General features: G+C 37.4%; 2 long non-coding RNA genes across 2 annotated transcripts; both read right to left on the bottom strand.

Annotated features, from left to right (window-relative positions):
* Positions 1–3,906: 3,906 nt before the first annotated feature.
* Positions 3,907–83,926, bottom strand: LOC125689531 (uncharacterized). The gene is made up of 3 exons (XR_007375323.1): positions 83,861–83,926; positions 83,400–83,447; positions 3,907–4,696 (listed from the first exon to the last, which is right to left on the bottom strand). It is a non-coding gene; the product is annotated as an uncharacterized LOC125689531 (long non-coding RNA).
* A 3,359-nt stretch (positions 83,927–87,285) lies between these two features.
* LOC125689528 (uncharacterized) lies at positions 87,286–99,821 on the bottom strand. The gene is made up of 3 exons (XR_007375320.1): positions 99,737–99,821; positions 89,886–90,091; positions 87,286–88,413 (listed from the first exon to the last, which is right to left on the bottom strand). It is a non-coding gene; the product is annotated as an uncharacterized LOC125689528 (long non-coding RNA).
* Between the last annotated feature and the right edge of the window lie 24,836 nt (positions 99,822–124,657).

The raw sequence follows: 124,657 nt of genomic DNA, 5'->3' as shown, positions 1-124,657 counted from the left end.
AATATTCATGTAGGAGAATGATGAGCATTTTCATTACATGCAGAATCCATAGAAGATCAGGTTTTCATGCACTTTCTTTCCTGAGCAAAGAGTCTTTGAGAAATACTCCTTCAACGGTATGTATGTTGCTAAACCACTATATGATGTATTGGCCACCTGAATATAACATTGTTGATGGTTGTCAAATGTGCAGTGCTTCGGTGAAGTCAAGATAATCTCAAACACTGCAATCCTTACTTAAATGGAGATGTAGCACTTTAAAAAAAAATGTGTAGCACAGGAAACTAGATTTTTTATTTTAAAAAGTTTTACTTTAAATCTACTTTCTTAACATTCTGACTAGCTGCCATCTTCTTGGATTTCCTGCATTAAATTACTTCCAACTGTTGTGCACTAGGCACACTTCAGAAAAAGAACAAGGTAAGGAAAATGCACATTCTATCTCTGGTCAAATGAAGAATAGCTACATCAGAAATATGACTACAAAGACCACAGATACAAATTGAATCTGTACTCATATTTCAAAAACATATTAATTTTTCCTCATTAAAACTGAAGCAAATTTAGTGCACTTTAATTCCATTTGAAATTGAAACGCCTGTGAAAACTTTTATAACACCATTTAATGGACCATGTATCCTGCATTTTCTTTACCCTTCTGTATATTCTCCATTCTTATTCTTAGTAACTAGCATTCGGTAGTCTAAATTTATATTTTTCTAATTTTGATATGCATATTATTTCCTTTTTTATTTTCTTTAAAAAGTCCTCTTTCATTTCTCTCGCACATTTACCTTTCTAACTTTGTTCTTTGTTAATTGCTAGCACATACACATCACTTACTGAGGCACTGAAATCTGGTGCCTATTCAGAGAGGAATAGAGGTCCTATATGCTGGCAAGACCTGCCTCAGAGGAAAGTCTGCCTCCCTGGGTTAAAGATGTTACTAGAAAACAATTGGTTAAATGATCAGGAGCATGGATAGTGTTCTCCTTTACTACTCTAGTAGCAGCGAACGACACTGGAAGAAAAAAGTACACCCAGATGATCAGCACATGAATCCAAGTCTGGTGTCACTTATAAAATTTATTTTTTATTTTTTTGAAACCAGAATATGGTCTACCTGACACAAGGCCTTCTGGCACCTGACAGGATGCACCCCTTTTCAGAGGGGAAAATGAGATTTTGGTAACGATTCAGAAGGGCTGAGAGAACTTCAAACCAGAGAGAAAGGGATAAGATTAGGCTCACAGCTGATGAGCGTACCAGGGTTTGAGGAAATATGTGCTAATAAAGTTTGCTACATGAAATTCTATATTAATGCATTCAACATGAGAAATAATAAAGGGGATGTCAGTGATGGAGCAAGAACCTTCTTCACCAGGGAGTGATAGGTGTGGAATGGGCTCCCCAAGGCAGTGGTCATGGCACTAGGCTGCCAGAATTCAAGGACCGTTTGGACAACACTCTCAGAAATTGGGTTTGACTTTTAAGTAGTGCTGCGTGGAATCACAAGTTAATCTTTATGATTCTTTTGAGTTCTTTGCAACAGGATTCAAGATATTCTATGATTCTATGTTTGTATGCACATCCTTGTATGCCTACTTACACACATACGCACATGGAGAAAGAGCCATCAGATCCTTGTTTCCTGGACTTTCACTCACTTCCTCTATGGTTCATTTTCTCACTATTTTTTGCTATTTTTTATCCTTTCACCATTAATTGCGACCTGATTTCTCTCTCTTTTTTCTTTTTTCTTTTTCTTTTTTTTCTTTTTAATTTCCTCTCATTAATTTTCATCATTGGTCAACTGCTCTACCAACCATCATCAGTCCAAATAGACAAGAGGCTTCTGAAAGAGATGGTTTTTAGAAATGCTTTAGTCTGCACAACTGTTAGGTGCTTGGCATTGGGTTTAAAGGGTATAAGACCATCTGCCTCTACACACAGCATTAGCACAAGGGCTACGAGGGACAGCTGTTGCATCATGCAAGAAATTGCTATTGTATAAGACACTGGAATATTAATGAAGGTCCAAGCAATCTTCTAAAATCTGGATGAACTTAGTTCAACTCCCCTGCTCCTCCATCTCAAATAACTGATGTGACTTGAAAGAATAAGCTAAGCACACTCTTAGCTTTGTATTTCTAAAATACATTGAGTCAAGGATACAAGACGAGACTGAAGACTGGTCTGGTCTCTTACAGTCTCCTGTGAAGTAAACAATATTGTCATCATATCTCTGGACCACAAGACTTGTCAGTTTCTACAGAGACTCCTGTGCAAGGCATATCCAACAGCTATTTCCTTCATGTTCTCTTCCAGCCTCCTAGGCACGGTATCAACAAAAGTCAAATGGTACATTGGAAGCAGCAAAGAAAAACAATATTTTTTTTATTTTAAACAAATCATTTGAGTATCTAAATGACAGGCACTACAAACATGGTGAGAAGAAGAAATAGCAAGACTAATGCACTTAGGCTTCTTACTCCAAATTAACAGTCTTTCTTGCTTCATCTCTTCAAAATTAAAATGACTTTCCAGTTCAGATGCCAACAACTTTATGGTTCTAAAAAACAACAACAAAAAGTGAACAAAGCACCATTAATCTCATTATTTCCCATTTTATACTAACATAATGCTGAAGTGCCTGAAAATGCCATATTATGTCATAGGGTTGACTAGACAGTTTGACTATAAAAGTCCTGAGAATCTCAACAATGCTGCTTCTGCACAGTTTGTTTATTTGTCAACATCACTCACACTGAAGTTTGTGAATATTTTTCTGAGCCACAAGTCTGTGAAATGCTTAGGAAGAGGAACAAGTATTTTCCTAAGATTCACAAATCTTCTACTGTCTGTCAAAAATGTACTGGTCTTCTTTACAGTAAGGAAAAATGTTCTGTGTGTCTAAAATTACAGTTATCAGATTTGTATCTGAAGAGTCTTATAGAAAGACGACTATTTTCCACACAGTTTGTGCTATCAGACTGTATTAACATGGATTACATTTTTCCCTATGTATAAGTTAGCCAAGGGTGCTGTGTTTTCTTCCATTTGATCTAACTCTGTGTGCGCGTGTGTGTTTTCCTTAAATGGCTTTCCTGCTTTGTTTAAAAGTGAAGGAAAAAACGTCAAAATGAGCAGCAGGCTTGAAATCCAGATGTCCGGAGGACAACTTCAGTAGACCATGAATAGACAATGCAATAAACAGATACATACATTCAATCTCAGTCCAATGGACAAGAAACCAGAGAGTCTGAAGAGAAAAAAGAATAAATGAGCATCTAAAATTCCTCAGTGGTAAGGACTAATCTCAGCTATTCAACCATTCTCAAGAGTACCAAAGGCTGCACCAAAGCACACACAGTTGGTCATTACTGTGGGGTGAATGCAAACTTCTACTGACAGGCTACAAGTACCTTCTATAGATGGACAACAAGTTAGTCTGTGACTGAGGAGCAATGAAATGTTCCTTTACCAAATTAATTTCTTACATGTCCTTTAACTGTGCACATGCACACATCAAACAAGTTACTTCAAAGCTACTCTGTATCATGAATGTATACAAGAAGACAGAATGCTAGTGATCGTTGACAATAAAGATTCAAACCCGAGCTCTATTGAAGCTCTTTTATGCTACTGGAGTATTTTATCTGTTTCAGGAAATCTTTTCAGCCATCCTTCAACACAATCTTTTCAGTGTCACCAGGGCTAATCCGGGAACCTACCTTTAAACTGTCTGTAACAGTCCCTTTTTATCACATTATTATTTAACAGTTCATTGTTCCAAAAGTTTGCAGGTAATTGGCTTGTTACATTAGCAATTACTTTCTTGGGTATAACTGGGTATCCCTTCCTAAGTAATTAAAATTGCTGGACTAAGGAAATGAATCTAAGCCATTATAAAATAATGTAAGATCAGAACCTCTTTAACTTTCATTTAACCTAGTTCCGTAGACTCCAAGATTTCCAATCAGATCTTAATTTCTGACTCTGTTTGGACTTTATCCTTAATCTGAAGTGTCAGTAGTTAACTCTATTTCACTTGAAAAAGATGTATGAACAAAGCCTCTTTCATTGCTTGGGTACTTCATTAAAAATACAAGAGAAAATTTCCCTGAAATGCAACTGTGGGGAGAAGCAAGGAGGTTTTATAAGACAGTAGGTTGAACTTGAGGCAGAAAAGTGTATGGACAAGCATGCATGGAAACAGTTCCTTTGCTGAGTTTCTACTGAGTCTTTTATAAAAACAAGTTCTTGATTATAAATCACTACCTGTGCAAGAAATAATCAGGAGACTGAATAGTATTTTTCTTTACATTTGTATTTTGAAATCCTGACTTGCTTGTTGCCATAAGAAAAAAAATCTGTGATCCCTGTCTTCATTTATCTCACAAATCACAAGCAGCATATAAAATTTGTGGCAATTAGGTAACTATGCACGAGGTAGGCACAGGATCTGCCTAATGAGCCACTTACTGCATTTTCTGTAAGCCAGACCGGTGACCCCAGCACAAAGATGCTCTGTGCTGTTCAAAGTTGACACATAAGAGGGAAGCAGAAGTACAATTTGTAAGTTCATTATGAAAGTTCTTCTGCAGGCTTTCAGTCTGTATGAGCAGATCTAGCTCTTCTGTCTTTTCTCAAGCTCCCTTCTCCATTTCCCAGGATGTTCAAATCATTCAAACACCTGTACAGAGCAGACGAATCTTTTGACTTTCCCTAGAAAAGCCCATGTGTCGGAATTCTTTTAGACTCCTCAATGGGATCAATACAAGATCAATACATACTGCAACAATCTAAAATTCATAACTAATTATTAATTAGTTAGAAAGACTCCCCAATTCAGGTTAATTCCATTAAATAATCACACAGGGAAACAAGGCCAAGAAAAGGTGTTTTCTAAGTTGATATTTAAAAGCAGATTTTTAATTTTTAAAAACAGCAGCAACTCAATTGCCCTATTTTTAAAGCCAAATTCACATGCTCCTGTAAGACAAGAAAAATCCACATAGAAAAATCCCAACCTTCCTTATGAAGACTTGGATGTGACCCCGTATTTATAGAACTGATACAAGCTGTCAGCTCCACTGGTGTCAGTGGATCTCTGCCAGTTGACGTCAGCAAGGATTCACTCCACTATCATTCTTCTTGCTATAACCTTGTTTTTTGGTTTTGTTTGGTTTGTTTAGTTTTTGGTTTGCTTTTTTTTTTTTTCTCCATTTACCTACACAGTGGCCAGACAGAAGTTGTCATTGAACAAATTTCTTTCAAACCAAATCCTTTCCACAGCCTTTAAGTTGTACATCTACCTCACTTAATATTCCCTATGTTGGTTACCCCCAGCCTCAATGTTACAAATGCAGTTGCAAATTCATCTTCCACTACCTCATAAATCAGATCATTCTAGTTACTATGAGTACAAAACTCATATTTGTTGATAGTTCTTGTAACCAGGAATTTTAATAGAGCCAAGTGTCCCCAGTGATTCAGATCACCCTGCATAAAACAACTCTTGGCAAAAAAATAACAGTTCTGGTTTATTTATCGTGTTCGTATACTGAGATTCAGAATACAATGTGATTTATTACATAGAGTAACAATGCTACATATATTGTAGAAATTCTTAAGTACTTTTTGAACAAAAAGATTTGAATCCACATATAATTTTTTTTCTCCACATCTGATGAAAATTTGCCAAGACATCTTTTTCAAACATCTTAGAAGTAGACCTCAACTGAATAAAGCATTTCAATAATTCCTGGAGCTGTTCAAGGCCAGGTTGGATGGGGCTTTCAGCAACCTGCTCTAGAGGGAGGTGTCCCCCCACCCACAGCAGGGGAGCTGGAATAATATAACCTTTAAATTATCTTCCAATTCAAAATATTCTATATGTCTGTGAATTTTCTTTATCCCTAAGAGAACTTTTCAAACACAAAGGCATTGTAAAGAGAGATTTTCTCTTTACAAGACAAACTACCTGCTCCCCAAATCCACCATGGAAATGTAGAAGACAGTAAAACATTTGCTGGGATAGGCCGATTAGTTTCCAAGTGAAATCATTACTTTCTTCTCCTGAAATATAACAGCTCCTTTGATTTATTAGACCACAGGAGAAAAACAAAAAACAGACAAATCATTCACCTCTTTCTGATGAAGATGATCATTTTCATGTTTCAGAAACTTTATTAAATCTTTAACTTTCAGAAGTTTAAAGATGTAGTCATGATTTTTCATATTTAAAGAGTATAACCTCAAAATTAGTCCACTATGGAAGCAGTATTTTCTGGAGAGGAGCCTTGAATGTAGCAGTGACACATCAGCATCTCTGTGGCTGTGATTCCTCAGCTCCAGTACAAGTTACATGAAAAAGAATCCTCTCTTGCTTCGAATACATGATCTTTTAATACCCTCTAACACTGGAAGATGAATAAGCAACCACAACTCATCTTCTCCCTGGTAACTCATTTTTGTAAGCTGCTGTGATTTCTGCCTCAATTCTCTCCTGTTTAAGCAACAGCTGTAGCTTGGTTAATTATTCTTCGTTCAGAAACTGTTTTGTCTTTTATCATCCTTGTTACCCTTCCCAAATCTCTTTAAAAAATATATATTGGTGAAATGATAAGTGGAACTGCCCTTAAATATCACCTATCAGCTGATCCCTCCTTCCCTTCCCTGGCTATATTTCTCCAGTGCTCAAAACAAGCCAATAGAGGACAAATCTGTTGCTGAGTATTCTGCAACAATTTGACAGGGCAATTTTCAGTTTTCCATAGCTCCTAGATAATGCTACACACTATCAGCTCTCTGAAAACCCAATCTATTTTCAAGTATAATTACAAAAAAAAAAAAAAAAAAAAAAAAAAAATAAAAAGGAGGGGGAGCAATTAAGGTCAAAGCCAATCAGAATAAATTGCTCAATCTCTTGAGTTCTTAGGAAAGAAAAAGTGGACTTGTGCACATTTTGACAATCCAGATCTCTGATTCAGTATATAAGCATTCTTGGAATCAGCCAATCCAAGACATCTTAAGATAAGTTTAGACTGGATATCAGGAAGAATTTCTTCACAGAGAGGGTGGGTAAAGCACCGGAATGGACTTGCCCAGGGCATTATTGGAGTCCCCACCATTGGAGGTATTTAAGAGATATGTGAAAACGGCACTAAGTGATGTGGCTTAGTGATAAGACTCAGTAGAGGTCAGGTTGATGGCTGGACTTTGGACTTTTCCAACAGTAGGGATTTCATCACTACTCTTTTTTTTTTTTTTTTTTTTTTTCTTTTTTCTTTTTTTCTTTTTAAACAGAAAATAAAAATCCACGTTTTCTGGACTTGGAAAGCTGATTCGTGACAAGCAGCCTTCACATAACCATCTTCTTTTCTCTTTGGCTATCCAAAACAGATTTGGAGTACTTCAGGCTTAGAGTGTAATTCAAACACAGGCATTTTCATTTATCTTTGCATTGCCTACTATTTATACAATGCTTTCCTTATAAGAATGATCATTCTTTATCTGTTTTTTGAACACAAAATCCTCAAACCTTCAAATTTTTATCTATGTACACTGACTACTCTATTTCAAATTCTGGCAAATTAGATATTGCTGTTTTTTCTCTATTGAAATAAAATTATATTAACATCCTTTCAAACTTACCCATTGCTCTAATTTTAGAACTAGCACTATTTCTGTATTTACTTCCAACAGATAACTGAATTCCAATGAGAAATCCTTAGGGTATTTCACATTTACTCAAAGTCAACTGTCCTGAAGGCACAATTCACTCTTGTGCTGTTCCTCAAAAATGCACTTGCATGACACTGCGGAATATAATGATATCTGAAGCTGAAAACTCCAGACAGCCACAGCTCTGGCACTGTCTGTCATAGTAGGCTCATTTTAAAAGGTTAGGGCCAAAACAGATTCTGTCACACTCTAGCATATTGCATTAAAACATATCTCTGCATTAAAAAAAAATATCCCTTCCGAAGTTATGTACCACCCTCTTAGTCAACAGTTGTGAAGATGAAATCTCCAAACAGTTCACAGTCTTTTTTGAGATCCTTATCCATAAACCAAATTTCTGATCTATCTTCTGTACCACTCCTACGACATCACAAAAAGCACTGCCAAGTACCCCTGGTTTGGTATGGGTTTGTATCTGTGTGTGTGTGTGCTTGTTTTGTTTTTTTAAGATTCTGCAAAATACATTCATATCCTGTTTTATGAAATGATCTTAAATATTTTTCACAGAATTAATTTTTCACAGATAATTAATGACAAGAAGCATGTTTATCTTAACTGGGGGGAAAAAAATTGGATACCAAATATATGGCCCTATATTTTCAGTAATTGCAGCAGTTATTTTTATATGAAGAAAGTGTTTGATTAATTTAGCCTCTGCCTAGGGTACCCACAGCTAGACAATCCAAACGTCCTCAGCCTCTCCACACAGGACATGCTTTCCAGCAGTTACTGGCTTCCTGTTCCACCTCTGGGTGCATTCAAGGACCTTAACATTCTTGTTGTATTCTGGAGACCGTAACTGCCCAAAGTATTCAAAGGGAGGCCACAGCAACACTACGGTGGAAGATTTTCCATTTCTGACTTGCTGTGCTTAATGCACTCCAAAGGCAAAGCCCTTTGAGGAAACTTATCAGCTAGAGACTTTGAAACATATTCCCAGTGAGCACTTAAGCTGGTGGAGAATAGCTGACAAAAAACAAACATGAAACAGAAGCATATTTCTCATTCTTGAAAAACTGCAGTCATACTCATATATAACATAATCATAATGAACTAGGAGTATTGGCAGTTCCTTATTTTTAAGATACAGTGGTTAGATAAAAAAAGCTCCATGTGCTTTTTGTTATTTAAAACACTTTCAAAATAGATTAAAAAAAAAAATCATAAAAAATTATGTCATGAAATCAATCATACAATACATTTTTTCTTTTCACTTTTCCCCAGAGATATACAAGCAGTAAATCCACTTGTTCTGATTTCTCTCAGATAAAGAAAATTCATTTTAGAAAGAATAGTGAGATCATCCACAGCACGGCTGTGGAGCTTTTCCATTATATAAACACTGAACCTTTCCTGCTCATAGAAATGTATCTGTGAACTGGATGGTAGTTTGAAAGCAAGAGAGATCATGTTTGATACAGGGAAAAAAAAATCCATTATTTTTTCTTTGAACCAAGTCTATAGAAAGTGTCAGTACAGTTCAAACTGAAGTCCATAGAGGTATGCAGACGTTCACCAGCTGAGCCTCCAGTTTGTAAACTGCTAAAGACACATTTGAAATAAGATTGATAATGGGATACTAATACCTGTAGCTTCTATGTTCTTTCATGTTTATTCTAAAAAAATAGCTTTCAATTCAAGGACTTGTACTGAAGGATTTAAAAGGCCAATGCTATTATAAACCTTTCCAGTTTTTCCTCCAACAGTACAGCCTTTTCACATGAAAACATATCTCTGGCTTTAAAGCACAACTCCTTCATAGGCATTTTGAGTATGCTAACTTCCTATGCACCCTGTAGAGAGATTAGACAGCACTTATATGAATATGCAAAACTTAAATTCTGATTTCTCATTTATCTGGAGCTGCCAGCACAACTGCAAACAGTAAGCGAACTGTATCCAAACAAACAACGTATCCCAGTACTGGGAAATCTAAATGGCATAGTTTGCTACTGTATCATTCCAAGCTGCGCAAAAGGCTGTTCAGTGGCCACTGTTAGAGCTGGCAAACTACAAGGAAGAGCCACAAGAAGTTTTCAGAGATTTTAGCCTCTTTCACTATTTGTGAATAACCCATTAACTTCATTACTTTTATTATTGTTATTATTTACTTCTTCAAAAAGCTTTGGAGATGTTTCTCATAATAAAAAGTCATCACCTAATGCTTGTTATATGACTAAGCACTGTCTATCTCCTGTGCATGGTTAAGCTAAGGATATCTGCAGTGGAAATGCTTCTTAACTCAGTGCTTCCCATCAGTCCTGGTTTTAGGATTCATTGCTTCACAATGCATGGCAAAGGAGTGGCACAAACCATTTCCTCCCTGATTCACTCACTTCCAGTGCCAACATTGAATCATATTTGCACTGATCAAAGCAGCAGGATGCATAAAAAGTAGGACAGTCAATCCCCAGAGAGGGGAGATAGTCCAAAAGAAGGAATGGTCCAGACTGGGCACTGTGTGCTCCTGCTGTGCTTGTGTTTGAGTACCCACAATTATTTTTCTTCATCTTGCAGGTTTTGTTCTCTACGGAAATGCCTACCTATTAGACAAATAACTTATGCAATGCACTCCAATCATACAAGTGCTATTTTATCCTTGAAGACTTTTATTTCAGCAAATATAGCAATTTTAGCAGGGAAATATATGCAGCCTGATTGACCCCTCTAAGTGGAAGCTGATGCTCACAGTCCCATGCAAAGCTGAGGATCACTTAACAGCATCACTCTTTTGAACCTCCTTAACCATAAGATGAACTAAGATAGTTATGCTAAGCAGTACTGCTGAAAAGGGCATTATGCTATGTGAGGAGACACAATAGAGAAAATAAATAATGCTGCAGAGCCACTACCTCTTCTATGTCTCAGATTTTGTGATCTGAATTAAGAAGATTAAAATAAGCTTTGCCTGATAATTTGTACTGAGCAGTTTCCTCTAAAAGCCAGACTGGAAATACCAAGTATTTTAGGTAAGTGTCGAGCCATTAGACCAAGGACATTAGGAGTGATTGCTATAAAGTGCATTGCTAGCCCAGATTTCATCTCAAGATGAATAAAAGCCCTTTCTTCTGCAGGTTTGTACCTTCAGAACACTTTCTGGCATCACTTTTAAGTGACAGAATTTGCCACAATAAAAACTCTCTGTGTGAGATATTATATGTTCAGGAAGAGGCCCAGGCCAGCAAAGTCATAGCTCCCTTTCACACAGTCAAACTATGTTCAGATATTTGGAGCCACCGCTGCTACAGATGGAGAAGTTATTCCATAGTGATCCCGCCTTCGCAACAGCAGAAAATTAAGAAACTGTTCATTGCTAAAAATACTTCACTGACCTAACTGTAGCAGATTGCCTCCCCCCTACTTATTAACAATGGCCCTCACACAAGCTTAAATTCAGACAGAGATAAAAAGGTAACCCCTGTGGTAGCTGAAACACTACTGAAATAAAACCACCTCCAAAACGAAGCTTAGAACTTTCCCTCTTAACAACACAGAGATGGTCTCTGATTCACTGTCTATTACAGTGGGGCTAATTAAAAAAATAATAATACATGTTTGATTTCAAGTTCAAAGTCCTTCCTGAGCCTTTTAAAAAGCATTTCAGAGCAGCCTGCAAGGAGAGGGGAAAAAAAGAAACGAGGGGTGAGCAGGGAGAAAAACCAACCCTTTTTAAAGCAAGTGTCACTCAGAGTCTGCACTAACTGCCCCAAAAGAACAAAATTACCTCAGTAATAATAATAAAAAGAAAAAGATTGAAGAGCAAAGATATATTCTGGGTAGCACAGAATTAATTTGTGTTTTATGTTGTAGAACATAAAGAAGCAGTTGTTAAAATGAAAATAAGCCAGGACTTCTCAGGGAGGAATCTTCCAGATGATATAAAGTAAAATGCACAGTGTGTTTTCATTTAATATCTATTCTGTTATCTTACCAAAAGGAAGGGACTAGCTTAACAATTGTTGCACAATATTAAATGCAAAAGCAAAGTACATGATATATGTTCTGTAAAGTCAGTAACACATCTGATGCCTGTTATTCATTGGCTTATTACATGCACGCTTTGCTTTCTAACAACAAGTCTGATTTCACATTCAGTCTTAGAAGGACATCCGGAAAATGGAGCACATTTTCTGCTGCTCAGAGCAGTCTCTCAGGGAGCCTTAATGGCAGTGTCTGTGTAGTCTCTGGCACACACTGCATCTGGGAGACTGTAATGGCAGAATCACTGTTTTGCTTGCTGCTGGTGCTGCAGCAAATGAGGAAAAGAAATTTAATAGGATTAAATTACATATATTAGGACACAAAATTTGGTGATTTATTAGCTGCAAACTATGTTTCCTGACAGAATTATTTTTCAAAATGCCCTAGTTATTAAAGCCCACAGTCTAGAGCCGCCACACAATTACAGCTAAGTCTACAGGATGCTTTCTGGCATACTCCTACAAAATATTTCTGCTTCCTTTATCAACACTTTCTTTCAGATCTTTCTGATTGCTCTCACTAGAAGCATCTGTGTTTTGAAACTCTGACTGGTCCACAGCAAAGCCTATGTGAGCAGCCTGAACTGCCAGGTCTTAAACAAAATAGACCTTCAGATACTTAAGCCACAGAAAAGGCTATTCAAAAGCCCTTAGAGATTAGAAGCATGAATTAGCATTGAAGTGAATCCTAACAGGACCTCAATCTGCCTCTCACACATTCTTCAGCATTTCCATACTGGAAGTCACAGTCTGATTTAGTGTTACAAACTTGCTCTCATAAAATTTTGGACCCATTTAGATATCAGTCCAGAAAATCTTGTATCTTGGAGAAGCTTTGAACAAGCCCTAGAGACGCTCAACTTGAAAATCCTTTATCAGTCACAAGGACTTAGATTTTACCTTCCAGTGTGCTTCAGACCCAGTTCAGACAAATTGGATGACAACACAGCTGATAACCTCCATTACTGATGTAGTAACAGACATACATTTTTGTTCTTAGGAGCCCATCTCTGTAATAGATGGTGCTTTCTGCATCTTGCTCTGTGTTCGTTCCACAGCGCATAAATACCAAGAGGCAGAAGTAATTGCTACCATTTGGTCACTAGTCAACAACTGCAGTGAGATCAGCTTGAAGCCTTCACATCTTACTACACTGAATTCTACCCACCCAGTTGTTGCCTTCTTCCAAGATAGTTTTTTTTTGTTTGCTTGTTTGTTTTTTTTGTACAGAAAACTACTTACTCTGAAGAAAAATCGAGGGGAAAAAAGGTTTGGAATTTATGAATCAATACCTACTGTCTCCCAGGGAAACTCATATCATGATAAAATACAGCAAAAATGAGAGAAAAACAGACATTATTCTCCACAATATAAGTAAATGTACATTTTCCAGACTGTTGCCTGAATAAATTTTTGAACAACCTCTAAATCAATCTTAAACATTGGCACATCCTGTCCTGCCACTGGAAATGGCAATTAGGAGCTTATCACATGAGGAAGTATCCCACTCTTCATTTACTATGTGATTTAAAATATTACAGCTAAGATCATTGTTATCTAATTCTTAAACAAGAAGACTCGCTCAAGCTGACTGATTATGTTTAGAAAATTAGCCTGAGGTTTATTTTTGTCACCACAGCCCTCACAAGATAGCTACAGTGGTTATCGCCTGCCAACTAACTAAGAGGATACGGGACAACAATTCTGCAAGTTGACATTTGCGCTATTACCACTGCAGGAAGGACCCTCATCAGAACAGCTGTCCCGGAGATGAAATTAAGTGGGAGAGAAGTGGTTCAGTTTAGGATGAACAGATATTATGTTCTAAATGTAGAGATTTCACCAAATTGAGAGCCATGATACTGCAAGGAACATAGAAACTCCATAGTCTTACATTCGTTGTTTAAAAACCAGCAGCACAAGATGCACATAGAAAAGATGTGTAATTTATAAAAACAGTTGTTTCTGTACTTAAAAACATATCATGAAAATAGGAAGAGGAGGTCTGAAGTTTGAAATTTTAGTAACTATAAAGCACAACGTGACTAATCTGCTCAAGCTTTCCACATAAGGATGACATGGTATTCCCCAGTTCCATCTTTATCTACATGCAGAAGGAACCTCAGAAGGAAGATCCAGTCAGAAAAGTCCTATTAGTTTTGCTTTGAGGAAAAGGGCTAGTGTGAGAAAACTATAATGTAAGTTTAATATATAAACTTATATAAATATATAAATATATTATAAATATATAAACTTATATATTTTATAATATATAAAACTATAAGTTGTTTTCATCTCTAGGTCAATTAGAAATGCTTTAAAGGCTGCAGTCCTAATTCTATGTATGTTTCAAAAGCCTTTGCATCCCTTCTCTACAATAAAGCTGGAATACACATAGCAATCTGCTTCAAACTTTGCTTTGGTCCCCAACAAAACTCACTTCCTAAGATATGTAGTCTTTCCTTATCTGTTCCTCCAGTCTCCCCCCCTTGAGCTGGAGCCCTATGCTACATGATGCTGTCAATAAGTGCAGCAAGATCAGTGCCTCGCCTCCCAGCAGACCCATTGCTCTGATCTGCCAGGTGAGAACAGTAGAGAGTAGACTCTGCTTAACACTGACATTTAGACTAACAGTATCTTGATATTAAATGCTGCTACATAAGTGTTCCCCCTCTATATCCATTTTTGTCTTTAGTAAATAAATGATCATTATGATTTACAGCCTTTCAAGTCCTATATTGCCTAAATTTTAATATTTGAAAGTCACTGACATTTTATCAAAGGGTCTTCCAGTCTGCCCACAGGGCCCAAAATTGCTGCAGGAAGTCTGACATATTTGAAACTATCTCAATAAAACACTTTCCTCAATAATCTAACAACAATCCTAAATGTTCACCTCACAAACTCATAAATTACTGTCACTGTTATTTCATGAACTGAAGAAGTGAACAGATCCACAGCTGAAGTGTAATCCCTCCAGATCAAATTCTTCCCCGTATATTAAGGTGGAAAAGAGCAGAAGAGAGAACAATTCCAGCTATTGCTGTCATATTCAATAGGAGATATTCATCTTTTCCAGTATATATTAAGAAATGCTGCACTGCTGTATTATCATAGGAAACGAAATATATCACCTTTCCACGCAGGCTGCCTTCTACCCTAAGGATTTGCTCTTCTGCTTTATTAAAGCTGATACATCTTTACATGGTAGTAGGACTTGAAAAGCTGTACTGCAACAAAAATATCATTGACAAATTGAAGCTTGTATAGAAGAAGGTTAACTTGTTCAATAAAAATGACTTTGTTTTTAGTTTAGAACAAGTGTCTACACTTCATTCAGGCAGACATCTTTCATTTTGGAAGTTCCTCCTATGACCTGCTGTGTCTTCTACAACATTCAATACTGATGATATCTTGTTAGGTGCCCTGGTGTACACCTAATGAAACTCTTTGGTAGGGGTACTTAAAATCATAAAATATCCTGAGCTGGAAGGGACTCATAAGTCCAACCCTGAGCTCCACACAGCATCACCCAAAATGCAAGCCCTATGTCTGAGAGCACTGTACAAAGTTCCTTGAACTCCGGCACTGGGGCTGTGCCCACTGCAGCATGTTCCACACCTACCACCCTCTGGTGCAGAACCTTTCCTGTGTTAGGTGAGTGTTCTCACCTGACGGCCTTCTGACACGGCTCCACGCCATTCCCTCTGGCCTTGTCACTGACACCAGAAAGCCACCATGACCTCAGTCTCATCTCCTCTAGGCTGAAGAAACAGCATTGATTATACCTACGCTTTTCTTAAATAACATTTGTCATGAACCAAACATGAATTTTTATTTTAAAATAGCTCTATCTTTACAAGTGAAGTTTTGTTAGCTTGGGCCCTAAAGCTGCCTAAGTTGATTTGACTAGATGTTCCTAGATACACCATCAGAGGGGCAGAGGAAAATAAAATATTGGCTCGGATCTCACTTATACAAGGGTAAGACAACTGGGTATCAGCACTTCATTTAAAATCCTCACTAACTAGTCTAGATGCCATTTGACAGCACATGGAAGGTCACCACAAGAATCCAACATCTGCCTCCACAACATGTCCTCAGATTAGTGTTCCTAACAAAGCATGATTGATGCATTTTGAGCCCAAGTCAAGATTAGTTACATCAGCACACACTGAAGGAACATACCTCACTTTGCTCAGCCAATATTCATCAGTAAGTTCAGTATAGTTGGCTTTCGGGTTGTCTTATATTTCACATCACAAATACCACGCTGTGCTCCATAAACAATCACACTGCTCACACAGATGGAACTTTCATGTCTGCAACGTCCTGTTAATAATTCTCAAACTCCATTTTTGCATTTGATAGGCTACATTAAAGTGAAGCAAAACTAAACTCTTGAAATAAATTCTAGTTGAAGTCAGCTTTCTTATCTAGCTGCCACTTCAAAAATAAATTAGTCCCTGCAGGGATTACCACCAGCACAAGCACCAGGCATCTGCCCACACAGAACATTGAGCTGTTAGACTTTTAATTCATTAGCCTCTTTAGCTAGGTTAGAGGTTATTACAACCTCTCCGGGAAAAATAAGAAAGCTTAGATGACCTCCTAACCTATTTTAAAATCTGTAATAAGGTTTTTAAAAATACAACAGCTTAACAATGGGGATTAGAGATGACTCTTATACTAGAATAATATTCAAACCAGACCTGACAAGATCTTTGAAAAGCTCTTCAAAATAGCAGTAACGTATGCCAAACCTCAAATCTGCACACCATTTTCATCATTAGATTCTTCAAAATTACCCTCAAAAATTAGTCACAATGATGCTTATATAAAATAGCCAGTAAATTAATTTACAATTTCAGAAATTATTATTGCTTCAATTTGATGTTCCAAATGACATGATAGTAATTACTACAGCAAAATCTTTCAGTCCTTACCTAGTCTCTCAGTAAAAGAACGTTCCTTAATAAATGCTAAGTTTTCTGTATGTGTTACTTGCAATTTAAGACAGTAAATCAGCTTTTTATGCATTATCTTATTTCCACTGAGGAAGAATATACCAGAGATTATAAATATCACATTTTAGTGAAGATGAGACAACACAAAATTTCAGATGTTGCAAATAGATCTAATTGAGGTCTGTTAGACCTCAAATCCATTCAGTCAGTGCAGTATTTAACCTTAGCCTTTGCAAATGGAAGATTCACTGCAGAAAAGCAAAAAAATCAGAAGCTGTACAGAGCCATCCTTCCTTCCCAACAAGTTATTAATCCATGAGAATGCTTTCCACATGACAGTTCAATTTTTTAAATAATTTCCAGTGTATTTTTTAATCTAGCTCATCACCTGATTAATAGGCTTTTTTCCTTTTTTCTTTTTTTTCCTTATAGAGAAATCTAAGCCATTTGTGAAGTATTCTTTTCCTTGGAAAAGTCTCAATGGTATTTCCCAATACACCCCCTTCACTCATTATGTTTAGTGTCACATCTCTCTCTTCTTGGCCTTGCAACAAAGTAGAAAAGCAGTGGGTCAGCTAAACCTCAACTCTGCTCACAGCCGCTCAGTGCAGCAGTCAGGGCCATTGAGGAACAGTAGGTTCCAGGGGGCCTGGGAGAGAGGGTAGGTGAGTTGATGAAGGAGGAAGAGGAGGATTGCAATAAAAGTGCTGAGGGTCTGATTCAGCAGCCAGTCATTAAGATTTTCTGCACCCTGCCTTTCAGACAAAGCTCGTTTTAGCCACAGCCTCTGAATGCAGATCCAGGATTTCAGATATTTTGCCTCTAAAGCACACTGACATCATACCAAGACAATAAAAGTGTTTAGTGCTGCAAGACATACAGAGAGTGGAGCTGCATGAAATCAGGTCACTCAATCTCACCCCTTTCAATCCCAATACTAAGACGTATGGAAAATGGAGCATTTTTTTCCAGTCTCTGTTTTCTACCATTGGAACATGCAGCTTCACTTAAAACCTTCTCCTCGTTGAATAAAAATCAGCTGCAGAAAAAATAAATAAGATAAATCTGACAGCAGTTGTCTGATCCTCACAAAGGAATTTGTCTGTGAGAAGGAAAGCTGGACAGAGAAATCAAATGCTACAACAACACAAAAAAGGAAAGAGAAATAAATAGGGACTCCATGCAGTAAATTCAGAAAATGGGATCTTTCCAAAGCATAAACTATCCAATTGCTTTTAGCTTTTGGCAGTGTGCTGGCATTAATGCCTTTCCTGCTCAGGTTTGAGACCTAAGCAATCCTTTTTCTCTGCAGGACCTGTCCCATATGGTAGAACCAAACAATGTACTGAAAGCTTATTGCTCTCACTGTAAACAAAGCTTCAGTGGAGGTCAATAGAAATCTCAACGGGAAACAAATGTTCTGATGATGAGACAGTTGCTGCTGGGTCATATCTTGCTGCCAGTGACAAAGAGAAGGTAAATGCAGGAAAAAAGTGAAATGAGGTGGAATGTGCATCTTATCTTCAGCTGCAGGGGAGGCTATGAAAAATATATTTTGAAACATGTCAAAGCAGGAAAAATTCAATTTGCCACTAATAGATGAATTAGCTCTTAAAAGTAAGCTTAGCTAAGTCAAACCGCACATTAGGAAATCAATTGTTATCTGCCTTCACTTAGAACATGGCTACAGCAATACAAAAAATAATAGCTGTCTCAGTAGGGCTAAATTTGCTTTTTTCATGCATAAACAGAAAATACATACCAGCTCAGAACTATTCAATGGCTGCATGCATACACACAAAAACGTAGAACTGCTTTCTATCAAACTTACTTATATATGCCAAATTGTAACAGTTATGGATCTGCCTAGTTCTACAGTTGATGGTCTGATGGCCTGTAGTTCAACTCAGGACAAAATAATAAAACTTATATCACTTTAAATCTGAGTTCCACAATGATTTCCATAGCTCACACAGCGCTGCAAAGGCAGGGATGCCTAGGCAAAGATCATTAAATCTCTTATATTATGCATCAGCTTTGCAGTGCCGAAAAATGGATTAGTCTCAGCTGTGCTCTGCTACTGACATAGCTGAAAACATACTGTAATTAACCTTTGTTTTAGTTTTTGTTGCCTCTTTGTCACCTCCTTCATCACTCATGCATTATCAGCCAACTACATGCACAACTGAACTCTATTTGTGAATGGAATATGATTTATGATTTGGCTATCATTTGGCTTCCTTAAAAGGCAGAAGCAATTCTGCACAATGACAAATTGCAGCTCCAAAAACTTCCAGAAAGTACATTCAAAGTTACACGGCCTGAGTCTACAGCCTTTGTAGTGATTAGCACTTGACTGTGGGGTCAGCATCTGGATATAGAAATGATCAAATGAAAAGATGCCCCTTAGATTCATTAGAGCCAGTAATAACCAACAATATATGAAATTCTTTTGCCACTCTACATATTCCAAGCACGTCCTCACCTTGCATGCACTCCCTTCCACTTCGCACTCAAAATCAAAACAAATGCTCCCAACATTTGGGTGCCCCATGCAGGATGTCTTATAGAAGTCTACGTTCTTAGAATGGGCTTCCTCCTCCTCCTCCAATCCTTTGAGGATTCACAGTCCTTCATTTTTGTTAAGCGTCCAAACAAGAGGAACTTAAGACTTAACACCACATCTTATCTGGTGAATGTCATCTTCCTAGGACTGGAAACAGACGTGGAGAAATGCTTATTTCTGCCCAACAATGAAAGAAATTGCTCAGAAATATTAGCATGAACACAGACATCTAACTTTCAACTACTTAATGTAGCACAGATGATCCCAAATTTGAGTTGTGACATAGCTCACTGTATATCAAAACCCCTGTGTATGTATATAACAGCAAACATTGGTTTTTATCATTCTGATAAACTTCCTATGCAGTGGTGCTGTCAGAATACAGGATATTTTCCACAATCCTTATTCACATAATGTCTGCTGATTTATTTTCTAAGAGATTTTGAGTTCAGCTGTTCAAATATGCAAATGCATTGGTCAATGTTATTTGACCAAGAACCAGATCAGACACTCAGTATGCTAGTATATATCGCTCCATTCTTCATTCTATACATACTGATACTCTTGTTTCCAGTAGCTACATATTAATGAAATTAGAACTGAAATGTGTGATATTATACATCTGCGATTCTTTCTGTTCACACATTTTAAATAATTTGGCAAAAATTCACAATGGATAAATTATAAGGTTTAATTTGAAGTTCTAAATCTTTGTATTTTTGGATCATTTATCTTGCATTTAAAAAAAATGGAAAGCAGAAAATACATGAAAAAATAGTGGAAACCAATGGAAAGGAAAAATAAAAACAGATATAAGCAGTAATGAAAGACAAATATATGAATTCCCATAAAAAAAAAAAAAAAAAAAAAAAAAAAAAAAAAAAAAAAAAGGACTCCAATATGAATTTGAGTAGTTTGAAAAACTACTTGGGAAAAGAACACAAGTGGAATAAATAATTGTTTTTACTGATAAGGCTACTCAGCCATGGCTGATATATTCATAATTAAATTAATTATCAGCACAATACTGTTTGCAGATATCTGACATTTCAATCTAAGTGAGAAATAAAAATATGAAAGCCAGAGTCAAATGTATCATACACTCTCCCTGAAACCAGTTTTAATGACAGCCATCATTAATTATCTAAGTATCAGGCATGGAAAGCTGCAGTGCTAATTTTCTCTGAAAATTTGTGTTTTATTGTGGTAATCTGTAGACAGTTAATGAGAAAAAAAAAAAAAAAAAAGACAACTATCTACCATGTTACTAGAAGGAAGAAGACAGAGTGATGTTAACAGGTAAACATGTGGCACATTATACTTCAGAAGAAGAAAACAAAACAAAACAAAACAAAACAACAACTATTCTATACCTACAAAATTTTTCATAGGATTTAGTTTCCCAGTGAAGCCATGCCAAGGAAGTTATCCCAGAGTGGTTAGCAAAGCAGGGACAAGAAGAACAAAGCTGTTTTGCTTATAAGTTTGAAGGAAAAAAGGAAAACATAAAATGGGTAAGTTGTAGGAAAGAGGGAACAGAAGATTGGTTGTAGAAATTCAGGAGATCACTGAAACCAGTGTAAGAGAACATAAGGACATAAGTAGAAGTGCTATTTCATAGCTCAGTACAAGGGCAGAAAATGGAAAAGACAGACAAATTTTTTTTTAAGTTTTTAGAGTAATTCTTCTAATGGATTAGGTGGTCATGCATTATATTACAGCTACATCTATACAAAACTCTAGATACATAACAAACAAATGCTGTAAGCATGCTCTAAATATGAGTGGTACATGTTCACCTGCATGTACGATTTATCTGCTGGGCTTACAGCACCTGGAGCCTTGTTTGAAAGAAAAAAGTGAACAAAATAATTGCATACAAAGTAACTGTAGCTAGAGTTGTTCTGTTGAATTAAATACTCTGTCCTTCTTCTCTCATTGAAATTCTGGTGCTAAATACCTTCCTCCTCCTTGTGTTTTACAGAGCTATGATGAGAATGGCTTTTGGATTCTATCACAGCCAACATTTGGAGAAACACAGTATCTGCCACTGTTAAACTACCTGTATTCACCTTCACTTTTGTTTCATTGGACACTTTGATTTAAATTACAAAGTAGTTATATATATTACAATTACACATTGAAATACATACAATTTAATATACATATAAGTTGTTTCAGTTGCATAAAAACATGTACTTGCAAGGTCCTGGCCAAAATATTCTCAAGAAATTTAACAACTACAGCAACACCTCAAGAAACAGAAGCCACCTGAAAGAAGGGAAGCTTCCGCTTTTGTCAGTTACACAGTAACTCTACAGTGACATTCAGCCTAAAATAAATAAATAGACAGATAGATAGATAAATAAGTATAATGTTGCCATAAATAGCAACATTTTTCTATGAATTCAATGCAGTTGCACATAAATTTGATTATTTATCACGTGGTTAAACTGATTATAATTCAATGGAAAAAAACTTGTACTTCTGGAAAGGTTTAAATAGAAACAAATCTGAAAATAATTTTCTTCATTTTCTGCTTGTTACTTCTGATTAAAATATATGAAATATTGGATTTTTTTTTTAATAAAAGCAAATTCAGCAGCCTTTTCATATGTGTTTGTGCCACCAGCTACAAATCAAATTTGAGTTTCTGAACTGTGTTACATGAATAAGTATATATTAGTGAATTGAATCTGGATAAGCTTATTATATTATAGCTGTATTTGTTGGAGATTATTTACAGAGTTCTATGTTTCTCTCCAATAGCTCGCTTTGTTTTTGTTTTTCTGTTAGTGCAATTGTTCATTTCAGGATGTATCATTTAGACAGAGCTGACTTTAGTTTCTTGTAGTTTTGGTTTTTTTTTTTTTTAAATAGACATCTATTTGCAGGCTAATAAAAAAATATTTTAAATATGTATTTCAGGAACCTCACAAAATAATTTCTTTGGAAGAAAACTGAACAAAATAATAGTCACTGTTTAAAACTTGGACACTTGCTAATTTTATGCAACAGCTGAAAATTCACTTCTGCCATTAAAGAGATGGCCATGTGATCATCACACCCACTTCAGCCCCATCACTTGGGAACACAGTCCATTTGTGCTCATGGGTCCCTCCTACTAAGCAGTAAACTGCAGATGCATTCACAGACTGCCCATATTGCAGGTGAACAGCATTCTTTAGGCTTGGCAGATGTATAAAGGTATGTACTGATAACTACAACACCAACTGAAATATCACCATCTCTACTGCAGCAAATGCACCAATTTCTTGCCATTCATCTTCCCACAGCTCAGATGTGTGATGAGCAATGGCTCTAACACAAGAACTTTACAAATTTTGACTATATATGTACCTGAAAAGGCCTGAAATAAATGAAGAATCCCAAACAGTTGCAAAGCTGAAGGCAGAAATGTAGCAATTAAAGTACATGTGTTCCATAAGATCTTGAGAAGAAGAAAATAACTTAATCCACAGCATTCATAAGTGGTGTTCCAGTGCCCATCCAAAGGAATAAAACAGAGGACAGAGAAGAAATGAAACCTTTTTATCTCACACTAAAGAGCCACACATCACCTGGCAAGATGCTGGTGCACCTCTATTAGGCACATTTCACAGAGAAGCAGGAAGGATATAGCTCTAATATTTACTCAGGACGCAGCTGCCTTACACCTTATGAGGCTTCCTTACAAGGTGTAACATAAATGCTTTTTATTCTTTTATTTTCATACAACTTTAGGACAACATACACATGAATCTGGCAGTTCTGGAGAGGAAGTGCCACTCCATGAAAGAGGTCTGGAAAAAGCACAGTTCAACCATGTGCCAAAGAGCAGCCCTACTGCCAGTTTCTGAAGAACATTTCTCTAAAAGCTGTTTCTATGGCAGCTACAGCTACAACTGTCCTCATGCCTTGATCACCTGAGAAGCACAAAAAACAAATCTTTGAAATGTTTTACAGTTTCATAGCATTTCTTTAAAGCTTTCTAAAGCTATTACATCCTTTCATTAAGATGTGTTAACAGATTTTAGCAAAGTTTCTTGAATGAGACTATTTGGGGGTGAGCAGTCATTTTCACAGATTTAATACAAGATCTACACTTGCAGTATATTAACTGAGCTGAATTGCTGCTGGGAAGTTAAACATATTGCAGAAGATACTTTGTAGAGTGAAACAGCAGTAAAAAAAAAAAAAATGTTTTGTTGAGAAAATGCATTTTATTTTATAGTCAGAAGTATATTAAAGTATGTAGAACGTGTAAAGGTAAAGCACTGAGATTTCACCCAGGATAGTTTCAATTTGAGATAAATAACACAATTTCTTGAACATTGTCTCAAACTAAAGGGGAAGGTGGGGGCAAGACAGCAAAACATGTAAGAAACAAGACTGGTCTATAGCCACAATCTGACAGACCTGACAGGCACAGAGATCCTCCTAGCTAATAACCTGATCTACAGAAATACTAACAAAGTCACCATGATGTGCTCCTGAATATATGCAGGTCACTCCAAAAGTAATGCCTTCTATTTGTTCCTAGGGAAACTACAGATATAAAGAGCATAATAACACTATTTAATACAACAAATTCTCAACTAGAAAACACAATCATTCAGCTTAGTCACCACCATTAGCTGATATGCACAAATGAACTGATCAAGGCTCTCCTCACACCATGGTGTGACAGCTGTGTGTGGCCATCAGGAACACTGCTCGTCTTTCACACTGCTGTCCCCACTGCTGACATGCACCACCCACCACCGTACTGTGCTCACATCTTCTGTTTGGTCTCCAGAAACAAATAAGCATCAATGCATGTCAACGTGTGCCATTTTTTCTACATAAAGAAATTCAGTTCAACACCTTTGCTTAATAAGAACTTCCATGTCAGACTCTATTCTGTGAGACTGCCCCTCTGCTGCCATACGCTGCACAGAAACAACACATAATGGAATATTGATGGCAAGGTTCAACCTGTACTGCCATATCACCATCATCAGCCTCTGATGTCAATGGGCCACATAATAAAATAAGAGGCATTACTTTTGGAGCAGGACACGTACATAGTAGACTCTCAGCATTTATAAACTATATAAAGGAATATTAATGTGTGCGCGTGTATGTGAACATTTAAGCCAAAGAAGAATACAAATAGCATCACCTAGAAGTCTGAACTATAATTTTCTAAGGTTACTGCATCTCCAAATGGTAATGCACTAACTCACATGTTGTTAATTTTGTGACAGGTGAAGCTCTTGCCCCCTGCAAAATAAAGTGAAGGACAATACTGGGACAAGATTAGGAAGAATGTGTGATACTGTTGCTGAAGACCTCCAATAGTAGGTAAATGAAGACACTGACAGCTTTTCTTAAGAAGAATGCATTACAAATTGTAATATAAGAGGGTTTGTCACTTAGCACCACATGTGAAGTTGGTATTTAACCTTTTAAAGGGCTTATCTCCAAATTCAGTAAAATCAGACATTTGCAAAGATAAAACATATACACAAAAAAAGAACTTTGAATTAACTGCAATATTCTGTTTCTGACTGAGATAGCTACAGACCGTTCTTATCTTGTCTTCTGCCAGTCAGGAGCAATGAAGGATCCTAGTGGTTATGTGACAAATTCCCTTATCCCACAACTGCTCTGCAGTTTCAGTTCATTTGGAGAATTTTACCTCAAGGGCACTGTCTCTAAGCTCCACAGTTTAACAGTCACTACACTTTACATCCATTTCCAATAGGTATGTTCAGTGAATTTCAAAAGTGGAGTTGTCATGGAGCAGAATGCCTGCTATCTAGTCATATAAAACCCATTAACACAACTTAGACTTAAGCTGCAGAGAATATCAGCCTTCCAGAGGCAGTGATCTAATTCTGTTTTTTCTACAGTGGAAAGTGTCTGTCTCTCACAAATAGACCACAGCTGAAAGTCAGTTTGTTTCTTCACATTAGTGAAAAAGGGATGGAAAACACAGGGAGAAGGAGGGAAGCCAAGGAAATCCCTGTAGCCAAATATTACTTAATCTGTGTGTTTAGCTACTAGCTGGCAGCATAGGCACAAATCTGTATTTTTCTACAGTACACAATTTTCTGATATCTTTATTTTCCTTTGAAAAAGCTGTTGCACTAGCAGCATGTGCAATCTTGAAAGACCTCGAATTAATGCTACCAAACCATGATTTCAATAGTTTTCTTCATACTGTAGTGGCTATTCTGCGACATGACAAGAAGTCTCTTTCTCTTTGCTTCCACAGCACAGGTATTCACAAGTTTACAAGCTGTTCCAGAAGTCACTTGCAGGTCAAGAAGCTAACATCATTGGGACAGCTCAGCTATGGAGTTACAGTGAAACAGTGAGCTACACAAAAATAAAATAAATCCCATGAAAGCTACATTCAGCAGGAATGCATATCAAAAGAAACCCTACTGGAAATCTCTGAACAGTGTTATGTTATTAAGAGCTGGGTTAATGTTTTATACATGTATGATGTTATTCCGTACTGCTGGGACAAGTCTTTGTGCAGCAGAATTTCCTGTTGGAGATCTAAGGATTCTATATCTGTAATAACACAAGTACAGTTTAAGACAGGTCAGAGAGAAGCTTTACTAACTATGGTCACAGAATATAGAATAGTTCAGTTGGAAGGAACCTACAAACATTCAATTCCAGCAGTCAGGTCACAATGAGAATACATACAGAGAGCACCTTCTCCTCCTCTCCCCTGTTCTCTGCCAACCAATTGCATGGACCCAGCTTATCTGTGCTTTCAGAAAGAAAACAAACAAAACAACAACAGTGAGGAGAAAATCATCCCACTGTTCGCAAGGCCAAGCATCCATGCCTGGGAAGAAAAGTTCTGTACGTGCCTCATGAACTGCCACGCTATGAAGAGATGGCTTTTGGTGGAACCTACTGGCACTCAGAACCATCTTCACTCAGGAGCGGGGAGTTTTGAAACCATCAGATGGAAAGTTTTTAGCTGGAAGGAATACTCTTTTTGTCAAGATAAGTTTGTTAGGAAATCAAGGGAGAAAGGGAATTGTCAGCAAGTCTTCCTTATTCCAGATCAAGAGAAATTCATTGAGTAAATATGGAAGGAACAGAAAAGAGGGCTGCGTAGCTACACAGAAGAGTTGTCTTCTAAAATACAACCTCTTTTGGCTTTCTTAAATTCATTTTATGGTTACCAATAGCATCATTTCATACTGTGATATAAGAACAGTCTCCCTAAGGAGACTTTGACTGCATTTCACTAATATTGCACTACAGCTCAAAGCAAAGACTGTCAAGCGAGTGCACTGGCACCAAACATACAACATATCTCACAAAAAACCTGGAAGGACGATAAATTAGGTAACACATTCCATCTCAAATGCAGAAAGTATCAGTACAAACACTGAAGTGCCAAATTTCCAAACCTGAGACAATCTTCCTTTGTTATGCCACCAGTTCACCAAAATGTGCCTGCAGTCTATTTTCCACAGTGTTAGTCAGATGTGTATTCAGCATAGCATGCAAAATATGCCTTATACAAAGACACGCTCTTGAATCCTATATTCTAAGCATAACCTCTGCTGTTAAACCTGTGCGCCATAAACTCCCAGCTATTAGGCATAACATGATTTCAGAATGGATGCTACATAAACTGCACAATGGGCATACATAAGCCATTCAAATTATATGTCTGCTAATACACAACTTTGACTGTAAACAGGCATCCCACAAACAATCTGCAGCTTCCTGAAGGGCAAAATAGTTACATTCAGGAAGAAGAAATGGGTAGTTGGAGAAAACAGTTCCTTTCCTCAATCTCTATCCTAACCCTGGAGCCAAACCTATTTCTAATCTGTACCTCACCCCATCCCTGTAGTAGTTTACCTGTGTTTATGCAACAGGGAACACACATACTAAGACTAAACACTGTAAATAGAGAATAGAGAGATGTCTTCGTGCACTGAGATCTCTAATTCTACATCTAATCTGTACAAATAAAACTGCTGCCAATAGGCCCTTAATTAAAAACAGATACACCCTGAACATTTATTTTGATATAAATTGGCACTTATTTCATCCCACTTGCAGACATTAGAAAACAAATCAAGTGTATTTTGCAGCTTATTAACTGTACTCATAATTTAACCTACCATAACAAAATCCATAGTAATGATGCTTTGACAATATTAATTTAAAAATACTGCGATGATAATAACATTTTTTTCATTTCTTTATAGCACCAGTATTAGGAGGACATTCTTAACTCAGAGGGCAGCGAGGCCCTGGCACTGTAGCCCAGAGAAGCTGTGGTTGTCCTATCCCTGGAGATGCTCGAGGCCAGGCTGGGTAGGGACTCAGTGCTTTAGAAAGCTCCTTTCCAATCCAAATCACCCTGTAACTCTATGACTCTACTCAAGATAATAGAGAAAATCTGTAGCAAGATCTAGGGCTTTCCTGCATTTTAACTTAAAAACAAACAGAAAAACTTCAGCACAATGATTTAAACCACACTGACTTGATTCCTTAACCTCTCAGGTACTCTTTCTAGCATATGTCTTCCTTACTCTCAGACATAGGGTAACAATAGCCATATTACGGCTTTGACCTCACATTTACTTAGAAAAATATTTATGTTGCAGATTACAACAGAAATGCCATCTTGCAACTGTTGAGATAGTGTGTTAACATATTTTTTTATACCAGCCAACCATGTTGTAATCCACCCTTTTAAAGGTGATGGGCAAGTCACGATGGGACTTTCAGGGGTGCAGGACTATAAGTTACAAATGAGTGAAACACAACATACAACAGAGCAACACGCCCTGGGAGTGCTCACAGAAAACATCCTTTTAATCATCCTTAGAGAAACTGTCTTTCAACAGAACATGTTTAAAGCCATTCTTGAGAATCAGGACTCCTTCGAAGCAATCTTGAACCCTACTCATTTCATACTCCTTATCTTCTGCACTTATCAGAATATCGACAAAATCTAATGAACTGTAAAAAGTTGTGAAGTCCATAGTGTTTATCTGCTAGATAAGAAAGCAAGAATCATGGCACAGTGGGCAACAGTGTTAAAACTTTTTCATGTTCTTAATAAATGATTAAAAAGCACGCATAAAATGACACGACCACAGTAGTGCCATTTATTGCTGGGTAAGCATACACTGTACCGCAGTAAAAAGAGTGATGCCATGCAGCAAAAGTACAGGCTGCTGCAACGTACATGGCACAATGGTTCCTGCAACATGTGTCAGCTAGGAAAGAGACAGTGCCAAGCACAGAGCTTGCAGTATAAATGCAGATTTGTATGCCTTACAGAGAAGCAGGGCACGTGGTTAGAGAGGGTGTTGCCACAGGAAAGTCTAAAGGAGATGTCAATATTTTGAGGTGCTTGCTCCAGGGCACAGCATGGGGGTCTATTTCAACCCACAAAGTCACTAGAAAAAGCAGTCGTCAAAATCAGGAAAAAGGGCCAACGTTTCAAGGACTCTCTGGATGAGAAAGATTACTACTATATTAAAAATAAATAAATAAATCTGATTTAAATCTGCCTGACCCAACAGATCTGCATATTCTGTGTAAAAACACTTCTCTTGTTCTAGCTTATTAGTTTGTGTTTGTTCTAGTGAAAAGAGGATCAGAGACTGCAAGCCACTTTCAGCACTTTGGCATATTTGCTGCATTGGGAAGCTGCGGCCGTTCTGCCTCAAGGCCCTGGCTGACTCTAGGTCCCTTTTTAAACAGCCATTTTCATTTTCAACATATTAAAATTGGAGGATCTGAATCAATAGCTAGAGCTCACAATGGATGCAGAGCAGCTGTAGCTCTTAACAGGGCCTGCAGCCTCACAGGCTCCAAAACGAGCAGCTGCAGAGTGAGAAGCAGCAAGGGAGGGAAAGCACTGCCAAGGAAAACCACGAGGTCACAGACTCTCTGCAGTGAACGTGCAAGAGGAAGGTAGCATTTTAAGCAGTGCTTTGCTTTTGTTTTTTTATTTTCTTTTCTCGTGGATTCTTTTTTTTATATATATATGTAGTAGAAAGGAATCATCACATTTAATCTTGAAGTAATCCTCTTTAAGCTTAAAGCGCTTACATCTCTGCAAGCACAGTTCTGCCTGCATCGCAAAGGACAAGAGGGGAGAGAACAGCAACATGAGAAGAGCTGTTTTCAGCAGAGAACTCATCAGACAAGTATCAATGCCCACTTCCTGGCAGCTGTCCATTACAGAGCTTCTAAGCACAGTTTTGTACAACTGCAAAGAGTCAAGTTAAGTCACAACCCCATATTTACCGACACTGGCAGTAAATTGAAAAAACACTCTGAACTATTGGTTTTAGCCTTGGAGACTACAAGGTGAAGCACTGTACTTTCAGTAGCACATCCTCTGCTGAGCCCCAGAGCTTACAAGTAGGAGAGGAGGAGAAAACAAAACAGACTTTTACATTCCCTTTCATGCCAAGGAGATTACACCAAACATTAAGCAACATAGCTCTATCAGTTGTGCATCACACAACGCAGTCAAACAAGTGCAGTAACAGCACGCTCAAGCACTTTATGCTGTCCTTCTAGCTCAAGAAAGCTCATTGACCTATGACACAAACTCCAACTCTCCTTTGTAAGAACCAGAGGCAATCAGGTTATCTTAAATTAGGAATGGGGCAAATGAAAATAATTCTAGTTCAACATATATACTCTTCACAGCAGTGTATAAAGCACACATGAAATCACAAAAGAGCAGCTACCCTACATGAGAGCAGGTGAGTAAATAATCTTTTCTCTCATTGGGCTAAAAGTTGACATTACAATTCAGTCCAGTCCTCATCTTCCCCCACCAATATTTCTTAGCTCTAGATTTTTAAGCCAGTATACAATTGCTCTTCTAAATAGCATCTCTATACTCTGCCAACACACTATTGTTACTGCCAATAAACACACCAATTTAGAAAGGGGCTGATTATGTAGTTCTGTGTGGGACAATATAATAATATATCTCGACAGGAACAATCATTGTTATCTATACTTGACAAGTGCAGCATCCAAACTTGAAAATGAACCAGACTCTTACAGTATAAAGCTTTTGTCAACAAAAAAGACATGCTCTCCAGAACCTAAATCCTAGCTAGAAGGAAGGCAGAATACCTGCGTAGGCACACCAGCTGAAGAGCGTTAGTACTTGGGTCCAAGGCCTACTGAAGTCAATGGGAACTTAATTGACTTCAGTGGAGCATGCCCTTGCAAAGTACACACTAGTCAATGAACACTTCCATTTGCTTCTGAAAACTTTGTAAAGAAAATTCTAATTGAATATATATGAAACCTTTGTTTTGGTTTACAGAAACAAAAATCTAGGCCGTCATTGCAGCTGTTGGATTTAGACCGAGATTTGAACTTTTTCCCCTTATGAGGAGCCCATAAAGAAGCTCAGCCCTGTGAATACACACCTGCCATGGCAAAGTGCCACCTGGGAACGCCTAGACAACCAGAGATGCCGATCCCAGTCTGATGATGGCCACACACAGCAGTACTCTATGTGGTCCTTTTCCCAACAAGCTGTCCCCTCCCTAGTGCTGGCATCTAGAGCAAACAAGGTCAGTACACCTGTCTTAGAAGGGCAACTCTATCCCTGGCAACTGCATTTCGCACCACTGCATCATTAAAAAAGTACACAGAACATGGACAAGATCTTTTTCGGATTTTCTCTTCTAAAGTGTTTTCTCATTTTTGAAAGAGTACGTTAACTCACTTATGGCTAAACGTGACAGTTATGGATGTCTCTAACCCCTACTGGCTTCAGGAATTATGTACATCCTTAAATAGTTGTCTGTGCTTTTTAGGCTGCAGATGTGTGTATTTAACAAAGGGTACACTGAAGGGCACATCTGCTCTTCTGTCATTCTGCACTGAAGTCAACTTGTTATATCTAATCTAACATCATGTTTTCTTCCAAGCCAGGTTGGGGGGCCGGGGAGGTAGGAATACTGCTGACATGTTTGTTTATAGCTATGTTTATTGGACATATGCCCCTTAATCACACAAACCATAAACAGATGATGCATACAGTACTTCTGACAGTAACAAACATCCCTGGGCTGTTCCACATTGCCAGCAGCATCCACCACATACCAACAAAGTCTGAGCATCCCCAGAAACACCTCATGCTCCAGCTGCTCTCAGCAACACACAGTTATCCAGAAAAAATGAAACTCCCTATGAGTTGAATTCAGCTTTGTACAGCTCACCAGCTGGTTACTACTACCTCAAAGAGCATGAGCCACTCTTGTCTCCATAGTGGCCCGATCAAACATCCGCTGTTGTCTTCAATTTGTGTAATATTTAAAAGCAAAAGTGATCTATAACAACATGAGCTCTTACTAATGAATGAAGACAAATAAAAATGTATTCTTCCATCATTTTAGTTGTGATTAGTAACTAGGGAATGCTGTCAGTTCTAACCTCTTTCAATTCCCATAAAATATTAGACTCCTCTTAAAAAAATGGTTTTAGAAAATAGAAACTATAACACAAAGGCTGCTCTGTAAGTAATGCCTCCTGTTTTATTATGTCAGTCCAGGGTATCAGAGACAGATGGTGGTATGGCAGTAGAAGTTAAGCCTTCCCACCAATGTTCCATTACATTTTGTTGCTGTGCAACAGATGGCAGAAGAGAGGCAGTCAGACATTCATCAACACTTGCGGTATGCTTATGGAGATCAACCACTGGATGTGAGCATAGCAAGCCAGTGGCTAGTGTGTTTCAGCAGTAGTGATAGAGGTGAAAGACAAGACACTTTCTGGACAGCTATGAGGAGATATATATATATAATTTATTTTATATATATTTATATACAAGTGTAGTATGCAAGCTAGCATTCTTGTGAAACTAGAGCTTAATTCTCTAGTTACCAAAAAAATAAATAGGAAAATAGGAGGCATTTCTTGCAAAGCGACATACATATTTTGTGCCTAGACTTCCATTCTTTGCTCATTCATATTTGTCATCTGTTCTATTTTTAACATGATTCTTTCTACCACGCTGAAATGTAAACAACCATTTTATTTTAATCAGAAATTACATACAGTAATTCTTAACCGGTCACACAGATAAATAAGGCATTCTTACACACTTATAATAAGCCTACTTTGTTTTAAAATGCTTACAGACACAGTACTCACTTTTCTCCCTAAAGAGAACTCTGGAAAGCGTGAAGAGTTCATCTAACTTTAAAGAAAAATAGAGGAGAGGGGATGAAAAGAAAGACTCAGAAGGTTAGATTTACATTGTTGACTTATGTCTGGAAAAACAGCATAAGTCTCAGCAACCCCAGAAACAGAGCCACAGGTTTGGCCTACCACACTCATCAGCTTTAGATGCATGGAGCAATTGCTTGAAGAGCCCTGTTGACATGATTCCCACCTCTAATGTGAACAGTGTTAATTATTCAGATACAACTTTCCTTGCCAGTGGTAAAACCAAAATTCAAGGTTACAAGCCCTTTCTTGCTTCACTTCTACCCAGCAATCCAGGTTTAAGGCATGTCCCAGAACTCTGCAGTTCTTGTCAGGCTACTGCTGCTAATGGGCATCAAATTAAAAACAGTACCAATTCTTTTAGCAGTTGACTGAAAATAGTGGTTATATTGCTAAAATTATTCATTTCCAACACTGCAAAAAATAATCACGAATCCTAAACTATGCACTTATTTCAGGAGACACTGACATACTATAATCTGATCATAAACTCTGCACACAAACAACACCACTGCTCAGTGAAACATCTCAGAAGAAGCTTACCATGAAGTACCCGGCCAGTTGGCCACTCAACAATTAACAAAAAAATCACAATCAGTATGAATTCCAGTTGATTATTAGCATCGCTGATCATAGCCAATACCCTATTTTTCTTGCCATTTGGGGTGGTGATGCAGGTCTGATGATTTAAGCTCCGAAGGGAAGGGAAGAATGTTGATGATGAGAACATCTATTTGAAATAAGCTTCAAGATTACTACTTCAAGCCAGTAGTCTTTTAGACACACTCTCAAATTTCCTTATATTGTTGAGAGCAGGATCTTGCAGCCCTGAAGGTAAACAAGCAACTGCATTTTTTTCTATCAAAGTGGAAACTACTTGGAATAACACTGGAAAAAAAGGAAATCTTGCCTTAATTTGCAGGAGCTGCTTACAGCTGAAAGCAGAGCTCAGCAACTCAGTTCAAGCAAGAGGCCAAACTGGCTGGAATGGAAAGTTTAAAACTCACTTGGGGGGCCCAAAACAAATGATACTTCAGCACCAACTTCAAAATAGTAGGCTTCAAAAATTATTTAAGGGAACAGTACTCAGTCCTATCCCACAGCTCAAACGCTCTCAAAAGAAAAATATAACTTCAGCACAAAATAACATTAATACTTTACCCACACAAGGTCCTCCTATCAGGCACCATAAGCTTAAATAAACTTCAATACAATCCTCAAAAATGTTGACGGAAGAGAATTTGGAAAATGACACTTAACTATGATAATTTTATGAATCACATCTTCATGTGACGAATGTTGGATTTCCTGCCGCAAAATTCAATAACATTTCAGTGAACTCTGATGTGACCTCAGTGGTTTAAAATGTTAATAACGTCTATGCCTTAGAGATTAAATGAAAATACTAACTTTTCTGGTTTTGTTTTTTTTTTTTTGCTTTTCTGGGAGGGGGTAGGGGGTGAGCAAGGGAGAGGCAAAAAAAGCTCACGACACCCTTTCTACAAAACATGAAGCAATTAAAAGTAACCCCAACCAGGACATATCTTCTACTCTAGTTTGCTCACAGAAATTTAAAGAAATATAAAAACAAATAGTTTTCATATAGAGGTATGCACCAAGTATATTTATGCATGCCTCTAGGAAAGCAACCTTCAAATACTATCTGAATCGATTTTTGTTTTGAATTCTAGATGCATACAGATACAGGTTATATATATGTGTGTGTGTGTGTATATATATATATATATATGTACATACACAAAAAAGCATGCAGTGTATATATAATTTACACACACAAATATAAAATTCACTTGGAAAAAATAGTCTTACTCTTCACTTCCAGAAAATATTTTTCAGATAAGCTTAAAGTCTAATGCTGCACTCTAGCTGCCCTTTTTTGAGGGGCTGGAGGTAGAAGCCAGTCACTTTGTGGCAATATTCACAGATTGAGCAGGGAACATCCTTCTGGATGACTGTTCCAAGACTCTGCAACAAATGCCCAGTAGTGACCATCACAGACCTCCTCACTCATCATCCTTATGGAAAGATGCTGTCCTTAACATACTTCTGCCTGTTTAAAAGCAACACTACCCACATAAATATAATTAACTGTCTACCTTAAAGTTAAGTGAAGATGTACTGTAACAGAAAGATGGAAACCGAACAGCTGTTGCACTTGTTTTTAATTTCTCAAAGCGCTTATCTTAGTTAGTATTGTTATAAGACAAACCACACAAGAATTTTTAATGTAGTCTAGGCTAGAAAAGTACAGACAGCTAAAGAGATGTTTGCCCTTTTCTCCACCCATAAAGTTTCCACATAAAAATAATATCTCTAAACTTTCTGGCACTACTCATTCAGGAAAATATACACACAGATATACACACAGAGAGATATACACACACACACACAGATATATAGTGGCACTTTAGGCTATAGTCAAAGTGAATCACATGCATATGAATGACCACCATGTCCATCACGGGGAATCAGAAAGCCACAGATTTTTAGGTTGTTTTTCATAATCAGGAGTCATATCAAACTCAAGGTGAAATAGTCCACTGCATTTTTAGAGCAAGATGAATACGAATTTCAGCTAGTAGCCCATGAATCACATCCCTGAAGAACACTGAAAAATTCTATCCATGATTCTTCATCGAAGCTGCCAACGGTGAATTAATTCATGCAGCTGAACCTTCGTGGACTTCTGTTCATCAGTTCTTGAACAGTATCTATACTTCTTCCTATTCAACACTCTGCCCCCTAGAGTTTTAAGATGCTTTGGGAAAAAAAAATAATAAAACCAAGCCACATAAACCTTTGTTAAATACGTTTCATTTTCTATAAAGACTCTTTTCTTCCAAGCTCACTCTGAAGTGAAAATCCTCCTGTGAGCAGGTTATGGAAAGGAACAAACTCAACAAAAGCAACTGTATAAACAACATTAAAATCTTCTTGTAAGCATAGCTGGAAACAACCAACAGAAACTAACATAAATCACACCAAATAAAACAAATAGAAGTTTAGGAGGAAAAGGTGCTTAGTACTTAGTTCCATTTTATTCACCTTCATGGATTAAAAAAAAAAAAAAAAAAACTGAAGAAAATAACTGACAGGATTTTCCCTGATTTTATTTGAAGCGCTTTGCTTATTCTTATTTTTTCAGAGAGCTATAATGGGACACACATATAGAAAAAAGCTCTTAACGTGCGATCTTGCTTCTCCAATACAATTTTATTAAATTCATAGTGCGTAACTGAAAGAAGCTCATTATCAACAGCTGATTGGGTTTTAAAGCAGTGGATAATCAGTTGGGTAAATTACCATTTATTGTCTTTAGGACTTACGTACTCTGGGAACACAAGCTCACCAGTGACAGACTGGGGTATTATACTCCTGCTTAACTGCTTCAACAAAGAGACTCTCCCTGGTATTGTACAGGGCAGAGCTACGGACCTTGAAGAAAGTAAATGAGTATCGACTGGAAGTGATAGAGATGACATGTCTCGGGAGGATCCCTGATGTTAGCAGAAGAAAGAAACTGAGAAGTAATGACACCAAAAGCATGCTGCGAATAAAAAGCAGCTGCATACTGCCATGAGAGAACTGAAAATGGCGTGGAGCAGGGGGTATCTGTATACCACCTTTCATTTAAAAAAAGGTAAGAAAAGAGTTCTCTCTATAAAACCACTCCTGTTAGGCACAGCAGAAACACATCCGTACAGCATTAAAAATAAAAGCATCAAATATGACTTATACGACAAATATGATCTAGGCTTGGGACTATTCAAAAACCAGTGGCATATTTCAGAACAATAGCTGAGAAATGTCAAAATAAACCATTTTTCACACCTGCTGAGTTTCCAGAGAAGATTGTTAATTCCATTGTTAATTGAAGTGTTTTACTGTGGACTGTAAAACCTTCTAGCAAAATTTAAAAAGAAAAGAAACAACAATGTTATGTTCCTAAAAGTATTTTAACTGTTCATTGCCATTATCTTCAGACGCATTTAGATTTCTCAATCCATTTCTCACTTGCCTATGACGTTACTTGTCATTAGGTAACAACCACTTTATGGATTTGATCACTAGATTTGGTGCTAATCCTTGTTGCAAAGTGAACACGAGCCTGTTAACATCAATATCTAAAGAGCAAGGTCTTAATAATTTCGTATTTAATAGATCAAATACTTTCTCTGGATGTTACTTCAGAATCAGTAGGGGAGCTTCTTCAGAAATATATTAGTGTTGCGTAGTTGTGGAAATACAGATTAAATGAGCTTGTATGATTTTATTACCAATAATCCAATGGACAGAATTTAAAGAGGAACACAGCAGGCCTTCCTCAAGATGCTACAGTATTTAGATCTCTTTTGTTGTTCTCTTTTCTTTTAGCATACAGTATCAAAATAGAAAAATTAGAGAGGGAACAAAAATAGTAGCTAATTTACCACTCTTTCAACAAAAGAGATCAAAAAAAATCAATTGTACTTGGTTAACATCTGAATGGTGTTGGTTTCCTTTGAGCCTAGTAGTACTACACCAAGAAGTAGGTAACAAAGAATAACTTTTCATTTGAGTGATAATTATTTTCTTTGATTAATTCTTCATATTTTTAATTGAATAATGTATATGAACATAAAATAGTTCTATCTATATTTATTTGCCAATCATTTGGCATATTTTATTTATATATATATATGTTATATTATATTATTATATCATTATATAGTACATCATTATATTGTATCATATATTATATCATTATTCTTAGAAAGAACAAGCGTAACGTAATTTTTAAGAGTATCTTGGAAACTGAAGGTTAGAAAATAGAATCTACAAAGATGCAATGATTAAGGAAACAATGTGTTAAGAATCTAAAAGATCATACAATATTAGAGAAAGAGATCAATTTGTCAAGACAATTTCCATCAGTCAAGCTTTCATTCTCTGACAATGCTATAGAAAGTGGAAAAAGAAAATGGATGCATTATCTGTTAAATTTAATGTATTTTTGAGACAGTAGAAATTACTTTATATAACCAAACTAGGTAAAAGTATATATAGATCAGTTTATTTTCATAGAATCATTAGGTTCGGAAAAAAACCTGTAAGATCATCAAGACCAATCATATACCCAGCACTATAAGTCTGCTTCATTCCCAACCTTTTTTATAAGCATGGTGCAGAAAAGATATAAGCACCCCGTAAGCTTTATATGTACACTTAAGATTGCTAATTTACATTCCCTGTTGCAAACCCTGCAGAAGTAAAGGATGCCCTTCCAGCCCAGATCTATACAGACTACTGCTACAGGATGATAGAATCACTATCATCACTGCCTGTAGAATCACTGCTACAAGTCTAGGCATCAGCAATTTTTTTAGGCTTGTCTTTGTTCAGCATTTCCATTAATGACCCAGATGACAAAACAAAGAGACAATGTGCACATCACCAAGACCTCTGTAGGCACTTGGATGATAGGCTCAAAGTGATCTTGATAGCGAAACAGCCTGAATCAATAATCGATATTTTAAAATAATACACTAAATAAAAAATAAAAAAAAACATGCTAAAATAACACTAGTAGGAGCATCATATTTGTGCTCACTTCTGTTCTTTACCTTTCTTCTAGTAAGTAGCTTAAAAATCTGTCCTTTTCCATTTACTTCTTCTGACAGCTTTGACATAGCACAAAAATCACTCTTCCTACTTTTACTTGTACCAGATTTCGGGTAAAAATCAATTATTTTCCCCAGATGCTTCCAGGCTAGTTTTTGAACCAGCACTTTGCTTCTATTTCACAGTGCTTTCTAACCATATTGTCAGTAATTAAACCAATAGCAGGTTTAATTTTTTTTTTTTTAACAATTATTCACTTTCTAAGCCAGGCCTGCTGGCTTCGAAACAGTCCAGGATAATGAGCTCATCCACTGAAAAAAGCTTTTCATTAAATCAATGCATTTTATCCTGAGTTGACACTATACATCAGTTTCAGAAATCATAGATAAGCATGACTGGTGATGCACAACCATTATAATGAAAACAAACATTGAGGATTGAGGGCACTACCAGTAAGTTTACAGATGATACCAAGCTGGGAGGAAGTGTCAACCTGCCTGGGGCTAAGAAGGTCCTTCAGAGGATATGGACAGGCTAGATGAGGAAGAAGCCAATGGGATGAAGTTCAACAAGACCAAGTGTCATGTCCTGCACTTTGGCCACAATAACCCCACGTAACACTACTGGTGTGGGGCAGAATGGCATAGAGAAAAGAAACCCTAGGGTATTTGTCAACACTCAGATGAACATGAGCCAGCAGTGTGCCCAGGTACCCAAGACGGCCAATACCATTCTGGCTCATACCAGAAACAGCATTGCTAGCAGGAGCAGGGAAGTGATCATCCCTCTGCACGCAGCACTGGTGAGGCTACACCTTGAGTAGTGCATTCAGTTTTTGTCCCCTCTCTACAAGTAAGACACTGAGAACTGGAACACATTGTAATTCTGCAAACAGGATGCATGTACATTTTCTATCATAAAATAATACAAAGGAATACTGACTGCTTGCTAGCATTTTAAATAGATGGCTTTTGTATAAGAACACAGGCTGGCTTTCACAGATACACCTTTTTTCTGCAGAGTTTTAATATGACAAGAAAAATTTCCTGCTTCTTAGGTCCATACCCACCATTTACTATAGGAACTGGTGGGACAAGGGCAGATGAGAGATGTGATGAAAATGGCCGAGGTCTCTTTCTCTCTCTCTTTTCCCTCTTCCATGCAGTGGTATTTGACAGAACGTTAGAATAGAAGTACTTTCCAGCTATATCTTTTCACACTTGTCCAGGTTGTCATCATTAAAAAGTGAGGCTTCAATGCTACTGTTAAACCTTGGATAAAGCTCAGATGTAAATATTTCATGCTGTAAATTTATATGTCATTGTCACATCTGCTGTGTATATAAATCACCTGCCATTGTCATAGAAGAAGCAAAACTGTCATCTTTTTCACAATCCTGTTAAAGATTTCCTGCAAGACTGATCGAGAAACACCTGACAACTACAAGACTAGTTTCTGCACTTCCCTATAAAAATAAAATCAAGTTCTATAACCATAGGAATTACCCTTTATTTGAATTAGGAGATATATCCACAAACTTATTTACATTTGGTCACTTGCCACATCATTATTTGACCTTGAAATTATCTTGCTTAGAACTTCATGTTCACACCCAAAAGCCTTTCAAAGGGTGATTTCTCCCTCTCTCCCACAGAAAATGTTTTATCTTCCTTAAAGACAACTATGAATCTCAGATCTGGAGAGCAAATACAGTAGTGTATTTGTATGTATTTGCCACTACTTCGATGCTAATAATGTGTTAACTGAACAAATACAGGAGGACATCATCAAGAGGTTGGCAAGGTATCACCTCAGTCAGAGTGCTTGACAGTACCAAATACTGCCCAGAAAGCAATCTGTGTTAAACCAAAGCTACGAAATGCAACTCTTTACTATTCTGAGTGCCAAAAGATAAAAGATTGCTATTTAAACCATGTGCACTCAAATAGTCCACGTAAGTGCTCAGCTCTTGTTAAGCTGAAATATCATTATGAAAATTCCAAACTAGGGCCATGTTGATGTTTAAATCATTAACAAAAAAACTACCAGAAATAATCTGAACAGCTCTGCTTGCAAGGCAAATGAATGTTTCTAACTTTCCATATGACCAATATATATTGTCTACCACAAATCTTTTAGGGTTGTTTTTCCAACTTAAAAGCTATTATAATTATTACACAAAAAAGTTAAGATATCAAAGCCCTAAATAACAAGCATCACAATTTCTCTACTACATGGATTTATAGAAAATCATACACTAAATAAAATAAAATCACCACAAATCTTTCCTAGAGAACAGATGTTTATAGGGTAAAAACTTAATGCATTTACCCTCATGCCTTTACTTCTCCAGAGTCTCAGTAAAACATTATTAGGAAGGATATTTGTTCACTGACAGTTAAATATGATCATTTTAATTTTCCAAAAGTCATAATGTTGAAATATATTTATTTTCCTGAAATAATTCCTCCTCTTAAGTTGCCCATTCTCATAAGAGCACTACCTTCAGTTGAAGTAGGTAGCTACAACCACCCTATATAAGCCGTTGAACAGATTGCAGTGCATGCATTTCGTTGATTTAAAATGTTATCTCAAATGATCTGTGCAGCCTTAGCATTCTCCGACAGCCCAAAGCTGAAATTAACCACATCCTTAAAAAATGTGAATAAGGACCATTGACAAAATCTGAGACATTTACACTGATTTACTGGTTCTAATAACAGAAGAGAAATGTTCTGTGGCAACAGTAAGATTGCAACTTTGAAAAAAATTCTTTTTCTATTTAAAAGAATAAATAACTACAGTTTCTTCTGCTAAAACATAACTCCAAAATACACATTTTGGTTCTATGGATATATTTGCTTCTGAAATAAAGATATCCAATGTGAAATTGGACTTCAAGATGTAAATGAACGTTTTCATGAGAAGCCTTGTTTCAGACAGACAAGTAAGGGAGTGTTAAGGCCAGATCACTATGCTTTAATTTTTATTTTTTTTTAAACCCTTATAAATATAAATTAACAATAATTTATTTACCATACTGATTGTATGGTAAATACCATTACAGACTGAGAAGTCATTTCAGTTCTTCTAAACATTTGTTTATTGTCACTTTGCTAGCCAGGAAAAACATGTCCATATCACTTGGTGGCAACAATTACATTGAGACAAAAGAGAAATATAACATCAAAGTAAAATACTTCTTGGAGAAATAAGTTATTGCTTTACTTTTCTGTATCTCTATTCAAACATGGTTTTAGCTTATGGAGAATTAAATCCCTTTCTGTCACAGAAGTTCAATGGACATCTTAATTTCACTTTTTTCACTAGGAACAATGTAGCTTCTTAAGATATTGATGAGACAATGTCTTGAGACTATGAACACTTTGGAAAAGCAGAGAATGACAAGCTAGTCATTTATTCAGAAAAACATGCACATATTTATCCTTTCTGCATAAACCAAATCAGTCCTACCCCCACAGAAATCCATTTTATAATTTCCATCTCCCTTTTACACCAGCACAGTTCTTCCACACTCCTATCCTGTATCTCCCTGCAGCAGCTGGTATGATTGGGAATAAGCATCCTTTGATAGAAGTTCTGTAATTGATTTGGTTCTGTACAGTAAGGATGAAGCTTCATCCAAAAAAAAAAAAAAAAAAAAAAAAAAACAACCACGCAGATAGTCCAGCCAGCATAGAGGTCTAATAAGTCTAACAGAAAGAAATTACTGCCTCTCTGGAATTGGGACCAACCGGCTTTGTTGACAAAGCTCTCATACACTCCTTAGTGTTCACTAGGCCTCATATTCTGAGCCAAGACAAAGCAAATTCTAATGCACTAATGTAAGGGAAAATGCTACTATCCTGCTTCTTACTCCCACGTTATGGTATCTTCTTTAACTCTTCCATGATCCAATATGTCAAAGGAAGATCAGCCGCTTTTGCTACTGCTCGTCAGCATATCCCAAGATAAGCATGCAGATATTAACACAGATGAGATCAAAGGAGCATAAGCAAAGCTGTATACAAATACACTTGCAAATATGGACTTTTTTCTTAACACTGTACAGTAACTAAAAGATGTTAAGGTGTCATGCCATACAACCTACTAGTTTTGATGACTGCAATAAGCATGGTTACATGCAATGAGAGCATAATTAATAACAAATGCAAAGGGAATTGTGTGGTGCAGACATTTAGTAATGTACCCCAGAAGAGTTCTCTGATCCAGATCCTATTTAAAAAAATCCTTCTGTGATTTTTTATTTCATTGGTTCTGAGGCTTTATTTTCATTTAGCTTTTTATCCCCTAAAAATTGTGTGACATTTTGGTGCGAGTTTCACAACCCAACTAAATATACTGTGAGGAATCAATCATCCGTTAAACAATGTCTACCATTTCATGTGCAAGAACAACCAAGCAATCACTAGCTCTTTATGCACTCTTATCTCATCAGAATTTCTTGAAGTTTTTTATTGCAATATGCTTCTCTCTATATCTTCTTCCTACCTCATTTTTATTCCAATGGTAGCCATTTCTCATCCTTCCAAAATTATTTTGACTTCTCTTTTAAACTCTAAGTCAGAATCAGAAATCCAGTAAGAAATCAAGGTGCAGTTCAAACAGATTTTGTACATTTTTTTCATCCCTCCATTCCTTTCCTAAATAATTCTTAAGTTTTTCCTGAATGAAATAAAATACTAAGCCAATGCTGTCATTTAGGACAATGCCAACCTCTTCTTCCTGAGCAGTAAGTCAGATTAAAGCCCATCATTTTATTCAAGCCTTTCTGCCCCCAGGACATGTGGTGCAGATTGAATTTCATCTGCCATTTTATTTCCCATTTACTCAAGGCCAATTTACCACTGATAAAAATGATGAAGTAATCCTTATCTCGTTCTGCTTCATAGGTTGTCCCCATTGGCAAGGATATACTCTGTCTGGCACTGAACTTATTTCCCTGACTGAACCACCAAGCTGCATGAAGGGAGTGACAGCAAAACATAACCAGATAATACTGCCCAGAGACCTCAGTCCATAAATGTGAATGATAATGCAGCATCTTTAAAACTATGAAGTTTTAAAACCTAGGGTGATTGGGAGTTATGTCAAGCTTGCCTGAAGAAACATGCTTTCTATGACACAGAAAGATTTTTTTTAATCCTATCCAAGGTAAAAGGAAATATTGAAATACTGCCAATTCTATCCTGCAACTCTCCAGCAGCAGTACTAATAGCTGTTGGATATGCTCATACATGCATCCACGTACACAATGACATCACAGTTTGTGTCCTGATATTGTTTTTTGTGTGTGCATTTTCCTCCCCTTAACATGAGAAGCAACAGTTAAATGTTTACTTAGTTCTTGCTAACATGCTGCTGAACTTCTATTTTCATTTATTCCAATTTAAATCCAATAGAATATCCAGAAAAAAAAAATGGCTACTCTGTGGCACTATCATAGCAAAGTGCAATACTGAAAATAATAAGTGCTCTCTGGTTTTTCCATGAGTGTTCTCTCACACTTTTTTTTTTTTAAAAAAAAAAAAAAAAAAAAAAACATACTCTAGCTGCATTGGGTCAAGCTCATTAGAGACAATTGCAGTCAGAGCACTTCGAAAAAGCAAACTGAATACTGTTTTTTGATTCCTCTGTTCTGAAGCCTGAAGAAAATTATAATAACAATGTTATACAATGCTGTTACAATATTTTCTAGATATTGTAATACTTACTTAACACAGAGACCTTTGATCAAAGAATACTTTATAAAAAGGGCTTTAACTTTCTACCGATTTCTTCTCACTCATGAAACCATACCATAATCAGTAGAATTGCACCAGTGCTAAGGCTGAACAATTTTTTCCTTGAGTATTTTTTATTATTTACCCTAAGCTGGTAACAATAAACCCAGAAACATTAGTCATCACAGACATTATAAGTTCCATATTAATGAGCAGTACTAGATAATGTTTATCATGAATATAGTTAACCGAGGGAAAACTAAGCTAATGTTTGGGTATTGTTTCTATGAGATTGCTTCTTTCAAGCTTTTGTCCTAAAATTCCTACTTCTTTTGTTCATTGAACAAGTTCCTCCTGTTATGTTTCTTATTAGAGCATGCATCATTCTTTAGTCCCAAGGAAAGCTGCATTTGGAAAGAACCACTGCACTACACAAGTACTCATTATTTCCTTGGAGACATAGCTGGGGGAGTTTGTGTTAGCTCCCATCAGTTCTCCAACTGTCCCACAGTCTTCAGCTACTACAGAATGAAAGTCATTTGCAGTAAATACGTTAACACAATACAAAGATACAAAAACTGAGAAACTGAGTACAAGTCAAGTCTTCAAAAGCCCCATCCCAGTGCATCCTTCAACATGTTAACTGCCACTAAATTAGGACATATCCTGCTCTCCTGTACTTAACTGCTCCTCGAGCAGTTGTTTCATGAGATAAATAAGTACAGCCTTCAAAAGTAGGTCTAGGTTCAGGCAATAATGAAAAGAGAACTGACAGGAATCAGTAATTGAAATGTCTTTTTTGAAATTGAATTTATTTATTTAAACTTAAACCAAGCAGAATTGCTGACAATACAAGTCATTTCCAAGCTGCCCCATGTGATAGCATAAACACTGAGAAACACACTAGGAAAACTATTTTCTGAAATGCCTCGTGCTGAGCTAGCTCTGTCCCTGCTCATGTCAACAGTGAATTCAGTGACTTAAGAAGGCAAGAGTCACAGCCAGGCAGCACTTTGTGCTGTGTTAGATAGAAAACATTTTCATTAGATTGCTCAGTCTGATTCCTCATTCCTTCACTCACCTCCTCTTTTTTCTGAAGTCACAAACATCCCTCAACTTCCAGGACTATTTCTCTGATGTGACAGCCTACAAAACTAGAAACACATACTAACCTGAGGTTTATTTGGTATATTGTTTTAAATAGACAGACATGATAAAACCTTGAGCAAAATAAACATTAATCAAAGTGTATGTTGAATTTTTCACCGTAGATAATGTAGCTAGCAAGGTCACAAATTTCTTCACCAAGAAACACAAATCATTAGTAGAATTCCTCACCAAACCAGAAGTCTCTTCTCACTCAGAACCTGCCATGCTCAATTTCCACACCCTGCACGTTCTGAGATTGAAGAAATCCACACATAGGTGTTCCCTATGTAATTAATAGTTCAAAAGCAATTTTTAGTTCAGTTTGGTGCCCCAGTCCAGGACTTGGTACACTTTTTCAAGGATCATTCCATACTTTCCTAGAAGTCCATTTTTAAATATCACCTTTATAAGCCTTTTTATTTTTCAGATATACTAAAGCAACTGTACATGCTTGCTCAAGCGAGTCTGCATGTATTTGGAAGGATGAGCACACAAATGTTAACGAGTACTCAGATCTAAACTGAGTAAAACATAGTATGCTATTTATAAGTCTTCCAATTCAATAACATCAATCACATCAGAATTCCTCTTTACTTCTACTTGACAGTTTCCTGTATGGTATTTGCACTTTTCTGGCCACTTTTGTAAGTTGCAGTTCTGTGGAAAAGGTCCAGCAATAATGCTCACAGTTTGCCCCTTCAAGCAGCCCAGGAACACGCTTGTTCCCAGGGCTGGATGAAATATATCCTATGCATCTTTCCCAATTTCTCATTCCAAGATTTAGAATTAATTTGGTTGGTGAGAACTTTCTGCTTTACAACTGAACAGCGGCAACTTTGAGGAGGGTGGGAAGAGAAAGACGAACTAATGAGATTGCATTAATAGCAAATACTCCAGGAAAAGTGTGAATGCAGATATGTTCTGTGACTGACCTTGGCTAATCAGTGTATGACAACAAAGAAAGCATATTTATATCAGTGACTGCAAACAGAAAAAGGAAATGGAATTGGGTTAATCATGCTGGCCAGCAATCCAGAATGCAGATACATGCTGAAAACAATGCTTTGAGCTTTAAGTATTTTACTGATAGATCTCCTTTTTTTGAATTTGTACAATTCTGTGGGGAGCAGAAATGAGGTTTAACACATTTGTAAGTCTTTGGGTTTGCTCATGGAAGGACATAACTATCTGACACTGAGTTTAGAATGGAAATTTTAAATGTTTGGTTTCTTTTAAATCAAGTCTGCAGTCCACCTACTTTAAAAAAAAAAAAAAAAGATCTGAAGTGTCTATGCTTCAGCAACTGTAACTGAAAACTTCATTTTCAGACACATGAATCCAACAGTGACTAATTTTTATCAAAATTTATGACCGATCTCTGGACTTCACTCTGATGTACTGAAAAGTAAATGATTCCTACATGGATGATTCCAGTCACAATCTGTAGTTATATGCCATTACTCAGCATTGCTGACCAAAAGTGTAAATGAATGGCAATTCTTTAAAGCTTGATTTCATTTTGTTCATTTGATTTTAGTTCACCTGTATCTGCGTAAAACCCAGTTAACACTGATGAATTAAGCAATTTCTAACCAATAAAGTTCAGTACCCAGGAAGCAAAGTGAATTGTCTATGAAGTTATAAGACTTGTCGACATGACTATTACAGAGAAATATGCACGTATACATTTATGTTCCCATGAATATTATTTCAGTTTGTGGATGAATGGAAGCTATTTCTCATGAGGAAAACTCAAAGGATATTAAAGGAGAGCTGTGGGCTAAACCACAAACATCTTTCCTAGTATTTAACCCATAAATAGTGCCAGCAGTAGACCTATCTGAACAAGCAATAAACTTGTGCTAGCTTTTTTACAGGGCAAGTCCACACATTCACATTCAGAGATTGTACTCTTGCAGACACGGTGATCTAAAAACATGCCATGAGCTAAGTGACAGACCATATGCTTTGCCTAGAATAGGAACTTTGGCTTGCACAAAAGACTTGAATTAATGCATCAAGAAGGTGAAAAGCTTTCAAAGTGATATATGCATCAAGCTTCTCATAACCAAGCTGTCATCCTCAATTATATTTTGTGGAAAAAGTCCCCCAGACAAACATAACTTTGCTTATTAAGCCCAATGTATTGGCTACAGCCTGCTGCAGAAGTTGGCCTGTTTTTGTTTGTTTTTTTCCAATGCATTTACATAAAACACTCAAAGTGATTTGGATCAGCGTTACTGGCAATACCTGTAAAAAGCTTGCAATAAATGCTTAACAGTATATATAAAAACCTGCATAAACCTCCTGACTATGGACATCAGAATAGCTTTCTTAGCATCAGGCTTGAAGTTAACTGTTTATCTAAGATTGAAGCCCTGATTAACAGATCATTTTTATGAGGTAGAGAAAGATTTACTGGCTTATACTCTTCAGGTTGCAACAAAAGAAAGGCTGGAAATAAAAGCATAGGGTAGCCGAAAATAATCCAAAGTTGCATGAAGGAGCACCAATGGTACAGACCAGATGATGAGGCACAGCTGACAGATAAGTATCATTTTTTCCCCAAGGTGGTATGCATCTTCTGAGAGAGTAAGACAAAAGGGGAAAAAAAAAAAAAAAATAATATCAGAACAGGCAGGAATCACCTAGGAATGCCTGTGTTTTCAGGGCGTAAAAGCTTCAGCTGAATGACAGCCACAAGGCCATAGGCATCAAGTACAGTGAAGATTCTAGTGACAAAAAATCCTGATGATATTTGCAAGAAAATCAGAAGCAATTCTAGGATACTCTCTAGAGGTGTTAAAAGCACTGGTTCTTCAGCTCAATCAGATTTAGCATCTCACACTAGTAAACTAGTAAAACAGATTACTTTCATGAACTGGACAAAGCATTGCCACATGATTTTCTGTTCTGATGAACAATAAAGAAAAACAACAGTCTGTCTATCAACAGAAAAATGTGCTTAGGAATGGCCCTTTTACAGTTGAGAGCTCTGATGTTGCAGGGGGATGCTAGAGACTGATGTGTCAGGTATGAAGTGTAATCACTGTATTCGAGCTTCTGCACTGCATGGAAATACAATTGTCAACTTCCTGAATTTAACGCCGTGTGAAGCTCTGTGTGCAGATGTGCACAATACAGAACTTGCGTACATCCTAAAACATGAGATTTACAGTGTAGGCAGATCATTCTTAGAGAGTATTTGCAGGTTGGCATTTTCTCTCTCTTTATTTTAGCAGCCTTATGGGGAAAAAAAAAAAAAAAAGACATGCTGAATGCGATTAAGCTCTTTCCTGAGTGCTTGATTATCTATTTTTAATAAGATCATGCTTACCTATTAGATTGTATGCGAGATTTCAATGTTCTTTGCTGATTGAAGAAAGGAGAAAAATAGATAATACTATGTGCCTGAATCTACAATCCCAAGGCCACATTTCAAAGCACATAATTAGAATACCCCACTTAAAAAAAAAAAAATATGAGTTTTTGTCAAAATAGAAAAACTGCTGCCAGCCTTCAGATGGTATTAGCATAGATTTTTGTCTTAAAGGGGCTTAGCAATTAGACTCCATTATCATAACAATTAGAGCACTGAATTGCTATAATGACCCACCCCTGCACAAATTGCACATAAATAGAAATGACAGCTTATGTCTATCTTTGCAATCCAAATGAAACACTACAAACTACCAGCCATCAGAGACATCTGTCACAAACTCCAACAGGGCAACAGATCCTTCAGCATCACAGATAGCACAGATAGGAACCTGCAGTCCTTCGTTTTACTGGACGAGTACAGAGGTTACTAAACAAGACCTCCCCAGACACTGACAGTTCCACAGACACGCTTCTTTAGCAAACTGGAGCGAGGTGAACGTAACCCTCTCCTCTACACACCACCAGGGCTGACACTTGCTGATGCTGAGTAACCTGAGATAGCACGCCCCTCTGCTTTCCATCTGATGTTGACCAGACGATGCCACATAGAATAAAGAAAATAAGGATGAACTGTAGCAATTTTGGTCTGCCGAGTAGCAAAACACAATCTCACGTAAGCGACAACTTTGAGTGACTCTAATGAATATTAAGATGCTCATAAGATGATCTGATTACACGGAACATTCCTAACACGTGTTCTTTGCTGCAGTTACATGTGAAAAGAGAAGTTTTCAACAGAAATAGAGCTGTAGAGTTAGAGCATTAATAATCATCTTCATGGGTACTCATACAACTGCTTTAAGGGCAGGAGACCTCTGACTAGCTTATTAGTCTTGAGCTAACTTTTTTCTCCCAAAGAGGTGGTTTCTGAACTCTGAACACCTCCAGAGCCTCTTCCCTGGTCTCATGAGCCCACACATTGGCTATGGCTGGGGACGGTACTGTAGTCCTTTGCATGACTGAATCACAGTGCTTGAGAACCACCACAAAGCTGAGCTAGACACCTCAAATAGATTTTTCTATGTTTAGGGAGATCTGCTGTCACATAGGCAGCATCTATTTTCAGTGGAGGCAACTGGCTGTACCAGAAAAAAAGTCTATCCAATAAGGATTTACATTAAAATTGATAACATTTTTTAATTCTCACTATGTTTCTTGATCTTATAAAAAAAATAAAACAACAACTAAAACAATTCTGAGCAGGTAGTTCCCACACTAAATATGTATGACTTCTTCCCGTAAAGGAAAATGTTGAATCTTCTTTAGAAGTATTTTAAAAGACAAATCATAACACAGAAAATTGATCAACCTCAGCACTGTAAGAAAGTAAACTAGCAACATTTCAGAACACGAATGAAGCTTATTATCATTCTGATCAGGAATAGCAGTTTGCTTGTCTTTTTGCCAACCAAATGAAAAAAACAAATAAGGTTGTTTGTTTTGTTGGTTTTTTTTTTTTAACTCAATTCTACCTTCAGTGCTGATAAAGAAGCGCCTTAAAATCCTGCAAATTTTCTTTATTGCCAAGTATTCATATTATCCATTAAATGAAAAAAAAAATCAGAAATAATGGGTAGTATTTTTGCCAGCTGTGAATGAATCAGGAATCACTTTGATTTGTAACTCCTGGTAATCAATCACCCCTCCTATATTTCTCAGTAAGAGAATCACCTCACAAAGCCTGCAAACACTCAAGTTTTAAGTTAGCTTCTGCAGAATATATAAAGAAAATTTTTACTGAATTCAAGTCAACCCATTATGCACTCTGAAGCCATGCCTCCTCCAGCCTTTCTTGAATTCAAGCAGCTCTATTTAAATCATGCTAAGTAAACAATCCAATCTCAGTGCAATACTTGCATCCACGGAGACTCCCACTACTTGCTTCTTTACCCAAAACCTCCCCCTCAAACATTTCCTTCTATCCAGTCCCCATTATTAGCATACTCACTCCCCCAGCCACAAGAACATGATGACCTTTCTAAGGATGAAGTATAAATTTCAATCCCTAAATCATTGTGAGATTGCATGGAAGCATAACACAATTGCACTATCCTTTGAGAAGAGATGCAACAAACTTAATTTCTTAAGTGGAAAAGGGACAGGAGGAAGAAAGACAAAGGCATATTATCACAAGTGGTAATTAATTACTTTATAATTAATATTGCAGATCTCAGTTTTAATTGTGTCTGGCCCTACTTGCAAGTTTATCCTCATGTTTTTGCAGTGCACGGTGCTACTTTCAGTAATTGTAATATACCAGTTGAAAAGCAGTTGTGAAAAGTGGACCCTGATGCCTATTAATTAGATAATTACTGGTTTGCTGTTTTCTGTTTTATTTTTAAAAAAAAACAACAACAACTTTCAAATGGATTAACACCCTTCCAGGAGTCAGAAACCTCTGGTACCACTGGGATTTCAGCTTTGCTCTTACTTGTACAGCCAGTAATTACATTTTAATCACTAAAAATTACACAGCAAACAAAAATATACTTCTACACAGATAAGCAGTGATGTTCTGGAAAGCACATTCCTTTATCACTGCCCAGCCTAGGACCTTTCATAGGTATTTACAGAGATTGTCGCAGCCCAAAATAGAAATACATGCAAATGATGTAAAATTTTTCCCTCCAACACTTTTCTCTTTGAGCTACTCATACACGGGCCAAGAGGAAAGTCATCATCCTTCTTAAAATAAGCTTGTATTCTTTCTTTGGGGAATACAGCATTGAAAAAAAAATGGTAGGAAAAAAAAGTCGAAGCACTGAAAACTGAGGTGTTGTCAGAGCAACTGTACTGCTTTCCTCTTGGAAGGTACTAATAACAGCACAGACCTGTGTTCATACAGCTCACTTTTTCAGCCAGATCTTCTCTTATTATTGTTTCCATTCAATTGTGAACATACTCAGGAGCTTTGCTGGAAAGTCATTTTAACATTCACAATAGGACACAGTCATGAGAGAGCAAGGAATTTTCTGCTTAGTCAATGATGGTATCCTTTTTGAGAACAGAGGAAGCAGTAAACAAGATATCTCAAGTCTGTGTGATCTTTCAAGAACATCAGCTGACCCAAAGCGTTATCATAGCCCAAAACTGGCTGAAGAGTGCATGAAGAATTCTTGAGGGTGCAACATCTGTGACAACTTCCAGGAGAGTTAGGTTAGAGTCTAAGCACAGCTCTTTTCACAGCTCCTACTGAGCTGTCACAAACTCAGCTGCCCCTTGAGCAAATTAGCTCCTTTAATGCAAAGTTCAAAGCTATCTATTGCATGGCATCAATGTAACATTTCTATTTGCCCTGCATCATTCCTTTTCTCCGCTAAGGACACCATCAACAATCATCAAAAAGACTCCTTTTTCTTACCGCCTCCCTAAAACAATATGAAAAAACTAAGTTGATCAATAAAAGTGCTTAGAATAAAATATGCAATAGAAAGGCTGCACGTACTTCAGAATAGTTATTTCACTCAGAAATATAATGCAATATTCATGTAGCTAGTGTAAATGCTAAGCTTCTTGTAACATCGAAGTGCATATTATACAGAGAAGCATAACTAATTGCCAACTCTAAACCTATGCTTAACCTAAGCATCTTTTTCATTCCTTTATTTGTTTTTAACATGATTCCTAGGTCATTATTCAAATCCATAACAGGAAAAATCCACAACCTTGCTCCCACATTCAGTGTTGCAAAGCATTTTTGAAAAGTAAAGAAGGTGGGGAGAAGGAGCATGCTAGACACTTTTGTCCACAAAGTGACAGGAAATGGAGAAAAAAAAGAGATGGTAAAGCGGGGGGACAATTCATTTGGAAAACACAGAGTCTACTTTATCAGTATTGAACTGTTCCTTATTTACAACTGAAGTGTGGATAATGTATTTTCATGAGTTCACAGCAGTGAGAAGAGAGTCCCAGCTGAGTGAAACTGAAAATCTGAAATCCCCATCTGAGGATTACATTAATTTATCCTGTTTTTTATTTCACATTCTTGAGAGAGAAAAAATACTGTCGTCATGTATCCTGATATCAGTTCTGTCACTGACTTCCCTTTATTCCCCACTTATCCAACACCCAGAGTCACAAAGACTGGTGAACCTGAAGATCTAGCAGCAGCAGTGAGTTACCTTGACTGCATCTAACTCAGCTGCCGCAGTGTGACCTGGAATGTTAGGTCCTCATCCTTGCAGTCCCCAGTGAAGAACCTTTGTCCCTGCATAGGCAGATGCAGACCATGCAGGTACCCTTCAGCCCCATGGGACATTGGGCAGGACTGAGTAACACAATCTGGCTAGTTTTGTTTCAAGTAAGTTTACTGCTTTAGTTATCGTCATATAGCTTGGATCCAGTTTAGCAGGATGCGATTCCAACATAACCAGTGCAGTTTCACTGATGAGCTGTAGCTCCCAGTAAAACCTTCCAACTCCACATTTGTTTAAAAGACTCTACCTTTAGTGTTGAACAACTTGACTAAACATACATACACAACTGGGCATATTTTCATGCTTCTGCAAACAAAATACTTTTCCCCATGCTCTTGCTCTGTTCAGGTCCTGACTCACTAGCTTAGCTTTTTCCTTCAACCTAGAACAGAATGTCTTCCTTTACATAGTCTACATCTGTATATCAATGTTATTTACAAGGCACTGCAAAACCCTACCACAGATAACTTATTCCTTTGTAAATTAACTTTCCAAATGTCCTTAAGTTCCCACCATGAAATCTACTTTGTTAGAAAAATTTACTTACCTTACACTGCTAATTAGAAATTTATAATTAAACTGGACCAAACCACAGAAAATATACTGTAAGCAGAAAAATATGCCAGTGCCAGAAGCAAAGATTACTTAAACACTCTTTCTTCCTGTCTAAAGCCTGTGGCTGCTAATTAAACTATGATATTTGGACATGAACACCAGTTTAGCTGTTTAATGATTCCTATTCACAAGTCCAACAGAGAATAGCTTTTACTGCATGCAAAATTCATCCTTTTTCCCCCCATAAATGACAATAGAATTTAAAAAATCCTTCATAAGCCATTATGTCATGTCTTTTCAGATAGACAAATAGAATTGCAATGACAAATTTGTACCACACAAATACCCTATAAACAGTGCAGTTCCAATAAGGGCAATATTTGAAGAACTGGTAGAGAGGAGATGTTTCAATGAACTTTGAATATACACTCAGCTCTTAATATAATCAACTATTTATTTTTCTAGGGAAGGTGAAAGAAGGCTAGATAACATCAAAATTAATGAACCATGAATTGACACACAACAGCTAAGCAAATGGGACTATTATAACATCCTTGGAGTTGTGCTCCATCCCAGTTGTGCTACATGCCCTTTCACACCTTGCTGCATGACAGCTGGCCCTCTGGGCATCACTAACTAAAGAAAATAAATATCAATGCAGTGACAATGCCTCAAGCCCTGAATCAAAAAAACAAATGCTAAAACCTATGCAGACTAGATGATGCGAGAAATTTTCCCCTTATTTTTTTTTGCTCTTGCACTTCTTTATTTCAAATCAGGGTCTTACTATTTGGTTTGCATACTTGAGAATTTCTAGATGAGAAAATAAAACGCAAACAGCAGTTTGTTAATCTCAGTTACAAACAGCAATTAAATTTCAGCAGGTTAGTTAGAAGCATCTCAGAAGAGTATTTCTGATGATTACCTAGTTTAGGCAATAGGACAACATTAGCACAGATGAACAAGGGTGAGAAATTGTCACAGAGGCTAAAATTATTCAGAATATTCTTGGAGAAAAATTAATCTACCAACATCCCATCTAATCATTCCATCATGCCTCTGTGTCAGCCGCCAGGCTGAGTAATTTACATTATCTGTAATATATGCAATGACTTCACCCACATTCTCAGTAAGAATAGCTACCACTGGCATGATCCTTCAGCTCCCTGAGCATTTGAGTCAACTGACTATTCCACGGATTCCTATAAAAGTATTGCTATCTATATGTAACACAGAGATGTTACTTTGATAGACAATGCCCTTGCAGATTTAGGCATTCAAAAATTATGCCATCCCAGAATTCAGATTACCTAAGGGACTTAAATTCGCCATCCTTATGCACATGCTTTATGTGCAGCAATTTATCCCTCCATCAAAGCAGTCCACACTGTCTCTTACAAATAGCAAATCTTTTCAACTAACACTTTTTCATACACTGGTTGGACTTGCACACAGTGCTTGAAGATACCATTCTTGTAAGACAGAGTTCACTGGTACAGAAGATTTAATCTCTCTCCAACAGAGACGCCATAAGAAAGGATGCATCTTGCTGCATGGGATGGCTGCAGAGTTCATATGTATTTGCCAAAGGCAAAAAGGATGACATGCAGTGCCTGCAGGAAAGGTAGTGTCAGAAAGAGGATGTGAGACATTTGAACAATTCACCTGCTTCCAGAAAGTACTCTTGGCTATTAGTCTGAGAGGTCACTAGAGTGGAACAGCCGCCAGACATGCTGATTTATTCAGAGGCCATAACTGTCACACAACTGGGCACCCCTGCAGTGTGGCACCACATCCAAAATGGTTTGTTTTCTTCTCCTCTAGGTATACTAAGCTCTTACATATGCAGGCCCTGCCTTGTTGTAATAGACAAGAGGTAAGGAGTGAATGGAAAAGGTAGAGCCCTCCAAAATAGGTGATGAAAGTTAAGATATCTTATGCACTCTGGCACTGTAGATACTATCTGAAGATAAACGCAACTTGTTTTGTTTTTGTTTTTAAAAAAAAAAGATTTAAAATTGTTTTCAGTCCAGCTGCAGCTTTACTGCTCAAGTATGCAAACCATATAGAGAAGGCGTAAGTAAAGGAATCTAAATTAGACTATATAAAGATGTCAAAGTTATTCTTGACAGAGACAAAGAGGTTTCTCACCTATCTTGGAAAGATGTGACACTAAGTGGAAGGCCCTCAACTCAAACAAAAAGCTTCCATTTCATGGGAATTTCATTACTCACATAATTATTTTCTTCACAGATCAGAAGAAAAAATTGGAATGACAACTTTTCACTTACAAAAGCATTATAGGAAATTCTGATCAGAGATATTGAAACATCTTCCAACAAAGAAAAAAAACAAAAGTAGGAGCATCTCCACATTTAAAACTCACCATATTACATCAGTATGAGTGCAGCATCAGAAAATGCTCATGAAACCCACACCCTACATTTCAATTACATTTCCTCAGTCCCCACTGTTTACTGAGCAAGTTATGGATGCACAATAAACTCATTATAGCTTACCTCCAGTAACAGCTACTGGAATACCTTGAATGTATCTGCACCCATTTTAACTTAGTTTCAAATTCCTACAAGAAACACTGCCCAATTAAGGCATTTGTTAGAGGTTCCTGATGTTAAGTTAATGGAAAAAAAAATACATTATTTCTGTTGCTATTTGATGAAAATTGTAAAAAGAAATTCTTAAAACACTGCTTAGAAACTTCATGCACAACCATCGTCTCAAACAGTTCACATAAATTATAGTTTTAGCCTTTCTACTGTAAAAGGATACAGAATCTTGAAACACCCACTAGATAATACAATTTGCTGTGAACTGTTACATCTGAATGTCAAGTAAACTAGCCTGGTTCTGCTAACAATTAAAAGTGATTTTGCTGCAAATGTAGAACAGCTTGGCCATTTGTTACAGACGCCTTCTGGGTTTTGTCACCGCAGACTGATTGATTATCATTGCCTGGTCTCAGCCAAAAGGCTGCAATAAACCGCATTTATTAAATCCGGTTATAGTCCTGTCAGTTTACGGGTTGATTAAATAGGGGTGGGTGGATAGTGACCCATAACACTTGAAAGTCATTCACAAGCCAAGGAAAAGAGCTTTTGCCAGACAAGCTCAAGATTAAACTAGTCAGTCAAGAGGAGAAGATGGTACCTGATCCATCAGAGCAACATTTGCTTTATTGGTGAGTGAACGTGGCTGATTAACTTATATTTTACCTGCATATTGCAATGTAGTATGCAGGCTTTTGCTATTTGATGTCAGTTTGAGATAACAAGTTTTATTTATACATACACATATAATTAAATAAGATTCTAAAAGCATAGCTGCCCTTTCAAATCACCTTGTTGAAATCATATTTATACTTTTCATTCTGTAAACCTCATCATTATGCTACTAAAAATAAATACAGAAAGGAATGCTTTTAACTTCAGAGAAATGACCTGCTTTATCTTCAAGTACAGAAAAAGAAAAAAGTCATGGTATAAAGTTCAGATATTGCTATTGAAGTCACCTCCATGACTTACACTAGAAAAATATAAAGCAGGACATTTCATACTTCTTTGGAAGCTGAGTCAGGCCTTGTGAAGTCAATTGTTTCTATAGCAACGTATGAATCAGGGAGAAGATAAGATGTCTGAATGCAGAGAATTAATTTACCTGAGATCATCCAATTGCTCTTTGAGAGGATGTATGCGCTTACTCGGAAGAGAAAAATCTCGTTCTAATTACTATGCATCATTTTCAATAACTGACAAAAACACCATATAAAACAACTGAGGTTACAAGGAATATTATCCAGTGCACATTACCCTACCTCTTGGAGTGGTATGATATTTATTTAATCACCTTCCAATAACAGATCAGAGGTAAACATAACACGTTTCTAGATAATCTTTCTCTCTCCGCCATCAAGATACAAATTAGATCTGTTAGGTATTTAAATAAGCCTATACCACAGTGCACTGCAATAAACCTAATTACTGTGCACTGGTTTAGAAGCTTAACCATTGCTGTCCATAAAAAAAGCTCAGATGCAGGAAAATCCGTATTTCCAATTGTTTAGCTGAAATGAAAATCTGATTTGCCACAAGAATCAAAAGATATCTGACAACATATGTAAAAACCTTCAAAAATACTTTAAAAATGAAAGGCAAAAGGAGAGTAAAAATTCATACATGTGTATTTCTCAAAATCTGTTTTAAGATTAAATTACACTGCCTCAGGCTGGAATCAACATGTTCAGCATATGTAATACCTGCTGCAGCAAGAATACAATCTAGATTTCTATCCTAATCACCCAGTAGCTTTGGAAACACCTTTCTTCTGCTGGAGATGTTACAAGCTAACAACTCACACGGACACAACACAAAACCACACCTTTAGATATCACTCTCCACCCATTCGCTTTCTGGCTGCTGGATCATGCAAAGCCTGCTATCAATGGAGCAAGAGCTTCACTGATCTCACACAAAAAGAAAACACACAGAAGGAACAAAAGCAATGCTTGTTAGTGAGAACACAAGCCATGAAATGAGATGCAGCTCACAGAGTCATCTGTAAACAGATTAGCCAGAGAAGGAAGAGCAAAACAAGTGCAGAACAGCTGCTTGAATGAGAGGAAAAGTATCAGCAGGAAGTCCAAGGAAGTTGAAAGAATGCACTCCTGGTTTATGTCAGTTTCTACTAACAAGGCTGAATAATTTCATGCAATTAATACCAGCTGCAAAAGCATTAAATACAGACAGGGCAGAGGAAGTTATTGGAAATCATGTAGAACAGTGAGCCGGGTTTCATATGCTTCATCTGACTCCTTAAAAAACTGAATAAATCTCAGAATTGTTAAATTGCTACATTTTTATTAATAAGATCTAGGAGTTACAGAACCTGGTTTTCATTCAGCAATTGTATAAAATCAGAGGTGGGCAAAAACAGGGATGCAGAAAACATTGCCTTTGACAGACTTGGGAACCCATTTTCACCCTTGTAAAGGAGGAGAACAGCACTTCAAACTTCACCATTATCCTGCAAGGAAAAAAACAAAGAAAGAAAAAAGGAAAAAAAACCACCTCAAAGCGAACCCTCTGTGCCACACCTAATACCTTACACCCTATGGTGCTCAGCTGTCTGGACACACCTCCAAGGCCCCCAAGGCAAACCTCTGGCAACAGTACAAGTAACAGAGCTAGGAGAGGAACAACTGTCTGCCCTTAGCCATAGGCCACACACACCAAAACTGCAGCCACCTGCTGTAAGTAGTTAGTGTACATTCTGGTAATAATGCTCAGGATACACTTTCTCTTCCCTGGAAAAGGGGAGAGATTAGTCAGTATTCAGTTAGACTTGGTTCTGTGCTTCCCAGATGCATCTCGTCATGTGGAAAATTAGCAGGGACTTGACACAAAGATAGATCTTAAAGCTTTGTCCCTGTGGTCAGCCACAGAGAATCATCAGCAATTTCCCTTCTTCCCTTGACACAAATGGATGTGAAAACTAGAGGTGTTTAGGATCTCCTGGGTAAAATAACTGCAAGATAATGAAATTGAGATAATTAAAGCACATCAGGTGGAAGAGCCACACTAACCAGCAAGGAACAAATTCTTCCCAGTTTGCGACCACTTAGAAGAGCTTCAGAAACACTGTGAACAAAACATTTTGCTCCTCTTGCAGCAATAGTATAATATAACTATGGCCAATCAAAAAAAAAAAACAAAAACAAAAAAAACACAGGCTAACTTGCAAGCAGACTGAATCAATACCTTCAACTCTTAGATGTGAGGTTCCTACTTGCCCTCATGAACACTTCAGAGATTAATTACATGGTATTGCCTGCCTGTGATAACATGAGAACTCAAGAAAAGCAAGTACAAGGCAACAACATCATGACCAAGTTTTGTCTGCAGAGGACTGACTAAAAAAAAAAGAATGCTACAAAATGAAAAGCATTTAGATACTCCAAAATAACTGTGAACGCACTTATATTCAGTCAAGGAGAAACAAAGCATTGGAACGGGTTGCCCAAGAAGGCTGTGGATGCATTCAAGGCCAAGAATATGGCTCTGTGCAGTCTGTTCTAGTGGTTAGCAACCCTGCACATAGCAGTGGGGTTGAAACTGAATGATCATTGTGGTCCTTTTCAACCCAGGCCATTTTGTGATTCTATCATTCTCAAGAGAACAGTCTTCTATGCAAAGGATGTACATGGTAAGCTGCATAATGCAAGAGAAAGCTTGAATGCTGCAGATGTCCAAGCATCCCACAGGTCTACAAGCAAGAAGGTACCTCAGCAGTGACTACAAATACCAGGACATAGAACAACTCAGATATAAGTATAAAGTATTACTGTCACTTGGATTTATTTCCACCTTTCACTGTGAAAATGGGAGCAGTGACATCTTACTGCATTGTTCACATACTCAGACATACAAACATTTCACCAGCAGGTTTTACAAACTTAAGGTTCTTAAAGAGTTAGAGAATAGTCCCATCAAGCTGCAGGAAGACGTACAGTTCAATAGCAGAGCTCTCCTTCAACTAGCAAAAAGAGAAAACTTTATAATTGTTTTATCATCTTTTTTTGTAATTTAAATGTTTACACAAGAAAAAAAAAAAAAAAACAGGAAAAACCAATCCATTGTAAAAATGAAGCCACATCACTTTCCAATGCCACCTCATGCAAATTATGAAAACATTTGTTCTTTCATATTGTGAGTTCCTTTTGCTCATAGAAGGGTTGTGAAAGGAGCTTTTAAGCTACAAAAGTTTCAGACCAAACTACCTCCTGTGATTTGGTTTTGGCTTTGCTCCAGGACAAATCCACTAGGAAACTGAGGAAGAAGCTAACAAACTCTTAAATTAGAGAGTACTGTTCAAGTTTCAGACATTCCAGTGAAGTTTTTCAGGCTCGTAAACAAGCTGATTGCTAAACATTTGTTTCAGAGGACATTTCTAGCTCAGTGCAGTCAGATTTCAAATGAGCAGAACCGAAGCTGTCAAGACTGTGTTCGCTTGAAACACTAGCTCAGATCTGCAGAGATCTCTCCTGGTGGACCACACACACTGTCACATCTTACTGAGACCCAAGTCTGAAGTACGGATATTACGCAGTGCAGCACTGCATAATACCTATATTGAAGCCGCTTCTTATGCACATGCAAGAGAACTGAATGGTGATGCAACAATACTAGCTCATGTGTCCCCCTTCCAGTTCCATTGCCTGGTACTGAAAGGCAAGACATGAGAGTTTTGCCCAATTCCAGCTTTGCTCTATGTCAGTCAGAATATACTAGTTAGAAAACAGATAATTTTCAGGCATAGTTTTAGAGTCATGTATCCTGTGCTATCTTTGTTTGCTAAACGACTTGCATCCTTTCATGCCTGCAACTTTAACACATTGAGTAAAACTTCTCTAGATTTTGCTGCTCCTCAAGAAAATTTTTTGCTTGATTCACCAAGAAATCTTTCTATAGTTTCCATCTACCACAGAAAAAGAAAATCTAATATATGAATTGGGACAAAATAAGTTTTGTTGCAAATACAAACATCCATTCAGAAGGCAAAATACAAATAATAATTTTACAAAGTTTTTATGGCATTTTGATGTTCTTCAGTTAGTCCTTAAGAAGAATTTCCTTCTGTCATCCTGAGGCATCACAGCATCTCTAGGACCATCATCTGTTACTAATTATCACTGACGATAAATTGACAGCATGATATTAAAGGACAAGACTTTTCAGCACTTCAGATATTTGTGTACTACATTGAATTACTTGCTTGACTCCATCTGCAGGACAGCTACTCCACTGGAAAACTGAGCCATGTATCAGTTACACCACATTCCTTCTGGCTTTACTCTTTGTATTTAAAACAGCAGAAAACTACAGGGCATGAAAGATGAAAGACGATCAAGATATAGATTAAAAAAACTGAAACTTGTTAAGTTTAGCCTAGCCAGTGAGGGAAATAAGACATATACATTGTCAGTGTAGTGGAGGGACGCAGTGGGCCATGATGGAGAAAGTTAAAACTATTTGCATGTGATATACCCTGATGATTTTTTTGGGAAAGAGACAAAAAAAGAATTAAATACTAAAGACACTTGTAATTTAAATATATTTATATTTTAGTAGAATCTTGTAGAATTGCAAAAGAGTGAATGAGAGTGTGTGAGTAGACAAACAGAAAATCATGCATCTCTACAGGGCTTAACAGGACTTTGATTAGCAAGCACCATGGGAAAGATGTTCTGCTTCTTCATTATCCTATATCAAAGAAATCTGCAGCTTAGATGAAGACTTCAGGCAGTTCTACCCTCATTTATATCCTTCATTTTATCCTTCAGATAAAAGTTAGTAATAAATCAAGTCAGCAAGGAGATTGAAACTTAAAACCTCAAATAGCACTATATATAATGCATAAGTCTTAAAAAAAAAAAAGTTGAATATTAAGACAGATCATGAGTTTGCATCTCTTGTAAAACTCACTCATGAGAACAAAATTTTTTCAGGAAGTGTTACGCTTGATCTGAGGCGTAACATTCAAATGCACTGGCAAAATGTTGACTGAAGTGTTACTTCTACAACTTTTTTCTGAAGTGAGGAATGATGCAATATTAACAAAGGCAGTTATGTATTTTCCTGCAACACACCACTACAGTTTAAGACTGCCAGTTTAGAAAGACACCTTTTTTCTTCTTTAATAAAATATTTCCCTTTAAGTACTCTGCTGCATCCATTTACAATTCTGAATGGAAGTTTCAGCAACTCTAGGAGTTGCTTTATATTACATCCTGCAATTTAGGAGATGAAATTCTTTATGCAATGAATGGCAAGAAGTCAATGGAACAATTCAGAGCATCTGTGCTAGATGCACAAGTTGGATGTCATGAAGATCTATCTGAAGTACTGAAATTTGAATTATTTATTCCAGCTGCAAATACACTAACAAATTATTTCTACTCAAGACATTAAATACAAGAAAAATAAGAAGTTGCTCGTATAATAGTTTCCAAAAGGATCAAAGGCACATCATTATGATCATGGTTCAGCTTTCTGTCTACTTCAGTGATGCTGCTCGATGGTTTTCAATAATACAACAATCATTTTTTGTTATTACCAAATCTTCCTACCTATTTGTGCACTGCTGCTATCAACTTCAATGCTTTAAGCCTGGAACTCCCAGCAACTTTTTCCTTTAATGAAATACAAAACCCTATAATATCTCCCACTTAACCTACATATTGCCCCTCTACCATATCCTGCAGGACACTGAACAGCATCCCTTGCAGCAAAATGCATGGCAATAAGTCCAACCTTTACCTTAGAGCAAGGCACCAAGCCAAACTTGTGGCTGCCACAGTGGTCACCCAACACAGACTCAGTACATGCACCAGATCACCATTCAGGGCTTGAGCTGGACAGCAATTTTCTAGGGAGAAAATCTCCTTGGTTTACTGAATTTTTATTTAGTACTGGGCTCTTCTGCTATTGCAATTGTTCTAGGAGATGTCAGCTCCTGACAGCTGGAAGAATATTATTGCTGTCTTCACTATGTCTTGTCTTCTCATAAATGCCCCCTTCCTCAAGGGAGACAACAGTACACTCCCAGCTAGACAGAAGCACTAGTGGCAATGCTGTCATTCCTTCTAACAACTGACAGTAGCCGTGATGCTCAGCACTATATTTAATAGCAGTAAAAAATTTAACATACCAACAGCAGTAAACATAGTTGTCAGTACCTTGCTGCTTATTAAAACCCGTAGCAGGTATTTATATTGCCCTTTAAATGTACAAGGCAATTCATAAGACGTATCTGCAATTTAACTCTCCAAATTAGCAGCTATAATTTATGGCAAGGGCACTGGCACTGTTTTTCTGCAATAAAACTGTCAGCATCAGTGTTCAGGTAAACCTGATCTATAAAAACTTATCTGCCAGAACGAAAGCAGGCATGACAGAGTAAACAAACATAAGTAGGAGGGATGACAGAAGGACAACAAATATTTTTCTTTGTCTAGCTGGAATGGCATGTTCAGATTTCTCTACTGTAAAATACAGAAGGTCAAGTGCTAGCATTCCCCGCATCTTACTTGTAAATATGCACTCCAGTACAATTTCAGCTTCCTCCCTTCATGCAGGTGGGATCACACAGGTTTTTTTTTGCTAAGGCCCAAGACAAAAGCCTAGCCTAATGCAAGCAGAGGGAGGAGATAGGAACATTTACTATGCACAAATTTAAGCCAAATAAAAGAACCCTTCCAGGCGTTTAGGTCTTCCTGAAAATCAAGTAACCTTCACTATCTGAATTCTACATAGGAAGATCATTCAAGCTACTATGGAGCTGTAGGATCTAGTGTACGTATATATACTACTTCCCAGTTATTTGGGTTCTGGCAGCTATTTACTTGGGAGATAGAAAAAAAGTTGATTAGAAGAATTTAAGAGGCTTTGTTGATGCTTTTTCATCTCTGTAGAAGACCTTGCATACCTTTCAAGTGTGAAATTCCAATGTGAAGCCTGTGAGATGCAGCAGACTGTCACTCCTCAGAGTTATTTCCCAGAGATCAAGGAGCAATTTGGGCAGCAGCTGACCAAAAAGCAGCGGAGCTCCTCCTTGCTGCATTACAAGGATATCCTAATGATAAAAAGGTAGCGTTTAACAGCCATTGAGCCCACAGCTTCCCATAGATAAAAACCACCATTGAGGGAAAAGAGCACTCGGAGCCAGAGGCTGAAGTAGGCAGAAGATCCTGGTGCTTGTGACCCAGGATTGGCAGCAGTAAGCCCTGCTGACCAATGTACCTCGACTATAACAGCAGCTTAGAAAGTTTGGAATTACTGTTTCAAAGCGATTCACATTCCATGTTTTTTCCAGAATCTACCTTTATTCCCCTTATTAACCTACTAAGGGTGTTTTTCACTCATTCATGTGTTTCATTAGTAAGAGAAGCACACTTGTGTATAGCAAAGCCATTCTTATTCACTGAAACACTGATGCAATTGATAAAACCAGTGCTAGCAATGCTTCATATAATCCTAATCTATATTTAAGCAAAGACAAATCCTAATTACGAGCTAAAATGTAAAGTATAGAGCAAAACAAGGAACAAACTTCATTCATTCATGACAGAATAGTATAGAACATTAACAGACTCTCAATGATCAGCTTATCAGACTTATTTCCAAATATTTGGTTATCATGTACTACAGGGCAGCCAAATCTTAAAATTATATTGCAATATATCTTTAGTTTTACAGATGAAATTAATGCTTCAGTGTTATTCCAAAATACCTGACTGCTTACAGCTGTTTTATCATAAAATGATGGGTATTCATCTTACACTGGGCTGTCAAGTGATCACTGGCTTCTCCATTGCCATCCATAGCTGTAATTTCAGAGACTGAATGTATATAAGGAGGTATCATTATTGGGAACAGGGACACCTCTAATTGTTTTTCCACCAGAGTACAAGGATAAAACAACAGGACAGAGAATCACAGTACTCAATCATCTTTCAGTCCTGGTTAGAATCAATAAGAGGCTGTGAATGACCACTCTCCTGACAACACAGCCTCCAGAAAAGAAAAAGTAGAGAAAGCAAACACTAATCACTGTAAATCAATAGAGTAATGAAATCTTCTTCCTTTGGAAATAACAAAAAGGGCACTTTATTTAATCATAATTTGCCACAGTCTAGACTCACTTTCTACTTGGATTCATGTACATGCATACAGAGAAAGAGCAGCCCTAAAAGCACCATGCACTTGTGTATGGAAGAAACCTCCTAAAACAAACTTTTTTCTTCTCTTGAGGATATTTTTGAACAAAAGATCTTAGTAATGAGTTACCAATCTCCTAAGTAACTTTATTCTCATTCTAAAAAGCTACAACTTGTGTTTTTCTGTTGTAAAAGCTAGATTGTAACAGTAACGTGTTCTGCACAATGGATCGGATGATTCCAGAGAACTGATTTTTCTGATTTTGCATCCAAGTGTACAAAAGAAAACAAAAAGGGGAGGAAATCAGAGCAAAGACTGAAGAAATATTTCACTAGTTCTCTTATAGAGAGCATTAGTGGTATCGACCAGAGGAAAGATCACATATACCTATTCCTTCCTTCAAATAAAGGAGCTTTATAAAGACTATAAATGTATTCCACCAGTCCAAGGAACTAGCTTAAGCAAAAAAGCACTTTTCTTGTGCTTTTAAGATTCAGAAAGTCTTACACTAATGCTTCAGGAGCTGAATAATACCCGCACTCCTTGCCTTTACATTTTGAGAGAGAATGACACAGCTTTTAGATAAAATAACCATATCTGCTGTAGTGACCCACTTGCAGTTTATAATTGGGATTCAGAAGTTCAATACAGTCGGTTTAGGCTAACCTGGTTGAACTCCTCATCTTCTGTTGCTTCCAAAATCCACTGCTTCAGGAAGTCTCAACCCTTCTTTGAAAAAGAAATGAGTAACATTCTCTGCTTCACTGGTAGACTACAAAAGAGCTCCAGGCTCAAGGCTGTCTTAAAGTGCAAAGTAATAATAACTTTGGTTTGGGTTTTGTTTTTTTTTTTTTGTTTTTAAATCAGTACTATTTAATTCCTCCCTCTATTAGAGGCATGCAGCCGCCTTTCCTTTCACAGTCATGAAAGTGACAAATCAGAGAACATGGCCAACATGGCTGACACAGAGCCATTAACTGCAATCTGCTGGCGCCCTGCCCTTGGTAGCAGAGGCCTGTGCAGTGTGATGGGGCTGAGCCGCCTGCCAGTCCATGCAGATAGGGATGGGTCATTGCACATCCCCACGGCTACCATCAGAGAAGGCAGCAGGGAAATGAGGTTCCAGCGCAGAATCATGCTGCACCTATAATGAGTCCCTATTTTACCAGTAAAAAAAGGTTGTCAGCTCTAACAACAAGGAAGCTTTTTCTGGAAATCATGAGTGAGCTTCTTTTCCAGATTCTTCACTGCTCAGAAAACGTCTCCTGGTCTGCCCGTGCTCTATTTCATGTTCAGGTTACCTACTGCTGTAGGGCATGACCTCCTCCTCCTCATCCATGCTGTTGTTTCTTACCCTAACAATGCCATCTGTTATTTCTTTCCAACAGCTCTGCATGTCTCACTGCAGAGACAAGGCAACAGCATGGTCTGCTCAAATACAAGGGAGACCGACACTTGTCCAATTGTCATAAAAGGTAAGAGTCTTTATATTCTAATGATTCATTTTTCCACAAAGTAGGGTGAACAGGGCTCTCTCAAGAGTGTAACAAAAAGAACAAGGCCCAAAGTTCTCACCATCACCATAATGGCTTAAAGCTGTGCCATGGGAAGTTCAAATTGTACACTAGGAAAAAGTTTGTCACTATAGAAGTGGTCAAGCACTGGAACAAGCTCCCAGGGAACTAGGGAAGTAGTCAGGGCCACAAGCTTGCCAGGGTTAAAGAAGCTTTTGGGAAATGCACTTAGATACATGGTTTAACTCTTATATTGCACACTGTGGAGTCAGGAGTTGGGCTCAGTGATCCCTGACAATTCTGTTATACTATGATATTAGAAGCATAAGCAGTCACTTCCTCCAATTAAAAACTGAAGCAGTCAGGCTGATTCATTCACATTATGTCAACTTGCTACTTGCTTACAATGCTTTCATACCAAATCAGCATAACTGAACCATTACACAATTCTTCTCTATTAACCCACCAAATTTATACCAAGATAAGTTTCCTCCTGCCTCTATGAGGCCTTCAAATTGCCTGCTATGGTGTTTTGTACCATTCAGGCACTACTGTGCATTTCAACTAACATACAAAACCACAGTTTAAAATTAGTTTCTACTGCGACACATCACAGTAGCATCAGGGGCAGAAAATCAGCAGCCACAGAAGGGACTGCAAGAGATGCAGAAGAACAAAGCAACAAACCAGAGAAGCATTTGGAGAAGGAAAAAAACCCACACACAAACGCACACCTATGGTCTTCAGATTATTTCTTTCTAAAATCATCTTTTCTCCTTACTTCTAAGGAAAGATCACCACCTACTTAATATTCTTACTGGTTATGCTTGACAGAATACAGCTATCTAACAGCCTGCTACACAGCAGTCTAACAAGGCCATGTAAGAGCAAGCTGAATTTCACATCTACAACCCACAGTCTGATCAGGTTGTCTCTGGCAACCCAGCAAACAGATCAGCCCTCTTTCAATAAGAGACTCTACACCGCTGTCAGACCTGTTCTCAACTGCAGTAAGAAAGCTTGTGTGCTCTTACCCAGCTGTACCTCCTTTATGGCTCTTCCATCAACTCAGGTTGCAGAGGCAGCAGTGAAATGGCTTGGGAAGTGCAGTAGCCAAATTCCATGTCATGCTTTGCTTAGTGAACAATACCATGAGAATCCTGGGAAAACACATTTTCATGCAGACTATAACATTCCCATCACAATAGATCACTCTTGTCCACCCGAGGGCTTCTTACAGGAGAAAGGTCATAGAAAACAAAAACTATATATAATATACTAAGTTAAATGTTCTGCTTTAAAGATTTTTCTTTGTTGCGTATGCTGCTTCAGAATGAAAGGGAAAAACATCTATGCAAGGAAGATGCTTAAATAGTCATCTCAACTTTCCCATGTATACACAGTCGCTATTTTCCAAAATAGACTCACCACGTTTCCTAGACCACACACAAATTGTGTATGAATTGCTTAAACACACAGTCAGCAAACAAGCTTTCTTCTTTTTCACTGGAAGCACTTCTGACCAAAAGGCAAACGTCCACAGTCATTATGCCAACAATAAGAAGCCCCTAGAATACCTGTGATGTTTTTTTTCTACTGCCTCACTATCAAAAGGTCTGACAAAGCTGTGGGAAGTGAATTTTGATATATCAAACAGGTAGCAGATTTAACTGAACATTACTAGGAGGATCCTTAATTCCATGACTGCAATGCCATACAGCCTCCCTCTTGTTTTGGACACCTGCTAGCAGCCTCTGAATCTGAGAAGCACGTAAAAGCATTTCTATTTGATTTATTCAAAAAAAGCAGCAGCCCTTTTTTACAAATAGCATCATGCATCAAGCACAGCACTCTGAGATTACAACAGACTTCAACATTTGTATTGGAATAATACACTGTTCCAATTCAGCAGGTTCCACATCCTTTTTTGAAAAGGCTTCATTCTTTCTTCAGTCAGTGACTCGTTATTTTTCCATAATGTTATTTTACTATAAACTGTGTAAATCTGCTGTGCTCCATGGCTAATGTCTCTTGCTCTCTAGCAGGTGATAAACCTAAATGATCAAATAAGGAGATGGACAAACATTTCCTAGCTCACGTCCAGTCAGAAAGTGAAACTGCTTCAAGTAAGTTCAATCTGCTACAAAAATATCTTCTTTGAAGCTACCTTTCTTCACTCATGTTTCTTACTTTGGCAGCTCCTAGTAGGTCAATTAAAAAAAAAACAAAAAAAAAAAACCAGTCTTTCTTGATAAATATCAGCAGTAGATACCAGCAATCAAATTTTTCTCCACGTACACATAGAAATTCAGCATGGCTTGAGAATTTTTCTCCAATTAATTGCATCGGAAACTAACGCAGATCTTGAGCAACACATTATTAAAATGATGACAGTCACTCAGTAGTGTTTGGAAACAAGTTACACACCACAGATATTCATATTTGATCTTGGTTACCAGCCTGCAACAAGTGACATTAGCATCCCAATCGGCCACAAATTGCCCTGCAGAATTGCCAACTGAAAGTTTCCACAATATTCAGTGTTTTCCATTATGTGTCAGCTCAGATCACATGGTTTAACCACAAATTCATACAATCTGCAGATCATAGCTTTTGTGATGAAAATATCTGTTCCCAAAACTTGTTCAGTAAAGGCTCATTCTACCATCTATTAGATAAAAATTCCAGCCCACCCTTCATATAGATTTCAAGTAGCACAACACTTGCCCTGTTTCTTCACACACACAACACCTACTCAATCACACACTCTGCACATTCTTGATACATTACCTTCAGTACCTTCTCCCTGCTGTAAGAAAGTATTTTCAGGTTTATATATTTATATTCAGTATTTCATGGTCCAATTCACACCAGAGTCTAAAGCAGCTTGCCCAATGGAAGACTAAATCAGTGCAATGCTCTTAATGTAAAGGAAAATTAGTTGTTGTATTTACTACCAAAGTATCTTCTGGGGAATTTCTGAGCTAACACAAGCAGTGCTTTTACTACCGCATGAAGAACATTCAGTCACAAGGGCATGCTGCACATCAGACCCAGTAGAGGAATCCCATCAGTGAAACTTCAGCCTTGCTTCTGTATCAGTACAGAACTCATGCTTTAACAAATGGAGGCAGTAAGTGATCCAATCCTACTTTAGGCAGAGGAAAAAAAAAATAAAAATTATAATCATATTGCATAGTGAGGGGCGGGGTGGAGAGAATTTGTTAGCATGCTGGAAGGCAGGCTACAGATCTGTCAGACTCCACAGGCATTTAAAGAGAATAACACTGCTATGAAAGGCAACTAAAGTACATTTCAAGAATAAAATGTTCTCAGAAAGTGAGATCATCAGCAGGGCAAAGGCAAGTTTATTTTTCTGTGAAACCAGACAAGCTGCACTGATCTATTCCAGCTGAACATCTCACCTCTGGCTTTCACCCTGTTCTGAGGAAAAGATTTACCTATATCAGCTTCAAATGGTAGCAAGGATAAAAGAAAACAAGAAGTGATGCAATTCATCCAGAGGAGTTACTTAGAGTATTTTAAAGATGGAGTTAGTGTGCTTTCAGTCTGCATGACTTATTTATGAAGCACAAAACCCACATATATGTTGTATCATAGGTACAAAACAAAGCAACCAAATAACAAAGATGCAGAACAGATTCTTGTTGGAAACCAATCATATCTCAAGGACACATTTCTAGCTGACTAAAAGACTATCAGTTCACAGGGCATACTTTACATAATGTATTCAGCTAGTAAATGTTAATTAAACTATCTTCTTCAGAGTGGAAGACTGACAAGTTTCATTTTCTTGGCTTAATCATCAGTCTGGGAAGTTCATGAATTTAGCAGTGGAAGATACATGTAAGCAGCTAGCCTATTAGCAACTGCATCCTCAAAACATAAACATAGGCATAGTTAATTAGACACATGATTTTTATGTAAACTGTGAATTCATATCAAAATCATCCATCATATCAGACTTGTTTGATTGTACTGAAGGTGCATATTTAAAAAAAAAGCTTGGCCAGAAAAGAGAAAGGTTTCATTCACAGGATCAAGGTGAACAGTAATATTTACAAGTAGATCAAATCACTTCATTCTTTTTCTTTTCCAAAACCACAATGAAGTCCAGTGGGCACCTGTAAATTCTGTTACTATATCCCCCTGCTAACATTAGACAGATTTATACTGACAGACCAGCACCTCAAAAGGAGATGAGGAAAATTAAATGCACCTCAAAGTTTCCTTTCATATGAAGAAAGTCATCATAAGATATTACTGCAATTTTGCATTATGACTAATTTCTCCCCCCATTTCCCATGTAATAGTCAAATTCCACACACACACACATTACACACACACAAAAATAAGCATGTTAATTAGAGGAGGTCTTCTTTGAAGTTCAAATAATCATGTAGACCTTCTTTTCTTATGCCCGTCTTTATTATGTACTCACCAATTAAAAAAAAAAAAAAAAATCTCTTTACTTAAATGTGTAACTCTAAAGTAAACGTTGAACTGCAGGGAAGGGAAAATGGAAGGGCAACGCATGGAACAAAGCACACAAAATTGCTTTTCCATAGATGCTCAGATGCCAATGCAAATGCCAGCCAAACTACAGAAAATTCAGGCTACCTGTAGCATCTCACAAAGCTGGAAGAGAAATTATTGCACCTCCTGCAAAAATGTTACAAGGCAGAAAACTGACATAATTTGTGCTGGTATCTAATGTTCTGAATTAACATGGGAACCAATTCTGAAGACTGTTTAATTCCTTGTTAAAGGAAAAATCCCACTCGAGTCAAACACAACCCACACAACCTCCTTAACAACCGTAACACAAAAGAGTACAATACCAGGTATTCCATGAGAAGAAAAGAATTTTACTTGCATATAACTACCCTTGCAACAAACACCAAAATGATCAAAAGTCTCACAGGGTTCTGATTTCATTTTAATTTGAATTGAAACGTTTCAGAACAGTTCTTGAAGTATATATCAAAATCAAAAGCAGTCCCAGGCTTAGTTATACAAGCAGCCACAGAAGTCTGTGTATAGGTTTACACAAAAAGAGTTGTGTGAAAATGTCTGATTTCTGCTTCTTTCAGTTGTTGTTTTCTCTAAAGTATACTTTTCAGGATAAATCAAAAGAAACGAAACCAAGATCACAAGAGCAACTGTATCTGTCAGCATAACACCTAAACGAGTGTCCCAGAGGTAATAAGTAGTGCTTCAGAGAGAAACTAAAGACAGTGGGTTGTAGACATTTGGAGTCACAGACTCTGATTCTGCTCTGTTTAGTGACCAAGTTATTACTGGCTAGGGCAGGAAAATATGAGCATGGCACAAACCCTCTATATGATCTAATGAATAAATCCCTTAAGAAGCCTTGCAGAACATAATTAGGAAAATCTTATTCTCAAGGAATGTTTGTTCTAGAAATCTCTGCAGTTAGACATTTGGCTTATCCTTGAAGCATGGAAATTTATTCTTAAATATGGTTCTTTTATTGTAGTAGACTGTCAGCATTATCAACCTCTTCCTGAAACTTGTTGCTTAGCTGTTCTGAGAGTAGGGGGGAAAGAGGGGGTCAGCCTCATGAGTCATTAATGTCCTTGAAATCTCAAATTGATCATTCCTTCTTTATTTTCTACTAAGAACACATTCTTTATCCGTCTCTTCATGAGTTTTCTCCTCCATATACTGAATTCCCCAACACTGGGAAACGTAGCACGATACTAAGAAATATCCTTCATTCACTATTCTGTTTTTAAAGTATATTCATCTCTCATATGCTTTGCTTCAGATGCGATTCCTTCAAGTGAAAAATTAACTATTTAAAAATCCGATCATTCTAAATACCACATCATTACCCCTTCCCTTTAGCACTTTGGAATTCCTTAATTTGAAGAGACAATATGATAGTAAGTCATCTAGTTTGGATTCATGCTCAAATTCAGTCTCCTTTTGAGTTTGATTAAGTTACCATACACAATCATCCAACTTTGCAATTTTATTCATATTTTTGTGAAAAGTTTGAGAGCAAAGCATCATTGATGCACAGCTTAGCTGATACATGATACTGACCTTGAATGAAATATTTATGCTTTCCTCCGTTCTAAGATTCCAGACAGTGTCTGATTCATAACAGTGCTTTGACCCTCTCATTAGGACAACTGGCATCAGTAATACTTTGCTATGAAGGACTCTTTGCAGGGTACATCCATAAATCTCTGCAGGCTTCACAGAATACAAGAGCTGACACCACCTAAAGCATGCAGTGGTCACAGCACTCTCTTCTATACTCTGCCAGAGCAAACAGACCTTTGAAATCTTCCCATCTAAACTCAGTATTAACAAGTGTCTGACCTCCTAACACTGCAGTGATCTTCTGCACCCACAAAGCAGTGAATTTAAGTGTAGGCACCAGCATTAGAAGAGCTGTAGAAATCTACAGCTCTGCGGAGAGCTCCTCACGCAGCTGTGTGCTGCTTCACTGCTACTAGGATGAATTGTTCCACTACCTCACATGCCTCTGGGCCCCACTCTGCAGCCTCAGGCGACAAACCTTCATGATATCAAAGAAACAACACCCAATTTGCCCTTCTAAGGAGCAACACTGTTTCTCCACCACATTATTCTTCCACATGTTAAGATTTCCCTTGGAAGCACACCAAAGTCTTGCAGCGTATTCTTTGGAGTACTAAATACCAAAGCCATTAAAAATATTAAGTTTTTCTGATACACGTGCACAAAAGTCTTTCTACCACAGAAACTTCTTTCTCATGAAATAAGGATCTTTTTAAGAAAGTATTTCAGTAAGTAAATCTTCACACTTCCTGCCTTCAGAAGCAAACCAAGCTGTACTGGTTGGCCATCTAGGGTACTCCCTAAAGCCATGTCTGCTAGCTTTTTCACAGATAGAATGTTATCACACCACTTTATTCCCCAGTCACGTATTGTAGTCTTACTGTCACATCATCCGAGTTCCCACTCGTGAAAAGGAACACACAAACATTAGTTAATATGCTCTAACTCAGGAGTTACCATCAAAGTCTGGTGCAGAACACCTTGCCCCTCTTTCCTTTTCAGCAGTACAGACAATTGCTACTGAACATGCAATCAGTCGAATGTCTCTGCTTGCTGAAATGTTTTTCTACAATATCAGTTTCTCTATACTTCAAGTGTTTTAATTACTTTAGTATTTTTGACATTACTTCAATATCCATTAATTTGAGCAAAAAAAAAAAAAAAACAATAAAATTTAAGAAAGACTGGCATGAAGTTCTTGAACAGAAGCCACACAGCAAAGCTGAACAGTCTTCAGAACAGAGAACTGTTATGCATGAACTGTAGTGACTGATCCACCCTAAGATAATTGCTATAGGGAACAAAGGTCTTTTTTCAGTCAGATGTATGATAGCATAAGAGTTAATGCTGGAACTTCTAAAAAGCTATTATGAATCTGAGAAATGTCACAACTTCTTTGCAGTCTGTGAAAAAGTCCCTTCCTTTTGCTTCTGAGGCAACATTACGCTTCAGCAGGCATCAAAAAACTTGAAAGTAATGGAATTGGATCAACATCACAGCTCTTTCACAAAGCCTTGCTTTTTGTCTCTGAGAAATTAATCTTTTTTTATGAAACACTACTTTAAATAAAGCGTCTTTCTCACTGAAACTCAGGGTACTGAGATTAATGATACAAGAAGTGCACCTGCCCCTGTCAAAATATCTACTTTTGAAAGACCACACCATTCTCACCTGTGGTCCACTCCTCCAAATTTTAGAAAAATCCTTGATATCTGCATACACATCTCACCAAAAGGTTATTTTTCCCTAGCCAAGCTATCAAAAGATAAGTAATTCAATTGACATTTTGTTTAGATGCTATATTTACTTCATTTTGAGGACAAAGAGTCCAGACACAGTCAAGCCTTAACAAAGCCTTCATTAGAGTATGCTTTTCCATGCAGCTGCAATATCTAAACACATCTGAAGCGCGAGACACAGCCTCCAATGCAAGCAGAGCCAAGTTTCCAGCAAGCAATGATTTTCAAACAGTGTAATTGACAGAGTAGACAGTTTCATGGCACATGAAAAATACCCACCACAGAACAGTATGAAAGATACAGAAGTGACAAGTTTTGCTCTAAAAATCCGTGCCATTAACTGAGCCTTGAAATAACTCCACCAGGTAGTAGTAACACTCCAGCATTTGCCAAATACAAATATTTTTGGTCCTAATGTGGAAATATCCTGTATATTCAGTACAACCTCTCTGTGATTGTTTGGTTTTGCTATACTACTTTTCAAGTTATCATCATTCAGGATACTTCTGAACTGACAACTCATGGCAGACTAGCCACAATTTTCTAGAAAGGCACACCTTCAAATGCTGAGGGAAAAACCAGAACAAATCTTTCTTCCAACCACAGACACACACTTCTGGAGTTCTTGTGAACCACTGCAGACTCAGAGAAGTAAAGAAAAGCAAACTTATCCCTGAAACAGCAAGGAATAAGACTGAAGGAGTCACAGATCCTGCATGAGTTGGCAGCAAGAGAATGCTCTCTAAGCAGGTTCAGAAACTCCATCACCTTTCAATAGTCCCTCTTCCATCTTTTTCTTTCTCATTCTTCTACTTCAAATCACCTCCAAGCTTTAGGTGATAAGTAATAAATACAAGTTTACGCAAATTCTCTCCTCACAGTTTAGAAAGTACACAGCTTTAGCACTTGCTTCTTCCAGACCAGTTGTTTGCTTGATTGTTCTTTCCAAGGTGATCTTCAGAAAGTAGAATGACAAACTGACCTATCAAGCCAACGTTTCCTTTTTCTACATTTCCAATATCTCCACAATCAAACAAGCCCAGAACTCTCGGGCTTTTCCAAAGACGAAGGTCAGTTTGGTCTCAAGCATTTGCAGAGCTCTTGAGAGCTTACATGTTGCAGGATGAAAAGATCAACACTCCTGGCTGCAGTTCCAGCCATAGAAGGATAATGAGGTTGACTCAGAAAACCTCTCATGGGAACTCTGAGGTTAGAGCTCCCTTCTCAGCTGCTCAAGAGACTATTATTTCTTTTTGCAAGCTTTGTCCATGCATGAGAACACTTCCTTGAATCAATGGGAGAGCTCTGGAGGGTAAAATGAGATGTATATGCAATAGCTGCTTTTTCACTTTCACATTGTGTGCAGAATCCAGAAGTCTCACAGATTCTGTAAATAATTATACATTTTAAAGGTACATTTACCAGGGGTGAAGGAAGAAGGAAAAAAATTGTCAGAGAAGACTTACATGATTTCTGCAAGATTATCCAGCACTAGCTTGTCATGTCTGTGATACCAACTCATTGCTGAATTGGATGATGGAAGACACAGCTATCAGAAGCACAATGACACAGATAAGATAGTTGTGATTACACAAAAATCCTCTCATAAGCTGTCACTTGCTTTGAAACAGGACAGACAGTTGATCAGAAAACTGGCTGTTGCAAAATAGTAAGTAACTGAGAGTACACGATTTCAGGCATGCTAGTGCTCTCAGATAGTTAAGACACTCAAATACTGGAAGTACACATCAGTAACCCTTCTGCTTGTTTCGTGGCCTAGAGATTTTTAAAATAATATCAATTTTTGTTTAAGTGATTAACAACTGGATACTACCAAAAAGTGATGACTTAACTCAGGGTTTTATTTCCTGTCGTAACATATTGGAACACTCTATTGGATGGTCAGGAAAATGATATCTCGATACTAAATACCTGAAGTGTTTAGAATATTTTACTCCAAATTCTGTAAAACCAGTCTCTATCTACTTAATATTTAGTCAAAGCAGCAGCTGTGTTATGATGCTAACCAGAAACTAAGATTTAAATATTGCTTGGCAAAATAAAAAAGATAAGTTAAAACCAGCTCTTTTATGAATTACATGAATAAAATAAGTTGCAAACAACGAAGTTGAGCCCACATATGTGGATAACATGAGAAAGCAACTATGAGGAATTATCAATCACATAAGTACCAGCAATCACATCACTATGGCTGCCAATAAATCACTTCACATAGCTGTGCATGTACACTTCCAAATTTACACTGAAGAGGTCCATTAATAAGTAGTCCTTCAAACAATTTGAGTTAACATAAAAAGCTTTCACTCCCTAGTTTCAGAGTTCTTCTCAACTACAGATTGTCACAGATGATCAGCCAAGTTATTATATTTGTTTGTATAAATACATGGGACTGCTAAAAGTGAAAAAATAGATGCAATCAAAATCATCCAAGAAGCAGCAGAACTTGGCAGAGAATGCTTGAAATACTGGATCCTGATGCCCCAGCTGGACCACAAAAAGAAAGTTCATCTTCTCGTTTGTGGTATTTGTTACTAAGGCTCTAAGGAAGAGGCTACACTAAGAGTCATCTATAGCTCTTCACTGACATAGTTTGCACAGAACAGTAATGAGATTTTTTCATTTCTTCTTCTTCATGTCCCCCAGTGAGGTGTTTTGATTTTAAATACCAGGCACACGAACCCAGTCTGTATGCTAGAGAGAAATTGGAAAGATAAACGGAGCAGAAATACCAGACTGCGGATTGAATGCTTTCTCATTACATTGAAACACACACGGGTTTCCTAGACTACTAGATTTGTCCAAGAAAGAACCCAGAACATTTCCACATTCCTGAGCACCTTGCAAGAGGGCAGAAAAGCTGTCAACAAAAAAGAAAATCAAAACTGAAAGAAAAATGTGACTCTATAGTTACCTGTTATGTGTCAGTCACATTGCATGGCTATGACTGAAAAGAAATCCCCTTGGAAATGATGCTAGCATTTATTTATTTGTGAGAGCTTCCCTAGAGAATTCAAATTGTTCTGTCAGTAAAGCAGCGTACATGAACCAATGCTCTGTCAATTTACATTTAAGTCTGAACAAATATTAATGCTGTAGCATATGTTCTAAGCCAGTAAAAAAGAGAAAGAAAGAAAAAGAAAAAAAGAAAAGAAAAAAGAAAAATAAATTAAAAAACCACTGAGAGGTAGTCAGCACTTAAAAAATAGATACATACACTTTTGCAAGAAACTGTCTTTACTCAAATGACTACAGCTGTCATTAGATTTGCTTCCATTATATTCAGAGCTTATGTATGAAAAGAATATTGGACATGTATAAGTTACCCCACTGTCACTCTGGTTCTCTCTACAAATAACGGCAAATCTAATAATTTAAGAGGATGATTTTAAGAGCTTTTATGTACAAATGAATTTTAATGTTGAATTTACTGCCTTCATCTGTGTTGGTACTGACCAGTGATAAAAACTGCAAGCATAGAAGCTTTAAAAAGACAAGATCAAAAGCACACAGACTTCATTAGTACCTAAGACTGTCAAATCACAGTTTAAAAAAAGTGCTTTGCATCTGATATAAGGCAACACATTTAAACATAGTAACAAGAGTAGAAAGTTTGTGATTTGTTTACTGAAGTAAAAAGCAGATAGATAAAGCAGTGTTCATTGTGTAGATTTTCATGTTGTTTAAAGAGGATGGTAACGAGATTAAATCAAAGTAGATGGAAAGTAAAGCTGGAAGTTTGGTGAAAGGGCAAAGGAGGGGTAGAGATACAAAGTAGCAATGCTATTTCCCTATTTCAAAGCAATTCCAAGAAGAGAGAAAGAGACAAACATATGAGATACTAAGAAATACTTGAGGGTCAATGCACCTTAAACGACAAGCAGAAAGAGATACAATGTAGATGCTGCTGAGTTTAGGAACTCGGTATCTGAAAAATCAAGGAATGTTGAACAGTATCCGTCAGCTTTTACTGTAGCTGACCTACACAAACTAAAGTTAATAAATTATACTTCTGCATAAGCGAGAAGAATCTCAGCATTCATTTTACATGTTTGTTGCCCATTCAAATGCTATTGAGTGTTTTGTAGCTTAGGCTGAGTAAAGCTCAGTTGGGCATGATGGGTTTTGTTTCTTAGCTATGTGTCAATAAGCAGAGCAAAACTTAAATTGATTTCAGAACGAACAAGTTACTAACTCTATAAATCAGATAAATATAGATGGTGGTAACTGCAATAGTTGATATTACATAAGCATCTCTGCTTTGCTCTGCTGGTTTCTGCTAGTTACAGTAGCCTGACCCTTTACCCTTGAAGGATGAAATTTTCCATGTCTCATCCTAATTTACTTTAGTCACAATTTAAATACGAGAAGCACTTCATAGCTATTCTGGAGAGATAAGGTATGTGAACTCAAGTGCCACTAATAAATATCAATGTAGTTGCTGGGTCCTCCTTTGTAGCAATGTAACTGTACTGATTGTTGAGGAACTGAGTTTAAATGGAACTGGTTGAAAATCATGCAATTGTTCTTGGAGAACATCTATTCTTGTTTGATCTTTGTGTAGAATAATAAACTTTTATTTATGAAGAAGAAAAACAGTCTTCAAGCTTAAATGTGAACTAACTTAGCTTCATGTCTGGTTCAAACTCAACAGCATTTAAAAGGTATAGGGAAGCTACTCAGCATTCAGGTAGGAGATTGGAGAAAAAACAGTGCTACATTCTGACAATCGGGAATTTGTCAGCTGGTTTGGGGATGTTTCTGGGACTGATACCATCAACTCAGACTTTTGATAGAGTCACAATTTATTGCCCTGGAGTAGCCCTGCTTCAGGAGCTGTACCAAGCTGTCCAGCTCACTTTTTTTCCACCATTGCTGTTGCAGGGGAGAATCCTCCACAGGATTTACATCCAGGCAGGTACAACAGCAGGAAAGGTTGCTGGGTCTTGCAGAGCTCACTTTGCTTAAGCTGCCCTAACATAGTGACTACATTGGAAAAGCATGTATGAGGTCTGGGCATTTCCATTAGTACCCCTCTATTAGCTCTTTCCCACCCCTATGCACACTGAACACTCCAAGACTGCTTGAATATTAAGCTGCAGTAAAAGTGAGGCAGTAATTCTGCTAAACAGGAAATAGCCTAATTGCATCCAACACTCACTTTTTTCCCTAAGGCCACCGTGACCGAGAGTCTACTTCAAACATCCCTAGGACTGGAACACAGATTTATGAGCACACCATGAAGCTTCAGCAGCCCTTTATCATACCGTGACTATCTTGCATCACAGATGCACGCTTTCTCCTTACTCTGCTATAAAATAAAAAGAGGGCAGAAAAAAAAAGAGCAAATCCAACTGCTTTCAAATAGGAAAAAAAAAAAATCCTTTCTACATGTCAGAACTCAAGTTGAAACACATCACCTCTCAGTTGATTTTGCTTACATAAGTTTACACAAGCACAACACTGCATCTGACATTATTTTTATTTTTTGTTTCTGAGTGTTTTCCCAAGTACTTGCTATCTGGAAAATCCTAATCACTTACTTATAGGGCAGGATTCAGTTCTGCTGGTTTTTTTTGTTTTGTTTTGTTTTTTAACCTAACTCCTCTCAAGCCTTGAGTAGCCTCTGGAAGGGATTATTTTGACCAAATTCAAAACATTGAGAAATGGATTTGAGCTTAAGAGATGCTAGAAGTTACCTTTTAGTGGTAACATTTCTTGGTATCACTAATGAAAATCCACTCTTGAAAAAAACAGCAGCTACAACACAGCAGCAAACTTGAATAAAAAGAAATTTGGAAGAGAAAGCAGTTTACTGTGCCCAATTTCCCTTACCCCTATTGTGCTTGCTAATAAAGGACATTTTTATGTCCAACTTCTCTCAGACTAGGTTTTACCTCACTCTTCGTAATCTAGTTCCATTGCAGAATAGTGTATATGACATAACTTTTATTGCCAAAACCCACCTGTAATCTCACAAGTATTGATCACAATGACTTTGAAGCAGAATCCAGAGTGGAATAGAGAACATTCTCCCCCAGAAATAAATACTATCATTTCTGATAATTAGTTCGAACAGCAGTTATTTAGAAGTGTATGAGACAAAAGTCTGCATTTAAATACAACACGTGGCCCTCAAGGAACTTACTTGGATTCTTAGTAACCCATTTTTGCATAATAGGAGAACTGGATATCTGCCCTGCCATGCATCATTTGCACCGCGAAGTCCCCTGAATCTGAATCCTCATTCATCTGAATGAATTCTCTCTCCCCACACTGCTCAGGGAAATGCAGTTCTACTCTATCCTTGGTTCTCATAGTACCCACATACAAAACATTGTAGAATTATGTTTCTACAGTTCACCTGCAATATACACCTCCATATTTGCCATACTTGCTTAGATCTTCACACATACATACAGGGCTAGCTTATGGCACATGAATATCTAGGCTGTTTCTGAACAGACCTCTAGATTTCCTTGAAATAAAGTGACTCGGAAAATACTAGCAGTCCTATCACACCTGTATGCACTGTACTGGTACAGCTCTGTTCTGTCACATCATTTGCAAACTGGCTAATATCTAATATACTGATAGAACAGACAAATATATTTTATTATGAAGTTATGAGCAATTCCTGAGTGTCCTGTATACTTGAGCTAACAGCTACAGTATGCTCAAATGTAAATTCTTTTACTGTAAAAGTAGTTAACAGCTCTCGAAGATTTAATGGCATTGTCAAGGTTTATTATGGAATAATATTTAAAATGTGATGGAAAGTGATTTTTTATTTCTATGTGACATTCAGGATAATAAAAGCATTAAGCCACAACAGACACAAAAGTAATGCCTATGCTTATAGACATTTAAGAGACTATTACCAAAACAGAAATTTAAGATTATTTTTGGTTTCCCACTTACAAACACTTCATTATTTTATTACCTTACAATAATAAAATTGCAATTTCTAGTTATTACAGTTCATCATGGTGAACATTTAATATGATTTACTTTTTAATTAGGGAGCACATTCTGAGATTGAACTAGTTCATTTTTATCAAGAAGAAAGTCATCATCTTTTTTTCCCCTATAAACTGTGAATCCTTGAAGGGCTTAACAAGCTACGAGGCTGACTTTGCAATCATTGCTCTCAGTAAAAACTGAGACTATTAAAGTTACTTTATTAAGTAGAGCAGCTAACGTGGTGCACTGTCTCAATATTCTTGGGGATACAATAGGCTGGGTTTATAACTAGTTAGCTCTATCTGCACCATCTTCTGCAGGATAATGGAGATCTGTAAATAGCTGGTAAATCATAAACAAGCAATCTTCAATTTCAGTGAATGACTTAACACAGGGCAGGCAGTGCTTTGACCCTCTGAAGGTGACCTTGCATAGAGCAGTGCAGCATGCTGCCTTTCCTTCAGCCTGCTGACAGAATGACTCACCACAACACTGGGGGTGGGGGGGGATGGTGGGGGAGAGGGGGAAAGTTTAAGACAAAGAAACATTGAGCAGAGATATCATCGGCCACGAGCAGATTTCCACAGAGTATCTGAGAAAGGTTCCTCAGTCAGAACGTGCTGAGGCACAAGAACAAGAATAAAACATTTCTTTACAGGTAGATGCTCATAAAGCTAAAGTAGTAGAGTACATGAGTGGGTGTGGAGCAATAGTAAAGCCTGGTGAACTCCATAATCCTACACTTCTATTTGTAAGAAAAGTAGGCGTCAAGTGGGAGATTAGTGGTAAAGTACCCTGGCCTGCCCCTCCTACTCTCCCTCTACTTTGATGAACTCTATCAGTTGTTCAGGGTTTGAGAAGGAAGCCTTTTTAAAATGCAATAATGTTAAAAAATAATAATAATAAAAAAAAATTAAGAACACTACCATGCAGAGCTTGGAAGGAGAGGACAGGCTGTGAGCACAGGTCTGCAGCCTGCTAAAACTGACCTGGACCTGACCAGGCCCTGCAACGTTGCCATGGTTAGCACCAACAATGCAGTAAGTTGGCGGTGCACGTGCACATCACAGTTGCACCCCTGCTTCGAGATTCGAGAATATTCCCCCATACCATTCACACAGGATTTGAGTGTTTCTTGTTTAACTGCTCCCAAACTTCAACGTCCTTGAACAGAAATCAGAATTTCAAGGCACACTGAAACACGTAACTACACTACAACTAAAAGCATTATACAATTATATTTCTAGTTCATGTACACTATTCATGTACAGAAATGAGTGGATCAATTTATATTTTGCAAATAAAATTGCATTAGTAAGCAAGCAGAGCCAGTCTAAAAGAGGAGGGACAGATTCAAAAGTTTTATCCCAAACCTCACATTTGCTGCTCCTGATAGAAATAAGGATGATACCCCATGGGCAAAAGATCTGATAGCATTTTTCATTAATTATACATACATTTATTAAAAATATTCAGAACAGGCTGGACAAGCCTTGATAGATTTCAAAGGCCAGCCTCTATGTACTAAATAGCCCACGTTTATTAAAATTCAGCTTTCAGCTATATATACTGTACATTGCCACTCCAATAACTTCCCATAAATTGATGATCTTAGAAATGTAGATTAATTGAGGCAATGAAATAGCAGCTACAGTAAAGAAATTACATATTCCCTTTCATAATTTCTTCCCTTGAACTTTCAGATTTATCTGTGGTGGCAAATTCTCCAAAACAAGCCAGCAACAGAATATAAACTCATACAGCATTTATTAAATCCAACTGCAAAATTGATAAATGGTTGCATGTTGACTTTTCTTTCTGTCACATCATTTTGAAGCAACCAAATAAACACATGGTTGAGCATTGTGGTTGGACACTTAGCTTCTTAAAGAAAAGTGAGAAAGAAGCAGGCATAATTTGCTTTGTCATCCTTCTTTGCCAGTAAACTACAGATGCTATTGGAAACAGTGCATTTGCTTCCTGAGACAAGTAATTTTTTTGCTTTTCAAGAAGTAATAAACTCAGCAAAGCTCACGGGCCATTTAGTTTCCTGAACAGACTTTGATGCTTTAAGCATATGCCCAGCATTACATGGATGATTTCTTACTCACTTGGCTCTGGATGGCTCCAAACCACGCAGTTACCGGAGGATTTTTATGCTGTGAAAGCAGAGTCATGCATTCAGCTAGCTAAACAGTAAAAGCATGGAAATCAAGAGTTTTTAGCATAGAATGCTAAATTATATTCTTTGTTAACCACATCTACGTTATTACAAGTAAATTTGTTAACTAATAAGTTGTTAGAAGATCACCACCCATGAGAACAGCATGGGTCCAGAGCCACTACTGAGCCCACAAGCTGAAGTCTCCTCCTGCATGAAAGGTTACCGTGAGCAGAATTAAAACTAAAAATTAGATTTCCTGTTCCCGCTCTCCGCTACCAACAGCTAACTCACAAGCAGCCTTTTTTCTAGAACCATCGATAAGAGGCAACAGTTATAATTGCCTTTGACTAGTTTCTAGATCACCTAAGAAAGATATTAGTCACAGACCAGTAACAAATAATAACTTACCGTTTTCCAAGGATCAGTGTTTTCCAGAAACATCCGAAGGAAACCACCTCCAGGTAAAGATGTTTCCCCGTCGGCTGCGTGCCGTTAAATGAGGTTCATTAGGGGTGGATCCAGGCCCCCTCCTTCTGGCCACACAAGTGAATTGCTTGCACCTGTGCTCTCAGGGCTGACCCTCCCCGCCCCGCCCCTTCACCAGGTGCTCAATCAGTGGTTCAGGCCGTGACCTAACGGCTCCTACACGCCGTCCCGCCCCCTCTTCATCCCCTTCATGTCCCACCTTCAGGTTGACTGAGGCCAGGCTCACCATCTGGGGAGCACACCAAGAAGTGGATGAAACGTCAGTGCTTCAGAGGAATGCTTCACCTTACACTGTGGGTCCCCTTCTTTTTATCCTTCAAGTTGTGTCCAGGCACGCAACAACTGCTACAGCAGCACAGCCACTCCCAAGTCTCTGAAAAGCCAGACTCTGGGAGTTCCCCAGTCTCAAAGATTGTTTTCTCTTCCATCAGTGGAAAGGTAGCTACGTGATGCTGATTATCATTCAGAAAGCACACATCTAATATAACTGCACTGGCTAACAGAATCAAGAATAACAACAACAGAAAACAATAATGATGGAGCAGCTCAGTGTCTGCATTTAAAATGAGCTGGAAGTATCCAGCTCCAAATTAACTAAAAACAAACAAACAAAATAGCAAATAAAGTATATTTTTTTTTTCTACAACTTCTCCTGTTCAACCTTTCAACTGTCTTTAAGCTACTCACAGCTTTAAAATCTTGTCAAAAAGATTTGCAAAAGTCCTGCAGATGGACCAGGCAAGAATGAGGCAAGGAAACAGATCCAGGTCAATTCAGCTAATCCAGAGAGCAGATAGGGAGAAGAACCAGTAGCAAATACAACAACAGCATAATTCAAGCAAGAAGAAACCACATCACAGTGTAAGCAGAGCTTCTGCAGTATCAACCAGAGGGAGGAGGGCCAGGTGGCAGCAGGTCCAAAGTGTGGCTGATTAGGGCAGTTAAGGCTCATCGATTCCTCTGAAAGCACTGTGTCAGGGTGTTCTGGCCCAGTGTTTTGTTTGAATGAGCTTTAGTGATCAGAGCCTTTTGGAGAGCACACTGTAGCAAGCGACTATTGCATTGTAAGATGTATCAACTGATTTCTTACTTGCACCAAAGGCTTACATGGTGTAGATCAATGGAAATCTATTTCACAAAGAATTCTACACACATTGCACATAAAATCCATAGGAAACTCAGTGGGAAACAGCAACCTACAATTAATAAACTTCTAAATTGCATACTTTGAGGTTTCTGTCTTTTGGCCTGCTTTTATAACATTTTCATTCTGATAATGGACAAGAGTTTTGCAAGGATATTACTTTCAGAGATCACATCCAAACCTGAATCTGGAAAAAATAACACAGGAAGAGGGTGAACCCAGGAGCACTTTTCATGTTAGCAACACTGGATGTCAGGGGAAGATCTGAGCAGCAGCTCGTTTTCCCTGCCTGCAGTATGTATGGTCATGTCTGTGGGCATCTCTGTAAATTCCAAACTGTGAGTTATCCACACACACAGCAACGTAGCTACCAGCTCCTCAGCCTGCCTTAGCACAGACATTCCTTGAAGTCTAGTGCATCTCTCTCAAGACCTATTTCCCCAGTACTATTCCCTGCAAATATGGACCTTCATCTCTCCCGGGCAAGGAACAGCTTATATTTTCTATGCATAGGATTTAGAGAAAAAGCCTTCAAAATGTGTAAGCATCAGAACACAGATTTTTTTTTTTTTTCAAATAAATAAAATGTATGAGATTGTGAGCTGCTCCTCCACTTCTTAACAACCCTCCTCAAGCCCTGAAGATAACTTGTTTACCTCCACCATATTCCTACAGCTTTTTAAACTTCTTCATACAGTGTTCCAGAATACATCAAAAAGCCATCTTCGATTCTAAAAGTACTCACTGCTCCCCTCTTGAATAACACCAAATCACTGGTATAGTTGCACTTCACATGAAGCAAAGTCCAGACACAATTAGAAGAATGTACCCATCAAGTACATCATCAGCCTGTTTAAAGGAGTGCAGCTTGCTTCACAGAACATTAGAAAAAAAAAAACTCAGAAGACTGAGCACTCCAAACATACTCACTTGCCAGTGTTTTTGTAGGCTATTGCTGCTTGAAGCCACTAGTTTGAAACAAGTTTCAGATACAAGTGTCATAAAAAACTATTAAAGGCACATGTTTTTTATGGAACGTAAAATAATCTTCAAACTTAAGCCAAAGCGCACCCAGACAAGAAGACAGCAAGTGTGGCTTTCACCCTGAAAAGGAAAAATGCCTGCCTGTTTTCACAGCAATATGCCAGCACACGTACATGGAGACGTTGCAGCCACCTGAAGCAGCAGCATGAAACTGCAGAAGAAGAAAGAGCTTTTTCTCCCTCTTCTTTTCATTATATCTCATGTGGAGACATTGACTCAGCAGCAAGCAAAGCAGATTCATCCACAGAAACAGAACAGCTTTAAGTGCTTCCACAAAAACAACAGCAGAAACAAAGGCACAAAAAAAATGTCCCTAACAAACAGCACTGCCTATTAATTTTCTTGCACTACTGTCAAGTTTCAGGACAATCATTTCTGTGCATTTTTTTTCCTGTTATTTTCATCTGCCAGACACTCACTGAGGGCAGCCAGTTAACTTTTGCTTTTGGCAGAGAAAAGCTTCACAGAACTTGAAGCCTACATTTCTCAAGAGTTCTGCTCAGCTGCTGTAAAATTTGATGAGTGAAAACACCATTTCTACATCCACACTTTTTCTGACAATCATAGACATTTTTTCTGACCCTCCTGTGCAGTGAAACACCACTGTCTTCTTCCAGTTTTAAATCAAATAGAGCCAAGAAAGAAACAAAATCTCTAACCTTATGGTGATGGTACTATTACTTCCATTACTACACTCTTTTATCCTTATTCTTTGCTAATATTAAATAGCAGCTATGACATAGGCCAGAATGAGATTTATCTTTGTACTTGTTTTCCAGAAACAGACAGATGTCATCATTTGCCATTCCTCAATTCCTTACAAAGAGCAGAAGCAGGAACTTACTGAGTTCCCCCCAGCTTCTGCACAACCACTGACCTGCTTTTACTGGAAATCAAGTTGCAGCACCCACTCTGCCTTCATCACTGAGAACTTGGGCTTCTCTCACACCCAGGTCATTACTTGTCTCACCACAGCCAGGGCAAGAGCTATATGGGCAATACAGATTATTAAAAAAAATGCTGGATCAAGTAATAGCCGTGATTCCAGCTTATCCCAGCTGTGCAGGTAGAGTCAACAGTACACTGCCAGATGCTTGATGACTGAGGCTGGATAGAGGAGAGACACTGCATAGTCCTTGCCAAGGGACAAAAACAAAACATTTTCAAGTGCCCTGGGATCAACAAAGGAATGACAAAAATATCCTAATAGGAAGAAGTCACAGTTCAATAAATCCTGTCCTGTCAAGACAGTGGATGCAAATTCATAAAACATCACACTTCATTTGCCCTGGTGCTCAGAGAATTATTCGTTTAATGATATTTCCTGATGTGACTTTAATCTCATATTATTTGATAATTTAGCCAACGTGTTCTTTGCATAGAGAATTTTATGAGATAAATTTAAATTATAAGCAGCAAGCAGCAATTAAGACATCAGCACTGAATTGTATTTGATAGGTGATCATTCTAAAGGACTGTCTCGCTAATGTCTTTGTTATTCTTCTCTCACCCACATATACACAAACCTCTTTCATTAGCTTCCTGCATGGCTTTGAAAGCGCAGACCTGACAGAAGTAACATGAGTTTAGCAGTCCCTGTGCAGACTTCCAGCCATTACAGGAACTCAAGTCTCACTTGCTCCCTGCTCTCTTTGAACAGTGACAGTGAATCATGTCAACTTGTGCCAGATGCCAAAGCAGTTTTGTGGTGCCAATAAATATTCAGAGGAGACATGCTTCAGATAAAGACAGTAATTTATTTCAAACAATGATCTAAGCAGGGTTCAGACCTAGAGGTAAGAGGATGTTGGACTAATTTACTGCGTATCCTTCATCTCGTCAATCCTGGGAATATGAAGTCATATTTTAGGAATGAGAATTAGCATTTTTTTCACCGATTCTAATACATGCTAGCCTCATCCTGGCATCTTTATAACTAGGAACAATTCATTGGCTTTTGTTAGAGTATGCATGCACAACAATTTCAGGACAGCAATTTCTGTTCTATTAAAATAGAATCAAATTCTCTCCTTCCTTTTTTATAACGCTAGTTTACATTCCAGGATTTAAATAAAATTTTTCTCTCACACTGGACTATAGATACTGGTCAACAGCCCTGTTTAATTCCCACAGTAAAGTATTTTGGAGTTTTTTTTCTCCTTCATCTTCACATCAGATCATTTTAATTCCGGCAGAGACTGAGTGAAGCAGTGCTGATTTCCCCAGATGGTTCTGCTTTCTTAGAACCCTGATGGAATGACAATTACAGCTGTGGAGATAGGCAAAGCTGTGAAATAAATGATAGAAAAAACAATAACTAGATTTCACTGGCATGCACAAGCTAACTGAAGCTATCATATGATTCATTATTGGCCCCATGCACAGTGCTGCCAGGCATATATTTCATTCTTCATCAGATTTCACTAGAGCTCTTCCAGACCTCTTTTCTATGAATCCAAAATGATTGGCAAATTCCTAAAGCAAGAAAAATGCATTTCTTCCAGACTTCTCCCCTGTGACAAATAAGGTGTTATCAGCAAGGGAAAAGCCACTTACTGGATTATCAAAGATGCTACTTCTTGGTATTTCCTTCAGGAACATGTAAAATTCTTTTTAATTTTGAGTCAGTTTTGCTGCACTACTGATGGGAGTGGAGTCCCCTGCATGATATCAGCAGTCAAAACCAAAAGCAGAGCCAGGTGACTTATGGATAGGCTCTGGCTGTCCCCACAGTAACTGACAGCACTGAATAAATATGGACGGTATTTGTTTGAGCAGGGTTGGAAGGCCTCAGAGCAGCTTATGCATGCTCAGTAATAGAAAAATAGCAGCAAATCATGGCCGTCTGTAGACATTAAGTAGACTGTTTGGGTGGGAGGGAGTTGGGGAAATTGTTTATACTGAAGTATTTTAGTTTCCTGTGAAGTTGCCGATTCAACACCTAACTTGTAACAGCTCTTTTTATTTGCAGATATCCTGGGATAATGATACGTAAGGCTAGTAATCAGCCCAGCAGCTATCCGTGAGATCTTCTCTGATTACACTTATTTCTTTCTAATATAAGACTTTCTATGAGGTGCCCATTAGCACATTTCACAGAAATGAAAGAGACGGCTTGCTTTCTTCCCACACCTTGATAATGCACGAAAGCAGCTAAACAGGAAGTGCCTGTGGCAGCCAAGTTAAACAGGCAAGTCAGCAGACACTCAGCCTAGCAGATATCCACGTGTGAAGTATCTGCATAAAGCAGAGCTATCTCATATCCCCCGCTGATGTTAAACTCTTAACTAGAACATGCTACAATTTACCCTACCCTCCAGCGGAGCAAATGGGGGCAGGCCACTCCTGGGATTGTTATTATTCATTATTATTTTATAATGCCTGCTGGTGTTATTTTAGCAGCTGTTTGCATGAAGGAGTACCTAAAAAGCCAGACCACCTCTGTGGCATCAGCACAGGGCACATACACTGGGAATGGAGAGCAAGGACAGAATGATGCTGGGTATCTGTGTCAGTGCTAGTATTACCTCAGTATGACATACATGCTAGTATCATGCAAGTTCTATGAGTGCAGGAATCACCTTTTCGTAAATTAACCGAGCTAACCTAAAGTTAGGCTTGGTTTATGGGCATTCTGGGTACCTGCAGCACCAACTGAACTGCAATGGCTGATGCTTCAGCTGAGAGAACTACTAAGAGCTCCAGCAGCATACCACAGGATAAAACCTGTCAGCAGGAGAAATACCAGCAAATCCTTACCATTATTACAGAGTCATTTACTCTGCTTCTGGTAAAGGGTTCTCCAGTATGAAGCCTGGGAGTGGGAGGCACTAACTGAGGTAGCTGGGTAATTCAGAAGATCTCTTAAGTCCTGTGCTCCTACTCTACTCCATGCACTCCAAACCTCAGAACTGATCACAAGCAGGTGCCAAGTGGCATGATCACACTGTTCTTTTAACATTGGCCTACAAGAGAAGAAATGTGAAGACATTTGATAAGAAAATGATTAGTGATCATCTGTAGTATTATAAATAACAGGGTTACCTGCTGTACACTTTCCTTGACTGGGGGAAGCTGCTTTCAGAGACCTAATTCTGATACAGCATAACACCAAATTTACCTAAAGTTTTACAAAAGTTACAGAACTCCCACTTGGATTCTCTCATTTCCTTCAATCCCTCTTCCTTATATTCTACCTCAGTGTCCCACTGTTCTGCTGCAAACTGCACCCAGCATTCCCAATCCTCCACTGTTCTGTACTAAAATCCCTTCCCCACAGCTCCTTCCCAGTCTCCCCATGGACATAGTTCAGTCAAAGCAAAACACTAAACTCAGCACTTTGATACCAGCACAGAGTGAAGGAGATCTGTTCTGCAAAACGTCCAGGGTCTCCAAAACGTCAGAGCATCTTGGGAAGCAAAACTGAGCTGTTTCCAACAATTCTGCAAAATTGGAGGGTGACAAAGGAACCTGAAGACTCTAGAGTCTGGCAGCTACATCACTGCTGTGGGATATATGGGAAATGGCTCTTTATTTTTCCTCATGTTTATCATCACAGACAACACAGTCAGAAACTCAAGGGATCTCCCAAGCTAGTTCCATAGTTTTAGATGTACTATCTTTCCCTCAGGGAAGAAAAAAACCACAAAATCTCTTATTTGTGAAGTGATCTAATTGCTCCTCACTCAGTTTCTGTAAGTTAGTTCAAGTATATTTCTGCTAAACATTTTTAGCTTTATAAAGCTGCATCTTATTAAAATCCCCTTAGTAAAGCTTCCTTTTATCTCATGAAAATTCAGCTTGGGCTGGAAAGAAAACAGTAAAATCAGTATATTCTAGCACTTCACTGAGTGGAGTCATCTGCAGAACAATGAATGACTCTGTACTGGTAAAAGCATTCACAATTAATACACTATTGACATAGCCACTGTAAAATATTTAAATGCTTATTGGCATCAACATCTATTATGAAATCAATATTATTGAAGTTATAGTAAAAATAACCAAATTTCATCACATCCTAAATAATTACTGTCATTGTAAAGAAAAAAAAAAGGTAGACAGGTATTTACATGAAGTAACACTGCAGAAGAATATGGTAAGTCAAAAAAAATCTATGTAAGAACAATATAATTTAAGACAGGTAGGGTGTTAATTAGGTTAATTAGAAGACAATATTTCTGATGAGTTAAGCAGATCAGTATGGACATTTTCATTTAATCAAACATTGCAATTGATGCCATGCAAATTACTTAACCTGTATCCCAAATGCAGAACAGGACTTATCCAGTTTTCACCAAAACCACGTTTATAAATTGTAAATTACTTTTTTTGTCCTTGTAATATATGTTAGATACTGTGATCTGTGTGTATTTTGCTGTGATCTAAGATAGGTTATTCAGCGATGATTCAGTGTTAAGAATAATGAGCAATCACACACACCAAATTCAAAGTGCTACCAAACCTCAGCCTTTTCTCTTTTCTTTCTATTATTTCTTCTCATCTGAGATAAACAGTGTCTCTTCATATTGGTTTGTATAGTTTTAATCTGATTCCAAACCACATGAAAAAATTACACACATGATACACTGGGCATATAATGGGACTAAAAGAGTATTTGTCATCCCTTTAATGAAAATACAGCGAAAAGCTAGAACATCAGGAATCTTATTTTAGGTCCTTGTGCACGTCTTTAGTATAATTACAACCATTCCAGTTATTACAGACTTCACAGAGAAGATTCAACTTTCTTTCCTTATCATGTCACAACAAACAGCTACTCTTTGGAAAAAGACACAGTAGATACTCAACTGTGAGGGCTGCATCCAAATAATCTGAAAAGAAGTCATACGTGCCTGCTTTTCTCCAAGAGCACAGTTTTAGCAATGAAATTTCCTACTTTAGAATACAGGTCTCTTGAAACTTCCTGCACGCTCCCGCTTGCTTTCACTCCATAAATACTTAATAGGTGGCCTTTAAGTTGAACTCTGGCTGATTAGTTTTGAGGTTTGGTGGTTGGTTGTCCTTGTTTTATTTTGCTTTGTTTTGGCAGTTCTACTCTCCTTACTGTAAATATACCACATTGAAAAGTTTCTGAGGAAGAAGAATGACAGTCTGGAAATTCTTATTCACGTAATGGTATGAATACCAACAGTTCTGCTTGATTTCTCATGGAATACTCCACCCTACAAACAGCAATATTTTTCCAGAATCACCTGCAAACCTACTAGTGTCTCAGAAATCATGTCATTGCTGCATCTACATTGCTTCTGGTACCAATGCTAACTACAGCAGATACAGTTGGTGTACCTCTGCTGCTCTAGCTCTCTCTTAGGTCCTCTGACATCAGGGACCTGACACATTGCAATCACAATGGGCCAGGGCGGATTTCTGTACTGTTTGATAATAATCCAAAACTCAATAACTCCAAGTATTCAAGAAATATAGTTCAGCTTGCAAAATCACTTCCTAAAGCTGTGAACATCTAGGTTTTCCATGGAATACCCTACTCCTTTAAAACCTCGGTCTTTTTGTTGTCTTTATCAAAGACAAAAAACAGAATAACTCCTATGACTGAGGAACAAGACCACTGTTCTCTTTCTGTTTCTGTGTACCCTTCTTCATTGTTCACAAGTGTTTCAAAGAAGGAAAAAAGAAATACCTTGTGACATGGGGAGATGGGCCATATTTAAAAGGGGAATAGAAAATTTATTCCCTCTAGTGGAAGGTACAGCCGTAGGTTCATTATCATTATTACCTTCTTATTTTATGCTTTTGAAGAAATCTCTTTACAGGTATCTGGGAAGCTGGACATGAGCCAGCAGTGTGCACTTGCAGCCTGGAAGGCCAATAGTATCCTGCATCAACAGAGTGGTGGCCAGCAGGGAGACAGAGGTATGGTGGTAAAGAAAAAATGCAGTGAGAGTAAAAAGGAAGGGGACAGTAAAGAAGGTTAAATATGTAAGTAATGGATTGCAGTGAGAACATTCCTGTTTTACTTGATATTATTATCATAAAAACTCACACAATCAAAGATATAAATAAACAAACACACCTTGCATGAAGGCTGATTATACAAAAATACTGCCGTAAAACTAGCAACTTTACCTACTACTCCTATGTTAATGAATACCTACAACAGTGCAAAATTATCTCACATCTCTTATCAGCAGGACACATTATCATCATTAGAAAATATACTGTATGAGTTCCAATAAATTTTTCATCCTTATTTTTAATCATATTTTTATCTTGTCTTCTAAGTTTACTTATATTTTAGGACCATTACTCTGCTCTGATTTATTCTGGTATTTTGCATCTGTTTGCAGAGCCACTCCAATCATATTTTCCAAAAAATCTAAGCCCCCTTCCAAGGAGTTTGTTTGCATGTTATGACACAGTGTCATGCCATTCTTGTTGAATTATAACTGAATCACAAACAACCAGTTGTAGCCTGAAACAGTTAATCATGAAGCTACACAAACAGGCAACATGAAAGGAAAAGAAATTAAATGTACACAATGAAATTATATTTCTTCTGATACGACTCAACTCTCAAGTCTCTGCTGCACATCAGCAGTTAGCTAGTTGATTCAAACCCTTCTTGATTACAATTTAATTATAGGATTATAAATGTGATGTCATTTAGCATTTTGACAGTCAAATTAACCAAACACATTACTTAACACATCAGCTTAGGTTGGGAAAGTTGCATGCATGAAAGACAAACTATGCTTATAGAGTGTTCCTTATAGAGCATGTTTTATATCTCTGGGATTTCAGAAGACACTCAGAACAAATTTCAGGAATTCTTTTCTTGTGGTCCCAGGTCCCCTTGAAAAATCAGGGTTAGATTTTTCTCTTTTCAAGGCTAAATTTTCCACAGTGAATCCTGCCCTTTCTCAAAACTGGTGAGAATTGCCACATCAACAAAAGTGGAGATGTGTGAGGGCCCTCTTCACTCCAAAGGAGCTCTTCACAGTCCAGAAAATAGACCACTGGTGCCTCTCACAAGTGAAGGTCTCCCGAAGTTTAAAAAATATGTTATATTCCAAAGACTGGTAAAAAAAAAAAAAAAAAAAAAAAAAAAAATCAGACAAAGGACAAAATTCAGGTCTGGGGTCTTGAGAAAATACCAAAAAGGAAGTAGCAGGATGGCACTGTTGTGGGAAAGGTGTTGCTATTCTGATCTTTTTGGGTTTTACACTGGTTCCATGCTAACCATAAGGTTTCTGTTTATTAATTGTTGCTTCTAATCAACAAAGTTTGAGCTCTGCTACCCAAGTCAGAGTGGATTTCAGGTGTGGAGGTGCAAACTGATAGGAATTTTGGTCCTTAGGACAAATTCCAGATAAATCTTTTAAAAATTCATCTCTAATATGAGGTAGAAATAAGAAGACTTGTAGCAACTTTTAGATCTTAATTAGCCGGTCCAAACCAGGAAACACCACAGACTGCTGAGCAGTGCTGATAGGCACACACTGTACTAATTACAAATATCCTTTAGATGAGCAAAACTTTAAAACTGCCATGGATTTAAGCCATATTTTGTATATTTAATTGCAATTATTCACACACAAGTGGAATGAGCCATTTCCCCTTTTTTAGTGAAGTTCATTTATCCTCTTTTAATGCCACCACACATCGTTTGGAAAGAACCGCTGCTATTGCAGCTTCATATCATTTCTGGAGAGCAATCATTTTGGCACAGCAATATATGAGACTGTACCATATGGCATTAGCATGTAAAAGGGATCGGATCTTCTCCTTTCCTCTTCACAATGCTTTACATATAAATATATATCACTACATCTTCTATGAAGTATATGAAATTGTGCATTTTTGTCAAGACTCCAGTCACTAAAAAATTCCCAGGCCTTTAAGCCTGGAGTCTCATTACTGCTATGTCTGCCAATGCTAAAAGTTAACTTAAATTTCAAGATGTTAAATTTAAATTTTCATCGAAAGTAAAGATTTTAATGTAGTGAGTTTTGTATCGCTTAAAAAGGAAGAAACAGGAACAACAAAGGTGCATTAATCGCATCACCATCTTTCAAGAATCATCACGTAGCTCAATCACCAACTTCTGGATGACATCAACAGAAACTGAAAAGGAAGTTATATATGAAAAATACTAAAAGTTGTTCAGTTTTGGCACATACTTTTATAAATCTGATTCATTAAGGAAAAATAATTCTGTATAATCTAGCAGTTTAGAGACTTTAAACCTTCTACCAAAATTTTCAAGTATGAAAAACTGTAAATGATAGTTTTACAGTCTTAAGACACAATCTTGACAAAAAAAACATACAAGAAGATTACTCTGAAGCTTGTGGAAGGGAGTAATAAAATGGAATATACTGTAATTAACTCACCAGAAAAAGTGTTGACTAAAATAACTCTGGACATTTCTGGAGCAAAAAGTACACTGCAAAATTAGGTACTGGTTTGTTTGAACAGAAAAAAAAAAAAAGAGATGCAAGAATATTAGAACACTGAACAGGGATAACAGGGAGGGACCCAGCTGCACTGAGAATGAGTGGTGAAACAGCAGAATAACTACTATAAAAGTTTTTTCTTTCAGTTTTCCTTCCATTGTTTATTTAATAAAGAAATAGAAGAAGAAGAAAAAAAAAAGAAAAGCAAGAAAAATTCTGGGGTAGTAGAAACAAAACAAAGCCAGCTAGAATAAACAGAGCAGAAAGCAAAAGACCTAAAGTTCAGTGATTATATTCACCATATCAGGAAAAAATGCCTCCAGGCACACAGAGGGAAACAAGAACACAAAAGAAAGGGACATGCACTGATTAACTACACCTATTCAGCAAATAGCTTGATAAGTTTCAGTCCATTTGCCAACTCTTAAGACTTAGAGAAATTTAGTACAAGAGATGAGAAGATCCTCAGCTATGAGGACTTACATCAGCCAACGAGCTGACCCAATACCTTGCAATGTAAGTCCTTCATCTTGCTGTTACAGACTGCTCCATGACACTATCTGATACACAAGTGTCTGAAAGTGAAAACTCTGTACAGGATGCTCCATATGGAGGCTGGCTGGAGGAGCTCCTCTCTCACTCACTCCCAGAGCAATGGAAAACAAACACTCTACTTCAGGAAACAGTGCAATGTATTTCCTGAGTAGTTTTCCCTGACCGTGCCCTGCTGACCATGTGCTACATGGCTAGTGAGGCCTGTGACAGAGAGGTGTGTCAAGATACCGAAATTTGTTTTTCAGGGGAGAACTGCCATTTTGTTTTGTAGCTTTCCCCATTCTAGAAGTAGTTGGTAATGTTACCCTAAATAATGCTTCTTTTTTAGACTATGTATAACATACTGTACTGAACTGTCTGAAAGGGCTCATTTCCCCCTTGTTAAAGTTTCAGATATGAATTATATTCCCAGACTTCTGTTGGATTTGTGACATAGCCCCACACATGAAGCTTACTGACTCAGGCACTCACAGGGCTCTGAAAAGCAGAAGGATGGGTTGACTGAGCGCACCACAAAAAGTTCTATGAAACGGATGAAAATTAATATGTAAGTGCTAAATATTATATTGAGCAATTTCTTAATTATTCTAATCAGGCTTTTAATATCCTTAATTAAGTGTCATTTCAGAGAATGATTTGAAGCTGCTTTTTCTACCCTAACTAAGCACTTTAGACAGTGTCCCATCAAGCCCCATGTGAGACCATCACTTAATGCACCATCTGCCTTAGCTTCTTTCAGTCTATTCTCTTAAAGGCTTTTCAATCCATAGTTGCAAGCCAGGCACCTGCAGTCAACAAACTTGTGCTTGAATATCACCTGCAACCCACTATTTTCTCTTCCTTTGATGGTCAGGAAATACATGTAGCTTGCTTCTAATGTGATCTCCTTTTAGATTTTTCTTTTAATATTCTCTGAACTTCTGCTGACTCACTGTGTTTCTTCACAGGAGATGGCAAGCAGAGCCTCTTTATCATAAGTGTCCTTTGATCCTGCTTTCTGGCTTGCCTGTCTCTCCCTCGTTTGTTCAGTACACCCTGTGAGTGCCCTTTGATCTCATGCACTCTGGCCTCCCTTATTCATTCTTACAGTACAAAGGAAACTGCTTTTCCAAATTAATAGGTGGACCTCTTCTTCTGAAACCCATACATTTACGAGAACTTTCAATGTTTTAATGTTATTTGTTATGTTTCTACAAGCTTTAGTTTTTTACTGGCACACGTGTATTTCCATTACAGTGTTCCCTTGTATATCATCTTTAACTTTTTTTTTTTTTTTTTTTTTTTTTACACAGACTGTTCTACACCAGCATAGCTCCGCAAAGATTGTTAACACTTAATGTACTCAATACATTAATCCTCATTTATTGGTAGGCAGCTTGAGAATCCCTTTGTTGCTGTTGAGCAAAACCAATCCAACCTAAAATTTAAACCTGAAAGTAAAAATCCTTCCACAAGTCTCCAAATTTCTTTATTTTATTCACAAAGAGTGAAGAGCAGACAGGCCAGTTCTTTCTCAGGGAACCCGTGAAGGACAAGTGTGCCTCCTGCCTGTGACGCTTTCAGCCTCTCTGCACAACTCCCCACTGCATCTATGATCCCACACAAATCTTATTTCCGGAGGGACAGGAAGAGAAGCCGAGGCTGCATTGTGATTTTTCACTCACAAAATGCAGCACCATAATTAAAAAATTTTAAAGTAATAAAACATCACCAAAAAACAGAAAAATGCACTGCCTGGACCTTGCTGCAAGCTCTGAGACAGACGGAATGGCAAGCAGCAGCAGCACTGTACCCTCTTTATCCTTCAGCTCTTCAAGATTAAGTCCTTCCCATGCTGCTTCCTCTTGGATGAAGTACCTCTTCCTTCCTATGTTTGTTTTTTGTTTTTTAGAATTTTATTTGTAATATCTCATAAAAATATCATGAAGTCCTGACAAACCAGCGCAAAACAACCAGCTACACATCCCACAGTGTTTGAAAGCTCAGTTCTCCTTTCTTTTGATGCCCCAATAACATCATCCAGTTCAGATGTGCATTGTGGTGTCCTATAAAAGTGGCCCCCCTCAAATTACGTTCAGATAGTATTTTCCTATAGCAGTTCTTCAGTGCATCTGCTAGTTCAAAGGGGAACAAGTAAGTACTTTCTAACATGACCAGCCAGCTTCAGCTTAAGGCCCTGTAGCTGCTGACTGTGGATGAGAAACCTGCTGCAGGCCATGTGCCTACACAACTTATCTTTGACATTTTATATAAGCTTCATTTCCAACTCTGTGTCTCCATGCACTTGACTGTTTCCTCCAAGTTCATTTTCGCCTCTTTCCTTCATCGTGTGCAGATGCTTAGCGTAGGCTAAAGCCTGCAGGTATTGCTGACCTCAGAAAATATTAAACTGCCTTGCCTTCAGTGCTATCCTGACTCAGGTAGAGACATGCTGTTCTCTGGCATTTTTTAAAATTCTTTCTATACACAATGCAGTGTATGCTAAATGGTGCTGCAATTCAAGCCTTTCCAAATGTAAGAATCTTTCCATCCCCTGCTGTTCCCTTGTTTTTTTTATTGTCACAGAGCTAACCTCTGTTGTCCAATTCAAAATCTTTTTGCAGCCTTTAAAGTCAGCTGAAAGTGTTAAATCCTAATTTGTCAGTGCTAGGAAGCATAAAATCTCTGATTGAGTCCTTTTTTAAAAAGCATCTGAGGAGATGGCTCTCAAACTTTTGTGTGCCACATACTTACTGTGAAGTCTGACAAGAGAAAAATGTGTGTTGGCAACACTGCTTAATCCACATTGAAAAAAAGAAAATTGAAGCCATACTTCTAGCAAGATTGGTTAATGATCAATAGCGACAGGTAGCTATAAATACAGTAATGGAGATCCTCTCATATTCTCTCTCATCCTCTCATGCAGCCCTCCCATAACTACATTTCAGGAAAATGAATCTGTTCTGACTCCCACTCTGGGCAAGCTACCACAAAAATAACATGAGATTGAGGAAAAAAAAAAAAAAAAAAAGCCAAAGAAATTTGCCATGAAGAGAAATACAAACAGCTGTAATAATAAACAAAAACAGCCTAACCCCTGTAAAATAAAAAAAACGCAATGACCACAGAGTAAAAGAAGACGACGCTCCTTAGGAGTATTCTCTGTCGCAATCTTCATATCTGTACAGTAGCACTCTCAAAAGGTGAGAGGAGACAAAAGTTTATGGACAGTCTGAAAAGCACTTTTTTTTCCTGGTAAAATGCCTAGAGGTTCAGCCACTAATGGTTAAAATTCTGATTTTCCTGAGCCTATTTCTTACTTATTAATGGGATGTTCCCAGAAGCACTCCCAAGAAGAGAGGAACCATAATTTCTATCTGAAAATGACACATTTTTTGACTTCTTAGAATAGGCAGTCCAGAAGAAGAGGCTGAATTTCAATCACTGTGAGGAAAGGCAAATACTGCTTTCAAAATAACTAAATCATTTCTCAACTGACAGCAGAGCAAATGAGAGAGTGAAGATTCTGCAGTTGCTAGGTTAACCACTGTACAGTCAATGAATATACAGATGTTATAGTATATCAAAGAGCTTGGCTATGCAGTTACTACACTACAGCAGAAAAGATTGGATGTTTACCTGTATCCCAGGCTTGCTTATGGAACTCTAGCAGAGTGGATCTCCAGAAGAGATCCTTCCCCACTGGTAGCCAGCTCTTAAATGGCTCTAGGAGAGGTACAGCCAGGCTCCACCCCTTCCAGCAGCACAGGTGAATTGCCTTCACCTGTGCTCCCATAACTGACTCATTGCTCACCTCAGGTGATGAATCAGAGGTTCAGGCCGTGATTTAGCAGTTCCCACACAACCACACTCAGCAGCAGCCTCTTGGACTGGATAGATGCAAACAGGAACACAGCACTTGAAGAAGTTTCTTATTTGGAGCCAAAAGAAGTCTGATGGCTTCCTGATGTAACACAACCAGTGGGTTCACTTGAACTACTGAAGTCACTGGAAAGATTTCATTCTCTCACTGAGATATTTTGATGTAAATTCCAGCTCTATCCAAGAATATCTCATTCTCCCACTTCAGCTGACTGACCTGGCATCTGGTGTGCTACCTGGATATAGTTTCAGAGTGCTTGTGCCTGGGCACTACATTGCTACACTGAGCATCCTCCTATCAGGGACACATAACTCAAATTTCTTAATACAGCTCATCTGGTTGTGAATGTATTGTCAGAAGACTTTCATATCCATATTCTTAAACTACAATGGGCAGATTTCTTACTTATTTTATTAGATTAATGATCATGATTTCATTTAGCATTAGTAAGGATGTCAGTTCTATTTCAGTGCAAGTCTCATTAATTCAGGGCAATTTATATAGGATTTTAAATGTGTTTAAGTAGCTTCCTGCAATGAAAGTGATTTCCAAGCTTCCTGGAGTGATTATATGTTCATTATCACTTTGTGCATGCTTTGGCATGTTACAAAGACTCCATTGTTTCAGACAACTACATTTGGAGGTCTGAATTTAAAATGTGCTAATATTAAGTACTCAACACACATGGATCTGCACAATCAAGACACCTACTCTGAGCACTCTTAGACATAACTTAAAATATAAGAGAGCATTCCAGAAAGCATACTGGCAGTAACAGTTTCTCAGGAAAAGAACATACCTCTACACTTTCAAAAAGAAAATAAACACAAACAAATAACAATTCTGCCTGTCTAAAGTGAGCTATAAAAACATTAAATCAAATGTACTAATTAAAGGAAAACTTCATTAACTGTTAATTCTTGGCAAGATATAAGTGTAACAGGATAACAGTCAAGGTAAATAAATGCAGCACATATGTAAATTGCATATATGTATGTATTTGAGATATAGTAGAACTGACTAAGCAGAAGTATCAACACAAAACGAATCTGCACAGTTACCTAAGAGCACATAAAGCTCAAATCTGTATTTATTAGATCTGAAAATTATGAATTAAAACATAGTGTCACAGAATTGCAGGGTTTAGAAGGTACCTCAAGAGATCATCAAGCTCAATCCCCTGCTAAGCAGTTTCCTACAATAGTTCACACAAATAGGGGTCCAGTTAGGTCTTGAATACCTCCAAAGAAGGAGTCTCTACAATCTTTTCTGGGCAACCTGTTCCAGTGCTCTGTCACTCACAGTAAATAAGTTCTTCATGTTTGTATGGAACTTCCTGTGTTACAGTTTCTGCCCATTGCCCCTTTTCACATCACATGCCACTGAAAAGAGCCTGATCCATCCACTTGACTCCCACCCACTGGATATTTAAAAACTCTTACGAGATCCTGTCTAAGTCTTCTCCAGATCCCTCAGCCTTCCCTCGTACAGATGATGTTCCAGGTCCATAATCATCTTTGTGGCCCTCCATTGGACTCTCTTCAGGAGATCCCCGTCCTATTTGAACTGGGGAGCCAGATATAAGTACTCCCCAGGGCAGAATAGGGGGGCAGGGGAGATCACCTCCTTAGACATTCTGGCCACATTATTTTTGGCTTCCCCAGGATACCATTGGCCCTCTTGGCCACAAGGGCACACTGCTGACTCATGACCTACATGGTCTCCACATGGGCAAACAGAAGCAACATTAGTATCTATTTACTTTTGCATAAGAAGGACCAAAACGCTTAGTGCAACCTTGAAGACTTCGAAGTACTTAAAGCTGCAAAGTTTCTTCTTTGTGGTACTCCACCCAGACAAGGCTGAGTCTGGTGTTTTTCCTCTAAGAGTCCAGAAAAAGGTTGAGAAAGATTGCCGCACAACCCATATTAAAAAATCCTGAGTCCATTTGAAAACTATATCAGTCAGGACTTCTGCATTTTCCACTGGCTTTTGGGCATCCAGAGAAATACAGAACAAACTGTGCTTACAAAGAACATCCTGTAAATGTTGTAAGCAAATCTAGCTCACTGTAGGAGTGATTTTTCTTCTAGACTTGTCCTACCTTTAAGCCTTTAAAATCTGAAAACCCTTAAAAAAGAGATACCACACTACCACAGCATCTCACTGATCGCAGAAGTTCTGTTCCAGTCCTTGAGAAAAACACTTTTTTATTCATGTCTATCCTAATCCACATTTAAGGAGATGTTACTGAGTAGATAATTCTTTGCTACAGTTAAACAGACTAGAGCTCCTCTTCTTTGCAGTCTCCATTTCAATCTGTATTGTGAGTTTCCATGGAGATTTGCAAAGGGAGAGATTTCTGTTATGTCAAATCTGGAGAGCACATTTGCTTTCCAATATTTAAGCAAACAAATCTAGAAAGAACACTTTGCCCTTAAGCTCCTTCCCTTGATTCACAGCTTCAGCCTCCTACCTGATCTTAGAAAAAGTTAAAATCTCTGAGCTTCAGTTTCCTATAAATACAACTGTTCTTCTTTTCTGCCACATTTTGCCATTCTTGGGTAATTCAAAGGTATGATCTTTAGGGCATGGAGTCTCTTACTAAAATTTTGCACATCACTTAAAGGAGAAAGGAAAAGAAAAAGGAAACATTATTAGGTTGAGAATTCGTAAAAGAAGTATTCACTCTTCTTCACACCAATTAACACCAAAGAGGTAATTTTCTATAAGCTTGGTAACCTCCTGAGCTTCTTAGGATATTTTTCTATTTCTCTCCACAGGTGCAACTAGTGCTTTCAACCACCACTGATTAGACCTTGTCATCTGAGCATATATGTAAAGTTCAGAGCAGAACTAGCTTAATTATGGTGATAGGTATAATCAGATACTGCTAAATAAACAATTAAAACAATTAACTGAATTTATGAGACACTGAATACACACACAGCAACAGTATATTGCCTTCAAACATTGCAGATAATTTGGTTTCTTATTATAATACTTAGGGGAAAGCCATTTGCACTGACAATAAACGAATCTAAGAATTTTGTCTACACAGTTTCCATACATGAAAACTGTAAACAGCCAGCACTAAGAAAAACAAAAGGGAAACATCTAAAGAGAAATTATGTGGCATATATACTATTCTCCAAAGGATTTTAACTCCTTTTTCTGTCTTATATTCTTTCTTGATTTTTATCAGCATCTTACACAAATGCTTTCTCTAAGCAGTTTTTCTATAAGGTTGAATGCTAGCACATTTTTATCAGTTGGTATTTTTAAGTAACTTCATCAAGGTAGGATTCAGTAAATTGAGCCTAGAGAGCAGTCCAAGATTAAATGCTATGGAAAAGCTTCAACCTAGCATTCTGTATTTCCCCTAACATTGTAGTAAATGCATTAAAGAATAATCAGAAGGAAAAATCACTTTATTTCTCATGCTGAAGCTGGTTCCCAGGTTTAAATTTTATGGGTAATATTCTGATCAAGCTTTAAATATAAAATAATAGATACTAGAGGTAAAAGATCAGTTTAGTAAGTTCCATACTTTTGTGAAATAAAATTTATGATTTAATTTACTGTATGGGAACTGCTGAATCAGGGTCTGAACCTCTGATTGATCACCTGAGGCAAGCAATGAGTCAGCCACGGGAGCACAGGTGAAGGCAATTCCAGAGTCTCTTCTCCAGAAGAGATCCTTCCTTTTAGAGATTTCCAGTGAGCCCAGGACAAGGATAAGTCCTCTATCTATTCTTATCTGGTGTGATAACCTGCTTAGCCAAACTCTCTTGCGTATTTCTTAATTATAACATCTGTATACTCATTTATTATACATTTACCAAGTTTTCACAACATGTATAAAATTTACCAGTCAAAAATTATGAAATCATCTATTCCCCTTTTCTGATTTAAAAATAAGGATTCTTTCTCTTCTTTCCTGCTGTCTTCTCACCTATATCTTTTTTCCCTTTCAACTCCATTAGCATATTTTCTTACATTCTCAAGTACATTGAGCTGAGAACAAAAATCTTGCAAGGGAAACATCTGCGGAGTTTTGAGAGAACAAAGACTCACAGCAATAGGAATCTTTTAAGCACTATTTTTCACAAAGGTTCACCAATAAAATGATCACTGCAGGGCTCTGCAGTTTCCAAAAAATTCAATGTTAAAACAATTCAATGTATACTTTAAACTGTAGCACAGTACATTTATTTTGGCATTTAAATTCCTCATTTCCCCAAGGACAAACTGTGTACGTCTCAAGTAATGATGCCCAGATGGCTCTATGGATATGGCTTAGCAGTCAAGTTTCTGCTGGTGCAAACTGGCAAATTCACTGATCTTTCATGCTCTTTTGAAAACTCACAAGCTATTTAATCTTCAGGATAGCAAAATATTGTTAGTAGGTCCAATAGCCTGCTTAAGAAATGATTTTTCAGCAGTAACATTTGCCATTATGATTTTGAAATGTACTTTCCAGAAATACACAGTATTTATTCAAAATACAGTGCTTTGCAACCATTCATGCCACTAAGCTTGCAAGTGAAAAGAAATCTCCAAGGGTGTGAACAGTGCCAAAACAAATGCATGTATTAAATAAATATTTGCAGATTTCTTTTCAGCATTCACCAAGCTTTAGTGTCAACACATTTGCAATCAGTGCAATTAGCAGCAAGTGAGACTTCAAGACTGTGATGTAGGGAGATATTCTTAAAGAAGGAAGAGACCTCACTTGACTTACTAGAATGATGAGGAGATAAACTGGAATTGAACAAGCAACACATGGTGTTTCTAAGGAGTTATACAAGTTTAGCAGAAAGAGCTGCACCATTAGTTCAGTTAATAGAACATTCTGTTACTGTTAATTTGATCTGTTGCTGTGCAGAACAAAAGAGGAATATATAACTTTATTTTAAACAGAATTAGAGCCTAGTGAAAGAAGACCATATAAAATAATTACACTATTATGAGACTAGATTTACTTCCAGAATTGCTAGGACTCTCTCTTCATTGTCTTTTTAATTGGTGTGTATATTCAAACAAATCACTGTGTATGGAAAACTGGCACTCTCTGACTTCAAGAGTAAGGAAAGGGATTTATTTATGTATTTATTTTTCCAAAAACATCATTAATAGGCTACAGGCAGAATAAATTCATGTGTTTATTTTGATCGTTACAGAATTCAAAGATGAAGGTTTCTCCTTCATTTCATCACATCACCTTATGGCCGACTTCATAGCAGCTGAAATATATCTAGTTTGCTTAATGGCATAATAAAAGCAAGAGAAAGGTGGAAACAGTGGAAGATTAAAAGGGAATGAATATTTTGGTCTTTGCAATACAACTTAAAAAGGCAATGCTCTTCTGAAATTAAGAAGCACCATATTAAACCACATAATAATTTCATTTTCTCCCAGAAAAAAATGTAATTATTCACAGAACGCAAACTAGCGGAATCATTCAAGTTGGTGCATCTCCTGTGATTTATAGCTAAATAGCTCACAAGTTTTCAAATGAAAGGGCTTTCTTTTTTCTTTTGAAGACAGAATCTTGAGCATCTGGCAAGATAGTGAATGGGCAGAACAAACCTTCCCCCTTATTTTCCTATTACCAATTTACTCAAAAGAAAATTACAACAGAAATGTCATCACACTGAAGAAAGTACCTCAGGTTTCTCATCCTCAACAGAACACACAACTTTGTCATTTACTGTTAAAATCTAGCAGACTTTAACAATAAACCTTACAAAAGAGGTAACTTTTATCTTACAGTCATTATAGCTGTTGTTTTTCTCCCTTCTTTAATTTTAAAGAATTAAATTTTTAAGAATTAAATTAAATTTTAAATTTTAAAATTAATTTTAATTCTTTAATTTCCATTTAGATTGTTTAATGAAAGGATAATAAACTCTTGACCTTTAAATCACAGGCTTTCAGGTGTGGCATTTGATAAAACACATTTGATAGGTGTTCTCTGTGATAGAACACTTTGCTGTGGGTCTCCATGTACTGCTTGTTATGAAGTTTCTGGGGACCAGTAAAGTACCAGTGTTTTGTTGGTTTTTTTTTCCCTCCACATTTGGAACATTTTCAATATTTTTTTTGATATGGCAATTCTGTTGTTTGTATGAGTCAATGCAAGTTAGGGCTTTGTTTGTTCATCCTTATTTTTAAGGTTGCTAATTCAGATCACGATAGCAGAAGGGACTGTTGTTGTTTGTGTCTGGCATTTTTCATGTGTTAATCATTGCATTCTCTTGAAATATTCCTGATTAGACTAGCATGTGTACTCTCAGGAGGAAAACCATTCTTTAAAATCTTTGACGATGGACTACCATGCTTGTCAAGTTAAGGAAACAATCATCCTCCTGATTCATGTGTTAAATTTCACTTCTGAATTTATCATCTTTGGATTCCAGCTTCATAAGTTTGTTATTCTTGTATTTTTCTGAACAGCCATACAGCATAGAAAATTTATTTATCATTTCTTGTATAGTGCATCCATACCATTTCAAAACGTTGAGTCAGCTGTGTGGCTTTTGGGTCTGGACCTACTTAGGTCAATATTCACTTACAGTTGCAAACTCCAGACCAGTTGTGACCACAAACACCAACGCTACAGCTGATATACCTTCTGTACCCCAAATATTTGATAGTTATCTATGTACATATTTATGATTACATAAATATATTAAGTCAGATAATTCCACTGATTTTATGTCCAGATCAAAATATATCAGTTTCAAGACTTTTCCAGTTTCAAGACTTGTCTCTACCCTTACCATTATTATCACTAGAGGAAACAATTCACAATAAAACACAATAAAAAACAAAATAAAACCTTGCTCTTTTCAGCTTAACAACCAATTTAGATCCTTTTGCATAACTAATCTTCTCTTTCCCAGCAACTATCATACTTCCAAAACTTGTATCACTTTGAACTTCATTAGTGCTACACATCTTATTAAGCCAATACTAGAAAGAGACAAAAGGAAGCATTTCAGACAGGAATTTTTTCTCCATGACTTCTTGTTTACAGTTCAATTTGAGGCATAACTTTTATATATTCTTCATCCATACATTTTATAACATTTTGATTTTGAGTCATTTTAGTTGCTAATGAGAAAGCTGGGTGGTATCAATATGATATCTGATCAAATTATCAATGTTTCCCATTCATCAGGAACAACAGATATTTCTAGAACAGAATCACAGAATGGCCCAATTTGGAAAGGACCTCAAGGATCATGATTTCCAACCCCTATGTTTCAGGCAGGGCCACCAACCTCCCCATTTAATACTAAACCAGGCTGCCCAGAGCCCCATCCAATCTGGTCTTGCACACCTCCAGGGACAGGGAGGTTTCTGTTTAAGGAACTGCTGAATTGCAACTCTCTATCCTTTTCCACAAAAGATGAGACTTCAGTATCCATTTGAAAGCAGACTCAGTGAAGCACGGGAGTCCATACACATCATGCTATGTAAACCAATGGAAAACTGGACTTGTGAGGAAGCGTCTCAAGATTTTTATTTATATATTTTTGGGCTAGTATATTAGTGATGTGTTCACAAAGTTAATCAATTCAGGCTTTGGTTTTTCTATATATGTAAGCAAAGATTTTGATGTGTTTAAAATGGCTAATATCTGTCCATTGGTGAGAGAAATAAGATATTAACCTTGCTTTCATATCCTCTCTTACCAGGGTATTTTTCTCTAATGCACACGCTTTTCATGTTGAGTGTCTAGACTGCCGGTTTGATTATCAATTTGCAAACATTTACTGACATATTCTTAACTAATTCTAGTTATCATTCCTATCTTTTTCTGCCCAAATTCATAGCTAATGAATTTAGCTGTGTCTAATAGCAGTTTCAGCATTTGGAAACTGACAAAAATTGAACACAATTGATCTATAAGGTATCAGTCATTTAGCAACAGGATTTGCACAGTTTGCCACTTCCTCTTCCTTTTTTTTTTTTTTAAAAAAAAAAAAAACAAAAAAAAACTTGGTACTCCTATTTCTACTACCATAATAAAAAGCTCCTCCTCAGGATTCTGGTAACATCAACAAAATTACTGTCTATAAATAAACAATATTTCTCTACTTTGTTACCAGTGAAACTAGTGCTAAAGCAAGCACATGAAACAATTTTCTTCAACTTCTTTCTTTAGTTTTATAAATCCTAAGTACTCGATATAATGACAGGAAGTATTGGCTGCCATTTTAATTTTTTGATCTGGGCAGAGTTTAGCTCAAAGTAAGATTTGATTTGTATATGGACATTCCCAAGTTGATAAGGATATACTTTCACTCTGATTTAGAAAACATCAGGCAAGCAAAATACAGTAAAGTCTACACTGAATAAGAAGGTTGTAAAATTGAAGAGATAAGCAAATATTGATCCAAATTTGACATCAGTCTCAGACTTCTTCATATTCCTAGATGTAATGAAACTTTTGAAATTGATTTCCGAGGGTGACATGATTAAACTCTAATAGTGGATCCTTCCACCTTCCATATTTCTTCTGGCTTAGTTTTTTCATCCACTTCACAGTGATGACCCTTAATTAAGTGTCCCATACACATTCACTCTGTCGTTCTTACTGGGAGATGTTTTGAGAGATCAGATAACAGTTATGTCTGTGGTGCCTTTGGTAAGTATCAGTCCTGTTTCTTGGTGTTTAGTGTTTTCTGCATGTAGCCAGAGTTAGATTTTAAAGCCATGCCTATCTAACACATCAGAGTATCATGTGCAAACTCTTCTGAAAGCCTCTCCAGAAGTCTTTGCACATTTTGAGGTAGACAGAAGATGAAGAACACTGGCTGGTATTTTCCCTAGCTCCAAGCAGGAATATCATTTCTGTTTCTCAGCAGCCTGAAGACAACTTACAGCTAATCAGAAGTGTTTTAGAATCAAATACTGTAGTGGCTATAAGGATCTCTGAGGCAATATCCTAAGCAGCTCAAAATGTACTAGGGTCATTTATATAGAGAGGAAAAAGTTTAAAGTAACTTTTAAAGTAAACACACTTTAAGCATATTTTGCTCATTACAGCAATTTACAAGAAGCATTTGGGTCACTTTACTTTCCACGTATATCTATCAGTATATACTGTTACTGTTGCATACAGATCTAGCAATTTAAAGAAAAGTCATATGATTAATGTGAAATCCAGGGCTACCAAACATGCTTCAGTCAATGTTGCCCCAGTGCACCACAGATACAGTAAAGCATAGAAATAGAGGAGAGAGCTGAAGAATAGAAGCAGGCTGAGTCAGTGCTTAATGCAAGTTGACTTTTCCTTAGACTCTCTCTCTCTCTCTCTCTCTCAACACAAAAGAGTCATAAAGATGTCCATCATTTAAACATTTTTAAAGTAATTCTAGGATACTTCATTTAAATTGCATTACATTTACAGAAAAAAAAAAATGTTCTCTTCTGTTTGCTTACTTGACTGATTGTTTGTAATGATGTAGTTTGAAGGCTACTCCTAAGAAGCATTTCAAAAACTATAAATGCTACGGTTTTGCCTTGAAGTAAAATTAAGATGCTTGAATGTTTTGGCCAGTTCAGTACACGCTAGCCCTCTTTTGCAAGGACACTCAACTGCAGGCACACAATTATCAAAATTAGTAGTAGTAAAAAAATCATATAAAACATCTTAACATCATAGTAAGCCTCAGGTTTTCATCTAGCTTTTGGTATTTGGTTTGCAGAGAGGAAATTGTAACTGTATCTTAAATGACAACTGAAGATCACTTTGTTCAGCAGAAAATTTTAGAGAAGTCTATAGGGAAATGCTTCACAAACACTGTGAAGCCTGAGCCACTAAGGGGTGATAATTAGGAATCTTCTCCAGAGAGAATATACTTAGAAGCATTCTCAAATTTTAGAGTACTCAACTTGGAGACAAAAATGCCGGGTGCCTGCCTTTTCTTTAGATGATGCATGGCAAGTCCAGGTTATGCTTAAATCCATTGCCCATTTTCTCATGTATCTTAATTAGCCCTTCATTCAAGCTTTGTTTTAAGCCATGCATGCTACTGAGGGGAGATTAATGGCCTGTCCTTTTCCTCATCACTTTTTCTCCCTGTTCTTAAATAAAGGTAGAACATTTGCTATTCGGTATTCATATCCACTCTCCCCTGAGGTTTATTAAAAATATTCACCAGCAGTCTTGCAGTTTCGTGTGCCAGCCCTTTCAGCAATGCAGGATGGAAATTAGTTGGTCTCTGGGCTTGAAAAGATTATGTTCTTCAGGTTCCCATTTAGGAAGTGGTAATTTCTACCTATATAACTTCACCCCTCTTAGACATCTTGTCCTTGCTGTAATGGTCAACATCACAGGCCTGCAAAATTGGAACACAAACCAACACAAATTTTGATTCCTAGCTATGCTTGGATTTTGCTTTCTCTCTCTCTCTCTCTCTCTCTCTCTGTACCAAACCATTCTTCACTCATTGCTCGTTATTTTGGTTTTTTGTGTGTGTGTCTGTGGTTTTTGTTTGCTTTCAAGGCTGAAGAATCTTTTGCTTTTTCCTATCAATATTTCTTCCAAAGTCTCTCTCAGCCTCACTTGTGGCAGTTCCATTTTTATTCCTATTCCTCTTGACTTCTTATCTAATATGGTCACAGAAGAATTTTCTCCTTTTCTCTGTTTAGGATCTGTCTTCAGATCTGTACTTTCAATCATTGGAGCGTAAGTCTTAACTCACATTCTCAGGCATTTCAATAATATACAAATGCACACATTTGTGACACAACAGCATAAGACACAAATAGTTGAGAGTGAATGTCTTTTGCAAACTGACAAGGAACTGCAAAGACCTACAAGTGTAACAAAGCAAAAGAAATGCCAGCGCTGTCAAGTATGCAATCAGGTCTTTGTATGTGAGACAGCTCTCCTTCAGACACTCAGATTAGGAAAAGTTCCACTGAAGTCAGAGGAATTACTCTTCATTAACTATGAAGTAATACAAATATGAGTTAGGATTGCTGAAAGTAAATACTTGTAAGATTTCCTCCTCCATTTGTTTTTAAGTTCTCACTCTCATACACTAAGATCTTCTTCAGAGAAACATAAACCAGATCCTGAAGCCCACATACAGTCAAACCCTATATAAACACTCAGAATTCGCCAGCATTAAAATCCCAGAGTTCCTCTAACTTTTACTTTTTGCACGGCCCAGGTGTGTTCTTCCCACAAGGTAGCGTAAGGTGTTTGAACATTCAGGACTGTGTACAAAATGGAGGAGAACCGATGTTTCCTGCAGACTATATGCAAGCCATTAGAAGGAAGGCCACATGCCATGTGGCCACTCAACATCAATTAGATCAACTGCTGCTGCCATCCAATACAGAGTAGAAAATCAGGAGCTGACAGCATTGTTGCTGTTACTGTCAAGGATAGAATGTTACCTTAAACCTTGCAGGTGCTCTTTGTACTTCATGGTGCATCCTCTGGGAAGTTGGGTGGTAAAAAGTGGTCACAAGTATAAGAAAGGGAGCCTTTCGGATGATGGAAGTGGCTAAATGCTTGAATCTTTCTGCACTTGTACTGCTCTGCCCATGAGCAAATTAGTGGTTAAGAATTCATGTATTAGTAAATTCATGTTTAAATGATTTCTCCATGTTGCTGGCAAGACAAAAAACAACAACCAAACAACAAACAAACAAAACCAACCAACCAAAAAAAAGTCACATCTGCAATGGATTCTTAAAAAAAAAAAAACAAAAAAAAAAACAGGGTTTACTGAACAATTAACATGGTTAATGTTTCTACGTGAACATTTTTCACAGTTGCTCACTCCTCACCACAGCCTTATGTTTATTAGACCTTAAAAATCAACCCATAGTGGTTGCAGCGAGCAAATACTAAGCTTCTCCTTGGAAGTTCACAATCTCAGTTTTTAACATTCACTGCCACTCGTTCATACGCAACTGACACTTTATTTTGCCTACGACACTCCCCAGTCAAAGAAAGTTTCTATCAGCTTCTTCCATGTTAGAAACCAGGAAATCTTCCCAGTCTCAATACTGTTACTACAAACACTGAGAACTCAGTAAAAGAACCTTAAACAAGAGATTTAATGTACTAAGGTGAAACTTAACTTTCTTCTCCAGTGCCTTTTGAAGTGTTAAATTTGAAGTCTTAAGACAGCAACTCGAGATAATAGATTAAATCATCACTTTGGCTTATACTGTGCTCCAGTATGTTTATAAACTTTTCTTAAATGCCAACTATTTCTATTTTGTTGTACATAGCTCTGAGGTATTTTAACATTTGTTTTGCAGTCCACAAAGGAATAGTCATGCTATTATGACGGTTGTTTCTGAATCAAGATTATCAGTTCCATATAAATTGCACACAAAACCAGTTTTACCAGCCACATCATGAATTCAGTTAATTGGCAGTATCCTGGAAGTTTTAAATGGACCATCTGCAAGTAAAGACAAGAATTGCAGATGATCAACCTCTATCAAGCTGTAGTAGCCCAAAATATCTAACACAACTCAAGGAACATTTACAGATGTTCATTTTATCACTCTATAATGTAATGCACCACAAACTAGGAAAATATCGCTGAGTAAATCTCAAGAGTGTATTTGATCATCCAACATTATTCAAATTCATGTATGCGCTTCCCATAGATTCTTGGACCCCAAAGCACTTCTCAATCCTCTTGTTAATTCTGCTCACTGCTCAGAGTAAATCCATCGTAAATAATGGTGCAATTTACATTTAACACAGTCAGATACAGAAAAAACAAAGCTAACCACCTGAATTCAATGAGAGGCTGAGCAACAGGTATGATTGACTAAAGAGATGCTAATACCTATAGACTGTAATGGCCCAAGATTTTACAGAAAACCTGAGCGTAAGAGCTGAGAGAGGGTATTTTCTTGTGTGTGCTGTTCTGACATGTCTCTAAAGTGGCACTACTGCCAAAATCAACACAAGAGTACTCATCCTCACTAAGAGTAATAGCAAAAATAAGATGTGCACAATTGACCTAGGCATTAAAAAAGAAAAAATCCTCAGTTGCTAAGCATTCATTTCACTTTCAGCGAGTAATAACTCCAACTGATCTCATATCATGGAGGTGGGTACAACTGTAGCAGCAGGAAGCTTCAAAGGAGCATTAACATATTGCATTCTTACTGTGTGCTGGGCTGTATGGAGGTGAATCAATCAGGTTCTTCGAACCTGCTATGGAAACCAGACTGCTATAATTTACATCTAACATGCTGTTTCCTGCCAAACCGTCTATCCTCTCCAGATGCATGCATGCAACAGTTTTTCAAGGGGTTTTTCCTAGGTCTTCCTCACCTCCCAGTCTCTGTGGGACTCCAACACTGGGTGCCTTTTTACATGCAAGTTGAACACAGCCATATCATCCACCTTGGTTTTGTTTCCAAAATGGATTTCATTATTGTTGAAATGTATGTCATTATCTACTTGTCCCAAGTGACGACAAACAAAAGAAAATAAGGTAAGTACAGAAAAAGATAATAAAGTATGGCTGTAGGCTTATGACATCTATAGTACAGGTGTTCGACATCAGACAGCCAACAATAACAGACATTTCAGCTTCATCTAACATTGCTCTTCTTGCTCAAATATGCTGTATCTCTCCTTCTGAGAGCTGTCTGCCCTCACCTCAGATCATACCATAACCATACATACCATAACATGTTTGTTCAAACTCTCTTTCATTGCTTGCTGCTTGAACGCCTTGCTCTCCTTTGCTGACTTTGCATGCATCCTCATCCTGCATTCTTAACACTTCTTACTGAAGAAAACCAGGCCAGATATCTACTATGGATTTATCTCAATAGCATTTAGCTCATTAAGCAAATCTCTTTCACTTGAATTAAATTCCATGTCATCATGCAATTGCTTTGCTACTGTTGCACATATTTATCTTCAATCAGTGTACAATTGGGTCAGGTGGACCTTCTGGTAGGAAGTGTAGAGATAAGGGAAAATCAAATATCCAGCCTGCTTAAGTGTAGTCCAAGACGTGAATAAAAGGAGTACAAGAGGTCAGCACGGAGATCCTAGCAGCCCAGGATAACCAGATCCCCAGAAGCCAGCAAATACTAATGTTACCTGTAGCTGCCTCACAACTGTGGCTCAGATGTAAAGGGAAGAAAGAGACATTGACAAACCTGCATAGAGCTCTCTGAGGAAGAAATCCAAGTTGATAAGAAGCAAGAATGAAAGAAGACTATCACCCTGCATGAGCAGAGCAGAGAGGGGCAGTTTTGTTTACAACTTCTTTTTATCTGTCTCAGCTGAAGTTCTTTCTGTTTTCAAAGATTTCCTTCTAGTTTATGTTCTAATAGACTTGGCTATTGAATTTACAGTCCTTTTAGACTGTTCCAGTGTTCTCACTGTAAGAAGCAGGTCATCTGGGGATCCTGTTGCTCATTTCTAAAATCCTTGCAAACTTTTCAACATCTTTGGTTCCTCAAATAGACATTCTCACTTTGACTCCTGTTTCCGCACAGAATCCGAGTGTCTTGCTTCAAGGGAGCACTGACACAATATATTCTGTTTTTCTTCACTTGCTTCCTTTCCTCTATTCTCCCTCCAACAGATGAAGAATTAATCATTTCCTTTTCTTCTCTAATCCTTCATATGTCTCAGTCTTGTTGCTCTTCTCCTCTGTCCCCTGTTACTTTTTCCCCTCAAATTGCAGTGTATTTTTGCAATACCCATGACTTCATTTGTCTCTTTCCTTTTGTCACCTGCTTCTTTGACCTTTCACTTCTGAGATCTTAGACAAACTGCTGCTACTGGTTACCCAGTATCTCCTTTTCTATAGTTCAGTCTCAACCACTTCTTACCTAGCTTTGGCTTTTCTTACCCATATGCTTTACTGAGAGACAACCAGTCCCTGATGGCTGTTTCGTAGTTTTGACTTTAGAATAGGAACTCCATTTTCACATGCTTTGATATACATTCTTGGTATTACCATTTTCTGTTATTTTTTTCTTCTTTCTCCTTACTCTCATGCTGTACCTACATGAATCTAACTTCCCTCATTTCTGAAAGGACCCAGTTCTTCTACAGCATATCCCATTTAACATGAGATCAGAAATGCAGATATCTTCACCTTGCCATCACCTCAAATACCTACATATATTTTATATTTGATTCCTATGCAAATGCTGTCTTGGCCCACTTCTCAGTGATCGTTAGCCATGAAGTCCAAGAAAACCTAAAAAAGAGTTCCTGATCGATGGAATCCCACAGGCCCTCCCTCTTTCTTCAATCAGTGTAACTTGCTATTTCACCTGTTACTCAGGTTGATAAAACCCAACCTTACCTGAGCACTTGTCTCAACTCAGTAGTGTATCTTGCATAGAATTTTTGAGTTAAATCCTGTCTAGCTACTGCCATGCTACTAAAAATTACTTTCATACTTCCCCTCCATTTTGCTTAGTATAGTATCATTTACTCTAGCTTTGAAAAAATAAAGTCTGTAACTGTTCATAGCCAACCCAAACACTGCAGGAAGGATCATATTCCTAGGCAGTCATTTAAACTAAACCAACTTTTTAATTTGTATCCTTGTATGGAATCCTTTATCACAAAAGTCACAAGGAGTTTTCTTTCTACTCTTTTAGAAAAATTCCATAAAGGGCACTTTCCTTCTAATCTTTCATTACCCACTGAAAGACTATTTCCAATCCCTATTTGTTTTGTGACCCCCTTCTGCCATCATTTATGGTGCTGTAATTCTTTAAAAATGAATATCTTTCTATCTGTCTTTTCACTGTCCCTTATGGCATCTTCCCTCTAAACTTCACATTCTCCTCAGTTATCCAACAAGTCATACACAAAGATGACAAAATACCATTTTCCTGTTTCCTCTCAGCCTCTTTGGTAGCTGTGCTCGCTTGTGGAAATTTCCTTAAAGACATAAATTATTTTCTGTGTGTTTCTCCAGTTCCTAAGACATGAGGCATTGATTAGAGATGAATGCTCCTTACTGGTATTATAATACAAATGGTAGTAACAATATAATTACAGTAAGAGGTCACTAAAGTCTGGTTTTTTTTTTGTCAGCTGCCTTTGCCAACATCTCAGTGAAAAAGCATCATCTAGAATCAACATTGGGGCAGTATGAAAGTGAATGTACAGTTATTCATGCTGGAAAGAACTTTTAGACTGCAAGTGCATTGTATGCTTGAAAAAAGCTGATAATTTATCCACTTCAGAGAAATAAAAGTCATGTGTCTCAATTGTAATCTGACACCATATCTTTAAAAGTTTAGAAACTTCACATCATTCTGATATAATCTACCTGTGTGTCATTATTACTGATATTATGGCAGGACATGGACCAGGACTCCAAAGTTAAGGGGTTATTCATGAAGGGACATCCATTCTCAGCTATGATAGGGTCTATTCTGAATAGTATTACAAGCCATGCTTTCAAAATTCTCTCAAAATTAGTCAAATAAAAATGAAAAGAAAAAGATTTCTGCATTTCTGGACTAAGACAATGCAGATCATTTTGTATACCATCTGCAGAGTGCTAATTATACACACCGTTATTATTTGTCAGTATAAGATATTTCAGAATGATATCTGTAAGCCATCTGCCAGCTATCTTACTCACATTCTTTAGATCATCAGCAAGAAATCTTACATTTTTTCCATAGGTAGCAATGTGCAATATACAAAAGTAGTTAAATGGGAATGACTTCCTAAAAATGACTTCTTAACATACAACTGAATTCAAGTGAATTATTTGGATTATTTAGAAATGTCACATACGAAGTCATGTTTTTGACACTCCATGTGAGGTGTTAGGTAAGAATTTCCAGAGTCATTTTGTTCTAATTATTTATGTCATGAATGTGATCTTTGTACAGTAAGGAATTAATATCTTACAAAAAACTACCATGAGCAATTACATTTTGCATACAATTTATGTTCTTTTTGTTTTGTTGCTGCACAACATTATTCATTCTTGTTGAAGTAGTTGCTTAGCAATTTTTTTTCACCTTTCTTATTCACAATTCAGCCTCTAAAACTATAATTTCATTGCACAGTTGAGTATACCTTGGTTACCAGAAACAACATGGAAAGGAGGAGTTAATTAAGAAGGATCATTCCTGAATAAATGGTGAGCAGCAACTGAAAAAGTGGAACACTTTCAATTCAATAGCTATCACACAACCTTCTGCTATGACTGAAATGATATTGCATGCAAAATCAAAAGAAAATCTCATAACCATCTAAAAATGCCTTTCATTGAAACACATACATAGGACTTGAAGAATTATACACAGTTCATAACTCTGTAGCAGGTTCCTGACACAGCTTTCTGCACAGTATTTAATTTCTCCTTATTCAGATCTTCAGATGTATATATGTATATACACACACATCCCACCATAAAGCCACAGTAATTCTTAATCTCCACTCAATTCTTAATCTCAACCTTTGCCCATTTGCTTGCTAAGAATGCAAACAATGAGAATTCTCATCATCTCTTACTTTGCAATGTACACAGGAGTCACGCCATCAGTGCTTTACTTTCAGCATGACTCACTGCTACTACTGCAGGATATGCAGGAAACAATGTGGACCATACCAGTAATCCTATTGTTAAATTTGCCAAGATGACAGTTGCTTATTGCTGCTGAATTTAAAATATAAGTTAAAAAAAAAAAAAAAAAAAAAAAAAAAAAAAAGCCACACACCAGTGAGATGATCCAAGAAAAAGGATCATCACATGCTAAAAAGAGTTGTAATGTTTGTTCTAACAGATCTGTGCTTCTACTTAAAATGCTACCATGTAGGAAGTTTTAAGATAATGGTTTGTACTCTTCCTAACTCACTATTATTTTTATAAGCCTCAGGAGTACAGCCACAGTATTTATTGTCCTGACTAGAGATCAACAAGTTACTGTAGTAAGTATTTTTAAAATATGGAACAAAAAACCCACCAAATTTCCTAAAAGAGGATAAAATTTAGTACAGGAAGTTTGAACATCTACAGACACAGAATGGATTTTTTTAGACATCTTTTTGGAAAATAATTAAGATGATATGCAAAGCGTCTACAAACAAATTCTTGGCATGTATGTTCTCCGGAATCATGAGTCAAATCATTCAGGCAGGCTCTGTTCCTGTGCTCAGCACCTGTCAGAATTTCTGAACAAATATATACGGAGAAAGAGATTATAAGAAAATATTCACAAAAATCACAAAAAATTAAAGTACCCTTCAACACAGAACCAAATGGGTTACTTTTTACTCCCTTCATAAGAACATTAGCTTCTACCTTCACCACCCTCACTCCATCTGATGGAGCTTTTCTACTGTCATGTACATTGAGTTTATATTTTCATTGTCAGAAAAAAAAGTTGGCTATTTGATGGCAGCACAACTAACCTGATTTAGTTAGAACATTTTGTAAGAAAATTTTGTAAGAAAAACAGCTTTCTAAATGTCATATTAATATAGGTGACTTAGGTCAGCTTACAGTCAAGAGGACATTATTATCAATTTCCCTTAGCTATGTTAAGTTTAAGGATTCCTTGACTCCAGCCAAGATTTTGCCACAAAGCAACTATCTGGAATTAAGTATCTACTAAAACAAGGAAAACCTCACGCATACTACAGTTTTTAAGTCATTTCACAAGCATCTCTGTTTGAATTTCCTCTAAATCCTGTTCAGTCCCCATTCTAGGCTGCTTCTTAATGATGAGTCCAATTAGTGTAAAGCCAGTAGAGACAAGTAAGAATCATCTTGTTGAATCTAGGACACTTAGAAACAAGATTGCTGTGTGCATTCCAAATCATATGGCTAGTGCAAAAATATTACTCAGATAAAGCAAGTTTCTCAACAGAAAACAATTCTACACTTACTGTTCAAATTCAGTGCTCCCAAATACTTCCTTTATTGAATCAATTATACAATACACCCAGCTGCTTCCCTCTCCATTTCATTTACTATCTTTTCAAATAAACACTTTTATATTTACTGCATAAATCTTATTTACCAGTTAAAACCATTATGGTTTTCATGTACGTCACAAACGCTGCCTCAAAGAACTCACTTCCCACTTTTCAAGGAAACATTGTTAGTGCATGTAAGAAAGATAAAGTAAGACATGATCTATACTGAAAGAGATCATTCAGCTTCTGCCCTCAAGCAATCACACAGCTTTAATGAGAAGTGAAGTTTTCATTTAGACTCACAGACTCACCTCTTGTTGGCTTTGTAGAAATGGTGTTAAGAAGGAATACCAATAAGAAAAGTGCAAAGACTTATCAAACAACCTGAAAGAATATTCTCCAAGCATAAAACAATACAGAAAAAGGCACAGACAGTGTTTATATATGAATGGAGAAAAAGTACAGAAAAGAAAAGTAATCAGGCAGGAGATGTGGACAAATGTGGACTTATGCAGGGTAGTAGGAAAAATAAAGTCCAAATCTCCGTGGCATGGTAACAGAAGGGTAAAAAAAAACTTCACTGCCACATATTCAGTGGATGGGAACAGCATGGGCAAAATCCAAAGAAGGAAGATTGGGGCAAAGGGATACGGGGAGTTATCTGGGCTCTGGTTCCTTGCTGATAGAGTTCTAGTTCTTCAGAGGAAAGTAAAAGAAGGAACAGCAAGACTGGAGGCAAAGGCAATAATAAAAAGAAGCAACTCCTAGCACTACTACATTATCAGTCTAAGTGAAAATACTAGTAGTCATAAGGTAATACATATGATGAGGAAAGGTTAGGGGAGGAAAATTAGTTATTCTCTATACAAGATTTAGGAAAGAAACATCTATTCAGTCCCAGCCATACCTGGGGACGAAGCAACTTCAGGTCTGAAATGTCATTGAGAGCCAAGGCGTCTCCCTGCAGTGATTCTTCCACTTACATGTGAACATATTGGTGCAGAGATGCTCTGAAAAGCCCAGTCCCATTCCCAAGTATATAGTGACTGAGTAGCCAAGGTTATACTTTAGCACTTTACATTACCTTGACAATGTCACCTCATTATTGCAAGCATGTGTTTTACCATGTTGTCTCTAACTTTCATTTAAATCCAAAAGATAAACAAACACTGTTTAAACTGTCTCTTGAAAAGAGAACTTGAAGACAACAATTTTTAGAAAAAACCTTTAGAACTTCGAAGGTACATAAACTAAAAAGACATCACTGCCACCTCTACTGTATATGCACCTTGTTTCTTCATTTGCAGAGGTCACCTCTTTGGGATTAGACTTAAGTAAGTTAATACTTGACTTCAACACAAGAGGTACTTTGTAAATCCTACATTAATTTTGATTCTCCCTGGCATATGACTTTGAAAGCTTTTTAAGGAATTCTTTATGCCAAAAGAGCAAACATTAATAGCAGCAGAACAGAGATCTACCTCTTCCAGCCCAAAGGGGACATGGATGGAGAGTTTCAGGAATTTCTCCACTAATCCGCAAAAACCTTTCATGATCTTATAATTTTTACATTGTTTAAAAGCTAGGTAAATAAACTACTGAGATTATTTAGACTTTTTTTTTTTTTTTTTCAGTATACAAACAGCCTGACTGCTGTTCACTGGATATAGGGTCTGTGCTTTGAGTGCTTTCCCAAAACAAGTTGTCATCAGCGGCCCCTGCAAATTGTTGAATTGATTTCCCTTAGGTAATCAAACTCTGTAGCAGCTTTATTGCCTCATTACCTGTATCAGATATTACAGTTATCTTACACGGTGGCCTTGTTCTCTTATGTTATAGCTTAATTGTAATGTAAATGTAAAACATTTGTCAGGAATCTTTACAAGAAGTAATTTTCTCTAGGGAAAGATAAAGAAAAGTGAAAGTTATTTAAATTTGCAGCACTCATTGACCTGGTGGTCATCCCAAAACAACAGAATGTATTCCATAGGAAAGAAACTCCTTCCCCCCAAAAAAGTAGACTTCCAGGCCATAACAATCCCAAATTGAAGAAATAAAATTAGTAAAATAGTCAGTATGTAAAACCAATCAGTATAAAGTTTTTTCCAGCTGTTTTTGCTGCCAAATATTTTTTTTTCCACTGCACAGTAACTCAGCACCACACAGTAACTCAGCTTCATAGCTTCTTCTCTATGATGCAAATTGGAGAGAATTAGCTTTTTGTTAATGCATCCACCATCTTTTTTTTGCATGAAAATAACTAACAGATGAGTGTTTATATTTAGGATGGGAGTTTTGCATAGAGAACTGCAAATAAATGTGCCCATGGTATCTGGGTTACATCCTTCAATGATACACAATTACATGCCAGGAACACTTTAATTGCATTCAGGAGAAAGTAAAAACTATGAGAGATGTAAAAGAAAGTGTAAGATACAATGAGATATAACAAATAAGAACTAGGAAGTTGCTGGTCAGAGCAACATTCAAGCTTATTTACAAGACCAAAGAAAAAATAATCACCCTCAGGTTCAAGAAAAAGTCTTTATGGTGACTCATATCACTGCTAGATTTTAGTAATCTAGTCTAGATCTCACAGAACAGATTTGCCTTTATTTGTGACCCTTTTGGCTAGCCAGGGCCCGGAGGATAGCAGAAGCTATGCTCCTCTCTGAGTAATCCAAAATTAGTCACAATTGCCTACCTACACACTACACACTGTGGCAGAAGCAATTCGCAGCTGAAGTGCAGCATGAGTGATGCAGATGAAATAAACATCAAGGCAAACGCATGCAACCAGGATTCTGGTCTCTGCAGTGGTCTACAGGGATCACTGCAGGAAAGCTGGAAGATTCCCAAAGATCTTTCTGAAGGCTGAACCAGCTCTTTTCATTTCAGTCTTTCTGGTGTTGCCTTTATTTCCTTTTCCCTGGTAAGACTGACAAGGTTTGGAGCTACAGAGAGACTGTAGAAGACATGGTTATCTTGTATGAGCAACTTCAGAACTGAGAGGAAGAAAAATGCAGCCTACCCAAATATGTAAAAGCAAAGCTCAAGGCTAAGAGCAGTATTTCAACCTGTGTCCTTCGGCAGAGCGTGCCTTGAAATCTTAGATCTCTACAACTGTCTCACTGACAGACCTTCAAAGCACTCGGTATATTCTGCTACATGAAAGAAAGGTTTTCAGTGTTACTTTCTTCTTGAGCAAGTGAAATATAGTATATATGCCTTGTACTGGTAAATAAACACAAGTGAAAAATGGCTGTAGCACAGATGTGCTTGTGAGAAAACATAGCCAAATGAATGGAAGAGAACCACTGTAGCAGTGATTCATGTGTAGCAAAGGTACTCTATTCATCTGGCTGTTATTCTGCAAGGTGGCTCAGTTTGTCCAGATATATCAGCCTGTTCGTTTGCTCATTGTTGGCTACAACTGACCCACAGCATCCCATTCACCTGAGAGTTCCTCGAGTGTTCATACCAACAAATCTTTTCAAATAGTTTCAAAATGGTGGTCCCTTCTAGCAGAAGAAACCAGTGTGGACAGACTGACCACTACTGAAAGCTAGAAGTAAAGCAAAATACATGGAGCTGTATTAGTCAGCTAGACTACTCAGCACACCATGGGAAAAAAAAAATAATGGATATATGAAGATTTTAGTGAGAAAACTATCATTTGCCATTCGTTGTTTTTAATCTACCTATTTAACGTTTTTCAGCTGCCCCATCAGGAAGACTAATCAACACTTTGTGTCCTACGTCTGCCAAATTCAAGAGCAAAATTCTTTATTTCACTTCACTGTGAAAGAAAGACCTCAAAGAACACCACATAATTTGCAAACTTCTGCCTTTGGCTGAACAAATACTCCTGCACTTCCCAAACAGTTTATGAACATTGCAATTAAGTGCAATAAATAATTCAGTTTGCACTGCTCCTGCTACAAACCATTTTAAGAACCCTGGTAAGATATACAGAGAGCACATGCCCAGACACATATAAAACCTGGAATAGGGCAAAGACAACACCTGACTATCAAACAGTGTTGCACTACAGAATGTGAGAAGTGTTTTCTTGGTACCTATCCTTCTTCTATTCTCTCTGAGGTCTGAGCCTCAGCTTATATGCGTAGCTGCAATCATATTTGAAATGATGCCATGACAAAGAGATGCTGCCTCATGCAACCTGATTTCAGAAGCTCCAGCGCTCTTCACAGTCAGATCTGAAAGCTTGATAATTTCCAGTGATTTGATGGCTCAACAGCACAGTTCTTCTTGACCCCCTGCATGAACTGAGCTTGTGACATAAAGGCGACAAGCTTAAAGGAGCCAGATCACAGTCTGAACAGTGTTTTCACTACCTTTAAAGTTCTCTGCTTTTTACGAGGTGCTTTCACAGAGCATAAAGAATGGTGCAGCATTTCTTGCTCTAAGAGACCTTAGTTCATAGTTTTCACAGTCCTCAGCAGGACATTGATTGCAATGCTTCTTTTGGGAACTAAGAGCATATCCTACTTTTTTCAGATACTCCTTAGCTTGCTGCCTAAAGCCCCCAAACATCAGTTAGTTCAGGGCCCTGTGACAGAGTAGGTGATGAAGCCCATAGCCCTGGAAGCATCTGTGGGGTAAAACCAAGTCGGGTTTCTGTGGCTCATGCTGAAGGATCAGGATTAACAGAAACATTTTGCTCAGATTAGGTGATAATCTTTAATACTACTGCTGCTTACAGATGCAATCATTTGGATCTACGTATTTTGTGATCTTCTGTTTTGTTCTAAATACAATTAAGAAAATAGCCTCCCTCCAAAAAAACCTAACCATCACATCCACAACTATTAATTTGAATATTTTAAGAATTTTTTCAACTCTGTTTGAAGCCTTTGGTTTGGTTTTCTGACAATGTTTGACTCACCTTGCTCTTCTGACCTAAGTCTGTGGAGAAATTTTAAAAACCTCAAGAGTGTCTCTGGCAAACCAGGCCTCAGTTTTGCCCCCACTATTATTTGTGCTAGAGTGCCTGCATGTTTGTCTAACGAAAGAGTGGAAAAACCATTACAAAATGCTTCTAATCAATAGCCTGTAGGCACAAAGCTCATAGGCACAGAGCTTAAACATTGAATATTCACTGTCAATCAATAGAGTAAACATTCAAAAGCACTTGCTAAAAAATAAAAATAAAAAAAAAAAAAATCAAAATACTGTTTAACAACAGCCAGCTCCCAAATGTACTGCTAATGCTAAAAGGAACATTCTTGCATTCTTCTAAATGCTGTTCCTTGCAGACTATCGATTCCTTTCCAACTACATATTTAAGTTGCTTAAAACTTGCTATAAAGAAGAGACATTTTCTGGATTTAATAGTTCTTTTCAGGTCAAGAAGAAAGAAAAGCCTAGTTAAAAGACAAGGAGGGGCATTTAGAAAGACTGACATTTGGACAGACAAGATTTTTAAACCAACCTCATGTCAGGAATCAACAGATACGTGCCATTCATATAAGCACAGCAAGAGGCATGAGAAGGAATTATATTAAACTGTAGTTGTATGTTTTTCTATTATAGAAAGATGCTTCCTCAGACTTTTAACCCAGGAGGTGGAAACTTACTTTGCAAATAATATGTCAAGCACAATTTATTTTTGCAATACTTCTGAAAAAGCAGGTGAGATGTCATATGAGGATTACACAGCACCACACTTCACTTGCAACACTTAAAACATTGGTATGATACAAAAATATATATATCTTAGTGC

The sequence above is a fragment of the Lagopus muta genome, chromosome 2, assembly GCF_023343835.1.
Source record: "Lagopus muta isolate bLagMut1 chromosome 2, bLagMut1 primary, whole genome shotgun sequence".
Classification (NCBI taxonomy): domain Eukaryota; kingdom Metazoa; phylum Chordata; class Aves; order Galliformes; family Phasianidae; genus Lagopus; species Lagopus muta.
Note: the sequence above shows the minus strand (reverse complement) of the source record. Positions and strands in the feature narration are given on the sequence as shown.